The following is a 140,811-nucleotide window of genomic DNA, read 5'->3' on the forward strand; positions in this document are numbered from 1 at the left end:
TAAAAGGCTGCGCAGACGCTAACGTGCCGCCACCATCTGCCATCTCAACATCGTGACACCTATCAGATGGAATACCATAAACTTTACTGCGGGAAAAGGGAAAAAAGGGCCTTAATTAGCATGAGGAGGTGTTTAGGAACGATGGCGACGTAGCTGCCGCGTTCCGGAATACTCGGAACAAATCAGCTGCGCCTCGAGGAAGGAACACATTTTCATTAAAGGAGATAGCATCTAAATCATTTTATCATCCTAAATCCCTCATAATTGCGGCAGAAATCTATTCAGCACTTTTGAATCCGCGGTTTGTTTTTGACGGGGAACAACATGCGGATCGGGGCGATCCGAGATCCGACGCGTGGCGCTCCGGATCAATAATCAGCCTTGATTGCATCACTGGCTAAAGACGCTTTGTTCTCTCCTCGGGTCGCGCTGCACTTCAACACAATTTGCCTCCATCAGGCCATCAATCACTATTAGATCTGTGAGCGCACGAGCACGAGCACGAGCACAAGCACGTGGCCTCCAGCAGGAATTACAAACGCCAAATTAGGAGCTGGGTTCCTGACACGTTCCAGAAAAAAGTGTCTCACCTGGAGCGGGAGGGTGCCTGTTCTCAAAACGTGTGTGTGTGTGTGTGTGTGTGTGTGTGTGTGTGTGTGTGTGTGTGTGTGTGTGCGACCTAATGCCCAGCTCTATTTTGCTCAATTCAAACGGCACAAAAGCTGGAATGAGCGGAGTTGACACCGGAGGGGAATAATCAGGGAATCCCGGCGCTCCTCGGAGGCTCCTTATTGAATGCTTGACAATGCGGCTTGATTGGAATTGATAATGGCTCTGGGCTCTCGTTGCTTCTTCCCACTTGCTAATTTGTTCCAAAGCAAACTTTGATGTGCACGGAATTGTCTCTGACAAGGTAATAAGCCGCCGACTGAAAGGCCTCCGAGTGTGTGTTTACACTGGGGGGGGGGGGGGGGGGGAGGGAAGGGAAGGGGGGGGGGGGGGGCTCTTCCTTACTGATTGAATACCGGAGCGTGGCGATATTTCCAGATCGTGCCGCCACGTCTCTGTCAATTTACATAAGCGGGCGATAAATCCCGAGCACTGGTGTCAGTGTTGCGGCGGGATCGGGGTGTGTGACAGTCACGTGTGTGTGTGTGTGTGTGGGGGGGGGGGGGGGGGGGGTAGAGGGGGGGGGGGCTGCTGACCTCGTCCATTTCTCTTGCAGCCACATCGAGGCCAGCGTGCCGCAGTGTCGCATTCAGCTGTGAAGGGCAGGTGGGGGCCGCGCACCTTCTCAGGCCACCTGCGTTTAGGGGGGTCAACCAGCAGGGTCAGAGCGGCGCCGGGGACATGCATCACCCCCCCCCCCCCCGCGTGTTGTGGGTCCGCGGGCAGCACAGGAGAACACGGTAAACTGAGAGGTGACCTTGATGGGAAGCGACTCTTTCCATTACATATTTAAAACAAGCCACACGCGGGGGTCTCGCGGGGTCCCGGATCGGTCCGATGAATCACGCAACGACGGCGTTTGACTGGATCCGCCGAGTCCAAATTGGATCCCAGCTGACGCCTCCTCTGTGGCTGCCGGGACAAGTGCTGATGGAAGATAAGCGCCGGCGTTCATCAGGGAGATGGGGCATTCTGATCCCACTCTCCGTCAGATTAGATCACACACATTTGCCAATTAGGAAAAAATGGGACGTTAGTTATCAGCAGGTCATTCGGGTTGACCTCTCGCCCGGTTCCACCACAGCAAATCACGAGGAGGCCGCGGAGAACCCAAAAAAACCCCCCCACAAATTTGATGTGTTCCAGGAAAAAAAAGGCTGCAGGAAACCATGACAACAGCCGGGCTTCCTTCATCTCTACGGTCAGACACCACTCAGGGGAGGAAACGAGAGCCTGAGGAACGCCGTCTGGACCTGTTGGGAGCTGCCGAACCATACGCTGACCCCGCCCACATCCGGGATAGGCTCCACCCCCAGGGTCTTTGAATGCTAATTCTGCTTTAATTTAAAGTCTGTCACCAGTCAGTGAGTTTGACACTCCACTGCAAGAGTCAACACCGAGGTGTCGTCCGATACCGGCGAGCGTTTCAGAGTCACCGGCGCCACCTCCGGCGCCATCGCGGCTCTACCGGTGCTGCAGCGAGACACCATTCCAAACATGGAAAATGTCCTAAAACTCGTGGTCGGGGACACTTGGAGAGTATTTGGCAACTGTTGGTGGTCACATTGTGCTTGGTGGTCGGAACAAGCCATAGTTGTCCCGCCCCCGCCCCCCCAAACGGCGGCCAGGTGGGTGGGAAGCAAAAGTCAGGCTCTGTTTATTATACAGAGAACAACTGAACAACTGTTCTCATTTCCTTAAAGCGGAATATCTGTGTGTGGCGGATCTAATGTATTCCACACAGCCACCTCCTGACAGTTAATTAGGTGTCGGCGGCGCCAGCGAGGTAATTTAACCTTCATCAGACTGTATCACATGAGGAGATAATGTAAGGGAATTATTCATGGCATATTTTAGTCAAACATGAAAAAGATTTTACTTAGGGTCTCTGCTAAAGCGACGGCGAATGAATGGGATGCAGCCTCCCAAACATCTCGGTGACAGTCATTGGAACAGTCGTCCTATTTGTCAGCAACAGAAACGACAGCGCGTGTGAAGGGAAGGGGGGTGGGGGGGCGGGGGGGGTGAAGGAGGGGAAACAACACCGCCGCTCATAATCCAGGAGGCCAGGCGTGGAGTAAACACCAATTACCTCGGGCCCCCGTGATCAGCGGCTCCCAATGATCGATGCAGCCGCGACGCCACAGATTGAATCCTAAAACCCCGACATTTCCTGCTGCCGTCCGGGGAAAAAAATGGAGATAAAACCAAAAAAAAAAATAGCAGTTCAGTGACAGCGGCTCCTCTTCATCACAAGCCCGACTATCTGATGAGCCGGGCTTTGTGTTTCTATCTCGCTCTCGTTTGAATACAATGTGCACGAGTAAATAAAATCAGATGAATGGAGGCTTTAAACTGACCCCGGAACGCTCGGAGAGGGTCACTGTCCTCACCTGAGGTGCGGTTTTCCGCCCTTTTCGTGGCGTTCCGCAGGAACAAAGCGGTCTAAACTCACACCTGAAAGGCTGTTGATGTCCATCTGGATGCCCTTGCTACTGCTAGGTTGACAGCAGCCCCCAATCATGCTTCCATCCTCCATTAACCCACACTGATTCCAGGTCAGGTCTGCAGAAAAGGGCCAGAGCTCCATCCAAGCAGTCACCACACACACACACACACACACACACACACGCACACGCGCACACGCACACACACACACACACACACACTGCAGGGCCAATTTAGAGTGCCTTTGGTTTGTGGGAGGAAAACATCTTCAACCCCAAACACAAGACAGGAAAAGGACGTTGGGAATGGAACCAGAAACCCTGGCGTACCTGCAAAGATGCTCACGCAGCTCATTTGACTGAGCGCTGTGATAAATTATGGGCTGTTATACACGAGACCGTCCGGAAGGATTTAGTTGACAGCTGTAATATTGTTATAATGCTCTCGCACACAATAGATGGTAATTTACGGCCTAAATTAATAAATAAATTGACGAACCCAGACGTTTCCCCTCTGTGGAAGCTCATTCCGCATTCAGAGCACTTCAATCTGCGCTCCTTATTTTGACAATAGCCTAAGTGGTGTTTGAGGAGGAATATTTCTGATTTACAAATGACAACAAGGCAGCGTCGTTCTTCCACCGTCCGTGGAGCAGAGCCCCCCTCCCGGAGCCGAGCCCCTCTACCGCAGGGCCCCACTCCCGGAGCAAGGCCCCTCTCCCGGAGCTGAGCCCCTCTCCCGGAGCCGAGCCCCTCTCCCGGAGCCGAGCCCCTCTCCCGGAGCCAGGCCCCTCTCCCGTCCCCGCTCTCCCCGGAGGTGTAGTTCTCTCCGCGGCCAGCAGGGGGAGACAGAGCGGGGTGGGCTGGTTTTTGTGTCTGGCTGCGGGAGTCATTGGCTGGGCTGGATGGGAGGGAGCAGCAGCTTCAGTACCAGGCGCTGCTCTCCGTCACTGCTGACTGGATACACCGACCGCCAGGCTGCTCTCCGCCGACGCCGCTCCCGTCTTTGTCGCACAGGGACTTTTTCTTGAGCCACACGGATATTCTGCGCTTCGTCTTCGAACGACAAGAGTCTGCTCTCCGGGATCCCGAAGCCGGGGATTAAAGCGGCGCGCCGATGTTCTCCCTCCACGCGGGCAGCGGGCTCTTCCTGCTGGCGGTCCTGGTCGGACTGCAGGTAAGCGGACTTCCACCGGACACTTCGGCGGCTGGTGCTCCTGCGGTCGCCGAGTTGGACGCCCGAACCGAGGGTTCCGAGCGGGCACTTTGACCGTGGCGTTGTGGGTCCAAAGCGGGCTGGGACTGTACCGGGTCCGCCGCCCGCCCGCCTCCCTAGCTAAGCTGGCTTCATTATGCTAGCTACGCACAATTAAATCAAGCGTTAATGGGTTCGCGTCGCGCACGCACGGAGCCGGGCCGGAGCGGCTCCGTGCGGGCTCCTCTTGTCGGGAAGTTGGGCCGGTTCTTGCCGACATGGAGCCAGTTTGCGCTCGCTCGTGCTGACTTTTAAGTTCCCCACTAACGCAGCTGCGTCCATCTTCTTTCTGGACCGGCGGCGGTCAGCGCATCCCGGACATGTTCGGGAGCGGAGCGACGGGACGGTTCTGGTTGTCTCTTAAACCCCACCACACCGACCGGGGGCCCCGGCGACCCATGCGCAGAGGTCGGGTGGTTGTTGGACAGCTCGGCGTCTCTCTTATCACTAATTGGGGGACATGTCCCCCCCCCTCGGTGTCCTTGCTGTAACAGACTAGAATTCCGGCCTCGCTCCTCCTCCCGGTCTGCCAGCGTTTTCCATTTAAATTCCAGTGATTGGGAAAGGCACGGATCCTTTTCCTTTATTTTCAGAGTGCCAGGCAGGCACCGGGGCCAGGCCCCTCACCCCCCCCCCCCCCAGCGGGAGGATGATGTAGTTAATTTGGACGGAGCTGGTAACCAGAGTGTTTGCTCCAGTCGTGCACGGCCTGTGCACAACTTTAGGCTTTCACCTTGTTTATCCCACAGAAACCACAGCCCCCCCCCCTCCCTCTCCAAAATGAGGTCAGTCGATCCCAGTCGGTGCTTTTTCTTCCCTGAGAAGGTTGATATTCCCGTTCCTTCCGAGCCGGTCATGTCAAGTGTAGTATGTCGATTAAAGGAACTGCCCGGGAAGGGTCGGCCGTAACTCTCCCCTGTGCCCGGGCCCCTCCGGTGGGGGGGGGGGGACAAATGGGGCTTGTTCTTGCCTGGCCATGCTTTCTGGCTAATGCTTAACCCTTTTGGCCTCATTATCCTAATTGCAGCCCCTGCTATAAAAACAACAGATGCTTTTGTACGACTGTGGGGATTTCAGAACATGACCAAGAGGTTTTGGGGGGCGGGGGGGGGGGCAACAGAGTGCTTTTTTTTGCAGGTTGATTTATGAGTCACCCCCCCCCCCCCCCCTACCATTACAGATTGCAGCAGAGGGCAGGGGCGCCCCACCATGCAAGCCGGGCTTCTCGGAAGACACGTACAAGGTTGTGCTGCCGGATACCGTCGAGGAAGGCCGGCCCCTCTTCCACGGTGAGTGGCGCAGCGTTCCTGCCTGTTGTGCGTGTGTGTGTGCGTGCGTGCGTGCGTCGGCGGCTGTGTCAGACGTGCACGCTCGCCTCTGTGTTTTACATCTGAAGGAGGATCAGAACAACCCCGGCACATTTAAAGCATTAGTTTTCCCGGGGTGGCGTGCCGCGCCGCTCAACTTTCCAGAGCTTTCATCCGTGCCGCTGACATGCTAACGCTGCGTGATGTATGGCGGCCAGACGTTGGGGGGGCGGGGGGTGTTCTGATGAACACTTTGATGAGACGCACGCGCGGCTGTCTGGGGTTATCGTCAGGGAGACGAGGGCCTTGTTGATTCACTGGGGGCATTTTGAATGGCGGCGAATGAAAATCAATGGCACGCAGAGTTAAATACTTATGCAACTTTAATCAGCCCGGCTATTAAACATCCGATGCCTGGCGGTGCGGCATCGATTCCTTACAGTACCAGTCAGGTCTCATCCTCTTTTCCTGCTTTGATAGCACTTCCTGACAGGTTTGAGCCATACGCCGCCTGCATTTCCTCCTGTTTCTGACCGAGTTCGCCGCCCAAGGGCTCCAATTAGGGCGGCGTGCTAATAGTGCCGCGCTGCTCGCCACACTCGATAGTGAGGAGGGTTGAGGATCCCTCAGAGTGCCTGTTTCAAGCAATTGTGACTAATCTTGCAACTAAGAAGGTGACAAATACGTTTGTGAGCAGTTGGTGTTGCTTCTCCTGAATTTTAACGAGGGCGAAACGAGGAGGAAGCGGCGGCCGTGCGGCGGTGCGCGGGCCCGCGGAGAGCCGTAAAGGCTGGAATATATCACCAGCGTGCCATCAGAGACAGCGGAGCCTGAGGTCATCTGGACCAGAATGCCTCCGCGCTTATGCTGGGTTTCACAGCGTGCGCTCAAAACTTGCACGCCGTTGTCGGTGTGAGTCACGGCGGCGGGGGCGGGGGCCCCTCAACGTCTAGGAAACGAGGGAGGGAGGAAGGAGAGCGCTTCCATGGGTGGGTGCAGCTTTCACTGGGCCGCACCTCCTGCACGAGTTTCTGTTTGATCCCACAGGTGATGGATTTCCCTCTTGTGGCTCGTGGATGAGCCGTGACCGGGGGTAATCGGGTTCCCTTTTGTTTGCCCCCCCCCCTCCCCCCTCTCTCTCTGCCTCCCCCTCCCCCAGTGAGCTGTTGCTCTGTGAAGATTTCCTTGACAGAGGGGGCATTCCTGTGTCATTGTGACGATGGTAATGGAACTGCATCCTCTAATGAACAGCTCTCCCGGCGCATTTTGGAAGACAAAGCCCCCACGTTGGGAAGTTTTTCAATCTTTCCGTCCCCATGCTGCTCTCGGAGATGGTTTCCTGACCAGGAGGTGACACATTGGGAGCTGCATGTGGTTCACTAATGCTGGAAAACTCCCTGCATTTCATTAACTCTGATAATTGGGAATCTCTGGCTGCCGGGAGGTTTCTGCGGCTCATGCTAACATGCTAACAACAACCAGGAGTGATCCTAATCTACGTGCTCGGGTCCAGAATACACACCCCCGGATTCTAAACGTGCGACTTCAGCTGTCGCCTGAACTGCTCCTCCAGCTGTAAAAACTGAGGAGGATTTCCAAGAATTCCAGCCCTTTTTTTAGGCCGTCACCTTCAAGTCGATACTGTCATTGACCCCCCGCAGAAGCTGGAAATGGAGGAACTTCCTGTGTAAACGACGGTCTCCGTATGCACATAATTAAAGACATCCTGTGGGCTCAGCGACGGCTGTTCACAGCTAGTTATCAGAGATGAAAGATTTAATCTCACACTTTGAGATTAAGGCCAAATTTGCACTATTAGCCGGCCAAACGTTCCCGTTTTAATATCAGCCTGTGGAGGTACCAGGAAGCACAACTATTGCTTTGGAAAATATGTGATGTGAGAAGCCGTTAAAGGCCGAGCAGACACAAACCTGAACCCGGCGAGGCTCCGGCTCATCAAGTGTCTGCTCTCACGACCTTGCTAGCTAACACGGGTCCATCTGACCCGGTCTGATATGCAGGGACTGATTGGTTATTACCATCCCGACAGACAGGAAGCGGCTGAAGTCCGGAAATGTTTGCAGTCGTTCCTCGGCTCCCGTTTACTCTGGTAATAAAGAGCCTCGTTTTGCTAAATTGCGTTTAATTTCAGGTGGGCTGGAGCTGCGGGTGGCGTGCTCCCGGGCATCTAATAGAATTCCGGTGGCTTTGGAGCGCTGACACGCATTGTGCCGTGTTTTTTTTTTGCTGTTCCCAGCATTTAGTGAGTCATTCCCAGCGTTATTCAGCAGAGGTTTCCCGCTCCGAAAAAACTGGGTTAATGAAAAGCCCAAAAGCCTAATTGGGCTTAATACACAGTCTTCTGCTGCTGTTACCCCCCCATCATGCCCCGACCACCTATTCTGCTTCCATCCTCCTCATCTCCACCCCCACAGACTCTTATTTTGGACCATTATTGGCGCTCCAACAGTGGAGGGAAAGCATGGCCGCGGTCCTCTTTAGCCTCGGTCCAAGTCCTTTAAATCCGAGCGCGTCTGGAGCTCAGCGAGCTGTGCTGGGGGGGGAATTTCCAGCTGACCAGTTTAGTACTGTGATTGAAGCAATTAATGTCACCGTCAGTGGCTGGAACATAAACTGGAAGGCTCCCGTGGCCTATATGCGTCTCCCAGTTTCCACTGAATCCATCGTTAGGTGTAATTACGGCTCCTTGCAGGGTTTGTTTCGAGGAACCCGCTTTGCTTCGCCCCTCTGACAAACACAACATTGTTTTGGCCCAGCCCCCCCCCCCAATGTGAAGCCATTTTCGGGTGGTTGTGCTGCTCTGTTCGGTCGTCGGTGGTTTGGGGGGCAGCTGGGGCCACTCAGACGTGTTTAAGGGGCCCCGGTGTTTGCTGAGACGTGACCTCGCTCACCCTGTCCTGTAAACGGGGCCGAGCGCTTAGCAACGCGCTTGTTTTCCCTCCTGCCCACGGATTTGGGAATACCGGTGGGGGTTTACTGGTAAGGAGGAGCTGAATGAAACCAGTCAAAGGGGTCCCGACCCCGTCACCAGGGGTGCCACAAATGCTCCGCCCCCCCCCCGGTGTTGTTCTGACCTCTGAGGACGTCTAATGAGTGCGACCCCGGAAGGGTCCCTCTCCAGAACATCTCACCACGACTTTTCCATAAAATGCTCCATAAATTGGGAACTTTTGGAATGACGCTGAATCCGGAGCGACGGTCGGGCTTCTGCCGTCAGATCTTTTTGGGCGTTTGAGGTGTGCGAGGTCTCAGTCAGCGTCTCCGGCGCCGCTGAATAATTCAGCAGCCAACAACGGCGTTCCTCACATTCAAATGTGAAAGTCCTTGAGCTCGGAGAGGGGAAAAATGAAGAGCAACAGGAGGCTGTGAAGCTGCTGCCAATCATTGTTTCAGAGCCGATGCTGGTTTCATGCCCCCCCCACACACACACAGCAGAGCGGCTTCAGCCTGGTGTGAGTTGTGTTTGCTAAGGCAGCAGTTCCAGTCAGAGCAGTTCATTGCCCCATTCCCTCTTTTTTCCTTTTTTTCCCTGGAAGCAGATCGATGAATCCAGGGTCTGTGTTTGCAGCGATCAATACCTTGTAATGAAGGCTGCGCTCCAGTTCGCAGCTAAAGTCTCACTGTCTGTTTGAATTTGCTTTATTCTTTATTGCTATCAGCCCACATCCCCCCGCCCCCATGACCCAGATTATTGTGCTGGTCGGTCAAGTGTTATTGTTAAGTAGGAATCTGGCTGGGAACACCCAAAAGGTCTTTCTAAATAGTGGGATTTGATTAAAGCATGGGAGTGCTCTCCTTTTTTTTGGCTTCCAGATCTTGACGACAGCCGAGGTTAGTCTGGAAACGGTCCCGAGCGGTCGGGACGGGCGCTCCAACGGCGTGTCTGAGGCAGCGACATCATCCTAACAGCCTCTCGTCAGCCCTGCTGATAGGGCTCTTATCAGCTGGGGGCCCTGCCCTCTGCTGTTGGCACCCGGCTGTGTGATTGTGACGCTGGACATTAGCTGAGGTGTCTCTCCTTCATGTCCGTGGGAGTTTGTGACGTTTGTCCTTGGAATATAATTAGCTTGTTCCCCCTCTTGTAGAAGGGTACAGATGGTTCCTGGTAGGATTGATTGTTCCGGCCAGCAGGAGGCGGCGGGTTCGGACCGCCACGCCAAATGGAACCCTGTCAACTTGGTGATTCGTCTGTTGTCCCATCTCCATTTTACGGGGACGGGACGCAGGTCGGAGCGGCGGCGGGGTTTTATAGGTGATTTGGTGCGCCATCACACCTGCGCCCCTCCGTCGGAAGCGGCTGTTAAACCGATTTGAGCTCTTCCGTTCACGGCTGTCGCCGAGAAAACGGTCGTTCCTCTCCAAAATCCCGTCCCTGACGGGGAGCGCCGGGGAGCTGGGGTCGTTCTGGGGAAATGGGTTGTAGGAACACCGGCTCTAACGCGTTTTATTTGACACGGAGAACACCCAGGACGTGCTGCCCCTGCTGCTTAATGAGGCTGAGTATAAATAGCCGTATTGACCCGACTTCCTGCGTTTATGCCGTCTCATATCTGGGTTACTGCCGTTCTTCACCGGAGCTCCGCTGGAAGCAGGACACGCCAGCTCGCACCTGGAAGACCGTGCACCCGCACCTGAGCACCCCGGAGTCCTGCGGAGTCCTGCGGAGTCCTGCGTTCGCTCCACAGCGACTGACTTGTGGAGAGGGAAAGCCCTTTTTTGTCCTAATCTCCGTCCATCTCCCTGCTCGCGTCCCTGCTGCGCTAGCTTTTCTCATTCTATTTAGCTCGGTGGAAGTAAAGCAAAAAATCTTGCTGGATTTGGCATGAGCGTGCACGTGAAGGGGTGCCCCTCCCCGCGCCACTTCTCTCGCTTCTTGCTTTGTTCGGCCTCGGCGTTGTGAGAGAGCTTCCTCCGCCTGGACGTCTTCGCGCGCAGGGTCAAGCTAGCGCTCGCCTGAAGATAGAGGTGTTGCTGGTGTTGGAGGAGTTGTAGAGAATAGAAACAGATTTCTCACATCGCGCTGGGCCGAAGAGGCCGCCTCAATTAGCCAGATATTATTCCCTCTGACAGCAGAGGAGAAATCTGATGGGGGGGGGGCACATTCGCTGGCCACGGTGCTGCGACGCCGCTCGCGGGTTGTGTTCCAGAGGGGGCTTCAATTTCAACACAGCAGCACCTCGCTGGACGCCGGCGTGTGAAGAGTTGCTGAATGCATCGTCTGACACCCCCCCGCCCCCACCCCCGCCGCTTTGATCCGTCCCTTTATCTGCAGCCCCACCCCCACCGCCATCGTGCTTTACGAGGGAAGAGCTTCTCTGGCTCCTCGCAATAATTGATCTGACCTAAATGAGCAATGCGGGGACTGTTGCAGCCTGTTCCTCCGGCAGCCGCCGCATTAACTGCAGCTCATTTTATTATTACAGCCATTAGTAAAATATGTAATTGTTATTTGTGCAACAATGGGGGGGAATGTGAGAAACGCCGCGTCCGCGTGATTACGTAATCTGGTTTATCGCTCCACTCCAAGACTGAGTCAACAGTCTCTTAAGAACTGAACATCCCATAAATGCTGGCTCATCAGAGGAGCATATGTGAGCCGCCATCTGCGTCTCCAGCGACCCCGGTCACGAGGCGTTGCCTTGGGATTGACCTGCAGCCCCCGTCGCCTCGCCTGCGTCGTCGATATTTGCTGAGGCATTAAAGAGCGTGCGGCGTGTTGCCACTTTATATCCTGTAGCGGTGCCTGCTCAGCAGGACGGGGGGGGGGGCGGATCAGCCGAGGGGGGGGGGGACTGCTGTGACGAGACAAATGTCCGTTAATGTATTAACTGCTCTTAAATAACGTTTATCAAACGGGCCGCGCGGAGCACGGAGAGGCTAATGAAGGCAGAAGTAGCCGCTCGTCCTGGAACCACGAGCACGATGGGATGGAAATGAGATCGCCGCCACTCCGCCGCACTAAATCACGGAGACGCCGTCGGGATGCGCGCGTGCGTTCCGAAGGTAAACACGGCAACGCTGAAAGTGGTTTACTTTTAATCTAGTAGCTCTGATTTCATGCTAAATTTAAAGCGAGTCCATCCAAGTGTGACACAAATGGGTTATTAACACAAAAACGTGCGTTGGCGCTAGAAACCGACAGTGAATCACACGTCCTCCGGAATTAGGATCCGTTTTATTATGTACAGAAGAATCCACCTCGGCGCTGCAGCATGCCAGAGGTTCCCATTTACCGGCATCCCTCGACCTCCCGTCCAAACCCACGGCGAGAAGCCAATCTGCCCGGGCTCACAGAGGTTCTGTCAGCCTTGACTCACAAGAAGTGTTCAAACACTGTGACCTTTGTAGAAGATAAGCTTCCTTCGGCCGACTTAAAGAATTTGGAATAACGACCTCAACCATTAATTTATGGCATCGCTAACCATACGAGGGCTCCGAGCCGAGGTTATTGACCTTTCACGCCTGTCAGTGGTGATGGAGGCAGTCGGATCCTCCTGGACCGGGCTTGTTAACATGCCGGGCTGTGAATCAAAGCCAGGGAGGAAGCTTGTCTTCTGCTTTGATCTCACGCTGTATATTACCACGATTACAGGCACGTTTCAGCCAGCCGGGGTCTTGTTGCGTCGACCTCTCAGGGCCCCGAAATGGGTCTGGACCCAGCGTGGGAAATGGCTGATGGATTAACACTCTTCCAAAATGGCGTGCTTGACTTGGCCAGGAAGGCTGGAAAGGTTGAGAAAGGAAAAACAACCCCCCCCTCCCGCCCCCGGTAATGAGTGAGGCTGGTACCGTTATCAGGTCTGTACCTGGGTGTGTATTCCAGAACCATCCCAGAGCGGACCGGCCTTTCTCTACCAGAGGGGCGGCTTGGCCCTGTTTGCAAATTGCGCAACAAATGGAGTCGTCAGTGCAGGAGTGTTTAAAAATGATCACGTTGACAATGAGTTTCAGCCTTGGCTAATTTCAGTTTACCGGAGCAGTTTGTGTCGTTCCGTCTCGGTCTTTTGACGAAACCTTTTGTTTGAAATGCAAAGAAATGTCCGACCACGGCCAGAGAAGATAAAGCTCATGGAAATCCAGCCCAGTGCCAGTGGAGCCTCGTGGGAGGCGAGGGAGCCGCGCCTTTATCAGCTCTACATGCTACCATGCTACCATGCTACCATGCTACCATGCTAACTTGTGTTTAGAATAATCCCTGATGTGGGTTCAGCTGAAACCATTTTAATGGCTGATGTGTTGTTGGTAGCTTTGTTGGTCTCAGTGGAAATAATGAAGACGCGCCCGTCCTCTGGTGGCTGATCAAGGTTCACATATTTGGGATTGGGTGTCTTAAAGGGGGGGTGACGCACTGTGGGTCGCAGCTCTCCCTTCCATGGTGGCTCCCGTATCTCCGGCGTGGACACAAAACAACCCCCGCTCACTTGAAATGGTGCCTCCGGCGGCCATTTTGTGTGGGCACAAACGACCAGCCCCACTTGTGTGGCGGCGTCCGTATGGGCGTCTGGCGTCGCGTCCCAGCTGCCGTCTTCCACCGCAGTCTTCATTTAGAGGGTCGCGTCTCCAGCGTTTGTTTACTGGCAGCAGTGAATCCGGAGGACGAGGTAAGAGGAGCGGTGCTTTTAAACGCCCCCCGCTTGAGAGCGCACGCTCGTGTGTTTGGGGGGGATTTATTCGCACGCTCAGGCAGAGCGCTTATAAAAATGTACCGCGGGTGATAAATGCATGCAGGGAAAAACCAGGCGCCGGTGGGCAACAGGGGGGCGATGAGTGGGTGGGCTATTTTAGGCCCGGAATCAGTCAAGCTCCTACCTCGAGCGGGGGTCCAGGGACGAGTGGTGCCAGCTGATGGGGGCGGAGCCAAACATGGTGGTCACGCTGAAGTTCACGCACGGTTCAGGAGCAGACAAGATGGCCAGCGGAGCCCAGAGTAGCCAGGTGGAGACGTCCAGGTGGAGACGTCCAGGTGGAGACGTCCTGGTGGAGACGTCCTGGTGGAGACGTCCTGGTGGAGAGGTCCTGGTGGAGACGTCCGGGTGGAGACGTCCGGGTGGAGACGTCCGGGTGGAGACGTCCTGGTGGAGACGTCCAGGTGAAGACGTCCAGGTGGAGACGTCCTGGTGGAGAGGTCCTGGTGGAGACGTCCGGGTGGAGACGTCCGGGTGGAGACGTCCAGGTGGAGACGTCCAGGTGGAGACGTCCTGGTGGAGACGTCCTGGTGGAGAGGTCCTGGTGGAGAGGTCCTGGTGGAGACGTCCGGGTGGAGACGTCCGGGTGGAGACGTCCGGGTGGAGACGTCCTGGTGGAGACGTCCTGGTGGAGAGGTCCTGGTGGAGACGTCCGGGTGGAGACGTCCGGGTGGAGACGTCCAGGTGGAGACGTCCTGGTGGAGACGTCCTGGTGGAGACGTCCTGGTGGAGAGGTCCTGGTGGAGACGTCCGGGTGGAGACGTCCGGGTGGAGACGTCCGGGTGGAGACGTCCTGGTGGAGACGTCCAGGTGGAGACGTCCTGGTGGAGAGGTCCTGGTGGAGACGTCCTGGTGGAGACGTCCGGTGGAGACGTCCTGGTGAGAGGTCCTGGTGGAGACGTCCGGGTGGAGACGTCCGGGTGGAGACGTCCAGGTGGAGACGTCCTGGTGGAGACGTCCAGGTGGAGACGTCCTGGTGGAGAGGTCCTGGTGGAGACGTCCGGGTGGAGACGTCCTGGTGGAGACGTCCAGGTGGAGACGTCCTGGTGGAGACGTCCAGGTGGAGACGTCCTGGGAAGCTCTGGGTGGGGCTGGAGTTGGCAGCAGAGCACCAGGAACTGGCAGGACTTCTGTTTACAGTACACGGGAATTCTGGGACCATTCCCATATTTTAAATGCTCCATCTGCCCATTTTCCCTTTTTTTTCCTTTATCACTGAATTATGTTTCGCTGTTATTTTTTTCCACAGAGACAGAACTCGTTGGTTATTCAGCCCGCCGTTACAGAATGAGGACAAATGCTGTCATTCAGATCCATGATGCAAACTTCAATAACTTTTCCCCAAGAAATCCTTTTTTTAAAATCCCCGTCGTGCTTCCATAGCCTGGCAACAGCAGCAGCCTTTGAGCAGCACATAAAACAAGTATAAATGATCTAGAAAAGTCTAATAAAGGCAGCTCATTAAGCCAGGCTGATAATTGTGACCTGTGGTCCAGATGAGAGGGCTGGATCCAGATGTGGTCCCCCTCCACGCCGAGCGCTCTCCTTTAATGACACCTAATTTGTCAGGAGGAAATGCCCCCCCCCCCACATTTGCATGCACGGCTCTGTTTTCCTGCTCGTCCGGGTCATTTAATCAGACGAGCGTCCTTGTCTCGGTGCACGAGCGCAGGCAGATCATCAAACAGTGCACGAGAATTCCCACAGATCAAACTGGTGGAATATGGAGCTAATGTTGCTGCAGCAACCGGAGGCGTTAGCAACGCCAGGAAAATCTGCTGCGAAAACCCCTGCAAAATAAAAGCAAACTGGCCCCAATAATGAGCTAATGCAGCGATCAAAGGGAACCGCTGCAGCTGGTTGTGAAGGACTTTAAATTAAATGACTGGTGGTTCGTCTGAGGAACTTTCACTTCCTCTTTTTATCAGCACACAACTCACCAGCGCTGAGAAAGCTGCTGCTCGCTGCTCAGTCAATATTGGCTCCATGGAGGCGGGCGGCAAAGGCATCGACCATCAGGCTGATGACACACACACACACACACACACACACTCTCGCACTCGCACACGCACACTTACTCACACTCACACTCATCTAAAGTTATTAAAAACAATAGTGAACCTGTTTGAACACACTCACACACACACACACACACACACTCTCTCTCTCACACACACACACTCACACTCGCACACTCACACTCACACACTCACACTCATCTAAAGTTATTAAAAACAATAGTGAACCTGTTTGAACACACTCACACACACACATACACACACACACACTCTCTCACACACACACACACACACACGGCCCTTTTACCAAGACTGTGTTGTCTGGGATGGGGAAGGTCAGCCGACACTAACAAGGCTTTGTGAACACACACACACACACACACACACACACACACACACACACACACACACACACACACACACACACACACACACACACACACACACACACCGTTCCTTCCTGCATGGCTTTAAAAGCTCATTATTCAGTGTTTGAAATGATATTTATTTATGAGCTTTAATGGTGTGTTCAGGGCTTACTTCTGGAAAACTTATGGTGATTATTCCTTTTTTATCGTGATGAATGCGGCACTTTTAGAACAGAAATGTTGCGGCGGTCGCTCACGCAGAGGTGCCGCGAGGGTTCTGTGATTTAAGGCGTGAATATTCCCACCAGGAGGAGGAATGCGGCTGTTTGACAGGGCGCCCGATCTGATAAGGAGTCGGTTTTTAGATCTTTCTGGACATTAAAGGGACTCAAAGTCCTGACCGCTGTTATTAAGTGGACATTTTTGGAATGAAAGTTGAATAAATCCCTTTTAATGGCGACACCTGGAACACAGTCCACTTAAAGGAAAATCTGGTCCTTGTTGCTTTTCCTGGTCTCTAACCTCCATTCTTCCTTCTCTCTCCTCGTCCTCCCATTCCTCCTGCCACAGGGGTGAAATGATGCCCCCCCCACCTGCTTTTCATGCTTTCTATCAGACCACCAAGAGGTCTGTGCACGTGAGCACGTGTGCACGAGCGGCTGCGCACCACCGTTGAACACTTTTCCGTGCAAGATAAGAGGGAACTGGCGCATCCTCCTCCTGTCGCAGTGGGTCTCAAAACACAACAGCTGGGCCAATGAGAACGGAGGGAACTGATCACAGACGGCACGAGGGGGAACGTCGGGAACGTCGGGGTTCCGCGGGCTGTCGGGCGCCTCTGGGCACGTTCCAGAGGTTCCGAACATCGTAGAGACGCGCGGCCGGTTTCCCTACCCTCTTAATTTTATTCCTTATGCTGTAAACACTGAATAGTAATGGGAGGAAGGGCAGAAGAAGAGTAATTTATGTGTGGAGGAGAAGCCGGCGATGAGCTCTCCCTCTGGGATTAATGGGAGTCTCTGTCTCTGTTCACAGGAAATATGAAAGGCCCTTTGTTTGCAAAGGGCTCGCTGCTGCCAGCAAATAACAACCCCCTGTCATATTGAAAATCCCCCAACCTCTATATTCATTGCCTCCTCGGCTACTCGACCCTTAGCCCTATTTTTTTTTATCTATAAGCTGATGTATTTTCTGTCAAAGTCGCTCATTTGTGATTCCACACCAGGCCCGGGGTCCAGCGGCCCGGAGGCCCAGGCTGGCGTTAGTATTCCCCCTCAGATCCACAGATCTGACCACCGACGAGAGCAGAGGCCCGCCGCCCCACAGGTGGCGCCTCTCCTCTCTGACGCGTCCAATTCCGAGCTTCAGTCTCACGTCTGTGTGGGAAAAACTGGTTCCCTCAAGCCGAGGTGGAAGCAGCCGGTGTATTTTTAGCCGAGGTGCCGGCGCTGCTGTCAGGGCTGCTGGTTAGCATCCGACCTCGGGCTATGCTAAATAAAGAGCCACCATGAGGGGAAACGACCGGCCCTAAACTGGCGGTGTGTCTTTCATCAGGTCACACTTGGGTCTTTATCACACCTGTATGACAGGGGGGGGGGGGGGGTGAGAGCCTGCTGACAGGTGCTAATTGCTAAAACAGACCGGAGGTTTTATTTTTGCCAGCACCGCTCACGTTCTCATGTGGCCGTTGGATTAGATTCCAAACAAAGCAAACGGTTTCGTTTGGAAAGGGCCCCCTCGCTCCTGGATGAATCTTGGCTGAACGCACCAAAAGATTGCATTTGATGTAGAAAGTGATTTTCCTCTTTTCCTTCTTATCAAATAATGGGAAAAAAAAAAAAGTTCCAGTTGTTTGGAGCTGCGCCTACTTTTGCTGCTTCGGGAGACGCACGCGAGCAGAGAATCTATTTGGTCCCTATCGACTTTCCCCGGCTGCCTCCAACGGATTCGACACGGATAATGTGGTTGTGTCTGTAACAAAGGGGGGGGGGGCTCTTTAAAAAGGCTGGAGTCTCCCGTGAAAAGGAGGGAGGAAGAGCAAAATGAAGAAAACGGGCAAGTTTAAATGGAGAGAGGGGGAGGCCTCCTTCACAACAGCCCACCGTTGTCAGGGGCAACTAAAATGGCCGTGAGTAATGCGCCTGTGTCTCCCGCCCCTCTTAAAGAAAACCTCCCGTAGCCGGAGTGAACACGATCCCGGCGTTCAGCGGGTGGAACCCGATACGAGCGCTGCCTTTATAAATGATTTATAATTGAGTTTTCCCTGCTAACTGGGGGCAGAAATGTAGCGGGGGATTAATCCCCTCACCAGGCCGACGCTGCTCCATGATTTGATGCTTTGATTGGAATGCTGGCGACGCCGTTCATTTGCTTCATTTACTGAGGACTGACGGCTGGGGGGGGGGGGGGGGGTTAATGGCCGTTTTCTGAAAAGGATAAGGCTGATTATGTCTGATGGGCCTCCTGTCTCATATGTCCTAATGTGGCCGTGATAGACAGGATTCTGAGTTTGGATACTCGGGGAGTATCATTCCCACATTCTGATTTCCCATAATGTTCAGAGATGGAGGAGGCATATGTTCCTCCTGTGGCCCAGGGTCTAGAGAGCCTTCCAAGGCAGCTTAAGGAAGAGGAATTGGATTTTAGCAGTCGTTAGGTGATTTTCTTCCCGTTATTTACCTCTTTCCCATTTTATTCCTGTTTAAGTGCCCTGCTGCAGACCTGTAAAATGTTTAATGTTCTTCCCAGCGAAACAGTCCCACATCCATAAAAGGTAGAATGGAATTCCATATGAATTTCCCGCTGTCCTGGCTCATGGCACCAGTTCGAACCCCCCGGGTGCCCCTCCCTCTCCCTTTGGCCCGCTCCATATGCTACATTCAATCTTTGAAAGCTCGCTCCCTCCGGTCTGTTTGGACAGACGACTTTAGCGTGATGGAGGGGGACACATGCCACGGAAACATCAAACATTCCTGTGTTTGGTGCACGATCCCGTGACCCTTTTGTTACTGGGATTGATTTATGGTGCCGACGGGATCTCTCAACTCACCCCTGGTCCAAGTTCTCGTCCCTCTCCCGTCTTGCTATGCTAACGTGTACTTGGTTCCAAGACCCGGGGCCGTCCTGACGTGGATTTTGAATGTATCCCCGGCACGCCGTCAGGGATCGAGTTCCAACATACCTGTCGTCACCATTTGCTCCGTTATGCGTGTTCGGGTCATTAATTCCCGTGCGCAGTTGTCACCGGGTCACAGGTTTGGAGGTTCCTGTAATGCCAAGGACCTCCTAATGTGAATTCCAGTGAGGCAGAAAGGCAAATGTTTGTGCTTCCAGGCCTTTCTGGTATTCCGGGTTGCTCCAGCTGTCATGTTATCCTCTTCTAGCCCACCCCTTCCAACCCACAATGCAACAGCATATCTGCTAGCATCCCATGTGCAGCCACTTCAGATTTATCTGCTGTGAGGCCAGCATACCTCATTATCATCCCTCTGGCACGATGGAGACCACTTGGCGACCCTGTTCCAGCCAGAAAACAACTGCCGAGTTCATGGAAAATGATATCCGGCATCGCAATAATTACATTTTTCCCAGTTATTGTGGGAAGAAATGTGAAAATGAACATCAGTATTATGTTTTGGCCTAGCTGTGCTTGGGAGGCATGTTGAAAAATTCCCTCCCCGACCACATCTTTGTTTCGATGACACACCGGCAACAGACCAGAAGCAGAAACCAGAAGTGCGCTGCTTCTGTGTAAAGGACTTTTGAAGCTGAGTTTCTCTGCCCTTCCCGAGCTCGTCTTTCTCATGGCTGCAAACCGATACGCCGGCTGCCTCCAGTTACAGTGCTGGTGGAGGGTTCTTTTCAGGCCGGGTGAACAAAGGGCCGGCGCTATTAGGATGCTGGAGCCGTTCTGACGCCGCCGGGCGAGAAGGCATCCAGTTCCTGCCTGCTGCAAGAACCTCCACCAAAGGGAGTTTTGATTGGGGCTGATCTTTGACCCGGGGACGCCCACATTATGCAAATGAGTGTACAAACAAGGAGCGCTGTGGATCACTTTCTCTGCGCGCCTCCTTTTAGGTGCGCGTGCTCTCGAGTTCTAACGCCAGGATGTTAAATTTGTGGGTGCGCGTTTACTCTCCTGACCTGCGTGCGCACGCAAAGCGTTGGCATGCCACTTCCTTTATACCCCCATAAGCTAGGATTTGAAAAGGTAACTAAATCCCACCTACCGCCTCCACCCACACACTAAAATGCCGTTATTGTCGCTGCATACAAAGGGTTCGGGGGGGGGGGAGTTCAGGGACAACGCCCTTTCCCAGACAGTGTATCAGTTGACCATGAAGTTGCACCTTTTACCCCCAAAGCAACAACGCGTGGTGCTAGTTCCTATGGAGCGGAGCCACCCACCTCATCACGAAGCTGCTGCTGCCATTTCAAGCCTCCAATAAGGGAAGCCTCCCATCCGGGCTCGTTACCACACGTTATGTTGACGCTAGATTTTCATATCTGTTGCAACGGCCGTAAACTCTGGATGCAGCCCACTGCACAAGTGTGTGTGTGTGTGTGTGAGGGTGTTTATCACGGTGTAGAAGGGAGGACCGGGCCGACCTCAACCGTCCCCATGAGCGACTGGGGGAAGGATTTGGTTGCAACTCTGTTCAGTGTCTTTATTTTATTCTGGTTTTGAGAGTTGGAGAAGTTCTCACCCCCAGCCAGTAAGCTGAAAAAAGAGCTAGCATTTATTTACTGTTGTGCGGGCTTTAAGCAGAGCCGCGTTCCCCTGCAGGCGTGATGAATACACCAACACCCAGGTCGACACTTCCATAATGGAAGCTCTGCAGCTGGACTTAATGGCTCCTGTGCTTTAGGACTGCGTTTTAGGCCCATTTTGTTGGCTTTTATGTTGATTTGACTGACTATTAGAGACGTCATTTACAGCAGAGTGATGCATTTAAAGGAAAGGACCAGAGAATTTGTGCACCAATAACAGCCGGGGGCTCTGACATGTATCGCTAAAACTTGATGGTTGAACACAACGTTACGCGATACGACCGCTTGTTTAGCACAATAATTGGCAGTTGGAGTCCCACAGAAGACCAGTTTTAACTCATTAAAGTGTCGGGATGTGTTTTATTATGTTTCAGTGAATCTGGCTTTTTTTTATTTTTTAAATTTATGGACCTTTGCGTGCTTTAAAACCTCGCCGTGGCTCCGATTGAAACCATATGTGCGGGTGGCTTGGAAGGGGGGTCCGCAGTGTCAGCAGACACAGCTGGGCAGCGGCGTCTGACCTCACGGTCTCCCGTCTCCGCCACATTCTGCCAGAACGCCCACCAAGTTTGTGTCCTCGGAGCACCTGATCGCGCACAAATGACCTTCGAAAGCAGACGGCAACACGCTGGAACCAGCCGGGGGGGCGGTGGTTTGGAGAATGTGCAGGGTCCATGCTGACACGAGCTTGTAAAAGCAGGAATGGAGCTTATTTATGGAGGCTGCGGAGATGCGGCCCCCATCTGCAAGCGCGGCGTTAGCGTGGCGTGGACGGTGAGTTACAGCCCGACTGCTCGCCGCGCTCATCTCTAACACACTCGGATATTAGGAACGGTTTTACGACTCCCATCAACAGCTTTGCAGGCTTCTAGATATGCGTTATTGAATCCATGTAATGAGTTATTAGGTCGTTCATCTGGAGGCTGCATGTATATTACTGCCGCCGCCCCGCCTGCTCCTGGGGGGCCCGAACATAACGGATGGTTTAATAAGCAGCCACACAACACCTGACCCCAGAAGACCAGCACCAAAGCATGTTGCCTGTGTGGGTCTCAACATTCATCCGAACCAACTCTTGGTTAAATAATCTCTAATAACCCCGCTGCCACGATGCATCAGCCAGTAACGGTAACCTGGTTAATCAGTTAAAATGGGTTTAGTAGATATTCACAGGCCTGATGGTCGGGGGGGGGGGGGGGGGACCCGAGCTCTGCTGTCGCTGGTGCTGTGTTTTCAGGAAAAGATCAATTCCTGTTGAGAGGATCGGCCGTTGTGCTGCTGCTGGGCTGGCGGAGCTTTAATGAAAATGGCCCCCCAGCCTGAAACGGTTTGACCCTGCAGCTTGACCAGCAAAGCAGCAGTGATGCATCCTGCCTGCACCAGAGCCCTGCTGGAGGGGTCGGGCCAGCATATCAGCCCCCCCCCCCATTATAATTACAGCCTGGCATTAAATGAACCGCGGCCATTGTTGTTGCCACATAAACTCTAACAAAGGGACTCTTTCCTCTCCCAAAGTCACTCTGGCACTTCTCAAATCTATCTTGTTGTGGGATTAATCCTGCGACGGCCTCCTCTCGTCTCCGTGAGCAGGACGGAGGACGCGCACCAAGACGTGGTGGATTAGGCCGCAACAACGCGGTTTGATGTTTAATCACTCTGGCTGAGCTGTTCTGGGAATCTTCCCATTAAAGGATGGCTCCACTTTGAAAGGTTGACGTGACTCCCAGCCGACCGCTATAGTGGAATATCCACGTTCTTTTAACTTTAAACCCACCTGGCGGAGAGAGAGTGCGAATGTGCACACCTAAAGAGCGGGAAGCATGACCGCTGCCGACCCGCTGACCAAACATTCCCCACGACTCCCCCCTCCGACCCGTCTCGCTCTGTCAGCGCTGCACAATAGGCATTTGGATAAATGTTTGGACTCCACCTTCAGGGCCGCGGCGGCTCCAGGATTCATTCAGCCGCCGTCGCTGCTCCAAATGGAAGGGTTTGTCGGCCGGTGCGCGCCACCTGCTCGTTTGTGCCCCCGCGGGCGATGGCGGCGTCGCCCGGCCGACGCCGCTGCCACGGCAGGGCGACGGATGATTCCCACCGGGACCGCGGAAGAGCCGAGGCCTGGAAACGCTTCAGGCGGCCGGCCCACATTTGAGACTGATTTGTACTCAGCCATGCTTGTGGTTGTGTGTTGTAACGGCAGACAAAGTGAGGACAGATGTGTTTGGAGTCATTTTCACCCCCCTGCCCCCCCCCCCCCCCCCCCCCCCAGCCCCTTCATGGTCCTCTCTCCCCTCCCTCCAGTTTCCAGTTCCTCTAATCTGGGACTCATTGTGTTTGTAATAAAGCACAGCTGCACAGATCCTTCTGTGAACCCACTCACTTCAGCTGATTACAAGGGAGTGACTCTGACCAGTCCAGCCCCCCCCACCCCCACCCCCCCACAGTAATGCTTTACTGCCCCTCTACCACTGATAACACATATGAAAGGAGCCACTTCCTGGTGCTGGAGCAGTGCCGAGGCTAATTGCTCACACCTGATGCTGCATGTGTTGCTATCGCTAACACTGAGACTCTCCCGTCAGCCTGCATCAACAGTGGGGCGAAGAGTCGCTCCGTACGCATCCACGCCGCCGCCATCACGCCACTGGCCGCCCCCGCACCCCGTTGGCTCGCCTTACGCTCACACGCTGACCCTGCTTTCATCATCAAAGCGCGGCGTTGGAAAGTGACAGACGTCAGCCTCGGGTGCCTCGTGCATCCCTGGTTTTGACTCTAATTGTATGTTGTGTGAGACGCGTGGTCTCGGTGAAAGAATCTCGATGTGCTTTGAGGTGCACGAGGAGACGTCTCCATCAGAGCCGTGTTTTTATACACTGAGATGAACGCCTCCCGCCCACAAAGCCCACAGTTGAATGTATATTCTTCATCTCCTGGAAGTGTGCAGCTTTTATCTGTCCTCAAGAAAGCACGCGATGTTCTCCACAGATGGAGCGGAGCTACCACCAGCCCCACCAGTCACCCGCTTGATCACCTAACTACGGGGGGGGGGGGGGGGGTTCAAGCAGGTCGCGACAGCAAGCGGCGTTCGACATCTCGGTGCTAGCTTGATATCTCCAGGAACAAACGCAGTACAAAGAGATAAGCTTGGTTGACACATTAAGACGGCGTTTGTAAATCCTCTCTGTTGCCTCCTGACTGGAGCCGCACAGAACAAGCTGTCACATATCTGAGGAGAACGTGAGCGCTCTCGGGGAGGAACGCACAGCTCCTCTTTAATCTCCTTCCTGTGTGTTTTTTGTGTTGTTTTTTTTTTTAAAGCGGGGGCTAATTGTGTTTCAAGCAGAATTTGACACGTATTGATTCGAGCCAAACGCACACGCCCTAATCCCGCTCTGCGAGGAAGCAGCCTTTTTCTAGCCGCCATTGTTGTAAAGTTCGCCCCCCCCCCCCCTCCATTTCCCTGCGAACTGTTGGGTGCTGACAGGTTTCAGAACCTTTTGAAACCCTCCATTGTTTTTATAAGGTTATTGACAGCTGTAGTCGGCCGTGGAGGCTGGCAGCCGGCATAACGGGAATTAAATGGCTTTTTAAAGCTCAAATCAAAGCCCCTCAAACGCAGACACGCCCTAATTTTTTTAGTTTTAAATGATTTCTTATTGAAAAGTTGGCGTGCGTTCTCAGGCGCAGGCGCAGTGGCGACGGGATCTTCAGGATAATCGTCTCCCTCTCAGGCTGTCAGCCCGTCTTTCTTTGTTTCCCGGCAGATCTACGCGACGCCTCTCTCCGTTCCTCCTCCTCACCCTGACGTCTCCACGCCACGGAGGAAGCAGCATTTCCATTAACCTTGTTTTCACAGTCTCAGCGTGAACCCGTGACTGTGGAACATGACAGAAAGGCTCCGGCTTCACAGCCCGACCACCTTATAACAGCTTTTATTGGGATTGTGTGCTGGAGATGCACATTAGATTTTTCCATTTTTACAAAATTGTTTCGAAAAACAGCACTGATGACTTTACAAAGAGTCCTTTTGTGGCTCTATACCACCTGCCCGTGCGTGTGTGCGTGTGTGTGTGTGCACAAACATTCATGTTTTAAAAGAAGGAAGGGAAGTGGGATGGACGGTGCGTGTCCTGTGTGTGCTCAGGACTGTAATTGGATGCAGTGGAGCGCATCGGCCCCTACCTGAGCTCGTCATTAGCTTGGACTTGACTGACAACGGCGCTCCACAAATGTTATTCCTAATCACCACAGAGGAGATGTACAAACGCTTGGAACTGCTGAGTAATAATCCCCAAGAAAATGGCTGAAACGTTTCCTCGTTGGGCAACTTCGTGCCGCGTCCACCGTCTGCCTTTGCTAGCAAAAGCAGCGGCTAACGGTTGTCCCGGTTGAACAGCGGTGGGCTGCAGACACAAACATTTGTTCTCTCATCACCGGCCTACTGCTGAGATTTAAATCCCCAGTGAACCGGGCCAACCGCTCCTCTAATCCGTGGTCACTGACTTGTTCTTTGTCTCTACAGAATGATCAAGGGGAAGGCTCCCAGATCAAAAGTGTTTAGTCACGTCACATTACAGGTTGCAGCGAGGCGGCATTAATGCCGGAGCCTCGTGATTAGCTGTTCTGCAACCGTCTGCCAGCTTCTAACCAGGAAAACGAGGCCTTTTCATCCTTTTTGCCCCTTTAACCGCCTGTGAACATTAAAAACAAAGGAATTTCATAGCAATGGCGAACATCTAGCCCCTCTGAATGCTTCGCCATCAACGTGAGTAGGTAAACCTCACCCAAGACCTGGTACTGAACCCCCCCTTCCCCCCCAGCCTTGCTGGGTCCGTCCACCTCAGCCTGTTTCTACAGATGTCAGCTCGGTACCATTTCACCGCCCAACCAGACAACAAGAAGACCAGGCTGCATCAAAGGGCCTGTGTAGAGCCTCATTCACATGCTCGTGCACTCCTGCTCCCCCCCGTTAATTAAAATCTGCATTGATTAAGGATGAAATAGTTTGCCCGCAGTTATATTCATGTAATTTATTAATAGCCTGTTAACCTTTGTTAGAAGGCTCAAGGAGTCAGAAAAGCAGTGCTAATGAAGTCCAATGGAGACAATCTGATAATTATAGGTGATGAAATCGACTCGTTAACTGAAAGATTTTCCAAATTGCCCCGAATGGTACCTTCCCGCCGCCTCAGCGCTCTGCTCCTGCCGTTCCCAGAACGCGAATCCCCGCCGTATCAATCTAAATTTGAGATCTACCTGTAAAGGTCGGACAGCTTTTCTAACAGATGTCACGAAAAGTTGAGGCTCTTTACATGCCGCCGGCGCCGCCACTTTAATACCCTCTCCGAGCCTCTCCATCAGGCCGCCTGTCTCAATAACGGGCGGACTCAAATCCCAGTAGCTGCGCGCCGATAACTGCAGAAGGATGTAGCTTAGTCTTATCAGCTCTGGGCTCCGGCGACACCGTAATCCACACAACGCTCCGCTGTCACCGTGCTGCAGAACACAGGATCCTTCCGTTTCCCAAACAATGGTCCGGGAACGTCTGGGACGCTCCGCCCGTCACCACCGACCCCTTCGAACTGGTCACATCACCCAGATTCCCTCCTTTTCCGCTCGGGGAGATTTTGAACGTTAGTTTGGGAAGCTCACAGCGGCCAGTCGGCGTCAGCTAGCTCAGAGCCCAGCAGGTGTCCACCCATCAGGCCATTAGTGGAGAGTAATGGTGGGTTTCAGTAAACAGTTGGAAAATGAACCTGAGTTCTACCAACAGCAGCCGCTTTATGCTTCGGTGCTCCAAGGAAACGGAGGTGATGGCTAAAGTGGCTGCTGTCCGTCTGAAAAACGGAGGGCGCGCACATCGGCGTGCGGACGACCGTTGGCTGCAGGAAGCTTGAAAGGAGGCGGCGTTTTGAAGGCAGCAATATGCCAGAGGAAGAATGACCGTGGGCGTGGAGCTGAAAGAAGGAGCGGCTGCTTGTGAGATGTGTGTGTGCCCTGATGCAATTCCTCTTTAGTTTCCTAATTGCCAGAGACACTTAAAAGAGTGCAAACACTCCTTTTTCCCTGTAAATCCCCCACTTTTCGGGGGCCGACTGTATGCCCGGAATGCTGAGCTCATTTCAAGAGTGGCGCGTTACAATGCCTTCAAGGGCTCAGTCTGGCAGTATCGGCGGTCCCAGATCCAAACGGCTTTAGCCACAAAGAACGGACTTTTTATTTTATTTTTTTTAAAAGATGGGCGCGTTTTTAACATTTCATTTTGTTCTGCTGGTTCTGTGGCTGGAATGACAATGAAAGTGAGCTGGATCATAACTCCAGCACCAGTGCGCCGGCTGCCCCGGGCTCCCGGACCCCACAGGTGTGTCGTAGCCCCCGTCGGGTCAACGCATCGTCTCCGCCAGCACAGGCCGATCACTGGTGAATGACGCTCGCTGTCGGGCCTGTTGCAACAGTTGCCCCGGGCAGGAGGGAGCGCCTCCCAGGTATTTGACTGGTGTTTGCTCACAGCTTCGGATGGAACGTTAACTAAGCTGAACATTTCACAACGGTCGGTGATCTCACATCCTGGAGATGAGTAATTCTGAGTTGAAATCACACAGGATGGGGGCGGGGGGGTAGTTTAGCCTCTAACAAGGTGGCATTTTGAGATTGCTCAAAAACTGCCTTCCTTTCCCGTATTTGGCCTGGCACAGTTACTGCATTCCCCCCCCCCCCTCTCTAACCATTCACGTCTGTCTGAGTCACCACGTGATGGAGCACAATGGAGAGGCACTCCATAGAGGTTAGCTGGGGTTTTGTGTTGCTTGTCAGTGGGAGGGAGGGGGGGGGCATCGAATCTGTGAATAGGATCATTGAGTTGGAGGTAATTTTGGGCCCTGGTGCAGGGTATTAGTTGGATGGGCCTTTCTGCTGACAGCTCGGTTCTGTCCCTCTCCCTCACCCACCCTCTTTTTGTTGCCCCCCGGTCCCCTCTGCTGCATCGGCATTTCTATCCAAACCGGAGGCTTTTATCTCTGCGCCCATGACGACACGTCTGCGAGGGCGTGGTAGCCAAGATCCCTCCTGCTCTCGTAGCGTCGGGGGCCAAAGCATCGATACTCTGATTAGTTTGAGCAAGCGGGGGCTGAGCTGGGCCGCGCCACACGTTTCTGTGGTGATAAATGAGTCGGTCCAAGCGGGACGTTCTCATCCGTTACCGCAGGCGTCGGCGCCGTGGCGGGCGAGCAGTGAAGGGCCCCTCACGGGCGTCCTCGGGGCCAGATTTGGAACGAGCGAGGAGCGCTCCAGAGAGCGAAGCCTCGTCAGCGTCAACACTGCAGTCAAGTGCACTTTTCAGCACGTTCATTAAAATAATCTAAATCATGTCAAGTGCCATATGGATGGATTAAAAATAAAAGCACGCTGGCGCCCGTTTTAATCCATTTCCGGACGGCTTTAGGTAGCGGCGCGTCCCGCACGCGTCCGAAGCGAAAGCAGTCGTCAGATTGACATCTGTTGCCTATAAATCACACTTTAAGGCCAAACTACTCTCCGTTGGATTAAAAGTGCTCCGACATTCCAGGCAGACGTAGATCATAACGGAAGAGCAACATTTATCCCAAGTTTTCAATCAGAAACATCGACTCGGTGAGTCATTATGTTGTCTCTCCCTCCCCTCATCGCTTCATCTTTGGGCTGTTTTCCCTCCCCACCACTGACCCTGGAGATTGACTTTAGCAACACATGATTTATTAAAGAAGAGACGAAGCATCAGCCGGACGAGCGAGACATTACGCATCCCATTGTGAAGTTGGGAAATTTATGGAGCGTCTCCTGCAGCTGTGAGTTATCCTCTTGCTCTGCCCCCCCCCCCCCCCCCCCCGGGTATCTGCTGACTGGTGATTGCTTCAGGGCTCGGAGTTTGCAGGCTGCTGCTTTAAGGCGAAACCTTCAGAGGGAGAAAGTCATCTTTCTCATGTCGGGGGGGGGGGGGGCAGAGAAGAGCTAATTGGTCAAGGGTAATTGACCAAAGCCAGCCAGGAAGGTGACGGTCGATATCGTGTGTATTCCAGCTGAAAAGAACGCTCTTGTCATGTTCTGTCTTTATTATGGGAGCTGTTGTCTCTCTGACTGGGCAAGTTCACTTTAGTCCTGTTGAATATATTTATTTAGCTCAACATTCATCCGCTCTGTGTGTCTATTATCTGTTAGCACGTCTTGTTATTTTGGCAGCAGCTGGGGGGAGCGGCATTTGATCCTGTCAGGAGATGGCCTCCCTCCCTCCCTCCCTCCCTCCCTCCCTCCCTCTGTCCGTCCGAGTGAAGCTGTGCTTTGATTGTCAGAATAAATGTGGCAGTTTTCCCATTTCCCACAGATATCTTTGCTGTAGGTGCTTCTCTCTGCTGCCTTTACATCACGGCTAAAATCAGGGAGCTTTTCCTGAACATGTCTGCATATCAGAGCAGCAGCAGCAGGGTGCAATGCATTCTGGGAGGACTGATTGCATATATTTGGGGACAGCTATTAAATTAAGCCTTTGGGTTAAAGCCGTGACTTCCTTTAGACCCCGAACCTTCTGCATCCTCCCCCAAAGCCCAGAGGATCACAGCGTTGGAGCATAGACGGGGCTCTGGAGGCACCAGCGAGTCCCTAAGGTGGCGGCACAAAGGAAGATCACACACCCTCCTCCTAGGCTTTTCTTAAGTAATTCCACATCTGCTTTAATAATTCAGGGACGCACCAGCGAGAGCTTCCACGCAGGCATTTTACACGAGGTAACTGTGATCTCTGTGGTCAGAAGGTGTGTTTTAGCTTTCTCTTTATGCTGTTGAGTGCTGTAAACATGGCCGTCATATAAAAATAGCCTGTGGAGACTGAGCCGTTCCAGGGAGCGCGGGCTCCCAGGGGTCACCTGACTGCCCCGCATATGCACGTGTGTGTGTGTGTGTGTGTGTGTGCAACATTGGGATAAATCAACATCGTATGCGTGTCCCTGGAGGAGCTGAGGTTCTGGACGTGCGGTGGGAACGGTCCAGTGTTTGAGTTACGCAGCGAGCTTTCAGGCCTAATTAACACATCGGCATGTTAAGAGTCAGGTTTTGGGGTTTTAAATAGCACTTAAGGGAAACACTTTGTTTTCTTCCCCCCCCTCCCTCCATCTCTTCTCCGCTGCATCTGTTTTTGAGAAATACCTTTTGGGGCACAGCTTGAAGTGAATAATGTATGAGCCAGAACCCTTTGTGGGCCGCCCGTGTGTGTCTGCCTGTTGTCTACATCCGATTTCCCCAGGACTGCTTTTATCCTCCCCCTCAACAAATCTCTATGTTTTTGTCTCCTCCAGTGGATTTTCTCGACTGCGGAAGAGGCGCTCCAGTGCGCATGGAATGCAACAACCCGTCGGACTTCCGGATAGAGGCTGATGGAGTGGTTTACGCGGCGAGGAGCCTTCAGCGCTCCCCACAACACGCGCTCGTGTTGCTGGTCAAGGCCATCGACGGCACCACCCAGCAGCAGTGGACGACTCGGGTCAGGATGGAGCCTCCTGCCCTCTCCAGCCAGCAGGTGAGCACACGGAGAGACCATCGGAACAGATCCTCCACAGCGGAACCGTTTCAGGAATCGTACCAGGTGTTCCGAGAGATCGGATGGATGCTGGCCAATTAAAACTTAATGCGTCGATTTAGCAGCGGCTCAAACACACACTGGCACGGTCGGTGGCAGCAGGAGCAGATGCGGAATAGCTCCCCGTAAAGTGGCTCCCACCAAAGCTCTGGGATTCCCAGGTTATTGCCTTGTTATCCCAAAAGTGGACACGCCTCTCCCAGCACTTTAGGAGGCGTGAAGCATCTGTGTGAGCCACAGAGCTCCATTCTGGAGCTCCTGCTGGATGCTCCGCAGTCATCTGCACTTGGTTAGAACGACCGTGCGCTGGCGTGTCAACATCGTGCTTGGCCGACCATCAGAGGGAGCGGAGCGACAACATCCATCTGTCTGCTGATCAGGAAATGAAAAGAAGCTTTAAATGATCTTTTGTTGTGTCGGCTTTTGACACCGGAGCCGAGCGCGCGTGTGATCCAGTTTAATGAGAAGTTATCTCTTCATTTGAATCTATTATAGGAGAATGATGGTGCACACAGGTACCACCGCTCATTATTCTGTGCCGACGGCCATTTTCTTAATCATTGCCACCAGATCACTGATCATTAATCTCCTGTAGATTTTAACGAACCTCCCTGAATGTTGCACAGAGACCCGAACGCTTTCATTAACACCTTTAAGAGGAATGGCTGCAAAGGAGGGACGTTTCAGGATTTAAGGAGCTCAGATTCAAACGGAAGTAGCGTCGGCCCCCGTGGTCGGTTTGCCCTGGATGAGCGGGTGTCGGTGGTGGGGCGGTCGGGTTTTCCAACGCGCCGTCATCAGAGACCCAGGCTCGTTTACTCAAGACGCTGCTGCGCACGCTCATCTGTATGAGGGTCTGCGGCTCGTCGCGTTTTGTCCGTAATGAAAGCGGGGAGTGACTTTCCCACGTCGTGCACGTTTCCGAGGTCACGAGCACTTGTCCTCCCCGCAGCATAATTATTGTCATGAATCATCACGCATCTCTTAATCACATCAGCGATTACATTTTTTTATTAGCCCATGAATGCTGCAGCCTTGGGGAAAGGTTTTAATCAGCAACAACCCAACAATGTCCTCATTAGCATAAGAGGCTCTTGGCCCGCCGTCCCCACCTCCATTAGGACTTCTTCACTGTGGGCGAGGAGGAAGCCTTTCCGTGTCCAAGTTCCCTAAAAGGCCACGCGTGCCTAATCCTGGCCACACACTCGCACCATGGCTCAGCACGGCCGACTCGGAGGCTGCAGCCACGAGACGAAGAGGCTCCAGAGTGGAGGGAGCTGCACATCTTCATCACATCAAAGATGGATGCACTCGGGGCTGGAGAAACCTTTCATGCCATCCATCATTCCAGGCGTGCTTTGCAAATAATTCTGCCTGTTACTGGCATCCATTTTAATTGGGTAATATTTCTTAAACACGCTCCTTTGCTGTCCGTCCACTTGTCTCTCTGCATTTTCAGCCTGTGTAAGCTGCATAATCAAATTTCAAATGTGATTAGTGGGAGCCGTCTGACAGCTCCCCAGATGTTCGCCAAGCATTAGCCTGGCATGTGGGTCACGGTATAAAGTGCTAATTCATTTCTGTTTGTTTGCGTTGGCAATTTGCAATGACTCCGGAATCAGCCCCACTTCAGAAGGTCGCACCAGTTTGAGAAATACTGGAAGGTGCTTCCCTTTAGATTCCAGATGTTGCTCTTTGAGAATTCCTCAATAGGCCTTTTGTTTGAGCTCATTTTCCCGTTCTGGCTCGACGTAACTTGGCTTCAGAGGCTGCGTTAGCCATCAGGGTTCAGGCTCCGGCTTGCAGGTACCCCCCCATCCCTTCCTTTGTTTCAAATCTCATTCATTACAGAGGAGAGAGGATGGCACATCCATTATGGAAGCAGGGCCTGCCTGTGTGGGAGCATTTTATCAGAACATAAGAAGAGGGCCGCCATTCAAAGCAGACCAGCACAGCCGAGCAGTTGCACAGGAACATTTGAAGACACAGCCCACACAGTTCTGTAGATACTTCAGAACAGCAGCACACCAGAGAGAGGACGGCCGATTGACCGGAGATTCTGCTGCATTCCGTTAGAAATACTCGCTAACACACCCTCGGAATGGGAGACGTGTCTCTGCTCTAAGGTTGAGAGCATCTGGGGACCTCAAAATGGCGGCCCGCCATGTACAACTGTCTCCTGGTGGTCGTTGCTCACCCCTGGAACTCATGAAATTATTTCCATTTAACAGGTGCCGGAAGCCAGCGTCCCTCCAGCGGGCAACACGGATTTAATGGAAATATCGTTTCCATCACGAAGAAACAGCCAGCTGAAACGGATGAAGAGGGACTGGGTCATCCCCCCAATCAATGTCCCCGAGAATTCCCGAGGACCGTTCCCACAAGAGCTTGTCCGGGTAATGTAGTTCATCAAGGCCCACGGGTGCCCACACACACACACACGCACGCACACACACACCAGTCTCACACAGCTAGAAACAAAACCCCTCTTGGTTGATATGACAACCTTGTAGAACTTGTTGCCTTGAGCTTCAGTTCAGAGAGGCAGACATGTGGCGTTGCTCCCCACCAAATGTTTCATATTTTCTAAAGGTCAGGGCTCCTTCCAGCTGTATTATTTATCTTTTGTTTCAGGCGGCGCTCGGCACCGCTGTAACCGAGCATTATTTAGAAGTGGAGCGTAATGCCAAGTGCTCCCGACTCTGGAGATGTCGCACTCCTTTTTACTTTGGCTCTCAAGGATGCCTACAGCCAGACTCATTTGTACCAATTCTCCGGCCAGGGCTGAGTGGGGGGTGGGGGGGGATGACAGGGGACAAGCACTTCTTGGCGCGGCTAAGACGCAGATCCTTTTTCACCACGTTAAGCTGACTTCCTTACTGAGTGCTAAGGCCCAAACACACAATTATTACATGTAATCCGTGGATATTAAAGGGGGGGGGGGCTGTAGTGGATGATGTCAGCTGATGGGGGAAATAGTTTGTCTGCAGAGCTGAAATGAGTGAACAACAATCGGAATTTTGACCCCCACAGATCCGGTCAGACCACGACAAAAGCCGCGCCCTCAGATACAGCGTGACCGGCCCGGGCGCCGATCAGCCCCCCACCGGCATCTTCATAATCGACCCGATATCAGGGGAGTTATCCGTCAACAAGCCGCTGGACCGAGAGCACATCTCAAACTTCCACGTAAGTGAGACACACCCTTCACCCTCAACCACATCCCGTCCAGCGGGGCCTCCTGTCCGGATACGCCGCACATTCCCATTCCCGCTCGCCGCTCCACGTTTAACCTGAACATTCTCGGTCAAGCCCCGGGGTCTACCGGGAAATCTGGTTTATCCGTCTGAGAATTTAAAGGATCTCAGAGGAATTTAGTATTTTGTTGGACATATCGGGATGGTTTGGAGCCGCTGCCTCCACTCCTTGGTCTTTAATCTACCGTATGTGGTTAATCTTTATGCGGTTTGTGTGATTTCTAAAGGTCAGGGGAGTCATTATTCATTATTTTGCTGAGGTAGCTGTGCGCTGATGCCCCGCCGGGTCCATTATTGCTGTTTGATCATTGTCTTTGTTGCCTACAGTTGAGAGCTCATGCAGTGGACCTGAACGGTAACCAGGTGGAGAACCCCATCGACATCGTGATCAACGTGATCGACATGAACGACAACAGGCCCGAGTTCACGCACCAGATCTGGAACGGCACCGTTCCGGAAGGTTCCAAGCCAGGTAATAAGCTCGAACAAGCCGAGCAGCCTTTCGCACCGTCGGGGCTGCTGATCAGCCGCCGCCGGAGCCTCCGCCGCTGTTATAATGTCCGGAGATCAAACGGCATCCACGGTGTTCTGCAGCGGCTACTTTGTTGGGCTGAAGGGCTTGGCAGCATTATAAGATCACAAGAAAGAACATTGGATCCTTTTTTCCACAAGGCTGAGTTTCAAGAAGTATTATATCCAGTTAGCTGCTGGTCCGGGTTTGTTTTTGATCTGTTTTCTTTGCTAACAACAGGGAATAAAACAAGTGTTCCTTCCCACAGGAACCTTTGTGATGACGGTTACGTCTGTGGATAAAGACGACCCAAAAACAGCCAACGGGATGCTGCGTTACAAGATCCTGTCCCAGACCCCCGAGAGCCCGACGTCCAACATGTTCACCATCAACAATAAGACCGGGGGCATCATCACTGTGGCGGCAGGCCTGGACAGAGAGGTACTTCCTGTTTCCTCCGGACGCGTCTGTGACGTTCCTGCTTAGCGTTGAAATGTTCGCTCGCTATAGAACGAACGTCGACATTTTAGTCGTGTCATTAGTGAGGCCGTTCGGTGGGTAATTAATTTTCGGTGTCCGTCGGGCCTCAGTCGTGATTATATATTTATTATATGTTATTATATTATATAACAGCCTGGTTCTTTCCTGTCTTTATGGAAATGGGCCGTGCACTTTCTCCCAGTCTACTGACACAACACGGCTTGATTATACAGTATTTAATATCCAGAATGTCTGAAAACTAATGAGCCCAGCAGAAGTTTGCTGTTTAACCAACTAAGCGGGAGAGTAAAAACAAATTTGGCCGATTCGGAGTTATTAACTCCTACAAACGGGCAGCTTGCATCACTAAATACCTCCTAAATGTTTACCTTCCTCATTATTGCTTCCCTGCCCTTCTCCCTATCTCCTTTTCTATTTGCTGCTGCCACGCTGCTTTTTAATTGGATCTCGTTGCTGTTTGAGAAAATAAATAAAATAGTGCCTGAAAAGCTGAAACCATTTGGTGCAATTCCAGCGAGGGTAATCTAGCGAGGCATGCTGGTCAATCATTTCCGCCCTTGGGCCTCAGTTTTATGTCTGCCAGTCACCACCGTGGACCTAATTTACTTGGCTCTCATTAAGGAGCAACTGGTCTGTCACCACGGTTACACACATCAGGCTTTGTGGAGGCGAGCGTCGGATATCCAGGATTAACGGCACGACCCAGCAGCCGGCCCAGAACTGTGTTTTAATCCCGTCCCTTCTTCTCTCCGCCCGTATCCAGAAGGTGCCTCAGTACACGCTGATCATCCAGGCCACGGACATGGAGGGCAACCCCATGTACGGCCTCTCCAACACCGCCACCGCCGTCATCAGGATCACAGACGTGAACGACAACCCGCCAGAGTTCACCGCCGAAATGGTGAGAAGCGGCCTCGGCCTCGGCCTCGGCCCGACACGTCAGCGCCACGGTTTTTATTCCGAAGAGGGCGCCGGCCTGCTGTCGATGTGCACTCAGGCGTCATTTCTGTTCACTCGGCTGCTTTTGCTGGCCCGGCGTTGGCAACGCCGCGCTGATACGAGCAGCCAGCCGTGCGTTGAGTGTTATAGCCCCTCCGAATGTTGACACATGCAACCGCGGCTTCGTCTCCCCGGCTGAAGGAGCCACTTACCGTGGCCGCCGCCGAGCCTTTGGGGGAGGACGGGGAATGAGATGACCGTGACGACATGATAAGTTACCTTAGATGTCTATTTACTCCGGACGGGCGCCGCCGCGCCACGCTGCGCCGCGCCGTGCGGCGTGTGTTTCCTGCTGCCGCAGCAGTGTCGCTGACAGCTCCGTGCTCTGTGTTCATGGTTTATTCATGCAGTTTTCCGGAGAGGTACGCGAAAACCGCGTGAATGTCATCGTGGCCAACCTGACGGTGACTGACAAGGACCAGCCCAACACGCCGGCCTGGAACGCCGTCTACAAAATCACCGGGGGCGACTCCACCGGCAGGTTCTCTGTACCCACTGATCCCACCACTAACGAGGGCCTGGTGACGGTCGTCAAGGTAGAGCCTCTTCCTCAGACTCCTGCCACTTATGGAAACACTGGGAATGTGCTTATTTTTGATGTCACTGTCAATGACATATCGGCCGCACGCATCGTTTCCGCCCATGAATGTGACGGGCGACTCGCCGTCTACATAAACCACATTCCTGTTTTTCAGCCCATCGACTATGAGACCAGCAGGACATTTGTGCTGACAGTAGAGGCTAAGAACGAGGTTCCCCTGGCCAGAGGCATCCATTACCCTCATCTGTCCACCGCCACCGTCTCCATCAGAGTGATGGATGAAAACGAGAGTCCCTACTTCGAGCCCAACCCCAAACTCATTAAACTGGAAGAGGGACTGATGCCTGAGTCAGCACTGACCACCTTCACCGCGCAGGATCCCGATCGCTTCATGCGGCAGAAAATCACGTACGTCTCAATTTCTTATTTGCAACATTAGTCGAGGTGTTGAACGTCTTAAGGGGAATCTTTTCCTGGGTTGAGGAAATGCTTGGCGAGACCAGTTTATAACAGACGTCCACTGGAGAAGGGAACACTTGCGCAAAACCGGTGATAACTTTTGGATTTCGCGTGTGGAGCAAAGAAATGTTGACAAAAAAGAGGTTAAAAAGACTTTCTCAAGGATAGCGGCCCAAATAACACAAGCTAACGGTGTTTATCTCTGTCTGTCTTTGCAACTGTGTGGCCATGAAAGTGTGTATCAGTCTGGAAAAACAAGGCGTGTGAAGGGAGATGGCCTCATAATTCCACACTTTGTCCTACAAACTACTGATAACAACAAGCCAGTTGTGTCTCCCCGGCGAGGCGCCTCTCAAAAGTTGGAATAATTATGTAAAACGCCTCAAATACAGACTGTGCACAAACACATCAGAAGAATTTTAGATTCTGAAGATTCCTCGGTGGAAAAGGCAATAAAAGTCCGCACTATTTAATCTGACACCAAGCAGAGGAGCGAGGGCTGTTTGAAAGTTTGCCAGCAAAGAATGATGGACTCAGCTATGCAGTCAGTGAATAGGAGAGTGAATAATTGTCTAACCCCCTTTCTCTTCCTCCCACAGCTACTCCAAGCTCTCAGATCCAGCGAACTGGCTGCGGATCGACCCGAACACCGGCCGCATCACCACCATTGCCACCCTGGACCGAGAGTCGCCGTACGTGAAGAACAATCTGTACAACGCCACCTTCATGGGTTTAGACGACGGTACGTTCCCGCCGCGCTGATGCCAAAAATACCTCGCTGAGATGCAGCCGCTCCACGGCTCCGTGCTTTAGTCACGTCGTTACACAAGCACTCCGCTCCTCCATTTCTGCTCCAGCTCTCCGAAGATAAAGCAGCATCTACAGAAGGAAGGCGAGCGGAGGCTTAATGCAGCCTGCCGAGCAAAGGTCGCTCGTCGCCCAAACTTTTTGACTTTGCCTTTTTATACGCTGCAACTTTTGAGGGGGTGGTGGTGGTGGGGGGGGATCCTTGTAGTGCAGGCCACAAAAACACCTGTCAGGCTTGAAGGTCAGCGCTGGAGCCGGCGCTGGGCACGTCTGGATCGCTGGCCACCTCCGCGGAAGGTTAATGTGCCAGCATTCCCAGAAAAGTTCAGCGTGTGGACGTATTCACCTCGCTGTTCTGGAGGGATTTACCTCTGTTCAGGTTTAGCCTGTTCGGCAGAGCACAGCGCCGGCCAATAGGCTTAAAACTCCACCAATAAAGAGGTTTCTGGGCATTAATGGGTCAGGATTGGATGACTAACTCCTTTGAGCGTGGTCTGAATGGTAAAAAAAAAAAAAAAAAGCCTCTTAGCTGAGGGGATACATAGAGGAGCCTGAGAGGAGCGACAGTGGCCTGTTTGTCTGCTTTAGTATTCCCATCCTATGTCCTTCATCAGGAAGATTTTCTTCAGGCATACACACACACACACACACACACCAAATGTTCTGATGGCTCTCTTTCCATCCCTCCATCTCCTCACTTGAGATTAGATTTTCAGATCAGTATGCAGTTTGGATGGATCTTCTCCCACTTCAGTAAATAGCTGTTTAGAGTGTCTTATTATACCCAAAGCAGAACCCCCCCCCCCCTTTTCTTAGCTTGCTGCATAATGACTGCAGATAAGATGTGGAATTTCAATCGTGCGTTCTCTCTCCCTGACTTTATAAAAGAATAATCCACTGCCCCCATAAATATATATATGTGCTGAGCGTGTTTGTTTTTCCCCGCAGGCAAACCTCCAGCGAGCGGGACGGGCACGCTGCAGATCTACCTCCTGGATATCAACGATAACGCTCCCAAGGTGTTCCCCCAGGAGGCCGAGATATGCGAAAAGCCCGAGCCGAACGCCATCAACATCACGGCTGTGGACGGAGACCTCAACCCCAACGCCGGGCCGTTCGCCTTCGAGCTGGCCCACCGGCCCTTTGACGTGCGGAGGAACTGGACCATCACCAGGATCAGTGGTGGGTTCTTCAGGAACGTTCAGCCACTGGGTTTTGATTATGTCGCTCCCGAGTGGACGCGAGCAGCTCCTCCTCTGCGGCGCTGGGGGCAGGCGAGCGTGAGACGGGTGGGTTATTAAAGCCCGGGTGCAGGCAGGCAGCAGGAACGGGAAACATTAAATCAATTTCCCTAAGAAGTTATTGGTTTGTAATTTCAGCTCAAAAGGCGAGTCGGAGAGCTAATTTGGCATTTGTTAGCAACCGGATGTTGCGAGTTCGAAAGCGGCGAATGTGTCTTAATAGGATAATGTCATTTGGATTATTGCTGCTGGGAATTTAGATTAAGCAGCATTTTCAAAAAGGTATTCAGTAGATTTACGAGCTCTGGATCTAAATCCCGAGCATGTTTTGGCTTAGACGCGCTGATCAACTTCCAGGTACCAATTTAGTCACCAGATTTGGGGTAACGGCGATGGAGAGAAATGCAGCCTGACACACATTACAGGAGACATTCAGCCTTCTTCCTCAATGAATCCTGTTGGCTCCAGTCTCATTTCCCTCCCCCCTCTTTGTGCCCTCTCCACCCCCCCAGGCGATCACGCTCAGGTCGGCTTGAAGATCGGCTTCCTGGAAAGTGGCATCTACGAGATCCCCATCATAATCACAGACTCGGGCAACCTGCCCATGTCCAACACCTCCTACCTGCGGGTTAAAGTGTGCCAGTGCGACATCAACGGGGACTGCACCGACCAGCAGCACATCATGGCGGCCGGCCTGGGCACCGGCGCCATCATCGCCATCCTCCTCTGCATCATCATCCTCCTCAGTAAGTGTCTCGGTGGCTCTCTTTAATGGCACACGCACAGGGATTACAGCCGATCATCATCCCATGCCGCGCTAGATTACCGCGGGATTACCAAAACGATAGCCTGGACGCGGCGCGTGTCCAAAGCGGAGGATATTAGATGGGATTCCAATTATGTCGCTCCCTGTCCGCAGTCCTGGTGCTGCTGTTCGTGGTGTGGATGAAGCGGCGCGACAAGGAGCGGCAGGCCAAGCAGCTCCTGATCGACCCCGAGGACGACGTGCGAGACAACATCCTGAAGTATGACGAGGAAGGCGGAGGAGAGGAAGACCAGGTGAGAGCCGCCTGATAAACGCCCACGGGGGCTTAATGGCCACCGCCGTTCCTCGCCGTCAGCCACATTTCTCCCTGGAAATTCTAATCCGGAATGCGTAAAGCAACCAGCTTTTGATCCTATTAGGTGTGCTAATTTTAGACGTTTCCTCAGGTGGCGCTAACCTGACTTTACATCCCGAACATACACAAACAGACCCAATACAAATCTGGGCCCGCAGGCACCGCTGGAGCCACATCTCCTTATCTGCTGCACTAATTATACATGCAGAGGAACAAAATTCAATTGTCCTATTGACCCCTTGTTAATAGAATGGAGCCGTTTAGTTCAGATTAAAAAAAGAAATGCAGTTCCGCGCCAAATGGACTGTTGGTTGTTACTAGCTGAAGTTCTCCAAGTGGCGGGGGCAGGAATGAGCCAGAGCCCCCGGTCTGACCCAGCACGGTGCCAAATTATCCCGGGAGAGGAGTAATTGGGGCGCTGATGTCATTGGGAGATGGACATCTGCTGCGGCACAATAACGAAGCTCTGTCTGAGGTAACGACCTGGCGGGAGAGGCAGGAGAGAGCCCGCCCACTCGTGTTCCCGTCCTCGCCGCAGCACAGAGGAACGGCTGAAGCTCGCGGACCGAGACGCGCTGAGAGGGAGGCGCGCTGGAAGAGCGCTCAAAGGCAAACGGGCGGCCGCAGCAATTTATTGAGGGAAAAACTAGCTTCCGCTTTAGGAGAGGCTGGAATGAGACATGGAGCCGAGAGAGAGAGACACAGAGGGGGGGAGAGAGACACAGAGGGAGAGAGAGACAGAGAGGGGGGGAGAGAGAGAGAGAGAGGGAGAGACACAGAGGGAGAGAGAGACAGAGAGGGGGGAGGAGAGAGAGAGAGAGAGACACACACACAGAGGGAGAGAGAGACACAGAGGGAGAGAGAGACAGAGAGGGGGGAGGAGAGAGAGAGAGAGACACAGAGGGAGAGAGAGAGAGACACAGAGGGAGAGAGAGACAGAGAGGGGGGAGGAGAGAGAGACACAGGGAGAGAGAGAGAGAGACACACAGAGGGAGAGAGAGAGGGAGAGAGAGAGACACAGAGGGGGGGAGGAGAGAGAGAGAGACACAGAGGGAGAGAGAGAGAGACACAGAGGGAGGAGAGAGAGAGAGACACAGAGGGAGAGAGCAAGAGAGAGACACGGGGGGGAGAGAGAGAGACACAGAGGGAGAGAGAGAGACACAGAGAGAGAGAGACACAGAGAGAGAGGAGAGAGAGAGAGAGACACACAGAGGGGGGGGAGAGAGAGAGAGACACAGAGGGGGGGAGAGAGAGAGACACAGAGGGGGGAGAGAGAGACACAGAGGGAGAGAGAGAGACACAGAGGGAGAGAGGGAGAGAGGAGAGACACAGAGGGGGGGGAGAGAGAGAGAGAGACACAGAGGGAGAGAGAGAGACACAGAGGGAGAGAGAGAGACACAGAGGGAGAGAGAGAGACACAGAGAGAGAGGAATCTGGAGCCGGGTTAAAAATGGCTGCTGTGCCTCCTCCTTCCTAATTCCCAGCTCTGTTCTCCGTATCTCCTGCTGTGGAGGAAATTGAAGTGTCAGAGAGTTGGGTGCTCCCAGACTGTACGATTCTGCCGGCTGCTGTCATTGCTCACGTTGCTATCGCTTCGCGCGGCGCTCCGCGTTATCAGGGGCGCCGCACCGCGCAGACGCCGCTTCCCTGAGCCACAAAATGGCAGAAAAAGACGGCGGCAGGATCAAATAAAAGGCAGACATGACACTGACAGGAAGCGTTGATATGCACGTGTTTATCTGGAGCACAAGGAAGGAACCAGACCTGTTTCATGTGTCACAACAGCAACAGAAACGCTTTTAATTTGTCAGAGGAGGAACGTTTCTCCTCAACTGGAGGCAATTCCAGGTTTTAACGGCTCGGGGCTCCGCGGCGCACTCTTGGCCGCCGTCTCTGTTTTTATAGCGTTTGGGAAGGAAATAAAAGGAGAGGAGATAATAGAGGTATTATTCAAGAGGACAGCTTGGAGAAATACATCAGCCTGTTTGCATTAATGCCAACAGCTGCACTCGCTTTATTATATTTCTGTCCAAGAAAAGCAAAGAGGCTTCGTCCCGGTAAGAAACGGAGTTTATGGGGCACGAGTGAAGCAGGTTAGATAAACATTAGCATTCCCGCCTTTAAAGGTCATTTTGGAACATTGATGGACTATTGAATGTGAATAGACGACTCTGGTGGTGGGGGGGGGGGGTGCTGGTACCACTGGTGGCACGGTCCTATTTGGAACGGCTCCTCTTGCTCTCTGAGCTCCGTCTCTTCCCTGAATGTGGGTCATGCGCGCCGGCGGCGGCTGTTTCATCATCAGGAGCGAGGAGCCGGTTCCCCGGGGGGGGGCCGCGGTGTCATTAGACCTTCCTGCTGAGTTCAGCCATTATACGGCTCCCTCTCAGCCCCCGTCACCAGCTCCTGACCCCTCCGGTGTGACCTTAAAGGAGGTCGAACAGGAGTCAAACCCAAGCGCAGCAAAGATGATGGATGGCGTTGTGGCGCCCCCCCCCCCCCCGGCTGGCCTCCGATCCACTGTCACCCCCCATGAAATCAAATTACACACGACAATCAGTGTTTGTTTTAGATGCTAGATGATGTTATTAGTGTGGAGAGGAGCAGACGTGTGGAGAGCCGGCCGTGCTTTTATATATGTGGGCTGGGACGCGTGTTTATATTTATGCTCATGTTTATTTTATACCGGAGCAACTGCAGCTTTATCTGTGTGTGTGCGTGTGTGTGTGTGGTGTGTGTGTGTGTGCGTGTGTGTGTGTGGGTACATGTGCAACTGAGCAAAAACAATTTTGAAGGAGGATATTAGAGATGGATGGATTACTGAAAATCTTCTAAAGAGGGACAATCCATCATGCACGCCTATTAGGCCCCCTCTGATTCTGGGATGGCGTTTTCTCCGTCATCTCTGCTGTCAGTCGGCTCCTCTCCCTCACTGCTCCCACTCCTGCCTCCTCCTCCTCTTCCTCCTCCTCTGCCCCTGACTTTGCTCAAACTGCCAGCCTTTCAGGTTGCCTTGGTAATGCTAATAGGATTAGCGGTGGCTTATGCACATCCACCATCCCGTGTCTGAGCATTGATTAGACCAAAACAGTCGCCCGCAGATCCTCCTGCAGCACCAGCACAACACTCGCCGTTTCCTCTCCTGCCCGTGTGGCGTGCGGAGCCGTCCGGGGGCTCGCGCGTCACACGCCATCCATGTTGAAAACCCCAACGGCTAGCTTGCTGCTAAGCTAACCCCCCTCCCGTCTGTGCAGGATTACGACCTGAGTCAGCTCCAGCAGCCGGACACTTTGGAGCCGGACGCCATCAAGCCAGTGGGGATCCGCCGTCTAGACGAGAGACCCCTCCACCCCGAGCCGCAGTACCCCATGAGGTCAGCAGCCCCCCACCCCGGAGACATCGGAGACTTCATCAACGAGGTAACGCGGCCGCTTCCTGTTCAGGCTGAACCATTTCCTGTAACCAAGTCGCGCCCAAACGCGATCCGGCCTCGCCGTCCCGACTGGATCCGTTTATTTTTAGGATTGTTTTCCAGCAGAAGGCAGCAACTTTCCTGATTCCACGCGCGTCCTCGCGCCGCTAAATCGGTCACGCCTAATTGCGTTCCGCTCTCGGTCACACACGCGTCTGCAGAGCGGCGGCGGATGAACGCCGCGGCAGCGCGGCGCTCGCCGTGCCCCCGTCCGCCCCAGGCCATCATCGACTCCAGCATGACGGCAGAATGGAAAATGAAAAGAGCAGTCATGTATTTTTCACGAGCTCCGACAGACAAGAGTCTCGCTGCATCCCAGATGGAGTTCTCTCCCACTTTTCTGGACGGCGCCCATGTTTTTAGATGAGAACCTGCTCCGCCGCTCGCCATCCATCTCGGAGCCTTTAACCCTGGCAGCGCTCCTTCTCCCAATCTCATGAATACGCTTGTCATAACAGCTGATATCGAGTGGAATTTAATGCACCGCGCTGCTCCATGGAAATCCGCTTCCCGTTTTAAAATCATAAAGCCTCTCCGACGCTCCGAGTCCTCCAGACGGGAGCGCCGACAGGTTTATGGTCCCAGATCTGATCAGGCCTTATTGTGGCTCCTGCTGTTTACACGGGGAGTGTGAGCGCGGCCCGGCTGATAACGGGGAGCTGCTGGAGGAGCGCCGTGTGGATTAGGGGGGGCTGATCTCCAGCCTGTGATGCACACGCACGCCGGGCGCTCCGGGCTCTTAATTCAATTAGAAACGGCAAAAAAACAGGAAAATTCAGGTTTAGCTTAAGAACTTAAACCTCACACTTGGTCAAACAAAATGCCTCGTAGTCTTTCCCACGAGGGAGGGGGGGCAACAGCATATGCTAGCGTACCCATCTCAGCCCTCTTTTAATCGGGTGTGAGGAGGGGGCGGGGTTACTGGGGTTTGGGATATTCTGGGATTGGCTCACTGGCTCTATCCAGCCGCGCCGTCTGGCGGAATCGCCCGCGTCACGTTTCCCACCGCAGCCGCGAGCAAACCCGACTAAAGCGGACGCCTCGGAAATAACGGCGAAGGGCTGCTGGCGTTTCACCACGTCTGGTCACATGCTCTCAGTTCCGTGGAAATTCTGCTCAATGCTCCTCAAGCACGAGCCACGCCCACCATAGCTGTAACCACGCCCACCAGAGCCAGAGTCACACCCACCAGAGTCAGAGCCACGCCCACCAGAGCCAGAGTCACACCCACCAGAGTCAGGGCCATACCCACCAGAGTCAGAGCCACACCCACCAGAGTCAGAGTCACGCCCACCAGAGCCAGGGCCACACCACCAGGGCCACACCCACCAGAGCCAGAGCCACACCCACCAGAGTCAGGGCCACGCCCACCAGAGTCACACCCACCAGAGTCAGAGTCACGCCACCAGAGCCAGGGCCACACCCACCAGAGTCAGAGCCACACCCACCAGAGCCAGGAGAGCGGCGATGATGCAGCGAGGCGCGCTCGGGCGCCACACACGTACGGCCCGTTAGCACCAGCGTTGCTGTGATCTCCAACGCCAGATTCCGCGCCCCGGTCTCGTCCCTTCGCTGGCCCGTTCCCATGACAACAGGTTCCGCTGTAAAAGTGGCGGAAACGAGCCAATTGAAGCGGAAGGTGACGAGTTTTTTTTTGCACACGTCTTGATAGAGGATGTGGAGGTTCATCTCTGCTGAACTCGCACTAGAACCTGGGGGGGGGCACTAGAACCTGGGGGGGGGGGGGGTCACCACTGGAGCTGCCCATCAAAGGGGGGCGGGGGCCTGCAGAGGGTCGTGGGATTGATTGAAGATGTTTCCTCTGCAGCTGCTGGTCGTGCTGTCTTGGCTTTTGATCAAGCGGGAGTTAATCCTGCCCCCCCCCCAGAACATCAGGAGACTCCCGAGCGACAGAAACTCAGAAGAACCCTCCAGCCTGATTAATCTGATTTCCTGAACAAGCCGAGGTCGACCGTCCGACCCGTCTGAGAATAGATTAGCCTGTTTGCATGGGGGGGGGGGTGTGCAGATGTGGCTTCATCTGCTCCTCTTGTGTGTACGCAGGGACTGAAGGCAGCGGACAACGACCCCACCGCCCCCCCCTACGACTCCCTGCTAGTGTTCGACTACGAGGGCAGCGGCTCCACGGCCGGCTCCCTCAGCTCCCTCAACTCCTCCAGCAGCGGGGGCGACCAGGACTACGATTACCTCAACGACTGGGGCCCCCGCTTCAGAAAACTGGCGGACATGTACGGCGGGTGCGACGACTAGGACGGCCCGGCCCGAACGGGGGGGAACGCTTTCCTGGGTGGACACGGACGGCTTCTGGGGCTCCGAGAGAGGGAACTGTGACGGGGAAGAACCCAAATCTCCACATTGAATCTGAAAAAAAAAGATGCAACCAATCTAGGCTTATCCTTGTAGTCCACGCATACATCTGCTCGCTGAACGCCCGGGTCCGGAGGAGCTCCGGCGGACTGCCCCCCCCTCAGATTGTCGGTATTGAATGCGCTCAGTTACACTTGAATTCTACAGTACAGAAGCACTGGGATATAATGTGCCTTTTTGTACATTTCTTTGGGATCGAGATGATTAGTTTTACGTTCAAGGCTTTAATGGTACTGACTTTTGGAGTGATTTCAAACCAATATGTTAAACTCTGGTATGCTTCACGCTTTTTTTTTGTTTGTTTTTTTCCCTCCTCCTTTGGATACACGACGCTCCCGTTTGTTGAGGATTATTTAAATAAACGCTGAGGACGGAGACGGGAAGGATCCTGCGTGGGTTCAGCACTGTACAGTTCGCTAGGCTTTAGTCTTTTTCACTAAAAACATTCAAGTTATGCAGCTGGTTACAAATAAAGGGAGTCACCAACCATCTTTTTGTAGCAACATTTTATCCCCCCCCCCGAAGTGTTGTAGTATTTTACAAAAGCAACAAAAACAGCTGTTTCGCTCTAATCTACGTCCACTTCCTTTGCCTTAGTCATCATCTGATATTTGAGGTTTACTTCACTGTAAAAAGATGCGTGTACATAACGTCCCCCCCCTTTTTTTTTTCTTCTTCTTTTGATGTAGTATATGAGAAAGTGCAACCGGTTCCAAACCTGTAAATGTCTGATTTGGACTATACGAATTCAAGTTTTTTGCATGTTTTTATCTTTTCATGACAACGAAACTGAGAGAAAAAAAACAAAAAAAAAGAAGAAAAAAATGTTGTTTCCCGACTTTATTTACGACGTGGAGAAACTGAAATAAAAACCTGGGTGACATTACGTGTGTAGAAGCCAAGAGAGTTTTTGTATAAAACCTGGAAAAAGCCCGTGGTTAAAAAGGAAAAGCGGTGATTTTTGTCGTCGGGTTTGTACCAAAAAGGGGCGTTTTGGGACCAGAGGAGGCGCTAAAGAGCTTTAAGACTGCGGAAGGTTTTGGGTTTGAGGATTAGCGTGTGTACTGAGAAGCAAATGATACATCTCTGACCCCAACGATTCAAATAAAATGCTAATTTTGGAGCTACGAACTGCCTCCGCTCGTTTGTTCCTGCTCAGCACTTTTCGAGGCTTAATTAGACCACGGGCGACGCGATCCGTCTCCTTCACGCGGAGCTGGAGAAACGGGAATCACACCGGCTTTTAAAGGGGCAGAAGCTCGCGGAGATCCCAGATACCCCCCTTCCCAACCCCACCCCCCAAGCATCACCAGCACCCTGACCTTTAACCCTGGAACCTCCTTCGGCGAACCATTCCTGTTTTCCCGCCCACCTCGGAGCGTCTCGCCTGCTCCGGTTTCGTGTACTTCCTCTCTCCCTGGTCCCGTCTGCGCTCTTCGCTTTGATCTTGGGCGGCTACTGATCCATGGATAAACATCTCGGGGGTGATGACCCCAACGTGCCCGATCGGCAGCGGCTGAAGCCGAACAAACGGAACTTCCAAAAGAAATCGTAAAGCAGGGACAGTCGCGCTGTGATGACATCATCGGCTCTGACGCTAACCAGGCTTTGATCCGGAAGGCTAAAGCTAACGTTAAAGCCTCCGGTGGAATCTGATGATACTTCGTCCGCTACTTTCTGGCTGATCGGCTCCCTGAAGTCACCTGAACACGGAGCCTCTGGAACGGTCCAGGGTCCGAATAGGGTCTGAACCTGCCATCGTGGGTTTGGACTTTGGACGTCCCACCGTCCCACCGAACGAGATGCGTCTCGTGTTTGCCTCCGTCCTCCCGCCGCGGTCAGCTGAGCTCCGCTCGCTTTAGCCCCGTCTTAATGGACCCATTTGAGTTATTGATTTCATGTTGACCTTCATCTGGACAATAAACCAACCCAAAGCTGCCGCTAACGCTAACGTCGCTAACGTCGGACCTCTCGCTTCCAGGGACGAGTAGCTTAAAGTGCCGAGGCCTTGCTGCCCCCCCCCTTCACGCACTTCAATTTCCCGACCTGGACAATCCCAAAGGAGGACTCGGAGGCCGTTTCCTTAACGAGCGGCGCCTCAAATATGAAATTCTCTTCATAAATAGACATAAAGCTGTTTACAACGGGCTCGGCGGCCGCGGGGGCTTTTAAATGGAACCCTTGACCCCCCCGGCGCCACGCGTGGGTTGGATGATGATGGTTGCGTCTCAGCGGCCCAGATTGGATCCGCTCACGTCCTTCGCCACCGACGTAGCCTCACCCCGGAGGGAAGGATCCTTCAGAGGCTTCCTTTCCTCGCTGTGGATGAAGGTCGTTCTGCTCGCCGCCCGCAAACCTTCGCCGTCCACGCCGGTTTTAGAGCGTCGCCTGTAGCCATGGCAAAGCCGTGTGTGTGTGCGTGTATGTGTTTGTGTGTGTGTGTGGTGTCTTGCATCTGCTACATGCTGATGTTAGTAGTAAAGCGAGGACATTTTAGTTGGTCAAACTTCAAAGGACTGTTTGAGGGTTAAGACCTGGGTTTTAGGCTGAGGTTAGAATTGTGTTTAGATCAGAGGTCAGGGGTCAGGGGTCAGGGGTCAGGTCCAGAGGGTTTGTTTGGATGCTCAGTCTTGGGATAATGTGCTGAGTAATGTTTGTCTATGAGCGGGTCCTCACACAGATAGAAGATCTCACAGTGCTATCAGCTCTTTATGATGCCGTAATCAGATTATTATAATCAGATGTGATGCGTTTACAGGCCCCTCAGGAGTGGGATAATCCAAACACCCTGGTTCACAGGTTTCAGTCCAGTTACTGGATTTCTGGACGTCATGTTCGGTGTCTTCACCTCTACGTTTTTACAGATGTGAAAGAAACAAAAAGGAGATCGGAGTATTGTGGCGAGGTGCGTTAATCCGATTACTGTCATTATCGGACAAAAAAGGGACAAACAGAATCGGAGCATCGTGACGGCGCCCGTGCGAGAGGAGCGTCTGAAAATAGTCCCTCATTTGCATCCTTTAGAGCAGACAAAAGGATAAAAATAGTGACGCCGGGAAATTAAAAACGAGAGCTAACGAAGCTGGACCGGGGCGACACCGGCTCCGCCCGACAAGCGTCCCATCGGGAACGCCGCAGGGCGGATAACCCCCGGACGTCCCGCTGGGAGACGGGGACGCCGGGACGGGTCGCTACCTTCAGCGTTGGATGAAGGTCCGGTTGCTGCCCCCCCCCGGGGCCCTCCGCTCTTGACCGTCCACCAACACCCACATGCCAGCTCGGGCGCCGTTTGGTCCGGTCGCCGCTGCCTCGGGATGGATAAACAAGCGGGTGGGATGAGCGAGCACGTCGGGCGTGCACGCTCGGTCGGTCGAGACGTTAGAATCAGTCGATTTGGTTTCCACGCCGTTGCCCTCTGAGCGACTATTACATCCATTTGTTTGGGTTCCTTCCGCCACGGCGGCGGCGGCGGCGGTGGGGGCGGGGCTGTTGTGGCGCCTGCTGGTGCCGTTATCGCCCCGGGTTGATCTACGGCCTTCAGCGTCCTCCCCGATATCTCTCCGCCGACCTTCCCTCCATCTGGGCAGATATTGTTTTGCTGGTCGGGACGCCGATTTATCTGCTCTCATTCGTCAGGCACCCAACGGCGCCATTATTCTCCGCCATGACACCGCGGTCACGGGGGGGGTCGGGGGGCAGGGTGGCCACGGGGGGGGGGGGGGGGGCGGGGTGGTCACGGGGGGGGGGGGCGGGGCGGTCACAAGAACGGCGCCGATGCGGATCAGCCGTTTGCTCGCCGCCCACAGGGAGGAATTTCTCACCTGGCCGCCACTGAGGGCAAATATGCTGCAGTTCCTGCCCCCGACTCCAGGGGGGGGGGACTTGGTGGCTAATAGAGGTGCCGCGGGGAAGGGGGGGGGGGGGACGCCTCCGAGATCGATGCTGATTGTGCATCTGGGTCGCGCCATTGTCGCCCGTATGGGGGGGAAGGAGGCCAGTGGGCGGACCGACGTTCCCGTCTGCTGACTCTGTTGTAGTCGACGTTCCGGGCCGCCACGGAATCTGGAGCACGCTCTCCTGCGGCGCTCCGGGCGCTCCGAGATCAGGCATCAATTCTAGAAGGCTTTAATCAGCCCATTATTCATCTGACATCTCTAAACGCACACAACGTCTGATTTCCAGCTCATTACCGCGGCGCAGAGAAGGAATTAGCCAGCAGAAATCATGAGCCGACTCCGACACGTCAGCCCATCTGCTCCACTAAACACAGATAAACCCCGCGATCACAATCACCCTTTCATTTAATCCTTTTTTGCATTTTAAATTCAATTCTCAGCGTTCCCTCGGCGGCTGGAATAAACAGATTCCACTTGGCTCCGGCTCCCAAAAGGTGTAAAGAGAGATTGAAGCGGTGTCAAACGGGTTCCTCCCGCCCCGGCTCTCCTCGGGACCCTTCTTAGACTCCACTGGGTTCGTTATTATTTTTTTAACCGGTGGCTCCTCTCGTTTCGCACCGTGCCCCGAGTCCGGAGTGCGGCGGGGCGGCTCCTCTCCCTCAGAGGTTCAAATTCCCAGCATTGATTTCACTCCGGGGACGTTTCTCCGTCCCATTCGGCCTTATTGCTCCGGAGTCTCCGGCTGGGCTCCCGCGGATGAAGGCCATATAAAGAAGAACTCATCCAGTTATTGCCGCAGCCGAGGGAACGTTCCGAGGGGCTGATTTATCCCGGCATTCCCGCTGCACATTATGAAGCTAAATGACTTTCCAGGTTGCTTCCATGAAGCGCCGTTCCTCAAAGATACAGCTGGAACAACACCTTAATACCTCCTCACTAAAGGTGAGAGGGGAATGAATCAGGCAGCTCCGCTCTTTTATTCCTTTTCCCTCCCTTTTTCCTCTCACTTGTTCGGTTTAGCACCTGCACAAGGATCGAGCGGAAGGTCGGGCGGTGTATTTACGGCAGGGAAAGTTTGGAATAACAAACATGCGGAAAAGAGCCAGATGTGACCCGCCGCCGCAGGTGAGCTCAGACGACGGCAGCAGCTGGAAAATTCAGGTTAGCGCCATCAAATTTAGCGACTCACCCAGTGCGTTGTCGGAATTAACCTTCACGCTCCGGTCGCTTTATTCACTGCTCTTCCGCTCGGTTCCAGCTCGGAATGCCGGTTTGAACGTTGCTTTTCCCCTTGTAATAAACCGAGATGCACAGAAATGACAGACGTCTCACCGGAGCGCCAAAAACCGGAGCGCCATAAACTCTCGGGCTTATCGGCGAGCAAAGATGCTTCCCAACCAAGATGGACGGAGCCTTTTGCAGCTTTAGGAGACAAATCCGAAACTTTCTTATCAGCCTGGAGTCGGCTTTGGTCAGGTAGAAAACAAGAACAATAACTCCAGCAGTTTAATGGCAGAATAAACGTCGTTCCTGGGAACAAGGTCGCAACCGGAAGTGGACGAATGGTTTTCCCGACTGGGCAGACCCCACTGCGGCCGCTCCGTCTGCTCCTCTTCCTTCATTTCCCAACGCCCTGTCGTCGTCATTCCGAAGCGCATGCACGTTTTCGGCTCCAGATGCGTCCTGAGCTCCGCACCAGCAACAGGGTATCCGAGGAGCGAGACATCAATCGCGCAGGAGCCTGCGATCAATAACGAATTTAATATAACACACCACGCTCGGAGATCCGCTACTGCCCATTAGTGTCTTAAATGGGAACCACTGAGATGTCATTAAGACACATTAGTCATGAAATGACTATGCAAAACGGATGGTTCCAGAGCCCAACTGGAGCAGGAAAAGCCCCGGCCGAGGTGGCTCCGCCCTCTTGTCCTGCCGTTTCACCAGGGGAACCGACGCCGTCGATGGCCGTGTGATCACTGTGAACCTGCTCCCAGCCCGGCCCTCCTGCACCAGAACCGCCTGAGCCACTGAACAACGTCGTTAGCGGTTAGCATTAGCCAGCGACAGGTAGGCGGAAGCTTCCCTCGCTCGCCCGTTTGCATCCGTTTTAAATATTGCGCTGCGCTGCAGATTTCTGTCCCAGGATGCAGGACAAGTGGAGCGGAATGCTAATGAAAGCAGCCGCTCAGCACCTTCTGAGGGGCGGCGAGTAAAGCGCGGGGGGCTCGCTGGTCATCCGTCATCGCTGGGCCGGCAGGCGGAACCTGATCAAGGACGGCGTCGGTGTTTACACACTGGGAATGACCTCAGGTGAATAGCTGATGAGGGTGCTGCTGCGCGCTCTCACTAATGAGGAGCAGAACATACGTTGAGCTGAGGATGCCGATCGACGAGCTGCTCCATCAGACGCGGCCGTGACGACCGTATGGATACGCCCACGCGTGTCACTCCCTACACCCTGTGCTAACGACGCTAAATAAGCTGCAGGAAAACATTCCAGTACCTTAACGGACAACTCACAAGTTGTTCACAGCAGAGAGGTGATGTTTTTAGAAGATTCTGGTCTGGTGACTGAAACTGGACCATCTTTGATTTGCTCCTCTGCTCGTTGGACTCTTTTCCTGCTGTTTTATAAACCGGCTCAAAATCGCACATTCGCACGTCTGCTACTGCAAATCAAAGGCAACAAACCCACCAGGGAACCAAAACCAGCCTCTCAGTTAGCAAACCTACTGATCATAGTTACACTCCAGTAAAACCAGTGGATCACCAGAAATTGGGAGTGTTTCTTGCTGCTGTGTGAGAGCTATACTAGCTACAGTAGCTATACAGTAGCTATGCTAGCTACAGTAGCTATACAGTAGCTATACAGTAGCTATACTAGCTACAGTAGCTACAGCATATCTGAGGCTCAGCACTCATGGTAACACTGATTGGACATCAAGCTCCGCTCTATTATCTAAATGGTGTAATTGATGTGAGAATACGACTGGGCTGCATTCCACCAGTAATCCTGCAGCGTCTGGCAGGAAATGAATCCATTGTCTTCAGAACACTTGACTCCAAGCTTCCTGTGAGGTTTGATCATTCACCGTGTGAAGGCAGGAGGACCGCTGGGGGCCCTTCAGAGGAACCCTCCTTTTTTTTTTGGCAGCACGACGACGCATCTCTCCGGAACCTGGGACGGCATTAAGGTGGACGCGTTTCCCTTCTGTGCTGCTGATCCAGCCGTGGCTGCCAGGACTGGTGAAGAGCAGGGAAACCTGAACGTGTGTGTGTGTGTGTGTGTGGTGTGTATGTGCAGGATGATACAAAATAGAAGGGGGGGGGGGTGTCTTCTTGAGAGGACACCCACGGCCTCCTGACTATGAAGCCATATGTGGAGCGGGAATCTGCCGGGGACAGATCGTGCACGCCGGGTGTGAAAGAAAATAACCCAGTTTAGATGATGCGTTCACAGCCCATGGGGAATTAGACATTCGCAGGAACCTGCAGGCAAATAAGCGGGACGCTGGCACCTGCGCGGGAACGCTGCTGGGGGAAATACATGTGGACACGTCTCTGGAGCGCACGCCAGGTTTCACACAGCCTTCTTCACGGTTGGTGAGGGACGTTTAATTAGCTCCCCGAACTTTAACGTTGTTATTAAATTCCGATAGATCAACGTTCTCCAATCAATAATCCAGATCCCGGTAAAGCAGGTGTTTCCCATCAGGTGAGGGCCGAGGTGACGGGGCGCCGACCCGCTTCAATGATGAGCTCCAGCCTGGGAAGGGAGGTCCGGCGTCCACGTGGATCCCGGCGTCACCGGGAAGCTAGCTAATTCCCGTCTTTAGAAACGTATCAGTGATTAGTTCGGGCTCGTTTCTCCCCGAGCTGGGAAGCGAATGAATAATGCTTTGTACACCTCGTTCCCCCTGTGGCCCCCTCCCCCAACCACACTCCTGCGCCCAACATTCCGTCCCACCCAGGACGCGGTAGGAGCGATTAGAGCGCCATTAGCCGAGTGCGGAGGCGGCGCGGCTCTGGATTGCGTCAGATTTACGACGGATGGGGCCCACGCACCGGTGACCCTCTTCACGATGCCCCTTTGTGAGGCTCTTCCACAGATAGCGTTAATGGATGCACGCCGGGAGCCTCCGTGGCCCCGCGGTGATGGATCTGGGCCATTGTGACAGGCTGGATACTTTAGATTCCCGTCTCCTGAACGCAGGAGTGGGAGGATCAGAGAGGAGTGGGTGCAGAGATGTTGCCGGGAATATTTGGAGGAAGGAAAGTGGGACACGGCGCATCGTCCCAGAGCTGCGTTTCGGCTGTGCGCTCGCTCAGAACCTCGCCGGAGAGGTGACCCAGAAGCAGCCGAGTCGAGGCTGATATCTGTAAGCGCACACAGAAGACATAATCCTCGGCCCGGTCTGAAGTCGGACCTCAGATAGACGAAGGACGTTATTAATCTAATCTCTTCCCGAGCGCTGCTGGATGTAGCCGCTCTCCGGTGGGTTTCGACTTCCCAAAACTTTTCTGAAGCTGTGGGAAGCAGGAAGAGATGACATCACCCCCGAAAGTGGAACGCATCATTCAAACCTGCTAACGTGGCGACGGCCTCGTCTGTTTACACTTGCCCTAATCACCATGTGCCACCGGCAGACCCGACACGGGAGTCGCCCCCCTCCAATCATCCGTCTAATGGTGCCGTTCGGTACTTGTGCCGCGTCAGGGCCGCTGCTCATCACAGGAGAGAATTATGCTAATAATCCTGAAGGAGGCAACGGGGAAAATAGGAATCCAAATGAAAGCTGTGAGCCGCCGGCGTGATTTACGGCGTACCGGTCGCTGCCCGAAGTCGCACCTCAGGTAATGAAGGAAGAAAGGTTAATGTTTAATTACCGTGTCCCACGTTGCTGTAAATACAACATGCAATAAAACCATTAGTTGACACAAGTGTAATAGTTGTGATTAATGGTATGTATCCGACCCGTGACGCAGGGACGGAGTCACGTTGCCCCATCCCCAGCCCCATCCCCAGCTCCAGCTCCATCCCCATCCCATCCCCAGCTCCAGCCCCAGCCCCATCCCCATCCCCATCCCCATCCCCAGCCCCAGCCCCAGCCCCAGCCCCATCCCCATCCCCATCCCCATCCCCAGCTCCAGCCCCAGCCCCATCCCCATCCTCATCCCCAGCCCCAGCCCCAGCCCCATCCCCATCCCCATCCCCATCCCCATCCCCAGCTCCAGCTCCATCCCCATCCCCATCCCATCCCCAGCTCCAGCTCCAGCTCCATCCCCATCCCCATCCCCATCCCCATCCCCAGCTCCAGCTCCAGCTCCATCCCCATCCCCATCCCCATCCCCATCCCCAGCTCCAGCTCCAGCTCCATCCCCATCCCCATCCCCATCCCCATCCCCAGCTCCAGCTCCAGCTCCATCCCCATCCCCATCCCCATCCCCATCCCCAGCTCCAGCTCCATCCCCATCCCCATCCCCATCCCCATCCCCATCCCCAGCTCCATCCCCATCCCCCCCATCCCCATCCCCATCCCCAGCTCCAGCTCCAGCTCCAGCTCCAGCTCCATCCCCAGCTCCAGCTCCAGCCCCAGCCCCAGCCCCAGCTCCATCCCCATCCCCATCCCCAGCTCCAGCCCCAGCTCCATCCCCATCCCCATCCCCAGCTCCAGCTCCAGCTCCATCCCCATCCCCATCCCCATCCCCATCCCCACTCCAGCTCCAGCTCAGCTCCAGCTCCAGCTCCAGCTCCGCTCCATCCCCATCCCCATCCCCATCCCCATCCCCAGCTCCATCCCCATCCCCATCCCCATCACCCATCCCCCATCCCCATCCCCAGCTCCAGCTCCAGCTCCATCCCCATCCCCATCCCCATCCCCATCCCATCCCCAGCTCCAGCTCCAGCTCCAGCTCCAGCTCCATCCCCATCCCCATCCCCATCCCCATCCCCATCCCCAGCTCAGCTCCAGCTCCATCCCCATCCCCATCCCCATCCCCAGCCCCAGCTCCAGCTCCATCCCCATCCCCATCCCCATCCCCATCCCCATCCCCATCCCCAGCTCCATCCCCATCCCCATCCCCATCCCCATCCCCATCCCCATCCCCAGCCCCAGCTCCAGCTCCAGCTCCATCCCCATCCCCATCCCCATCCCCAGCCCCAGCTCCAGCTCCATCCCCATCCCCATCCCCATCCCCAGCCCCAGCTCCAGCTCCAGCTCCATCCCCATCCCCATCCCCATCCCCATCCCCAGCTCCAGCTCCAGCTCCATCCCCATCCCCATCCCATCCCCGCCCCAGCTCCAGCTCCAGCTCCATCCCCATCCCATCCCCATCCCCAGCCCCAGCTCCAGCTCCAGCTCCAGCTCCAGCTCCAGCTCCATCCCCATCCCCATCCCCATCCCCAGCTCCAGCCCCAGCTCCAGCTCCATCCCCATCCCCATCCCCAGCCCCAGCCCCAGCTCCAGCTCCAGCTCCAGCTCCAGCTCCAGCTCCAGCTCCAGCTCCATCCCCATCCCCATCCCCATCCCCATCCCCAGCTCCATCCCCATCCCCATCCCCAGCTCCAGCTCCATCCCCATCCCCATCCGATCCCCATCCCATCCCCATCCCCATCCCCATCCCCAGCCCCAGCCCCAGCTCCATCCCCATCCCCATCCCCATCCCCAGCTCCAGCTCCAGCTCCAGCTCCAGCTCCATCCCCATCCCCATCCCCATCCCCATCCCCAGCTCCAGCTCCAGCTCCAGCTCCATCCCCATCCCCATCCCCATCCCCATCCCCAGCTCCATCCCCATCCCCATCCCCAGCTCCAGCTCCATCCCCATCCCCATCCCGATCCCCATCCCCATCCCCATCCCCATCCCCATCCCCAGCCCCAGCCCCAGCTCCATCCCCATCCCCATCCCCAGCTCCAGCTCCAGCTCCATCCCCAGCCCCAGCCCCAGCTCCATCCCCATCCCCATCCCCATCCCCAGCTCCAGCTCCAGCCCCAGCTCCAGCTCCAGCTCCATCCCCATCCCCATCCCCATCCCCATCCCCAGCCCCAGCCCCATCCCATCCCCAGCCCCAGCCCCAGCTCCATCCCCATCCCCATCCCATCCCCAGCTCCAGCTCCAGCCCCAGCTCCAGCTCCAGCTCCATCCCCCCCATCCCCATCCCCATCCCCATCCCCAGCCCCCCCATCCCCATCCCATCCCCAGCCCCAGCCCCAGCCCCATCCCCATCCCCATCCCCAGCCCCAGCCCCAGCTCCAGCTCCATCCCCATCCCCATCCCCAGCCCCCATCCCCATCCCCATCCCCATCCCCAGCCCCAGCTCCAGCTCCAGCTCCATCCCCATCCCCATCCCCAGCCCCAGCTCCAGCTCCAGCTCCAGCTCCAGCTCCATCCCCATCCCCATCCCCATCCCCAGCCCCATCCCCATCCCCATCCCCAGCTCCAGCTCCAGCTCCATCCCCATCCCCATCCCCATCCCCAGCCCCATCCCATCCCCATCCCCAGCTCCAGCTCCATCCCCATCCCCAGCCCCAGCTCCAGCTCCATCTCCAGCTCCATCCCCATCCCCATCCCCATCCCATCCCCAGCCCCAGCTCCAGCTCCATCCCCATCCCCATCCCCATCCCATCCCCATCCCCATCCCCAGCCCCAGCTCCAGCTCCATCCCCATCCCCATCCCCATCCCCATCCCCAGCCCCAAGCCCCATCCCCATCCCCATCCCCATCCCCAGCTCCAGCTCCATCCCCATCCCCATCCCCATCCCCATCCCAGCTCCATCCCCATCCCCATCCCCATCCCCAGCTCCATCCCCATCCCCATCCCCAGCTCCAGCTCAGCTCCATCCCCATCCCCATCCCCATCCCCATCCCCATCCCCATCCCCAGCTCCATCCCCATCCCATCCCTCCCCAATCCCCCCCCCCCCCCCCCATCCCCAGCCCCATCCCCATCCCCCACCCATCCCCATCCATACCCAGCCCCATCCCCATCCCCATCCCCATCCCCATTTCCCCATCCCCAGCTCCAGCTCATCCCCATCCCATCCCCATCCCCATCCCCATCCCCAGCTCCATCCCCATCCCCATCCCCATCCCCATCCCAGCTCCATCCCCATCCCCATCCCCAGCTCCAGCTCCAGCTCCATCCCCATCCCCATCCCCATCCCCATCCCCATCCCCAGCCCCAGCTCCAGCTCCATCCCCATCCCCATCCCCATCCCCATCCCCAGCTCCAGCTCCATCCCCTCCCCATCCCCATCCCCATCCCCAGCTCCAGCTCCAGCTCCATCCCCATCCCCATCCCCATCCCCAGCTCCGGTGGGATCACAGAGCGGAACACCGTATGTACACAACTCTCACCCTCTTGTTCTCACTTTGAAGCAAACAAATTTCTTATTCCATTTGCATTCTGAAAATTCCTCTTATGAAATGATGGAAAAGCCGGGAGCGCCAACACTAGCCCGATCTTCCGACGGTTAGTCACGGAACACTCTGCCCCTCCTCGGCTGCCAGGGTCCATCCTTCAGGCGCTCACACCAAACACCAAAGTCTCAACAGACGTGACGATGCCCAGACGAGGCGACAGCAGCAAAGGTCGCGCCGACTCCGCGGCTAATCCGCGTCCTCTTCGGTCATGGATACGCACCAGATAAACGAGCTCCTCCTAAACACATTACCGCCATAAATATCCCCCGGCTGCTTCATTTCACAGGCGTTTCTTCGGATCTGGGTGAGTTATCTCCGTTAGTCTCCCGGTTTCCAGGCCGACGTCTATCACGGGTGGCGGTGACGAAGAGGTCCCTCATTACACTTTATACACGACTGATCTGAACATTTCAAAAGAATTCCTTTCATGGATTTTTTTTCTTCTTCTTTTGGTGCTTTCAGTCGCTTTATCACCCAGACACAATGACATCATGTGACCTCGAATTATAATCTCTAAAGAAGCTGCCTCATGAATTATTCTTTTACATATGTGGAGCCCAACAAGGAATCATTTTTCCATTTATCAAGTTATACATTCGACTCTAATCTGGCCGCCCACAGGAGTAATATCCGAACCATTAAATGTAATTCTTTATACCAGACCTGTGAAATGACTTCATGCGCTCTTTATGTTGATGTAAATGTAAAAACTACCTGCGTAGTCGTACCACATAATCAAGGCTGAGGTTTCACACAAGTAAAAGGGTTAAATTGGCACATGTTCATGTTTAAAAACAGTGTGTGTGTGTGTGTGTCCTTGTATTTGCTTCATCTTGAGTACCAAAATACTCAGGCTACTAGCAAAGTGAGCACGTTTTTGCTATGTGGGTCCGTTTTGGCCGCTCCCCAAAACTTTAAATGTCGTTGAGGGTTGAGACTTGGCTTTAAGGTGGAGGTTGGAGCTGCGCTTAGGTCATGAGGTCAGTCATGATGGTCAGGGGAGGCAGCTGTGTAACGTATTACATCTATTAAGAGTCACAACGATAGAAATATGAGACTGTGTGTGTGTGTGTTTGTGTGTGTGAAACCAATAAAGGACCTGGCAGGGTCCTGTGGCAGTTCTGCCAGTCCTACTTTCACAGTTTTTTAGGCACAGGAGTAGTCAGAGTGATTTCTAAGATGCCATGTGTTCACATTGTTCTCAATTTGCAGCCGCTGAAACATGGCAAGGGAAGAAAAACAGGATGGAAGCAAGTGAGGGGAGCATGGAGGAGATTTGTTTAGCTAAGCAGCTTAAAGTGCACGCAAGAAGAGAGGGTCCAGACGATCCATCCATCTCTGCCTCCATTTTGTGCTGACCTGCTGCTTCTTCCTGTCGCGTAGAGACCCGGCAGACGGGTACAGTAACTCACCTCTTTCCTGGAACTGCACTTAAATTAACCAGCTAATGTGAGAAAAAGAGTTTCTGCCCCACAGGAATACCGTGAAGCTCCTGTCAGGGCGATTCCTTTTTCCTCCTTTCTAAAATTGATCTTTGTTCCAGGGAGACGTATCTCCTGGCCTTTCCCCCGTATGACATGTAGCCGCTTTAACAACAGAGATAGCGGAGCTCAGTATCACAGACTGGAGCGCTGTGGGTTTCTGTTTCAAGGAAATGTATTTCTGTTACCACCCCGAAGTGTCAGAGAGACGCATTAAAAAGGTGAAAATAATCACTTCCTCTGCATCACACTTCACAGATTCGGCGCCTCCAATACGCTGATGACACTCGCATTTATGTGAGGGATTCTAAACAGCAGCTGAACAACGTTGGCTAAATAGAAGGTAAGATTGAAAAAGAACAGTGTTTGTCAAGAAATGACAACTCAGTCATGGGAATTCACACACACACACACGCTGTTAGTTATCCTCCTCTTTTTGGATTCTTCCCAATAACAATCTAACTTCAGTTGTTCACGGTGACCGCTGCTTCCATGAAGGACTCCATGCTGGTTTCTCTTTTGTACAAGATCCATTTTAGCACAACTGAGGGGACTATCGCAGTTTTGTGGTGCCAAAATGTACAAGAAGTTCGACCTTCGTCTGCAGTTCAGTCAGTTCGTAGAATTGAGTCCTTGTCAGTGCTCACGGCCTTTCAGATGGAGCCTGGCTATTGGTTAGCCTTTTTTCCATGTGAAAGTTAGCAGCAAGGACACATTTATGGCACAGACATGCGACTGTCAGTGCCCTTCAGCGTGAGAGCTGAGTGGCCACATGTTTAAAAGCAGAATTCGCCCTCTAGTGCGCACAACCGAATTCATTTGATATTTGATGGCAGAAAGCAAATATCAAGCACGGCCTCGGTCGGCTCGGCTTCTGAGCCGGCGCACCTTTCGAGTAATAAAGCCAGAGTTCAGACTAAGACCGGGAGATCACCGCGCTGGGCCCTCTCACAGCCTACAGTCTCACTCCACCATGGACGTGTGCGCGGAATGAAATGGGGAGAAAATATACAGCAGAAGGGAAATGTGCGTGTGGAGCTCTGACAGAGCCGAGGTCCTTCTGCGTGGATGGATGTGCATAATAATTGTCCCTCAGTCTCCGTCTCTGGCTGCCGCGTGGAGATCAGCTCAGACTGTCACAGGGGAAATAAACAGCAGCAGCTCAGCAGGACGAGCCTAATTAAACAGCGCCGCGGCTTCCAGCAGACGCCAGCTTGGACCAGTCTGGACCGGCTCGGCCCTGCCAGAGACTTCACCGTTGCCATGATGACCGGGTGCCACCGCGAGTAAATGCCTGGGAGGACGGGGAGGAGGAGGAGGCGGCTACCTACGGTAGCTCTGTTCTATGGAGTCTCGACAGAGGAGAATGCTGGGAAACGCTGGTGACAACGAGGTGGGAGGGAAAACACTGTTTTTCCTCATAGGAATGTAAAGATGCCAACTGGTGCCTGCGAGGGCGAACCTGTTGGGGAGCTTTGACTACTGTGTCCCAAGGGTGGTCCAGGCACAAGAACACACCAGTGTGACTTCATAATTTACATAATGTTCCCATCTGAGGGTCAAGAGGGTTTATTTATGCCATGTCAACGGCGCTACTCGCTGACCACAAGCCTCAGAGCAACAGGAGTAATCACATTATTGTAAACATCAAATCTGACACAAGGCTACAAAAGCTGGTCCTCAGGATTCAGTCCAGTTACTGGATCACTGCCATGATTGTTGCCTTCAGCTCACGGTCGTTTCCATTGACAGCAGCTACTCTCCTCGCGCTTGGTCACATTCCCCCTACGAGGCAGGACCGATCCAGCTGCCTCTGGGCGTATTCATCCGCCAGTACGGCGAGGAAGGTTTCAAAACAACAAAAGTAGCACCAGGTGGCAAAAACTAGGCTCTTTATAGTGGAGTAGCGTAGCGTAAACATTTCCTTTGATTTTTACACATGTGCATATGTACGAGAACAAAGTTAATCAGATTAAACATACAGGAAGACAGTACTAAGGAGTAATTAATCCAATTTCCCATAATCAAGCTCCACATGATGCATCCTCACTAATCTGATCACTCAACCTCTGATAATGACCAGATAGTTGTGCTGCTATTTAATGAGCCATGACCATCTTTTAGGTCTCATCCTCTCGACGACACCAGCGTTCTTCCATCCGAGGTGCTGCTGCAGTATTTTACTGGTTTATCCGTCTCCATAATCTCAGGTTTCATGGAGACTCTGGTATATTTCCAGTAGATCCAAGTGTGAGCTGGTTTTGTGGAGGTTCTCGCTGTTCTGTGAGCTGGGAAATGATAAAAAGGGAGCATCGCTTGTGTAATTCACACAGTCGGGCTGCAGCCAGAGCTACACTCGACTCAGCGTTATTTTAGGATCTCACAGGAAATTACACGAAGATTTTCGGAGCACTTGTGGGAAAAGTGCGACACTCAGAATTCATTTCAACTTCCTCCTGATTTATTGTTAATGCAGCAGAACTGTCAGCGGTCACGTTTCCCTCTCCCTCTATTTTCCAGATAAAAGCAGCCGTGGAAGCGGGTTTATGGCTGCGTTCTACCTCTGGTTATTCTCTACCTACCAAATTGTGACATAAAACTTGGAATTTTTCAGAAATTCCCCTCCGATTTGTCGAGCCACCTATGCATTCGAAAGAACTTTTCTACTCGTTCATCCCTCCTTTCTAATCAGAGCCAGCAGGCTGGGTTCTGTCCCAGCAGGCTCCAGGTCGCTGCTCTATCAGAGGACAAACACTCCAGTCACACACTCGTACCAAGGGCCTCCAATCAACCCTGCCGTGCTCAGAACAGCAGGCAGGCAAAGTATTCACACCCACAAAATGTTCTACTGTTTATGGTGAAGCCTCATGTCAAAATCCAAAAATTCCTGTTTTCCACACCAATCTGCACCTCAGGAGGAGGGTAGAAACCCAGAACTCATATAGGTCACTGAGGTTCTGTTCAGCTTTGAGATGGTTCTACATCTTCATCAGTGGTCGGCTGTGTCATGTTAAATGGACCGGGCCTGATTTGTAAGGCACACCTTCTAGATAAGACAGCTCGTAGAGCATATCGGAGCAAAAATGGGATCCATGAGGTCCAAAGAACCGAGACACAGAGCTGGACCGGACAATTCCCACAGCCGGATGTCTGAATGAACTGGACAGTTGGGGAGAGGAGCCTTGGTCGGAGGTGACCAAGCCCCCAAAGATGCCAACCAAGGCCCCAAAGATGCCAACCGAGCCCCCAAAGATGCTAACCATGCCCAACCAAGCCCTCAAAGATGCTAACCCAGACACCAAAGATGCCAACCAAGCCCCCAAAGATGCCAACCTTGCCCAACCAAGCCCCCAAGATGCCAACCAAGCCCCCAAAGATGCCAACCATGCCCAACCAAGCCCCCAAAGATGCCAACCAAGCCCCCAAAGATGCCAAAGATGCCAACCATGCCCAACCCAGACCCCAAAGATGCCAACCATGCCCAACCAAGCCCCCAAAGATGCCAACTATGCCCAACCCAGACCCCAAAGATGCCAACCATGCCCAATCAAGCCCCCAAAGATGCCAACCATGCCCAACCCAGACCCCAAAGATGCTGTGTGTGGACAGAGATTCAGACCAACCACTGATGCAGCTCTGAGGAACTCTATAAAACAGCTTTTTTGTGTCTCTTACTGAGTCTGTTTCAGCCGTCACTGGGTGAGATGTGAGGGTCACAGCCTGGACATGTCCACAGCTCCTGGCTGGGCCAACATGCAGGGACAAACAGTCCTTCACACTTTGGTCAATTTGGAGTCGCCTGGACCGGCCCATGAGTGGAAAAGGGACAGAAGCCCACACCAGGCTCTGCACACTTCAGTCATCTGTTCCAGTCTATCAAAGCTATCCAGGGGGCCAAGTGTTAGCGGAACACTTGCAGCTAGCGCCCCCCCACCCCTTCCCCCTCGCCTTGGCTGCGGGGCATCGCGCCCTGGATGCTGCGTTCCCACATCCTCGCTCAGGCGCGAACCAGCAGTGCCAAGCGGACTCCTGCGGCAGGATTAGCGGGTATTTGGACTGATTCATGTCCTTGTTTCCTGCATCTGCCCACTCTGATTGTATTTCCTTTGAATGCATTCATGCACATCTGAGCTTTTATTGTTTTGGCGAGCGCCTTGTGCATCCCCGGCCAAAGCGCAGAACAAAAAAAAAAAAAAGGATTTTGTTCTCCACCTTAACCATCCAGTAAAGTCTGTCCTTCCAAGAGAACGTCCTTGAGGTAACCGTGATTAAGGAACCAGTGAATAACAAAGCGAAATAACAAAGAGATGGTGCAGCTGTCTGACTAATATCCCCACGTGTGGAGCGATGTGAGCGTTCGAGGAGGATGATAACTATTCCAGGAAATGCGCTCTCATTCCAGCTCTTTTGATCCTCCCAGTGCTCGCCCGTTTAATGGTGGGCAGCGACGAGCTGCACGGCTCCCTCGGGACGGTTCTTAATCAAATAAAAAAAAATGTATAAAATCTATTTTCACACTTTCGATATGATATTTTCATCTGCTGCTTTGTGATTCCACGAGGGAGGGAGAAGCTGGTGATTCTTTTCACGCTTTATAACGACAGATACTCGCCTTATTACGATAAAACCCTCCGAAACGATCAAAAAAAAGAGTGGGAAGAACTCAGGAGGAACCTGTTTTAGTCAGCGGTGGCAGTGGAGTGACAGAATGTCCCAGGTTCCGACGCTTGTTCATGTTTGGCCTTCGCGCCTTATTTCAGAGGGGAGGGGAGATTAGCATACGCAGCACTTAGCATATGCAGCACGTAGCACCCACCTGCCAAGTGTGTGTCAAGATTTGTGCAGCACTTCAGCACTTGTTTAATCAAATCCCCCAGAGCGAAATACAATAATGTACATAATGTATTAAAAACCACGTAAACGCTGCGCGAATACCAAAACAAGGCCGTGGTAAGATAATTCAGCGCAGAGGCAAAGCTAACGTGGCGGTGCCCTGATTCAGAGCAGGCACAGAAGGGGGGTCATACAAACCACATGTGAACGGGGGAGTCAGCGCCCAATTACTCGAATCATCCAGAGCTAATAAGCTGAAACATTAGCCCAGATGACAACATTGGCTGAATGTTCTCTCCGTTTTCAGCCCAAAAATCATTTTCCAAAAGCCACAGACACGCAGACAGACAGACCTCCCCTGCTCTTCATCTTCCTCCTCCTCCTCCTCCTCCTCCTCCTCCTCCTCCTCCTCTCACATGTTTATGGGCCTGTGTGAATGTAATCTGTAGCCTAAACATTAACCCCCCATATAACAGCTAAAATCAGCGCATGTTGAAGTGACCCATTAAAAGGCTGCAGGGATTAAAATCCTCATTTGTTTGGACTTCACTGACACGTTATCAGTCAGATTTATGGTTCTTTAAACACAACGTTACATTCTTTGTGATGGACAGTCTCGACCACTTGCGTAAACCTGCCTAAGTGGCTCTGAGGAGGTCCACATTAGTGCTCTCCAGTTAGCATAATTCAATATGCTAACTCAATATTCAGGTGATAAAAGCTGGATGCAAGGAGGAAAAATGTATGTAGTCTGTTTAGCTGCTAGCGTGAGGAGTTTGAGCTAAAGGCGTGGCCTGTGGTCATCTCGGGGTATAATAAAGCCGCATCCTGGTCAGCGGCACAAATAAACACTGTGATGAAAGGATCAAGCAACAGGAAGGAACCGTGAGCAGGGCCAGGCTCATATGGAGGGGGGGGCTCCTGCAGATGGTGCAAGACGGACTGAAATGAGTCTGATTTGGCCCGTTACACTGATGAAGTCTTCCTGTACGTCGCTACCAAAGTGGCTCATCACTGAATATAAAGCCAATAAAAGCCTCCGAAACAACAAAGATGAAACAAACAAAATGTAAACCCCCCCCCCCCGCATTTGGTCCAGAGCAGCAGTTAAAAGGTGCCATTTCCCACCACCAGGGCTCATTTACAAACAAGGCCCGCAAATATGAACCCAAAGAAGTAACGATAGGCGTTAGCGCCGCAGAGCTTTGAAGCTGCGAGGCCCCGCTCAGGTGCCATTACTCCTCCAGGGTTAACACTCTGTAATAATTTCCCTTATTTGCTTTCCAGGCTGAACCAGCCTGAAACGACGGACTGATCGTTTTCCTGCATTATCAAGCCGGCAGAGCGTTCGGCCAGGGCGAGGACTTCCACACGCTTCCGGCAGGCATGAAAGCAGCGAAGAACCTGGTGGACCTGGTGTCATGTGGTTAATGGACGCTTTCAGGAATCGACTGACAGTTTACAGGTCACCAACAGGTAATAAAGTTTTAGTTTCAACCTCAGCTGGTGAAAAAAGCTGCATTTTCAGCCTTTTTATATGCAGGATTCAAAAGTCTGGATTTGTAGCTTCCTGCCCTCCTAGAAATGCATCTTGACCACAGATTTCTCTGCACTTTCATGCTCTTCATGGTGGATTTCCTTCACTCTGTTGAGACACTGAGTGGAATAAAGTGGTTAAGAACACTAGCTAAATGTTTCCTGCGTGGGTAAAAATAGTGGGACTCTTGTTGCGCTGACTGGAACTGACGTTTCCGTAGCGATTGTGGACCAGAGAAGATGTAGTGCTGCCTGGAGGGGTTTGGTCTCCGCCTTTCATTTCCATTGTTGCGTAATCGTGCTGCCGGCGTTGCCTTTTCTATTTCCATCCTGCGTTTTATTGATTTATTTATATTTCAGGACACGCTGACAGAAATGATGTGATCAAAAAGGCGGTAGGAAGTCTTTGCTCCTCCAGCATTAATCACAGCTGGGGGGGGGGGGGGGGGGGGGTTGGGCTGCCAATGGACTCTGGTACCAAATCAAAGGGTCTGTCCTCGCCTTGCAGCCTGAGACGCGGAGTTTAATGAGGATGTTTGGCTCCCTCAGTCACTCCAACGTCGCCGACTGTCCCCCAGCCGCCAACGCCGCGAGTTTCAGGCGTCCGTACCTGCGCGTCCCCCACACACACGGCTCAGGTGTCCTGCAGCAGTTGCGGCCACGACAAACCGCAGTTTAACGACACTCGTACGCAAAAACACGAGGCTAAATAACAGAATCCAAGCAGAGCTGGACCTCCTGGGAAATTAAAACATCTCCAACGATGGCAAATTGTTCTTTTCCCTCAAATCGGTGCAGCCTTTTACATCTAAAGAAGTCTGGGAGCCTGTTAGCGAAGGCAAATGGCGTCGCACAACCCAGAGAGGCGTCCATGAAGGCCCCCACAGCGCTACGAGCCTCCAGGTGCTGCCTGCTTGTTAGCTACACCGGCTGTAACGCTCCCTCCAATTGCTGCTCTCGTTTTTCCTTCCACCAGATTTCCCGCTATGATACATCTCGCCTCACTTCAGGGTGGTGTTGTCGCGGAATTAATTGTGTTATTGCTCCCTGATGTAATTTATGGGGTGCTCTTGTCACGGAGACAGCTTCCTTCTCTGTTGTGCAGTTTGTTGTTTCCTGGTCCAACCAGCCAACAGATGGATCCACGCGGGGAGGCCGAAGGGCCGGGGTTCCCCGTGGTCCAGCACACGTCGCCACGCTGCTCCCCGCCACCGCCGAGTTATTGTCTCCAAAAATAGGAGGCTTTTGCTGCCTTTCTGCCGCCACTCACTCCCTATTCGTGGTTCCAGTATGTCTCGTAAAGCCTGCTTTGGACTCCCCGTGAAGGCCAGAACTCCGTTTTTTTCCTGGCTTTGCTTGGAACCGTACCGAGTCCATTGGACCGCCTGGTGTGAGGGGAGGGTGATGCACCGTGCACGCAGCGAAGAGATGAGTAAGTTGTAGCTGGTGATAAAAACACTCTGTAGATGTTTTTATGCCGCCCCCCCCCCCTCGATTTCACCTGCTCCCTCCGCACCGGTAAGAACAGATTGCCTGTCATTCCTATAACATATATATATGTTCTCCTCAGGGAAGCTCCCTGGCAACCACTCATCCATCAATATTATATTCCAACTTATCCCGTTTAGGGTCCCAGTAGGGCTCTATCCCGTCCCAGCATATGGACACCCTGTATAGAGTGGAACGTTGAGGTGTGCATAAATATTTTAAATCAATGGACGTAAACTGTCACGGTGTCATAACTCAAAGAGGAGAGACCCTGATTCCTGTAGCTCTTTATTTCTCTGTTTTACTGCCAGGGATGGGAATATTTGGCTAATCAAAACTTTTGTAAAGAAGGATGCCTTCCTCGCTGTAAATCTGGGGGCTATAAAGCCGCGGATTTACATAAAAATGATTAAAAAAAACTGGCTAAATGGTGGAGAGGGTGCAGCGCGTGATTGCTTCCCCCTAAAGTGCAGAACGTGTGGTGGGAACGCTGCGTTTTTACTGTCACGCCTGCTCGTTTAGCACCTGATGGGGAAAGGCACAACGCGCTGATGGTACGAGCACGCCGGGGGGGTAAAGCAGCGCCTGGCTGCATCGGTGTAGCCTTTTAGCATGTTGCTAACATCCACGGGTCCCTCTCCTGCTGCTGACAGTGACACCGTCCTCTCATCCTGCCAGCAGAAGGACGTGGCGGCGCTGCGCCTGCCTCTTAAGCCGCGAGTGCTCTGGCCTGGGGCTGCACAGCCCCCGGAGGTGCGTCTTTGAGAGGGGCCAAGCCAAAATCGACCGAGGTCCTGACAGAAATCACAGCGAGGAGAGTGGACGACAGAAGGCAGGCGGGGAGCGAGGGGGTGCGCGGTTCTGCTCAGCTTTAACCTCTCCGGCTCCACTTCTAGAAGAGTTCATTCATGGAATTTCATCCTGTGGCGTCTCTACAGGATTTTACTTTCCTGCTCCTTTCGTATCGGCAAATCTCTCAGCAGACGCTCATTGAAAGCGGGCCCTCTTCAGTGAGCTGACCTTTGAGGGTTTGATCAAATCAAACACTAAAACTGCTCTTTGGAGATGCCGAGAGTGCAGCAGAGACCTTTCCTCTTAAGACTTCCTCTGATTTGAAGCTCCATCTGCAGACTCAGGCAGGATTGCGCTCCCTCTTTAAAAGTTCTAAACCGATGTGGCAGAACGCTGCTAAGCTAGTGTTGGGTTCCCATTGGGCCTGGATATGATGGATCCCAGAGCAGCTCTTCATGCTGGGGGGGGGGGGGGGGTGACAGGTGTAACTGCTAGTAATGAAGTTATGATTGTCAGTAACGACCTTCTACCTCTGTGAATCGCTCAGTTCTACTTTTTGTCCTGTCACACGAGTGTAAAGCTCAGATGTGTTGGGGTCCAGGCGCACCTGTCGGCAATTTCCATCAGGCCGCCTATTTAAGGAGGGTATCTTGCTTTTGGTGTCTTCCCTGCACGTTTGAGGTCTCCACGCCGACCTTCTGGACTAGTGAACGTGCAGAACCCGACTCCCGTGTTGGCGCCGCGGTGCGCCCCGGAAGACCAGACGAGTGCTTCCTGCAGTCCAGGAGGACCGCTGTTTTGAGCTGCTTTAATAAAACCTATTTTGGACTTTTTACCACTGCGTTCTCGCCTGCTTTCCCTAACAGAACACTCCGACCAGTACGGACCCGACGGACCAAAACGCAGTACGTTGGAGGCTCAGGGGAGGCTGCTGGGTCAGCACGACCAGCTCCTCACGGACCCTCTACACCAGCCAACGCCAATGGACCTGCTCACTTCTGGACGGACGGAGCAGGTCACTGCCACCTGCGGAGGCACCGAGAGTCGTTCCGCAGCCGGCTGCCGCTGCACCACGGGAGCCCCACGTACCCATACCGGAGCAGTATTCTGGTGAGGCTGGCTTGTGTGCAAGTTTTTTCTTCAGTGCTCCCTAGTTTTCGACCTCCAGCCCCTCACCTACCCCAGCAACAGGGCGAAGATCGCCTTCGTCGTGAATCTTCTCTCCGGGAGAGCGGCACAATGGGCCACGGCAGTCCTGGAGAACCAGACACCCGCTTCTTCCAGTTTTCCGGCCTTCACGGCTGAATTCAAGCGGGCGTTTGACCACCCGGTCTAGAGTGGTGAGGCGGCCTCCCAGATCCTGTCTCCAGGGTTCCAGCTCCGTCGCGGACTACTCCATCCGGTTCTGCGTCCTCGCAGTCCAACTGCCTTCCTATCAGCCGGGCCAGAAGGTCTGGCTGTCCACGAAGGACCTCCCGTTCCTGGTGAAGCCGGTCACTGAGTCGGATCTGGTCCCTCCGTCCGAGCCCCCGCCTCCCCCCCGTGTTGTGAATGGGGGGCCTGCCATCAGAGTCGGGAGCATCCTGGACGTCCGTCAATGGGGACGAGAGTTCCAGTTCCTGGTCGACTGGTAGTGGTACGGTCCGGCGGCGCGATCGTGGGTCCCCCGCCATTTCATCCTGGACAACGACCTCCGTGACCTTTACCGCTCCCACCCGGATAAGCCTGGTAGGTGGCCAGGAGGCCTCCGTTGAGGGGGAGGTAATGTTGGGGTCCAGGGTTCTGGGTTGTTTTTTTCCTGCTTACCGGCAATTTCCATCAGGCCACCTATTTAAGGAGGGAGCGCCTGTCTATCATTGTCGGAGTGTTTTTGGCGTCTTCCCTGCATGTTTGAGGTCTCCACGCCGTCCTGCTGGACTAGTGAACGTGCAGAACCTGACTCCTGTGTTGGCCCCGCACTGGAGCTCTCGGTGCGCCCCGGAAGGCCAGACGAGTGCTTCCCTGCAGTCCAGGAGGACCGCTGTTTTGAGTTGGTTTAATAAAACCTATTTTGGACTGTTTACCACTGTGTTTTTGGGTCCTGTAAAAACCCAATCCCTAACAAGATGGATATAGTCATAATACAGGTGCCCCCCCCCACAGTGACCCTGCTACTCTACTGCCATTAAAGAGTTAATGTGGCCACACGATGGATTATTGATGGCTGATGAATAAAATGTGGCAGGGAAAAAGTGGAATAGAATTCCGTGTTTATTGTTCCAAGACAGGTAAAAAACAAACATCTTCTCACAAAGCTCCAGATTAATGCTGAACGTTGGCTCCAAAAACTCGTAATCACCTGTGAAATCTGGGGAATTAACGGTGCACACGTGCAGGAATGTAAATTAGGGCTGATTAAATATTACACAGCTCTGAAAGCTCCCTGAACTAATAACATCTCTGATTTGGCTGAAAATCAAGGAATAAAATCAGTATGATGTCTTCACATTTAATGATGTGTTCTTTGAATGCATTTTGCGCTACTCTTTACAGTTGCCGCATGTTTTATGGCTTGATAAGATGATGAAAGGCTGTAATTTGGGTTGACGTGGCCCCCACACCACAGTCCTCCCGCGGCTTTATATTTATTTAAACTTCTCTTTTCCAGGACTTTCCCTCGTCCGAGTAACCTGAAGGTCCCCCGTTGACTTGGAACTATTTTCAGAGCAAGATTGTGGTTGGGGGAACTTTTTACCACTGCTCCTCTAGTGGAAACACACTTGTGACCTGCCCAGCTGGAGGTCAGACCCAGAGTGTAGGAAACCACACGTTAGTGAGTTTATTATTTTAAAAAAACTCTACAGTAAGTTAAGTTCTCGCACAGATGCTAACAGGCACAATCATCTGGCGATGGTGATGGACCACACCTGCTTGAGTCTCCTGCCCAGGTGACGACGATGAGAGTGACGGGGGAGGGACGTTCACCGTCTGGCCACCTGGATTTAACGAGGCAAACGGGTCAGACACACCTGTTGGAGCACCACTGATGGGTCGTTAGCGTTCAGCTGGCAACACCTTATTTAAGCCCAGCTGATGCGGCCGCGGCTCAGCTCTTCAACAATCATGTTAAGGGCTCATTCTGTGGTGGTGGTGGAGGAGAAGAAGATGTTGGTGTGTTTGAGAAGAGTCACAGCATTGTCCTGCCTCCACCAGAGGAAACATCTAAGAAACTCCTAAAATAGGCTTAAGAACTGTCCAACCATTCAGAACGGGGAGGATAGTGGGGAACCATCATCTTAGAGGGAGAAATGTGGTCAGAAAACCATCCTGAATGATGGTGACCAGTGGTCACTCAAAGGTTTGGTGGGCTCAGAGGGTAGAAGAGCACCAGTAGAACTCAGGACTGTGAGAGTTGGAACATTCCCACGTGCACAACGTGAAGGGACTGAAGAGCTGTGGAGCCTTCAGAAAAGCAGTAATGAGGGAGGCTGATCAAGAGGCTTCAGTCTGCTGGGGAGCATAAAGACTCTGGAGCAATGGAAGAAGGTCACGGGGTCTGATGGGTCCAGAGTGACCCTGTTCCAGAGTGATGGGGCATCAGGGTAGGAAGAGAGGCAGATGAACCCATGCTCCCATCATGGTGTCTACTGGACCAGCCTGGGGGGGCAGAGCTCTGATCTGGGGCTGCTGCAGGTCCTCAGGTCCAGGTTCAGCAACATTCTCTTCCCTGATGATGTGGGCATATTCCAAGATGAGAATTCCAGGATTCCTGGGGCTCAGATAGTGAGAGAGGTTCAGGGATGAGACATCATTTCACACATGGACGGGCCCCCAGAGTCCAGACCTCAACCCCCCTGAGAACCTTTGCTCAGAGGTCCGACTCTCCCATCATCACTACAAGATCTGGGAGGGAAATAAAAGTGTGACATTCCAGAAGCTCATGGAAGCAACGTTGGAGGGAGTGTGTCCTGATCACAGCTGAAGAGGCTCCGCCCACATATTAGGAGTGTGTGACATTTGTTGACCAGCCTAGAATATCCTGCAGTATCAGAAAATCCCTAAATCCAGGAGGGGGACACTTAAAAACTGGAGGCTGGAGCTGCTGCTGAAGATGCTGAGTAAAGGCTCTGAATACGGAGGCGTAGAAGTAGTTATTAGACAATATTAGATTTTTTTATTTTCCATTTCAGTGTGAAAAAAGACTGAAAACGCTGCACTGAACTTGCAATTATGGACCCAACCAGGGCAGAAAGGTCTCCACGGCAACGCTGTGGTCTGGACAGACTTCAGCCTTCATCAACTGTTGGTCTGCTGAACTTGTTCCGGTGTCTTGTCTGTTGTTGGGAAGCTTTAAGGGTGTTCATTAGTGCCGGACAGCGCCCCCCCCCCCCCCCCCCCGGGACGTCGTATTTGCACTCTTAAATTTCATGTTTAATTCATCATCCGACCGGAGGCTCGTTGGCAGCACACCTCCGTCAACAGGACTCTGCTTCCCTTTAAACGGTCGGAAATGAAGCGGCATTCATTTGGGTTACGTTCCCGGGAGCGGGGGGGTTGGAGGGGGCTGTGAATACTGGTGATTTATGACGTCGTCGCTGGGACCAGCCTGCAACAGCTGGCAGTCGTTCATCACATGATGCATATCCAGAGCTGATCTGCTGCCACGGATCACGTCTCGGATCCTCGAAACGGAGCAGGGATCCGCTTAGATACAGATGATGCAACGTTTCCTTATAGGAACCTCAGATGGGAGCGTCGTCTCCAGCAGTCCATCTCAGCAAGTCTAATCCCGTCTGGATTAACCAGATGTTCATCAGCGCTCCAGTTCGAGCTCTTTTTTCCTCACCGTCATCTGCCTTTACTGGAAATAAAGGGAATTCCTGAGAGGAGTTGGAAGTCATTGAGGGATGTTTATGGAATTCCAAAGCCTTGAACACAGACGCTAATATCCACGAGGCTCCTGAAGGATTAAAGAAAGACAAAGACTCTGATTCCAGGATTAGATTAGACCGAGGTGACTCTGGAGCTCATCGCGTCCGTCTCGACCTTATCCTCCGGAGGGACGCTCCCGTCGGGAAGCATATTGAAGTCGACCGTCGTAATGAAAATATCATTTATGTAGGAAATTATTGATGTTCTGCTTCCTGCGCCACATCGCAGGGTCATTAATCCAAACTAAACAGCACATTTGGATCCCAGCGTTGTGCCGCCAACACACAATTACGGCCGTCTTTGCCGCGACCTTACTTCAATTATACGTCTGCCATTAGGCGACGAGGAGAGACAACAACCGGAATAATGAACAGGTGCTTTTTGCTTTCGGAAAACTGTAGCCGACAAATTGCTTTAGGTGTCTTTAGCGTTCGTCGAGCCATCAGGCTTTTCCTTTGGGAGGAATTCTTCTTCTGACTTGACCTTTTCCTCAAAGAATTCCCCGTTTTTCATGTTCAGGCTCTTGTGCATTCCCGCTGCGTATTCTGTGCCGTTCCGTTTAACACTTCTGGGTTTCAGAACCTTTTCACGCTTCAGTCTTTTGAGGAGATGAATAGCTTTTTTCCTAGCTAACAGGAGCTCCCTGCTAGCTAGGTTAGGGGTCTAATCTGCACCTACTGAACCAAAGTTCCTGCTAACAGAAGCTTTAGAGCTCCATTGTGCAACCTCAGCCGGGTCAGGAGTTAGAACTTGCTTTCTGGCAACATTTTCGCCAAATGATGGATTTGAGGCGAAGGACGCGAGCGCGCCGACGGTCCCGGGGGCAGTAAACACGCGCTCATTGTGTTAAAGTCTGTTTTGTATTGATCACAAAGCGCTGGTGGGCGTCCGTCTCCCCGTGAGGTAACCTGACAGTGATTGAACCAAACGAGCCGATAAGTGAAAGCGTAGCTGCAGACGGTTCTGAAACGCCGCCGCGCCCCTGTTGAAGTTCAGAAAATATCAATAACGGGTGGAAAACATGGTAATCAGGTTTTGGCGGCGCAGACCAATCTTCAGAGGAGGCTGGGAGCGAGCGCTCGGCGGCGGCGGCAGCCGTGTTTTAATCACTGGGCCGCAGACGCCACGAGCAGGCGAGACCCGATGAGTGATGGTTCTGGCTCTGCACCACTACTCTGCTGGATTGCTCTGATGCTGCAATGGAAAAGGCTGATAAGTGGCATCTGGGGGATGATTAATTGATGCAAACATGTTTCAATTTAGCCGCTCTTTGATCAAATATTAATGACCCCCTCTTTTTATTATTCCGTACAACTTTAATTAGGAGCTCTCTGTTCCGCCGCATCACTGCCCTCTTCCAGAAGCTTCTGAAAGAGCTCCACCAGCGGGAGCATCTGACCGAGCGCCGGTGGATGAGGAACTTGCTCTCCTGCCACGGCGAAAATGGTGGAAGGAGCCTTCTAAATTAACACCTCGGAGTCCAACGTACAGCGCACGAGCAGGCCTCTAGTGCCGTTCAATTTCAGACCTGATATCCTCCGACGAAGCTTCCTCCTCAATGAGACGTAACAAAGAGCTTTATTCCTCATTTCGCGACACTTATTTCTTACATTATTGTGGAAGCTGTAAAGTGGAGAACAGATTTCTCTGAGGGCCTTTATATGAGAGAGTGTTCATGAATGTGCTGCTGGTAAATTGGAAAATGTTCCCCTCCGGGCGCCGCCGCCTTGGCTCTTGTAATCTTGCTTGTCTTGTGGACTGGCGGCGGGGGAAAAGCAAACCTAAAAAATAGCCAGGATTGTCCCAGGGCTGGACTGATTGTCAGGTCGGTGTGTGCCTGGTGAATTCCTCATATGCTAGCGCGGGACGGAGCGTCTATCCCCTCATTTCCCCCTCGACTGTGTTGATACTTGCTTAAATCTTTCCTGATCCAGCCATTAGCTCAAACGCTCACGTTGTGCCGTCCACATGCTGGGGGAAATAGCTGGAACGCTTCCCAGTAACGGGAGATTATTATACTCACTTTATACTCAATTTTCCAGGTTTGAGTTCTTTTAAGCCTTTATACGTGGTTTCGGGATCTCTGGTTCCCCCCACAGTTGATTAGACACTAGTGTGTGTGTGTGTGTGTGGTGTGTGTGTGTGTGTGTGTGTGTGTGTGTGTGTGTGTGTGTTTTCCTGCCTCAACTGGTGACACGGACATAGGCACATTTGCATTGTTCCACGTTGTTCCAACTCACTGTTGCTAAGCTGTTAACAGAGGGAAGAAAGTCCACTATCAGATGAAATTAAAACATTTAACACTGAACGTTTAAACAGGAATTATATAAGCACCTTTGGGGAAAGTGTAATGGCGATACCAGCGGCAGCTGATTAGCATGTTTGCTGTTTTGGAGATCAGAAGATTTAACGTGACATAATGAAGCGTGCTAGCGTAGCCACCTGGCCTGTTACAGTTCAACTGAATTATGATGGCGTTTACATCAAAGAATCCCCAATAATCATTTCTAAAATTTAATCTGACTCTGTCTGACTCTTCGGAATCATCCGCCAAAAGAGCTTAGCCCTTTTTTGATGTTAAAAATGGTGCTCGGCCCACTTCAAGAGCCATTTTGGTTAAAGGGCAAGTGATCCCTTCAGTATCATTTTATTGCACTCATCTCTCTTTTTATTGGTATGTTTACTATGAGGGGAAATGCTCTCCTCCTCTTTCACTCTCCCCATAATAAATTATTCATTAAAGGTCTGAGGATAACAAGGGCACGAAGAAAAATGTATATATCAAGTGATCTGGGAGGGGAGCCAGTGGATGTGTCAGACACAATTATAGTTCCTCCCGTGTAGCCCGCTGGCCCCGCCGTGTCCCCTTGGCTCCGTCCTCGGCTCATCTGGCCAGTGTGGACGGGTGCATTAAGACACACATTTGGACTGATAGGGGTTGAAAGTGACCCTCTGCTCTCCAGAGCTGCGGAGCATCAGACTAAGCCACTTTGACTCTCCTGGCACTCTTAATTGCTCAGTGAACCTGGATGCAACATCCATCCCTGACTTACTGTCCCCCCGGGACTGTATTATGAGCACTCGGTCCAACTAATCGCCTCCTTTGTCCGCCTTCGTCCCCACGCAGTTTGTCCACAGGTAGTGACAGACCGGCTCTCTCGCCGCTCCCCAAGTCCCAAATCAGCCTCTTATTTCCTTTATGGGAAATAAGAGCAGGCAGAAGTGAAGCCGGCTGCTGAAAGGGGAAATGGAATTTTCTCTCTTCAAAAGCGATAACATTTAGCACTCGTCTTCCTGTGTTTTCACACACACACACACACACACACACACACACACACACGAGCGCCCTGCTCCGACATGCACTCTTTTTACATTTATTTGCATTTGTTCCTCTGCAACAACCACCGCCGGCTCTCAAGGACGCCGACTCGACGGATTTATGGAGACTACAGTTGGTCAGAGCAGGCTCGTAAAATAAAGACGCTCCTGATCGTGAATGCACTCTTTCACAGCTGCCAGGCGGTGCAGTCAGATCGTATCAGTTCACGGTGGGAAGGTGGTCCTGACTCAGTCGGGGTCCAACACGGTGGTTCGTGACACAAGCTGCCTCCAGAATGGCGGGTAGCTGGGTAGAGGGCCCAGAGAGGGCGTCACTGACGTCATGAGGCGTTGGATAAAAGCTCCACCCACTTTAAGCATTCCTCAGATTGAGTCAGTTGCACTTTAAAACCTCAAAGAAAACTTTAATATAACGCATGAGAACCACTGAAAGTGTGGCGACCCTGAGCTGAAGCGTCACGTGTCTAAAAACGTGACGTCACAAATGAACCTCGGGTGAGTTTGTGCTTCTCCAGACGAGCGCGACCACGTTCCGGCGTGAGTTGAGGAGCCATCCCATGAATAACAAAACGCTCGAGGCAGTTTTCCTCATTAACCTCAGCCCCTCCCATTCAGCGTGAACAGGAAGTGCCGGCGCTATTCATGACCTATTCCTCCGCTTCACAACACAAGTTTATTATGCTGGAATCAAACCTCCAACCTTTTATGGAACCACGTGCCACAGCTTCCCACCGGGAACGCTGACGCTAACCGATGGCTGGAAACACCGAAACATGCACAACGTGACAAATGAGGACGTTTGTGTGGAAAAATTCCCAAACGTCTCATCAGTCCTAAATATTTCAGCGTCATCCTTTGATCCTTATCAAAGATGCAAAGTACACAGGCTGGAAGCGGATCGCCGCGGCAACATGACAACACTCACCGTGGCGGTGAAATTTGGAGCCGAATTATATAAATAATTCTGTGACTCACTCGGGGGCCAAAAAAGCTCTGCAGAACTCATCTGAGCGGGACCAGGGGCGACATTTTTGAAGTTATGGATAAAACAATATTTTACGGCTGCCTTTTTGAACTCTGAGTTTAAGCGTCGGCACAGTTGGAGGAGGAACTGTCCACAAAACCACCGCCACGCTGTGCACGTCGTGCACGTCGCCTTCCAAGGACGGCGAGTTCTAACACTTCTGAATACGAGTTTCCAGGAGGGGCCCATCAGCCTTCTGGGAAGCTGTCAGAGTTGAGAGAAGTGCCGGATGCTGCTGGAGAAACTTGGCTGCAACTCCAGTAGCTGGAAAATAAACCTTCTCCAGACCGTCCTCGTGCACCCGCTGCAGAGAACCTCCCACACAGGCTGAGCCTTCAGCACCAGCTTTCACACCGGGGACGCTGTGTTTGCCGTCTCATTCCCTACTCCAGAACTTCCAGTCTTCCTGTTCCTTTTAAGGGGTGTCCAGCAGATCTTTGGGCGAGGGTTCTTCGTCTTTCCTCCCCCATGAAGGTCCGAAGTCCTCTGATGTTTTAAATGGTCTCGTGGTTTTTGAACGGTCGCTCAGCTTGTTAGCATCAAAGACTGAGCTGATCTCCAGCTTCTGTGAGCTGCACCAGAGAAAAGTCCTTAAAAATAGAGAGAAGATGCAGCTGGAATCCCTCCGCACTTATTCAAAACAAAATTTACCAAATGGATTCATGATGGAGATAAACAAGCATGTAGCAGCGCGGCTAAGACAATCCCGGCTAATTAGCTGCAGCCTAAAGAATAAAGCTGCCAAACAAGAGGGCGCCGGCACGAGAAGTATCACTTTAATCCAGAGAAAGATCCCCCACAGCAAACTCGGCAGATTGGGATAAACACCAGCCTCGGAGCGTAATCAACAGGCTTCTTCGGCGCGCGCTTCTCCAAAGCCACATAATGTCGCCTGATTTTGTCGATACACGCGATTCCGAGATGCACCTGCAGACAAAGCGGCACGATCCCAGCTCGGCCCAGCTCCGCGTGTCACTGAACTCCGAGCAGGTGGATCGGATCAGAATACAGATTCCAGAAAAGTCGGACAGTACAGAGGGATTTTACAAAAGGCAGAAAAGAGCAGATCTGAGAGGGGAATTCTCAGCTTCAGGGAATGTTCACCTTGTCCGTGTTCTCCCAGCAAAATGATCACAGGTCTTTAAGGTGCACCATGAGCTCCTCCAGGGTTTCAGAGCGATGGTCTGCTAGCTGCTCCTGAAGACGCTGTTACCTCTGGAGACACATGGGGGCGCAAACGTGCACCAAAACATCACAAACCATGTTCCAGCCAACCACTGAGATGGTTGGGGGAGGGGCTTAGTGCATGTACAGATATATATGCATCCTTAGGTCCCTTAGGTCAGCGTCCGCCCATCATTAGACCCTTTCTGGTCACATCAAGTTTTTAACTATAGACTTTGTTATAATACGTGGTGGTACAGAACCCGAACGCAGGCCAGGACACCATGGTGGAGTGGTCAGTTTTATTTACAGGGAAGGGGAGCACACACTGACGACAGAATACAGTCCTCCTGGACCGCAGGGGGATCGGGAGGCAGCGTTCGCCCGTCACAGGTCCATCGGCGAGTCTTCAACCAGATGCAGTCCCCCTGGACTGCGGGGAACTCGGGAGTCCGGCGCGACACACTCACCGGTCCAGCAACGACTCGAAGACCGTGAACGTACCCCGAGACACTGAAGACAGGGGCAGTCCTCCTAGACTGCGAGGGGAGCAGGAGCAGTTCTCCAGGAGACACGGAACAGGAACGGCCCTCCAGAAAAACCGGAAGCTCGGGCTCAGAAGCAGCCCTCCAGAAAAACCGGAAGCTTGGATCAAGAGTGGCACTCCAGGGCAACAGGAACACAGGAACAGGAGCGACCCTCCAGAAAAACCGGAAGTTCGGGATCAGGAGCAACCCTCCAGAAAAACTGGAAGCTCGGGATCAGGAGCGGCACTCCAGAAAAATTGGAAGCTCGGGATCAGGAGCGACCCTCCAGAAAAACTGGAAGCTCGGGAACAGGAGCGGCCCTCCAGGAAAACTGGAAGCTCGGGATCAGGAGCGGCCCTCCAGGAAACGCAGAGCACCAACACACGACAGGGGAAGCGACCAAACAGCTTCACCACGAACACCCTTACAAACACCACGGAACCCAAACAGACCCACACTAGACAAACGGACGCTCTCCCCACACCAACAGACACCCCGGCACTGTCAGGCACGACCTGCTTAAAGAGGCAACGAGATGCAAATTGCCCACAGGTGCCCCTACCACCCCCTGCAGGACAAAGACCGACACAATCCAGAAACCCCAACAGACTTCCAGCAACCAGCATCTTGCACGTGTTGACACTTATTCCAGCTGTTGAGAGCCAGATGTGTTAAAACAGGAAGTGGTAAAGTTTATGCGCTCGTGTTCTCCCTCCGTCGTTGCCGATTTAATTCTGATTCCTTTTGCTGAAATTGGTTTTAACTTTACTCTTTTACTTCAGTGACATTAACGATTTTATGACTAATGGGAAGATAAAAGCGTCGAACTTGAATGTTTCTCAGATGGGATCAATGGGTGGTCACGGAAACTCGGCTGGTTCTTTGTGTCGGGAGTGTTCGGAGTTTGTTTATTACATATTGAAGAGGCTCTTTGAAGGTTGCTGCATGAGGCTGAAGTATAGATCCTGTTTCAGAACCATTTCAACTTGATGGTAAAACCATTCACACAGCAACAAAAACACCTGTTGACACCTTCACACGCCTTGTAATTCGTCGCCTTGAGAGAAAAAGACGGAACGCTGACCGGATGCAGGCAGGCTGAGGAGATTACAGCTACTGTGGAAAGATGAATATTGCTGTGTGAATACAGCTGCCCTTTCTGGGTCGCAGTTTGGGACGTGACCTTTAAAACAATGAGGAATTTACCCAAAGGAAGGTGTTGGCAATTATGAACGGAGGAAACGGCGGCGACCCGCGTGAGCTGGCGGCCTTATCGGGGGATAATGGCTGCCTTCTAAATGCCCCGGCCTCGTAATGACACAGCAAAGCCACCGTCAAATGTCTCGTGCGCGCATCCCTCGTGCCTCAGTCCTCCACCGCACGTTCCCTCTGAGGTGCACGTTTTGGTTCAGGTGGGCGGCCCCTCCCAGACAGGCGCCCGTGCCCATTTCCTGCACGCCGGCGTTCTGCTTTGTGCTTAAACCGTCGCCATTAGAGGAGCGACCGCGAATGCAGCAAATGGATGCTGGTCCCTGCTGGTCTTCAGAGGCGGGCTGATGGTGCACGTGCACGTGCACGGCCAGCTTTATCAAAGGCATTTATGCTTCTAGTCACATGGTTATGAGGGATGAGCCAGTCTCGTTCCTGCTCTCTCTCTCTCTCTCTCTCCCTCCTGCTTCTTTTCCTCTCGCTCTCCCTTTACCTTCATCTCCCCCCCCCGCCCCCCCACTCCGCCCCCCCCTCCCTGGCATCAAAGCGGAGCATAACCTGAAATAAACGCATGTGTTAATCACCATCTCCACAGAATTAAATGATCTCCAACCACTCAGGCAATTCATGTGCAAACGAGAGCTCTCAGTATTCATAAGCGCCGCGCGGAGCGTTTACACGGATAACGGTGTCAAAACATTAAGTGGGAGGTTCAGAGAAAACGACTCGCAGGAGATCAAAACCTTCCCGCCGCCGGTGCCTGGATTCCTTTCTCCTTTTGTCTCCATCTCCGCGTGGAGATGAACGCCGCGGTTGAGGAACGTTGCTTTCTGTCCTCTTCCTGTTTTCCCGTTCGTCACAACGAGCAATTAAACGAGCCCGTCTTTAGGCGGGAGGACACGCGTAGGCCGGCGTGCGGCGTTCCCGCTTCTCCGCACGACGAGAACAAAGGAACCGTCGAGGCGGGAAGTCGTGCAGGAGCGACGAGAGTGGTGTCGTGTTTGTGTCCAGCAGACCTGGGATTTATTCAATGATGCAGCGTTCCAGCCTGTGTTTGTGCTGACAGAGGTCAGAGGTCAGGCTGTGTCTGGAGGACTCCGCCTGACCTCTGACCTCTGACGCCCGTCTGTTGTCTTTTATTGTCCTGCGACAGACGCCAGGGCAACAGTACAGTCATGAGGAAAAATCCCACCAAAACCAAACGTCTTTTTAAACGTAAAAATTAACTCGCCCTTAACGGAGGTCCTGCACGCTGCGTTTCCAATCAAGCTCACGCCGCCGCGGACGCGCACAACTCGGACCGAGGGCGCCTGTGATCCGTCAGACCGGCTGCCATCTTGCTCCGCGTGTGCACAGATGAAGAGATAAGTAGCTGAAATTCCTGTTCCATTTAACGGCTCCTGGGGAGAATTCCCCCACCGGAGGCTCCGAGTCGTCATTAAAGAGTTATCGCACAAATGTGGGCAAATTTCTGCTTAAACGTACCTAAACAGCGTGGAGGAAGCGATCCAGCGGCGCCTTTGAAACGCCAGATAAATATTAACGAGCTCTTTCAATTCGTGATATAACAGCCAGACTCCGTTTCTACACGAGTCGATCTGGGCCCGGCGGGGGGTCGTTATGGTGCGTCGGCGGCACAGTCGCACCACCAAGCAAGATGGTGCTGGGTTCAAATCCAGGTCTTATTCGGGAAAGGTTGGCGTTTTTCCCGTGTCTCTTCAGGACACGCAGCCAGTGGATTATGGGATGGACCCCCAAAAGCCGAGCTGTCAACAGGAACAGCAACCCGTGAACAGGAAGAAACCTTGAGCAGGACCAGGCTCATATGGGGGAAGAGGAACAAAACTAGAGAAGGAAAATCAATTTAACTCAGGCCAACAAGAGAACTTTGAATAAATCCACTTATCAGACATCAAACATGAGCCAATTATTTGACAGAGATGTTATTAATTGTGTTTGAGGTTTGAGGATGATTAAAGCGCCACAACAGTGGAAATGAAGTGGGTTTTGAACACCCCCGAGCTCCGCTCAATAAGCAGCCAACAGTTATTATTTTAATTTCCAGCTCGTGTTTGGAGTTAATGAAGCTGTTCCGGGTTTGTTTTAACACCTCTTCATTCCGGGGCACAGTTTCTATCACAAATCCGGATTTTAGGAGCACCTCGGACGGACCCCTGCGGGCCGAAGCTCGGCCCCGTTCCGAAGCACCTAGCAGGAGGTGCGTTTGTTTAAACGTTTTGTCGTTCTAAGATGGCTATCTTTCCATTATTTAACCCTAAAGATGATTTGAATTCCACTTTATTCACCCTGCCATCGGTGCCAGACTGTCGGGATCAGCCGGAAAAGTTTCGCAACCTTCGGATGACTAATCTGCTGCCAGAGCTTCTCCTCAGGCGCCGCGTCTCTTTATTTCCCAGAGTGCAGTTTGTAAAGGAAATTGGTTTATACTTATGAGCCATTGATCCGCAGAGAACAGTACAGTTTGTCATTCAGCCGGCCTCTCCATCAGAGGATGGAGGAGCAGGAGCGGCTCCAAGGAGACCTTCCCACATCTGCATCACTCACTCCTCCAGATTAAGAGGCTGATGGATTCCAGGGGTCAAAAGGTCACTTAATACGGGTCAAAATGGATCCTTTCAGGTGTTTGTATTTTCCCAGCTACGATGTTCTGAGCCCGCCCGACTGAGGAGAGCGACGCTAAAGAGCAGCACTTCCGTGCAAAGCCTCGGGCGCCGAGGGTTAACGGCCATATCGCCGCTCCTGCAGCGTCCCTAACTCAGAAACGTGTTGCAGCATTTTAGGTTAATGGAGATTAATTAGTCAGAGCCTCAAGTCCGAGTGTCAAAGACCCGAAACGAAGGGGGGAGAGGCTCCTCATCCAGCTCTCCACTGGTCTCCATGTCAGCGCTCCTAATGAGTGGGAGGAGGAGGAGCGCCTGACATTTCCATAATCTTACAGGAACACTGGATCTGACCTTGTGTTGCGCAATACCCGGCGCCGCTCCGCACTTGAAAAGAACCCTTATCGTCATTTCGATGAAGTTCAGATAGAGGGAAGTGGATTTTTTTTTTTGTGTGTGTGAAAATCCCGAAGGTTAAAATCTGCTGGCGTGCTACAGCCGAGGATGCTGGGACTGTATCTGTGGTGCCAAACCAGCCAACCAGAACGTGCTCCACGGGAGGTTCTTATATATCTGCTGGCTTACAGACTCAAAGATTTCCATTTTAAATCCTTCGCTTTCATTTAGGGCTTCAAACTGCCGCTTAAGCTTCCGCGGCGCGTTGCTGGACAGAGGAAGACGCCTTTCAGCTTCAACAATTCTGGGACCAGTTTGTCCTTTTTGTCTTTAGACGTTATTGACTGTTGGAATAACCTGCGCATGTGGCACAAAAACAGCCTCCAAACCTGCTTTTCCAGGGGCAGTTCTTCATCTCAGGCCCCTGCACAGAGCAGGACACACACACACACACACACACACACACAACACACACACACACACAACACACACACACACACACACACACACACACACACACACACACACACACACACACACCTGTTGGCTGCTCCCGCTGTCTTTAAGGACGGGGCGCCTGAAGGCAGCATGAGGTTAGAGTTACATCAGACATCACAGGGTCCAGGCTGAAGCTCCAGCAGAGGCAGAAAAATAAAATACAAAAAACGGGTCAGAACTGGATAAAAACCCGACGATCCAGCCGGTCCGAGCTTCGTTATTCCAAGGAAGAATGCGTCGAGCATAATTGGTGCTCAGGATAATTGGTCCGTCAACGTTAGCGGTTTGACCTCTGACCCTGACATTTCCGAAGAGAACCATCCCTGTGCACCATCCAGGCCCAGTGGCCCGGGTCCTGCCCCCCCCCCCCCCCCTCCATTATTCATCTAAAGTGACGGCGTCTGAGATGAAATATTCATCGGGCCCTAATGAGGGATGCATGGATTTAAACAGCAGCGTTATTGGAAGGGAGGAGGAATGAAACGGCATTCCGGATTATGCTTCCGTGTTTTATCAGTTCTGCACATTTACACGCGCCTAATTAGGTTCTGTTGTATGGGAGCGGAAGCGGCGGCGCCCACGCGCCGCTGATTAGAAATGAGCAGCTAACGATAATGAAAACACTGTTTCGCTTTATTGCATCATTCGCGAGCGTTCGGCCTCGCGTGCTAAAATTATCCAGTGACCAGTCCTGCGTCTCCTGCCCCGCTGGGACATGAGGGGGGGTTGGGGCAAAAACACCCCTGTTATAGCCCTGTGCCTTTGACCTCTGTCCCTCCGTCCCTCCATCCCGCCGTCCCAGCGCCGTGTCCCTCCGTCCCTCCTTCCTCCGTCCCTCCATCCCAGCACCGTATCCCTCCTTCCTTCAACCCCTCCTTCGTCCCTACTTCCTCCGTCCCTCCATCCCAGCACCGTATCCCTCCTTCCTTCGTCCCCTCTGTCCCTCCTTCCTCCTTCCCCTCCTTCGTCCCTCCGTCCCAGCGCCGCGTCCCTCCTTCCTTCGTCCCTCCTTCCTTCGTCCCTCCTTCCTGTCCCTCCGTCCCAGTTTAACAGAGGAGAGAGAGCGATGATTAGTCAATGAAACGGATATTTGGAGGGACTCGACTGATGTGCCGGAAGGATTCTCTCTGGGGAAAAGAAGTCTCTGCTGGGAATGAGACGGGCCGGAATGACAATCGGCTCCCTGCATCAGCGCCACGGCTGCACGAGCAGCGCGAGCGTGTATCCAGCGGCTTCATCGTGCTCATTGTCTGTTGACAACACACGGTTAGAGGCCTTTTCCCACCTCCATCCTGGCAGCCGCTCGGATCTTTGTTCCGTAAACAAGACCTGTTGGAGCCGCCGCGTCGATGGAACGCCACATCAGACCGACTGTCTGGAACTGTCCAGCTGAGGCACGAAGGGTCGGAGGGGGCCGCAGAGGACCTGTTGTTGTTTACAGCACGTGCGGGCCTTTGCCACAATCGTCTGCAGGAATTATGGAAAAGGTGTCACGGAAAGAGGTGCGGAGTCGTTTTTAAGGCCATTTCATGCGTCCGGGCACGAGCATGGACGTCACACACACACCTGAAGTGCCCAGAGGTTTATGGGAGGATAAACCTCGGGAAGCTCCTCCCACACGAGGCTCCTCCCACACGAGGCTCCTCCCACTGTTGGCTCCTCCCACAGCAACAGATGCACGTTTGGCTGTAGCAGCCTGTCAGGACCTCTGTTGATTAGCAGAGGTGCGAGCGAGCGCCTGTTTTGACTGGCGTGTGCATCTCAGCCACGTGCTTTCCAGCTCGGAGCCGCGAGCGCGTTGCCTTCGTGTTATTGACGTTCGCAGGAAGTCTGGCTGCTAATTCGGCTGACATTTGCGATGGCGGGGCAACTGTGGAGGTGTTTGGATGGACCAGAGAGCAGATCAGCTGACTGCTGGAGGAGACGGACGTAACGAGGAAGCTTAACCACGTTTTAACGTGTGCACTTCTGGTCTCTCCGGCTGTTTTTGCTAGTTTTGTCTCATTGTCCTTCTGACCTCATGGCTCAACATCCTGTTTGGGATCCAGCGCTACACGTTGGGTGCTGTCTGCATGGAGCTCGGCCACCTCTGTCAGCTGTGGCGTCAGATCCACGGCGTCAGAGTGTCCTCGGGCTACTGCCTGAACCTCAAATTGCTCCTGAAGGCATCGCCCCTGGCGTGCCAAGTGGACGTGCACATAGCTGCTGTGGTTGACGCGCGGGTGGCTAACCTAGCGTCACGATCGTGGCCGTTCTTCCTACACAGTTTTCTGTCCAACATCTGCAGCTGAGCAGCACTGCCCACGTGCACGTATGTCAACGTGGCGTGGCGCTACATCTTTGATTTTACCAACAAATCTCCTTCTTAGCTAGCAGCACACACACCCGCTAATGCGTTCGTGTTGGCGCGGTCGTGGCTGCAAATGTGTTTTCCTGATGCAACGGGAAGCGGCGCCGGCCCTGACAGGCAGTAACAGGGTCTTACCTTGTCAAACCCAATCCCGCGTATTCTATTCCGACAGCGCGCCATCTTCATCGGGCTGGAATCGTGCTAATTTCTGCAGCGGCAGGAGGTGTTACAGACCGTGGCGCCGATTCAGCAACAGTCCAGCCGCAGAGCGCGCACGTTTCCACCGCTCAGATGATTTATAGCACTTAATACGATTATAGCGCCGTCTCCGGCACGAGGAGAGGACGGCAAAGGGGCGAACGAGGATCTCAACTTCTCCAATGTTTGTGGAAAACAGGGTGTTGGTAACGAGATCTAATGAAAATGAGAAACACTATTCCCCCCGCAGAGTTCTGGCCAGACGGATGTCGGAACAAGAGCGCGCGTCCGCGCCGCCGCTCCCGCTTCCTCCCTTCATAATGAATTTAACGGGCCTCCATAACGAGGCTATTATGGACTGCAGCCTCCCAGCCGAACAGAGAATTAGACAAGAGGGCACCTGGACACTTCAGCAGCTATCAAAATAGATGCCAATCAAATTATCTGAGGTCTGCGGTTCTGCCGTATTTTCCTCCCGGGAATGGAGCCCACTCGATCATCTGCAAGGTTTTTTATTCCTCCCTCTGATTTACTGTTTCATTTTCTTCGGTACGCTCTCATTAAAGGCGACCCGGCAAAGCGTCCACACCCAGACGGACTATTTAGAATAGAAGGGGGGATACAGCATAGCATTGACTACATAAAAGCAAACGCGGTTCAAAAGTTAATGAAAGAAAATATCCCCGGGAATCATTTTTACATCAGCTGTTCACCTTTTTAATAAATGAAAACGTAATGGAACATGGCTTTCAGGAAGAGGGAAATGTCAGTGCTGCGACCATAACGTCCCTGCAATTATGATATGATGATATTCCTGCAATAGCATCTGCGGCGTGTTAGCAGAAGTGAATGGAAACATAATAAAGGTGAGGAGATTGAGTAAAGGGGGGGGGGTGCAGCTCAGCTGTAAGTGAGGAACCTGTCTGCAGCCCTTCTCGTGTCTGTGTCACTTCCACTCTGCGTCTGTGTCACACTTAGACTGTCAGTGAGCCGTGTGATGAGCTGCACACACACATTCGCAGCTAGCTTAACAAGCTAGCCTGCTATGCTATGTTGTGAGAGGTTCAGTATTATTCACATGTGGAATCAGATGGGATCATTTGGGATGGGGGGGGGGGGGGGGGGGGGCAAGGACAAAACCACACGTCCCGAGCGGGATTCGAACCTCTCCCGCTAGATATCAAAACGTAGGTGTTTGGGCTTTGACCTGTCAATATTGGGTAGCAATAAAGATGCTGCATTGTGTCATGAATTAATGAATCCATCAAAGCCAGGAGGCTTAGTTCCGTCCATCCATCCGTCCATCATCCACCCATCATCTGTCCGTCATCCATCCATCATCCATCCGCCCGTCCGTCCGGCCGTCTGTCTGTCATCCATCCATCCATCCATTATCCATCCATCCATCCGTCCATCCATCTGTCCATCATCATCCATCTGTCCATCCATCCATCCATCATCCATCCATTATCCATCCATCCATCCGTCCATCATCCATCCATCCATCCATCATCCATCCATCATCCATCCACCCATCCATCATCCATCCATCCATCCATCCATCATCCATCTGTCCATTATCCATCCATCCATCCATCATCCATCCATCATCCATCCATCATCCATCCATCATCCATCCATCCATCCGTCATCTGTCCATCATCCATCCGTCCATCCATCCATCATCCACCCATCATCCACCCATCATCCATCCATCCGTCCATCATCCATCCATCCATCATCCATCCATCCATCATCCATCCATCCGTGCAGTCCAGCCCAGCAGGTTTCCCATCTTTGCTCTCAGGACTTATTGGGAAGTCATAAATGCTGAAATTCCATCAACACGGTGCCGCTTCCCGGGATTTGACACTGTCCATCCTGGAAGTCTGGTGGGATCCACGCTGTAATTAAAGAACTCGAGTGCCTCGTGCACTTTTAAATGTCACTCCTCAGCCCCTCCAATAGTATCTCATGAAGGATCGCCTCTTAAAGATTTAAGCCAGGGAACGGCATTAAACGGGCTTTATCTAAATGTCAACGCTTCCGCGGAGCTGCTATTGATCCCGAATCGCGCCTCCTCTTCAGGGCTCCTCGCCGCTTGTCCCCGGAGACGCCGCCATGGCGCCCACAGATTAGACGGAGCATCGGCGGCTCTCCTCTCGTCCTGTCCTCGCTGCTTTACAACCCTTCCGCCGTCTCCAGGCAACTCAAAGGCTGTTGAGCTCGTTAAGCTTCCATCCCTGAAGAGGCCCGGCTCCTTCAGGATTTTACGCACTTCCAGGACCTCCGTCTGCGTTCCTGTGGAAGATCAGATGGCAGCGAGCGCCACGAGGATGATCAGAGCGGACGGCTGGAGCCCCCATTAAACTGCTGTTAGCGGCGTTCCGAGGATGAAGCAAAAGACGCGGAAACACTGGCCTTCTGAAGAGCTCCGGAATTCCACCTTAACATTCTGTCCCGTGGGCCAGTGTCATCCTAAATGGGAGGGACCTTTTCGGATCCATTAAAAACAGATGAAAAAGCAGGAGAAGCGTCATTAACCACCCCCCCCCCTCATATTTTAATGCAGCCTCTCTTATAACTCCTCCATTACACTTTGGGGCGAGGGAATCTGTGGGGGGGGGGCGAAGAGGTTATCACATCAAGCTCTCAGAACCAATCAGATGTGGACTTTCTGAGACGTCTCATGAGTTAAATTAAGGTTACGACTGTCGGGACACAGTCAGCTGACCAGGGTGGGGGGGTGGGGTGGGGGGGTGGATTAATATGATGAATATGGAGGGATGAGCTGCGACCAGGATTACGCTGCTTAAGCACAAAATGAGAGCGGTGCTGGTGATCCTGGTTCTTATTTGACTGGCAATGATCAGAACCCCCCCCCCCCCAGATCCACCTTAGCTGAAACAACCCCACCCCCACCCCCACCCCCCCGAGGAACCAGCCGTAATAGAATTCACTGGACGTCAATACTGCTGCACGACGAGAGAGTGAAGCGAAGCCGGCGAGGAAGGAGTGAGTTTGAAATCAGAATTCCCTGCATGCGGGATCAGCCTCTTCTCCAGGATCCGTCCCGCTCCTGCCCTGGAACGCCCCCCCCTTTCCCCCCCCCGGCGTGACGCTGTCGCCGGGATGGTTCACGGTGCTTTTGTGGAGATCAATGACGTCCAAACGGCGTCTGCGGTGTGACGGAAAGAGGCTTCGTGGTCGATGTGCCATGAAGGGTTGTAGCCGCTGTGGCTTTTAGCCCCTTCAGCTAATCAAAGCTTCCTCGGCGATCTCCCTCTTACCTTTGATGTGCCTTTAATCTGAGACGGACGGGCTGCGGGATTAGCCCATCAGCTAACGTTAGTGTTTACTCGCCATCCCTGCGGTCCGATCGACGGCGCCGCCGGCCGAAGAGCGGCAGTAAAGGAGCCATCGATCAGCGTCTGGTTGCATCACGTGTGAGGCCGCTAACGGCCGCAGCGTCTGCATCCTCACGCCATCGCAGCGACCCGCTCGCTCACCCCCCCCCCCCCCAGCCTTACATCATCTCAACGCTGGTCCCAGACCAGCTGCTGAGCGGCGGCGGCCCGGTTGCACGTCCTTCCACAAGGTTCTGGTGGCAGAGCGGGGGGCCCGGTGGCCCCGTCCCGGACCAAAAAGGGCCTGAGCAGAATCAAGAGTCAGCAAACCTGACGGGGAATTACGTCCCTGCATCCGTTTCGGAGCGGGAATGTTGTCGGAAGCAGAGGCTGCGTTGTTCCCTCCCCCCAAAAGATTAAAATAAATAAAGATGGAATCGGGGAATGAGAATTTAACTTTCTGGGAGATAACGGGAACGTCGAGCTCTTCCCGCTCCGTAATCAATAACCGGGGACGCGGAGGAGGAAACGCTGAGATTGAGGACGTGTGCGTGAGGACGCCGATGTGCCCGCCAGCAGAACCCGCCGAGCGTTGCCTGGAGATAAGGTACGATCCCGGGGCTCCGTCATTCCTGCTGCCGATGTGTCCCCTCCCTCCCCGACACCCCCGAGCTCCGCCCCCCTCCTCCCCCGCTCCTCTGTCCTCGCCGCCGTGGCGACGCTCGACAGCCGTTTGCTGACGCGACGCCACAGCTTGTTTCCTGTGTTTGTTTTGACGTCAGCGGCTGAGTCGGTGCGTCTCCCGTCCTCCTGCCATCAGCTCCCTGTCGCTACGCCGTGCGCTGCCATGTTGACGTGCACGGGGGCTCCACAGGTCGCCGGGGCCTTCCTGCAGCACGGCGAGCTGCCGGGCCCGTCGCCGCCATTCCACAGACTTCTGCCTGTTTTCCTTCTGTTATTCTATTAGAACCTTTTAACGATGTTAGGAAGCGATTTGACTGACAATTTTACTGCTGTAATTCACCAATTTAATGTTTCCTGTTTACGTTTGTGAAAAAAACACAAGCGATAAAGACGTCAGCTGTCAAGTCAGTGCGACGTTAATAGACGTTAACAGAGGAAACCAGATTCAGCCGGATCCATGACGCACGATGTGAAACCGGATTTTTCTCCACTAGTATTCACCTGTATCAGAGGTGCTGCTGGGCTGGAAGAGTCCTTCTTTGAGTCCCCCACTGGTCCCCCAGTGGTCCTGCAGTGGTACTGCAGTAGTCCCCCAGTGGTCCCCCAGTGGTCCCGCAGTGGTCCTCCACTGGTCCCCCACTGGTCCCCCAGTGGTCCTGCAGTGGTACTGCACTGGTCCCCCAGTGGTCCCCCAGTGGTCATCCAGTGGTCCCGCAGTGGTCCCCCAGTGGTCCTCCAGTGGTCCTCCAGTGGTCCTGCAGTGGTCCCCCAGTGGTCCTCCAGTGGTACTGCAGTGGTCCTGCAGTGGTCCCCCAGTGGTCCTCCAGTGGTACTGCAGTGGTCCTGCAGTGGTCCCCCAGTGGTCCCCCAGTGGTACTGCAGTGGTCCCCCAGTGGTCCCGCAGTGGTCCCCCAGTGGTCCTCCAGTGGTACTGCAGTGGTCCCCAGTGGTCCTCCAGTGGTACTGCAGTAGTCCGCCAGTAGTCCCGCAGTGGTCCCCCAGTGGTCCCCCAGTAGTCCTCCAGTGGCCCCCCAGTGGTCCTCCAGTGGTACTGCAGTGGCCCCCCAGTGGTCCTCCAGTGGTACTGCAGTGGTCCCCCAGTGGTCCCCAGTGGTCCTGCAGTGGTCCCCCAGTGGTACTGCAGTGGTACTGCAGTGGTCCCCCAGTGGTCCTCCACTGGTCCTCCAGTGGTCCCCCAGTGGTCCCCCAGTGGTAATGCAGTGGTCCCCCAGTGGTACTGCAGTGGTCCCCCAGTGGTCCCAGGCCAAGAGCTCAACGCAGAGTTAGAGGGACGGGTTCATCTCTCCCCGTTGGCCCCCACCTGGCTGTAAGACGGTTGTTCCTCACTGCATTTATCCTCCTGGTTCATACAGTTCTGTTCCTATAAAGCCGAGGTAGCATGAGAATATTATGTTAGCTTGCATTAATCGTCGGTCATGATCTGACTAATCTCCATTAGTGTCGATCCAGTCCAGCCGGGTCTTTCAAACGGGCCCAGGATCGGCGTGTTGGGCCAAAGTGTCTGTGCAGGGATCCCAACTGGAGCACGGGTGCCCTTCTGTAGCCAGCCGTATTAAACGCTCATGTAGCCGCCAACACGCTCATGTTCAGAAGGCATTTTCTCTTTTCTGCCACCTCACATCCTCTTCGGTTGCTCGTCTCTTTGCATTCCCACTGTAAGCGAAGTGCACCAGGGGTCACTTGCAAATAAGACCAAAGGCTTCTTAAGGCGTTTTAAGAGTTTACTTGTTCGGTCCAAAGTGCTTCCTCATCTGTCTCAACTGTGGAAGCGAAGCTTCATTAGCATTAGATGATGGTGCTTCAAAATATGATATTCTCAGTTATTTGACAAGCACTTAGAAAATAAAGATTCCAAGTTTCAGAAAACGCACCATGCTGCGTTGCCATGGCGCTGGTCCTGACGTGATCCCATCCTGTCACAGAATAAAATCACATTACTCCTGGATGCTAAACTAATGCTCCTGTCCTCAAATTCCCCACAGTTGGTGTAATCTTGGCTCGTATCCAGGCGGGGATCTGTGCCGGGATTATAAAGACAAAGCATCCGGCAGAATACAGGAAAAGTGGGCAGAAAGGGCTCCGGAATACTGGCAAACATCAAATACTCCAGAGTCCCACAAGGCTGGATCCTGCCGTGGTGATAGTCTTATTAAATTTAAAATTAATAAAAAAGCTTGAAATGTATTACTGACATCATACCTGCGCTAACGCTAATGCTAGCAGTTTCGGCTCTATTAGTAAATGAATTGTGGGTGGTACCGAATGGTTCATCCCAGCTCGTTGAAGGCTGCTCTAATGAGAGCGGTAACAGGTGTGATGGGAGGAGGGAAGTTCTTAATCGCCCAGATCCGCCGCTGCTTTATTACACCCTTCAGTCATCAATCTCCCTTATCAGTGTGTCCTGGCTATTTTTCACCGACAAACTGATTTCCTCAACAGGAGCCAATAAATTATTCTCAATCCTGAAAGGGAAGTAAAAGGGGAGAAAAACATATCTCGTGGACGTCGCCTTGCATCTCCTGACAAAGGACTGGGAAAATGGGAGTGAACGCGCCCTGTCGTCCCCAATAACAGCAGCGTCCGTCTTCGGCGTCAAGGTCCTCGTGCTTCACCACCCGAGTCGGAGCACGTCAGATCCGCCCGCCGCGCTCCCTTTCAGCGCTGCAGAACGCCGCCGTGGACTCGACTCTGCACATAAACACTGTGTATTTGTGCTGGACTGAGGCCAGACCGGGCGCCTTCGAGCCACGTCAGTCCTTTTAGCTCGCCGGCTAATTCCAAGTGCGTCCATCAGATTCAATTAACGGGCCTGAAAAGATGCCACGGCTTAATGCAATGCAAACGAGGGCGGTATTTCCATCAGTGTGACAGCGGCGGACTGGAAACACTCCCGGCGAAGCCAAACATGACGGCTGATATCCTGCAACACGACGCCAGAGAAACAAAGAGTTCCTATTCCCACCAGTTTACCTGCTAATGGCTAAAATCACTAGCTACACGGCGAGTGGCTGTTTCTGTGTGAGTAATCCCGTGCTGAGCTCCAGCCCCGCTGGGATTAACTGCACGTGCGTTCGTCTATCGATTCCTATCAATAGGTCGTCAGCAGAGAGTCCACCGCCACCGGCCTGATGGCGCTCAAATGGCGGCTGAGACCTGCTGACGCAGCACCTCCTCGCACCCTCCCGCCTCATTTGAGTCACATTAACCCAGAATAAACTGCTATTTCTATTTAAAAGACGACTTCCTCTTTCACTCAGGAAATATCAACCAGACATTATTCATGCGACATTCCGCCGTTTGTGGCCTTTAAGAGCAGCAATATTTTGCATTATGACGCCGTAAGTGTGTCGCAGGAGAAACGGAGACGGAATAAATCAAATCTATGATGTGTAACCTCCAAACTGGACAGTACGGAGGCAGAGGAGCTTATCGAGTCTCTGATTTGGCTGCAAATGGCTCGTTCAGGAACTAATTAAATGAAATTCCCCCCAATACTTGCTGCTATCAGACCCCCCCTCCAACTTTTACACGTAACCGAGCGCCCATTTAGACTCATGTAATTCTGTTTTATTAAAGTACTGAGAGCAGGTCGGGAGGCGCGCGGCGCTTTTAAGTGCATTTACATTTTACGGTCACTCAGAATGCTGAAGAGGTGCAGCCACGGGGGGGGGGGGGGGTGTTGGTGTCCTGCCTCCTTCCTCCCGGCTCTCTGCGGACACCCGGGACACCTCCAGCAGGTGGAGGCCTCATCACACAGCCCATAAAACCACGGCTTTGATTTCCCAGGGATCCGCCGACACAGAAAGAAACACACTCGTGTAGAACAGGTCATATTTTTGGTTGCACAGCCATCGTCTCCCCGGCCCCGAGCACGGCGACTCTCGGCGGCCGTCCTGCAAGATTCATGGCGACGATGCTCGACCCGGGCGAAATGTGCCGTGGCGTGTTTCTAACGTGACACGAGCACGAGAGGAGGGTGCTGAAAGTTTCATGGAAGCGCGCAGCAACGCGAGGCAAAACTCGGGCTCCTAAAACACCGACCGGTCTGGAGGCGGGTGTCGCGTGGGTGACCCCCAACAGGCAACAGTGGCAAGGAAAAACTCCCTTTACCAGGAAGAAACCTGGAGCAGGACCAGGCTGGTGTGGGGGGAGGGGAGAGGAGGCAGCCATGACCCAGCAGGGTTCCACCAGCCTAGCTGGTCAGGCTAGCTGCTCTATAAACTACCAAACAGTCAAGGTAGACCACCTCAGAGATGAGAATTACCACGGTAAAGTTCCCATAAATAACCACCTGTAATCAGAGTCACCTGGTATTAGGTTGTTGAAGAGGGGGCGGGGCCACGCAGGCCCACACCAGCTCATCAGCGTGGCGCTCCTCTTCTTCTCCCCTCGTGGGGGAGTTACTTCATGGGGTAACTTCTGGATGGAAGTTACCCCATGAAGAGAGGGACGACATGCACACAGACCCTTCCTCGCTATGAGGAATCAACGCTAACCACTTAGCGGCTCCACCTGGACCTGGAGGTCCTGGTGGCCGAACTCGAGCTTGTGCTCAGTAAGGGGCGATGAGCACGTGGGGGCCAACAGTTTAACTCCCCGGGGGGGAGCAGCTGTTGCTGCCTGCTAACAGGTCCGCCTCGGTGACGGTCCGACGGTCTGCAGACGGATGAGGATGCACATTAAAACAGCCTGCAAGCACAAATCTGTGCTGTGGCTCAAGGCCGAGCGGTCGGGGGGGGGGGGGGGGGGGGCAGAGGCCGGTGCAGCTGTCTGAGTTGTATTTCTGGTTGAACTATGGTCCTTCTCCTGGGCCCCTCGGCCAAATATTTAAAGCCCAGGAAGAGTTGAGGCCCCGCCCAGTTCCTCACCGTTACTGCGGAGGTGCCTCCCCGCAGGAATTATGGGTAAAATATGTGTTGGTTGAAGAACGTTGAGGCGTCTCTGGTCTTTTATGTGTATCACCAATAGCAACAGCAGAAGCCCGCAGACGAAAGGCATGAATTATTAAAAGAAATGAATCACTGACAGCTTTTTTTTTTCGTACCGCTGGTTCTAATTAGGCCAACAAGCTGCGAGCCATAAAACCATTTCCATCAACTTGTCAAGACGGCTGAACTTTTGTAGCGTTTATCGATTCACTTATAAAGAAAAGAGTCTGTTTGCGATTAAAATCCCATAAAACCCTGGTTTGCATCACGCCACCGTCGCAGCGGCGTCCGTCCCCCCCCCCCCCCCCACCTCCTTTTATGTCAAGTGCACAATATGTACAGCCACCGGGCATCGTTGTTGCGGGGAAACAAGCGGCGCCTCGTGAGGTATTGATTTTAGCAACACACTCGGGGGGAGTATTGAGACAAAAGGTCAAACAATGAGCTTGAACTTTCCCAGCGCACCACCAACACGCCTCATTATGCGGGGACGCGAGAACGGCGCCCATCGACGGGCCTAATTGCAGTTATGATACGGATTACTCCCTGTGTGTGTGTGTGTGTGTGTGTGTGTGTGTTGTGTGTGTGTGTGTGTGTGTGTGTGTGTTGGGCTTGGAAGCAGGATAATGTATTTTGTCTACGTACGTCCCCGCAAAGACACAAATACGAGAATGTGTGTGTATGTGAGGATGTCAATTACCTCTTCCATATTAAAACAAAGCATTAATTATGCTTTCCCATCCCATTGGGGGAGGGGGGGACGTTTCCCTCACGCCCAGTTTTGCTAGCTTTTTCGGCAGCAGTCACTTCCCGCCGCCGGTGGAACAAGAGCAACCTGTTGCCGGAGCTGGAAGAGCTCCTCGCCCCTGATAAATGGTGCTATTGTGCGCCTCCTCGCAGGACTCTGCAGCCCTCTGATGTTGTTTTCCTGGAGCGGCGGGGATGCTACACTCCCTAACTTGCGCGCTCCATGGCAACGTGCGGCTCTGCTCTCCCTCCCCTCGGCTGCATCCGTCCGTATCTGCAGGACGACCGCAGCGGCGGAGGAGCCGGCAGTAAAAACGTTCCCATCCTATCCCACACCTCCCGTGCCAGGAGTGATCATTTCAGCTGATCAGACAGCTGGCTGAAATGCATCCAGATGTGAGCGGCGCCGAACGGCCGCCTTGCTTTGATGTGGCTCGGAGCTGGACAGCTGCTTGATGCTCCCACGTTCCCATTTTTGAATAAAATTCCAGTGAAGGAAACATCGCAGCGTTCTCCAGTCGTTAGGAGTCCTCTCTAGTGTCTCAGTCTTTTCCCTGTTTGTCTCTTCCCAGGATGGGCGTCGCTGCTTCCTGGTCCGCCCCCATCCTTCCCTCTGCACACCTGCGACCCATCACACAATCACCTCCACCTCCCTCCTGTTCTAAAGACGGTCCACAGGCCCGTCGTGTCCTCGCCGTGGACGTCTTCTGTGTTGTCAATTGCTGCTTTTCTACTGCCAACCTTCAGTAAATACACCTGATCCAGCTGTGTGTGTGTGTGTGTGTGTGTGTGTGTGTGTGTGTGTGTGTGTGTTTCCGCCACAGTCAAACCACGTTCCTGACAGAGGACACGGGAGCACAAAGGGGTTTTTGGACAATCAGACCTGACGGACGCAGCTGCGCCAGCGCTAACGTATATTTTTCCACGCACCTACGCAGGCTCGTTAGGATCGACTGCCCGGAAAGTCGGCGTTCTGACAGCTCCTGTTTGAAATTCTCCGCGTGTGTTAAACCCTGCCGCCTGTTTGCACATTCCTGATTGAGCTGGAGTTTGCTGTCAGCATGCCCGGAGAAAACTCCGGCGTTTACCATCCTGCGCGGGCGACGTCCAGGCCGAGCGGCGCCTTCGCCCCCAGGATGAGCGCGCGGATGCAAAGCGTGTCGTGAGGGTTTTTGCCCATTAGCTTCCCTCCATTTCCACTGGTTGAAAGGCCGTATGAGGGATGTCTGCAGGAAAGGTTGTCGCAACAGCCATTACTGTCTCACTTATGCGCCCGGACGTGCACGCCAGCCACGTCTCATCGCCGCCACACGCGTCCCGGCTGATTAAAAGTAACCGTCTCCCATCGCTTGTGTCTGGCCTATATACAGAGGGAGGGGAGGGTGTTGCCGTCATGTGTTAGCATGTCGGAAGCGTCATGACGCCAGAGGCGAGCATCACAGCCAGTGGGAGCCGGAGGAAGAGCCGCGTGCCCTTCACATGCTCCCCCCGCACATGCCAGCCCCCGCCCCCCCGCCCCCCCGCCCCGTCCTGCTGCAGATCCAGGCTGGGGGAGTTTTAGCTCCAAGTGCATCGCTGTGCGTTGTACCTATTTATCAGGATGAGGTGGGATCTCTGTGCCGGTCCGGCCGCCCTTGGAGGCAGATTTCAGCCCTGATCTGAGGCCTGAGCCCGTGGTGCACGGGGACGAGGGTCTCCTCCTGTGGGGACCATCCGTTAGCAGGCTCGCTAATGGGATACGCTCCACCTGTTCCCACGAATTTCTCCCCTTGGATCAGCGAGAGCGCCACGTGACGGCCTGCGGTGGGGAGGGGGGGGGGGGGGACAGCAGAGATCATCCTTGATTTCACGGGTGTTTTTCCAACGGCGGTTTGGTTGGAAGAATCAAACGTTGCCACAGCAGCCAGGGGCAGCGAGCAATAAGATGAAAAGGCGCCAAAGGCTCCGGGGACAAAAGAGCCCCGACAGCCCGACTTGTCGTGGTTTTCCAGAGGATGCGGAAGTGTCAAATATGATTATTTTCCTGACCGAAGCAGAGTGACAGTGTGGAAAATTCCTCCGGCTATCTCATTCTAGAAGGATCTCCACACATTAAGGAACCTATATCGCACAAACAGTGTTTGACAGCATTTCCTTTAAATCCGGAGAGGAGGAGGCGAGCGCACGTGCGTGTGCGTGCGTGCGTGCGTGCGAGCGAGGGCCGTGCAGCTTCTCAGGGCCCTGCTGGTCCTTGCTGACCGCGGTCACCGTGCACGCGCAGACAGAAGCAGCTAATGTGGTTGAAAACTAAAAAATGAGCTCCCTCATCACTCAGCTGTCGACTGTAAATCAAAGTGCCCTTTTAAAGTGATGCCCCCCCCCCCCCCCAGACACACACACACACACACACACACACACACACACACACCCAGCAGTGACAGGCAGGAAATAATCTCAGGAATGGGCTCATTAAAACGTGCACTTATATTGGGAAACAACCATCAATCCCGGCTTTTCTTACCCGCCGCCATATTTATGACCCCCCCCCACCCCCACCTAATCACCCCGCGCGGTCATTCGCCCGCACATCGATCTGGGGCGCGCGGGTGTGCGTGTTTGCCACCGCGGGGCGTTTGTTGCTTAATAGAGTTCTTCCGTCCCAGATGCGCGTGACAGGTGGCCCCGCTGGCCCCCAGTGTGTGCTCAGAACAAGCGCTCTCCTGGGTGAGGAGCTGTCACATCCACTTACACCGGGGAGCGACTCCTGAGCTCCACAGCTCCCACTTTCCTGAACAAAAAATAAAACACGCATTTCTGAGGTTCCATTTCTGTGAATTCGCAGCCTTTCTGTCAGCATGCGCGTGCACGTGCAAGAAGAAGAAAAAAAAAAACCCTCCAATTTTATGAGTATGAAATATCAATACCGGTTTCCTGGAGGGTTGAAATATACTGGAGGAATAACACAGGAATATACGTCTCTGCCTGGATGCCCGGAGGATGGTTGGGCTTTTCACAATAAATGCGCGCACATTCCGTGCGCGCGAACACGCGCGCGCGCAGAGCAAGAAATAGCCGGCAACACACGAGAAGTGCGAAGACCTTTTTCTGCTGGGGGGGTTCCGAGGCTCCGCGGGGAAGAGTTATTTTCTGCTCTTTATCCTTAAACCATGTTTGGAAGGAGAGGAATTCATTTGTTTTAGCTCCAATAGGCGCCAGATCCCGGGACCTATACGATCCTACAGGACGTATGTGATCCTACAGGACGTATGTGATCCTACAGGACCTATACGATCCTACAGGACGTATGTGATCCCACAGGACCTATACGATCCTACAGGACGTATGTGATCCTACAGGACCTATACGATCCTACAGGACCTATACGATCCTACAGGACGTATGTGATCCTACAGATTCTGTGATCTAATCCGTCGTACTGGAGAAGGAAGATATTGATTATAATAACAAGAAAAACCTGGATTATTCATCTCCGTAACTGGGGGCTGCAGGGAAGGATCCGGTTCCCGTCCTGTAACATCTCAGCATATTGTTGCAGGTGGGTTTTGTTACCCTTGGGCAGATCAGGTCGTGCCCCCCCCCCCCCCACCCCCACCCCCAACAACGAGCTACTGGCTCTAGTCTTGTATTTACCTTCTGCTATCGATCTTGTAATCTCCCCTCTTGGCAAACACCAGATGTTCCTCTGACCTCAGAAACGCTGCATGTCTGCACCGAGTCACAGGTTTAAAATAAACTAAAAACTCAACTAACATGGTGGAACTACATAAACACGTGAATCTTAAGTGCCTTCTGATCCATATTTTATGATGGGATTCATTAAAATGCATGTGCGCCGCTTCTGTAACATTATGTTTTTGTTCTCTTTTTTTGTCGTGATGTGGAAATCCTGACATTAACGCAGATATAAGGATGGGAGAGAGTGCTCGGTGCATCCACCATCACATTAATATTGCAGAGCTGCCACTCACGGTGAAATCTGCGGGTTTGTGCGGGGATCTGCGGGCGCTTCAGCTCTGCGTTTCAAAGCGCACTAGCACCACCCGGTGGCGGCACGCAGCATTACACCTCCGGGATCTTTTAAACCTATATATATAAACTAATTATAATATCTCACGCAAAGGTCGGCGCGAGTCTGTTCCACGCACATTTTATTTTCAGTGTGTGATTACGTAACACGCCTCTGATTCACAAATCATTTAGAAAATAGTTCCAGGATATCATAAATAAGAGTTTATTTTCTTTCCTTTCAGAAGCATCCTTTCTTCTTAGTGTATGGAAACATCACCCTCCCCGGTAGAAATGTTGCTATATTCATATTTTAAATGTGACTACTACAACCTGTTTGGGTCAGATTGACCATCCAGGGTCTGAACCTTCCGTCCTGCAGGTCCGCAGCAGCTCCAGTCAGATTTGCCCCGCTGGGGTAAATAATCGAACCTTTCCGGGGGCTGAAGCCTCCTGATGAGGAAAGTGTGACCAGAGAAGGTTCCTCCAGGTTCCCCCAGAGCTCCCAGTGGGTGTGATGGACTCTTCTCGAAGAATACTGCCCCAGACCCGGAGCCCTGGAGGCAGTAGTCAGGTGTAGTTGGGGGTGTTGGGGGTGTTGGGGGCCATATTCCCAAACATGCGGCCTTCTTTCACGTTTCCAGCGATTGACCTTGTTCTGTCAACACGCGCTCCCTCGGAACGGCATCACGGCCGCAGCGCCGCCCGTCTCTGAAGAAGAGGCTGATGTTTTCTGAAGGGACCAGTCCGACTAAAGGAACCCCCCCCCACCACCCCCCCACAGAGGATTCAGGGGTTCTTTCCTTCTATCTTTGGGCTTTGGGGCCTTTTGGAATAAAGTTTGGATTTAAGGAGGTCGAGCTCTCGGTTCTTCTGGTGTAAACGTGGACGTGACCTGCCCCCCGGGAAGGGGGGGGGGGTAACAACAAGAAAAGCCCTTCTTCTCCATCCTGGTGGATTAACCTGATTTCACAGGGGAGAACAGGCGAGGATGAGGCGCGTCCTGCTAACGGGACCTTGACAGTGGGATCCATACGTACCCCAGAAACGCCCTATTAGTCATAATAAGAAGGTATTGATCGCATCGGTCCACGCCGGCGCCGGCGTGGGTCAACCAGCGGCGAAGCACTGCCGTCCTGGTGAACCTGCAAGCGGAGGCAGCCTGAGAGCCCCCCCCCCCTCCCCCAAATGATTCCTCTCTAATGCTCGCAAACGTCCTCTGTTGTTGGCGGAGAGGCTGGCGTGCGATCGTTGGCAGCATCTGCGGGCGCCGCTTCCTGGGGGCTTTAACCTGACAGCTCGTCTCCGCGACGGCTCGGTAATGAGACGCTCTGTCCCCGTCCTGTCCACGCGCGTCCCCGCCGCTGCTACCTCACCACACCTCTGCTGTTCACCTGGGGGAGGCAACAAAGGTGCTGCTCGGTTCCACGACCTTTAACCTTGGCTGAAGGTCAACGGTTGAATTCAGGCTCTGAACGCTGATGGCGAGCTGCTGGTTGCTGCTCCGTGACGGCGCTGCTGTGCTCCGTCCCCTCCAGCGTCTCTCCGATGTCCTCGGAGTTGCTGGGCAGTGCCGCGTTGCTGCGGAGGCCAGATATTTATGAGCCGTTCCCATCTGGAGGGAACGGGAGCGGACGTTTGTTCCTGTTTACGAGCGGGCCGTTTCAGACGACCCCGACCCCCGTCGGTCCGACACGGGGCCGCCATGCCCCCGTCTGGAGGCTCCGTGTGTTGCCGTAACGTTCGTGTGCATCACTTTCCTGCGGTAATTCTCAGTGTCAGCGGTGGAACGCTGAAGCTCTTTGAAGTCCACAGGGATGAGACAGGAGCAGGGAAGAGAGCGACGTGCGCCGTAAATCCCAGGCAGGTGATGACTTACGCCACTGCCGGGATTTTCCTCAAAAAGGGGGGTCTGGAACACGAGGTGTTGTCATGTGACGCCTTAAGTCCTGCACGCTGAACATAACCAGGGAAGGAGCTGCTGGCTCCAGTTCCTGTGGTCACGTAGGACGGCTCACTGGAACAACGGGGCGTCCTTTAGGGACACGTTGGGACGGTCCAACAGGACTGGAGCTACAACCCGGAGCGTCTCTGTCCTGCACAGCCTCCCGATAAAGAACGTTCACACTCGGCTTCATCTCTAATTACTCACAATAGCCGCCCTGTTCCTCTTCCAGTGATGATTAGGAGGAGAGACAGACTCTCTGGCACCAGGATCCAGATGAAAACAGGCCCAATCCTCTTTTCCCTCCTTAAGACTCAACCCCAAAGCTCCGTTTTAGGTGCGCGCAGACACGAGGGGCCGTGAGGCCCGCGGACGCGGTCGCTAACGCAACCTGCCGCTTCTTGCTAGCTCGCCCACAAATGTTGAAATAAAACTATCTTCAAAATCTTTAACTGAAGTCCAGCAGCCAGTTGCTGAACTTTAAGACAAGAAAAATCGATACGGACTGCCCGCGGAGCGCTGCTAAAAATAGCCACGCGGCAGCAGTGGAAGAACTCGTCCGTGTCTTTGGCTGCAGACCAGCTCAAACGGAGGCACGAAGCCGGGCTTTGTAGCAACAGCCGGTTGCTAACGCGTGCTTGCACGTAAAAGCCGTTAGCGTCTGCCGGTGGCATATTGTATTGAAGCTAACGGCTGCTACCCATTTTGCCGGGGTTGACCACAGCGTGGACGCTCCGCGACTCCCGGGAGTAACGAGGGTGGCGCTGAAAGATGCTCGTAGCTAACGCGCGGCCGGACGCTGCGCTGTGCGTCGGCGTGGCTCAAATGAGATAATCAGTTGCTGTATTTGCTGTAGTCCCCCCCCCCCCATGTGTGCCGAAAGAAATCGATAAAAAGTAATTATAAAGTGCACTTTTATTGTTGGGTTCTACAGCGGCGTGTTTTCGGCAGAGAGGGGGAGAAATGAAAAATGTCACTATTCTCTGTAGATGATTGAATAGGAGCAATGAAGCTTACATGGAATGTGCCCCCCCCACACACACACACACACATTCACACACACACACACCAGAAAACATCGGGACCTCGTCAAGTTGTTTTTGTCCAACAGCAGTATAATCTCAAGGTCTTCTGGGTGCTTCGGAGTGTGTGTGTGTGTGTGTGTGGGGGTGTGTGTGTGTGTGTGTGTGTGTGTGTGTGTGTTGTGTGTGTGTGTGGGGGTGTGTGTGTGTGTGTGTGTGTGTGTGCGTGTGTGTGTGTGTGTGTGTTCCTGTTCATTTGAGCGTAGCGTTAGCACAGGCAGGCAGCTACTGGAACTAATGACATTTCGGTCAGAAGCTTTATTGATATGTGAAAACAGCCAGTGTGTTTAATATTTAATAGTTGAGCTGTGATTTCATCACATTTCAACACACTCCTGCCCTCAGCCGTGAAATCCACAGATTGGACTCCTGTAAAATTTTCTCCTCCGCTACATCCGGAACCGAGGCCTGAAAGACGATCTGGGGCAAAGGGGAGGAGGGGCGCGATGACCCCGGACCGGGTGTTCCGGATGCGTCTCTTTAACGAGACGATAATCACCAGTTTTTGGGTGATTTTATTGTTGACTGTCAACAGAAACTGATTCACATCAGGCTCAGCAGAGGAAAACAGGATGAAGCGGTCCTCTATCGCCTCCAGTGGCCGTAAACGGAATAACCGGGAATGTTTTCCGTCTACACTCAGTCCAAATCTGCGATGTGCAGCTGTTGCATTCGCTGACACAGATAGCGTAGGTTAAAAGCACTCCAGAACATCCAGATCTGCGGATCAGCGTCCTCTCATGCTGCATACCCTCCCCCCCCACACCCCCCCCCCCCCGAACGGCCCGTGTTGGGGGTGGAGTAGAGTCAGACGCTTGTTTTTCTGTGTCAGAGGTTAACCGTGCTGTCACAAGCAGGTCGTTCCCGTTTGCTTCATTTACTCCAATAAGCATCAAACCCTTTTCGCACGTCCCTTTTTTTCAGGAAGAGGCTAAATCAGGCCTAAATAACGGCGTCGGGATTCTCTTCACTGCGGAATGTCGAAAACTTGGCACTGCGCAGAGCGGGCTGGCTAACGAAGCGTAGCAACGTAGGAAATGTTCGCTAGAGCTGGAGCTGCTCTTTCTAAGCAACACAAACATCCTTTAGAGCTAATGCTAGCTCACGACTGAGCTAGCATGACACCGAACAGCCTCGTCTAACACAACAGGATTCCTGTCTTGTCCACAAATATTAATTGACTGTAAATTAAACACGGGCACCAATGAAAAATGAAGGCAACCTTTTAATTAGTGAAGGAGGAACTGCTGTGATGCGTTCACTGCCTGGAGGAAGCACAAGATTCTCCGTTTCATGTCTCTCATTATGATTCCGAGTTGATACAGTGTGCGGGATTTAAATGTTGCTGTAAAATAAACAAGCCTAGTGGTCATATTTACCACTGTAAACAAAGCCGCAGCGCGTGCATAATTATCAGGGTGTGTAAGTGATTATCTCACGCTGTGCATGCACGTGCACGTGCACCTGCGGAGCGATAATAATCACCTTTAACACGCGGCAGCACTAAAAATAAAGACTGTGGAGCTTCAGCGCGCCTTCCTCGAAAAATTAGACGTGCACTTGTTGCCGACATGCACGCTCATTAACCTCCGAGCGCGTCGACGGGAGGAAACGCGAGACGTTACGTACGTTCCAGCCCAGAGCGGAGAGCAGCCGGGCACTTAAGGTCAAAGGTTAAAGCAAAGGTTACGGTCTCAGTAACTTCTGGTGATAGCATATATTTAACTCTGTGTGTGTGTGTGTGTGTGTGTGTGTGTGTGTGTGTGTGTGTGTGTGTGTGTGTGTGTTCGCACATGTTGCAGAACAAGGACCAGGACTGATATTTCACTGGCAAAGCGAAGACATCCAGTTTGGTGTTTATGGGGCATTTACCGTATTTTCTGGACTATATGTCGCTCCGGAGTTTAAGTCGCACCAGCCAAAAAATGCATAATAAAGAAGAAAAATAGATATATAAGTCGCACTGGACTATAAGTCGCATTTTGGGGGAAAATTTATTTGATAAAATCCGAGACCAAGAACATACATTTCATCTTGAAAGGCAATTAGCATGGATTAGCAATAGGGTTTCGGTATGCTAATGTCACAAATTCAGCTAATTTAGATAACTATAGCATAAAGAACATCCGAGCAAGTTTACCAAACAATCAAGTCCAACTCCATAGACGAAGCATCGCTTCTTCTTCTGCGTCGCTAAAGGAACTCGTTCCTCAGGTACACACGCCTAGAGCGCCCTCTTGTGGTCGTCAGTGTTAAAATAACAAACATGTGAAATTCTATAATAATGTATTTATTTAACATATAAGTCACTCCGGAGTACAAGTCGCACCCCCTGACAAACTATGAAACAAAGTGCGACTTATAGTCCAGAAAATCCGGTAGTTGTGATTGTTAGCGTTGTGGTAAAGAGCTGGGGCATGAATTAGCAAGAGTAAGGTCCCCAAAAGCACTTTGGAGTTTATCAGGCCTCATTATCTCCAAATCTGAATGCCTCCACTCGTGTTGCTCCACATGTTGCCCCGTTGTGTTTGCCTAAAGGAGCGTGAAGGAGCCTTCAAAATAATGTGTAATGACTAAACGATAGCACATGAAAAGCCCTGGAATGGTTCTTTCACAACAAGGTCAGTCACATGTTGGCAGGAAGGACCGTACAGGTGGTGCCGTGCATGCTGATATTAAAGGGAAAACAGCGCACGTTGCGCACGTTTGGGCTCAGCAGGCTGAGGTGCAACTGTGGCGCCCACAGCCTGTCCCCAAAAACTGCCTGTTCCCCTCAGAACGGCGTGTTTATCTGCTGATTCATGAGCAGCTGTAGGGCGACGCTGCACTTTCTCTTCTTTTATGACTGAATCAGCACCGACTTAGGATCTTAGTTCCGAGTTAATTGAAGCTTTTCATTTGTTTTTATGGTGATTTAGTGCCGGACGGCTGGATCAACGTGCTGGTGGAACACTGCACGCATCAGTGGAGACAGGAAGTGGATTAAAATCCCGATCGTAGCACATTAGCTCGTCGCCATCAGCAACCATGCTAAACGTGTGTCCAATGAAAACATGGACCCCCAGTCGGCCTTCGTGGTTGTGCCTTTATTTTTAGCTTCCACCACTGTATTAGACACAGGACATTTCCTGGAGAACCTTGGATGATCACCAGGGCAGAAGATGAGAACACCAGAAGAAGAAGAAGAAGAAGAAGAGCGTCTTCATACCGCCCAGAATACAACCAGCACGTCTCCTGCCTCTTTATGGCTCTTTGCTGGCCCATTTCCCGTCCTCTCGTCATAAAATCCATCTATTATTTGCTGGCTTAGCACAGATGTTGCCACATGTGTCCATCCTGTCTCTGGGATGGGGGACGTGGGGGACGTGGGGGACGTGGGGGACGTGGGGACAGTAAAATAAAGACTCAGCCCATCTTTTCTTGCTCTCCGTTAGCTCTGCTCCGGCTGCAACACTGAGGTTGCCTGAGTTGCTGCGTTGCCGAGTGCAACTGCGCCTCTAATTGCCCCGCAGGCAAATCTCATGGCTCCGCCCCCTCCCCCCCCCTGCAGGCAGCCTAACTCCCGAGAGGTGATGCCCAGTTAGTGACTTAATAAAGCTGCTGTACTCGATCCAGCTCCACTATGTGTGGCTGGCGTCCCTCTGACAGACCTGCCCCCTGCTCCGCTCGTGCGCTCCCGTGGCCCGACGCGCTCCCGTTGCCCGACACGCTCCCGTAAGTACCCCGGCAACCGTTCCAGCCTTTAGCTGTCATGAGGGGAGAGCTGTCTCCGCCGGGTGCGTAGCCGGACTCATGAGTGAGAGCACATCGGGCTGGTCAGGGACACAGGGAGGGGGAGCGTGCTCACGTTTCTGGTGAGTCTCCGAGAGAAATGACGGAATTAGCCGAGCGGCCGCAGCCACGGACGCGGATACTTGAAGGAATTCCGAGCCTGATCGTTAGCTTCCGAAGAAAGGGTTGAAGGTTGAAGCCCTGACGTTGGTCCGTGTTGTGTTCTATCTCTGCCAGGAGGTTCCTGCGTCGTTGTGACATCATGGCGGCTTTCAAAGGCATCTGGACCAAGGAGTTCTGGAGGGCCGTGTCCGGGGAATTCCTGGCCACCTTCATCTTCGTCCTCCTCAGCCTGGGCTCCACCATCAGCTGGAAAGCGGGGGAGGCTTCTCCTCCCCCGGCCGACCTGGTGCTCATCTCCCTGTGCTTCGGCCTGAGCATCGCCACCATGGTGCAGTGCTTCGGCCACATCAGCGGCGGACACATCAACCCGGCCGTCACCGCGGCGATGGTGGTGACCCGGAAGCTGAGCCTGGCCAAGGCGCTGTTCTACGTGCTGGCTCAGTGCCTGGGAGCTGTGACCGGCGCTGGGGTCCTGCACCTCGTCACGCCTGCGGCCGCGAGAGGCTCCCTGGGTGTCACGGAGGTACGGGTCCGCCGCTCTTCCCGTTCGCTGACGCACTTCCGTGCAGCTCGTCTCACTGGGAGTCTCTTCCCCAGGTCAACTCTCAGATCTCGGTCGGACACGGCCTCCTGGTGGAGCTCCTCATCACCTTCCAGCTGGTCTTCACCATCTTCGCCACCTGTGATCCCAAACGCACCGACCTCGGGGGCTCCGCCAGCCTCGCCATCGGCTTCTCCGTTGCCATCGGACACTTCTTTGCCGTAAGTTCGTCCCAGAGGAAATTCCTCCTCTTCTAAACCACCCTCAGAAAAACCTTCTGATTCATAAATTTATCGCCCCAAATGTTCTCCCACCTCACATCAGCTGACACCTCTCGTGCCCCCGACCCAACAGCGGTGATTTAAATATCCCTCCGCCCTCTTCTACAACACCCCGGAACCAGAACCTCGCCCTGGCCTCTGGAGGCTGTAAAAGCAAGTGTTGTTCTGTGTGTCGCACCGTGCACTTTCTCACTGATTCACACCTACGTGCACATTCATTTGGAGGCTGCCATCGCATAGCAACCGATCTCTGGGGCTTCCCTGAACCTGCCGAGCGCACCGCCGCTCGGGGAAATGGATGTTGTCTTCCCCCTGCATCTGTCTTACCAATGCATGTAAATATATACATCAGGAGTCCCGTTGATCCCACTTTACAGGCACTCGGCATCCTATGGAAAACAGTTGATGACGATATTGTGTGAAACTGTTTGTTATCTCTTAGATCAACTATACCGGAGCTAGCATGAACCCGGCTCGCTCCTTTGGACCGGCCCTGATCACACTCAACTTCAGCAGCCACTGGGTAAGAGACGCGTCCAGCTGGGGATGTATACATGCATATGTGGCCCGGTTGAACCTGTGGATGCATCGTCAGTGATGAGCTGTGGCCGAGGCTGGGAGAGGGTGGACTGGAGCGCAGCACCACCGTGAAATAAGAGAAGGTCACATTTCCAGCGCCGCTGCCAGGAATGCTGAGGCAGCCGTGGATGGAAGCTGAGATCCCTGGAAAAGTCCATGCATTTCCATAGGTTGGGGATGGATCAGTTCACATCCTGTTTCCAGGAAATAAAGGAAATGCAGCATGTTAACGTGGAACGCTGATGGAATGTGGCCGGACGGGGTGTTAAACCGCGGCGTCGTGTTGTCGGTGCTGCGCTAATAACGTTTGTGTAACGTTTGTCTCTGTGGTGTCAGATGAAGCTCCGGGGAGCCTACAGGAAGGGGCAGGGCCAGAGTGGTCACATGTCCAGCCAACTAATGGGGGGTTTCTTGCTGCTCCTGGCAGGTCTACTGGGTGGGACCCATCCTGGGGGCCATCCTGGCTGCCGGGTTCTACGAGTACCTGTACTGCCCCGACCCGGAGCTCAAGAAGAGGCTGGAGACGGTCTTTCACAAGGACTCGGCGGGAAGGTACCGGGAGGTGGAGGCGGAAGACGTCGCCATCAAACCAGGCTCCGTCCACACCGTCTCCCATCTGGAGAAAGCCGAGAAAAAGGAGTGTTTCCAGGACACGGCGGGAGAGGTGCTGTCCTCCGTATGACTATCACGTGCGCTGGAAGTAGAGACCAATCTGTAGAAGGGGCCGTCAAAGTTTGGCGACTCCATCTTGGTCCCGTCCGACTCCAGGACCTCGGAGAAAAGTGAAATTCCTGCCCGCCGGGCTCCACGGCGAACCCCAGTTCCCCTCATTGTCACCGAGCTAATGTGAATCTCATCACTTGGCCTCAGAATCGTCTGGGAACGGCCGCCGCTCCCCCGGGGGCCCCCCCACCACCATTTAGACAGAGGTTCCTTTCAACGCTGCTAAACGGCCACCAGAAATATGTGGACGGGCAACCAATTACGCCGGGGTCGCCGCAGTGGCCTCCGCGTTTGTTTGCTCCGTGTATTGGCTGCGTAATAATGGGCGACATTTTCCCCTGATAATTAATACGGGACAGTTGGGAGAAAGTCCTCCCAGCTGCGTCCTGTCGCTCTCTGTTTCCAGTGCATCCGTCATGCCGGCGTCTCTTCTTCCCATCATGTTTGATGCAACAGGCTTTGAGAATTTAAATGATTGACCTTTTGGGGGCTGATCCCAGCTGAACAACTGCTGAGATAATGAAGCGTTTTGGTTCAGGCTTTCAGTCCTCTGTGATGATTGTCGTAGTTGTTTTGAAATAAAATGCCTTTCACTGCGTGCACTCGTTTCTGCGCCTCTGGGGGGGGGGGGGGGGGGGGGGGGTTGAAACTGTGGATCAATGATGGATGGTCTCATCTACCTTTAATCTCCCCACAACATTGAGGTAGACCTCAGAGAGTGGCTTCACATAATCTCATCCCATCAGCAAAGGAAATGGCCCCCGCTCCGGAACGCCAGAGACCTGAGCTTTTTGTATTTTTGTCTCCGGCACTAAGAAACAGAGGAAAAAGTCGATCTCGGTTTGCAGCGTGGAGGAAATGATCCCAACCTCCTGGTCTGCGGCTACGTTTGCAGGGCCGACAGTATTTATTTTAACCTCCCACGTCCGCCTCTCGCTGTGCTGCGTCCCAACAGCACCATCTAGCGGCCATAATGAGAACCGCTTTACGGGCGATCGCGGTCCCATCTGTATTTCTCCAGGGGAGGGCAGCCAAGAGCCTTGCACGTGAAGGTTGCACTAATGTCAGGGGGCAGCAGGGGTTTGTCTTCAAAGTCTGAGCACCACTGGATTTGAAATTGGTCAGAGCCTTATATTCGGTGCAACTCTGCCCTTTTCTGCCCCCCATTAACATGCATCAAAATAATGTCTGCTGTCCTTCCACTCTAAAACCTACTGATGCTCTCCTTCCAGGACTCCTTATGTTGGATTCCTGCAGCGTTATCTTTTACCTGCAGGCTCGCTGCCTGGGCTCCTGAAGGGCTCAGTGGCTGGAGGCCAGCGCCCCCTCAGCTCCCCTTCATCATCTTTACAGCCAAAATAAACGAGCACATAAATCTGATGTTTCGGGATGATGGGAAATGGACTCCCTGGGCTCAGATTTATCAACAACGGGCCATCGCAAGATTAAACGGTGGAGGGAAAGTGAGGAGAACGGTCCCAGTTGGGGGGGGATCTTGGGCCGGTTTGGGTTTCAGATGGGGATGGAGTGATAAATCTGCAGGCTGAAGGATGCTGGAATCGACCCCTCCGTTGGAAACCACTCGAAGTTTCAGTTGTGACACTCGCGTAGCAACAAGGTTGCAGCAAAACACTTTTCATCCGCGCCTTTGTCCGTTTAGGAGGCTGAAACGCAAGCGGCGCCTCCATAATTGATGACTGTACGTACAGATGCGGAGCAGACGCCGACAACGCCGGCGATGGAAATCGCGTCTCATTTGCACATCATAACGACGCCAACGAGCGACGCCGCTGCTCCTCGCCCTCATGGCGCCGACAACAGGCGGGCTTCTTGCAGCTAGCAAACTCAAATCTCAATTCCCAGCACTCGACAGAAGGGGCGAAAGATAAAACACACACCTTTAAGATCATTAGCAAATAATATTTGGGGATTCGTGAGGGGAAAAACAGCGTTAAACACTTGTTTAATAATTCATACTATAAACAAGAAAGTCTCCCACTTCCTTAATAATTTAGACGTAAGCTAATGTTGATTTATTCAGGAAGGTCTCTGCCACCAGCGGCGCCTGGAGTGTCCAAATTTGAATTAAAGTAGGACAGTAGCAGGCGAGTCTGTAATAACATTTGTATAATTTTATTATTGCTCTGGGCTCAGTTCATTTCCTCCTCCAGTAGCTGCGTGAAATTGTTTGATTCTGGAAAGAGCCTTGAGTGAGCCGCTCTGGGCTCGGAGGGTGGTGCAGGAACAGGAAGGCGTGCGACGCTCTCCCGCCATCTGATGCTGTCAGACACACGTGCACACGCGTGTGCGGGGACAGACGGAGACGGAGAGGGAGGAATAACTTTGTTATTCCGGCTTCCGTAATGCTGTTACACCGGCGCACTTAATAACTCGGCTGTCTTGAGAATGTGATGGATCTCCTCACTCACCTTGTCACTTATGATGAATATTGGAGGGCGTTTGCGTACGGCGGCAGGAAGTGGAGGCGCCGCTTCCTCGCCCGAACGCGGCCGCCTTCCCGCCGCTTCCGCCGGACGTCTGCGCTGACCCGGAGCAGAGCTGCTCTGGGAGGAGGCTCATCTGGTGGAATCAGAAGCTCTGTTCTTGTGTCGCCTGGACTGGCCGGCGAGGTAAATGAACCGTCAGGGGCGGTTGGGTGCGAGCGCCCCGTGACTCCGGGACCGTCATTACAGAACCCTGATTACTCCAACACAAACAATCCGGTTTGGGAGGTATTAGCTCATGGAGCGCACACCTGAGACCCCGGTGGCTTGGACAGGCAGAGGGCGGGTGGGGAGGTTCTGATTGGATTCCTCGGGGCTCTGCTTCCAACTTTCCACCCGCACACATTCCGTTAGTCCTCCTCCTCCTCCTCCTCCTCCTCCTCCTCCTCCTCCTCCTCCTCCCTGCCTCAATTCCTTTATGCAGAGCAGCCCAAACTGCAGTTTGATGAAACACATTTGTTTGACTTAACTCTTGCTGCGCCATCGCGGCTTAAATCTCGGAGGCCCGTCGGTGTAATGTGGCCCAACAGCGATCGGGTTAATGAGAGGATATATGTACAAGTGCGGGATGTGACCCGAGGAGCTGTTTTCCATTTGGGTTTGGTGTGCTGCTGTTATTAGGGAAACCTTTATTATTGTTGCCCTCTAGTGGGAACCATATAATAGGATTACATTTTATTAGAGCCTCCCAGCGTTACCCAAGCAGCCCCCCCCTCCCCCACCACACACACCTTGTCTCCCCCCACTTACAGTAGTGTCACTGACTCCTGTGTCCAGTGTGGGTGGGAAGGGGGCATCTGGGGCCGATCCTGACCTTTGCCACACACTTGTTGTCGCACTGAGAGACACTTCAGGAGTGAATTAGCCAGATTCGGCACGCTGAGGGGGCCGCGCGTGCCCCCACGAGGAAAAACGGGCCCAAATTTCATATTAAGAGCGAGCAGAGAGGCTGCCCTAACCTCCCCGAGCCGAACCCGCTCGTGTGGCAGGGCTGCGTGGCAGCGACGGGGCGACGCTCCGCCGCCATCTTCTCCGGTGCCAAAGATAATATTTGATGAACAGTCTGGCCTAAAACGGTGCGACCCCGCAGGGCAGAAGTGAGTCAGGCTCTGGAGCAGCCTCAGTGTTTTCCTTTTATCTAACCCACTCCTTCGCATGCCCACGGGCCATGAGAGGGGCGCGGCGAGCGCGGCGAGCGCGGCGGCAGCAGCAACCGCTCGTATCTCGGTGGGAGGCTAGCTTAGCATGTGCTACATGGATCCGCTGCAGTGGCTGGGGAGCAGGGAACCGTCCAGGAATGACTGATTGTGTGGAAATCATCATCGAGTCTTTGTCTCAGGCTGTCACAGATTGTTAAAATGATCCAAATGGAGCAGAACATTCCGGTTCTGGAGTGACAACAGCTCAAGTGGAGCTAGAACGCCGCTAAAAGGCTGCAGTTTCAGACAGAGACGGCTCCTTTTCGGGAAGCCCATGATGTCATCGGGGTCGTGCTAGCTCACATCTGCAACCAATCTGGATCGTTTGTCCGCCAGAACACGGTGCAGCCAGGCAGCGACGTGCCCGCCGCCGGCGCCGGAGCCGTTGCGTTGAGGGGAAACCGCCGCAGGTCCCAGAAGAACCGCTCGGTCTCTGTCAAAGTGCACGTGTGTCGGTAGCGCTTCAAAAGCGTCCGACTCGTATCGTGAATACCGAAGGGAAGAGAGTTCCAGTGGGAATAGGCTCCATTTGTGTGGAAAATGGATAACGTATGGGACTCTGAGGCCCGGGGAGGGGGTTGCTCGCCATTTTGTTGTCAGAATAATGGTATAAAAACGCACGCATGTGTGTGCAAATCGTGTGTAGTCAAGGTTCAGCGTGCACGAGCCTGGTAACCTCTGAGGGGAAAAATCACTTCATGGTAACACTTTAATCCGGTGTTTGTTTTTCCTGTTGCTCCAAAAAAACAAAAAGTGGAAAGTTTAATGGTTCCTGGATCAGCCGGGATGAAGCGGTCCTGTTTGTCATCCACGGAGGATGCTCCTTTGATGCAGACAATTAGGAAAAATCTTTTGTTTCCATCAGCGATGACACACGTTCCGATCGGGTGGGTGGGCGGGGGGGGTGTGGGGGGCTTCTCCTCGGATGAGGATTTTGGTACACAGACTGTGTGTAAATATTTAGTCAAAGGCTGGTTTTGTGTGCGCCCTGTTTGTGTTGTGAGATCTCCTTTTTGATGTTGTGCAGAGTTACAACAAAGAGGACAAAACTTCTTCCTCTGGAACGAGTGAAGTTCGTGGTGCGGGCGGTAGGGGGCGCCAAAGGGGGCGGTGCCATCTTTATTCAAGAATAACTACTTAAAATGATTTTAATTGGCGAGATTTTTAGATTTAAAAGCACCCTCTAATAATAACCGGCGTCCACGTGAAGAATTTTCCAAACATGGAATTCCTTTGCCCAGTGCTGAAATCTTAAAGCTTCCATCTTTCCAAATCCATGCATGGTTGAACATCTGAAATGAGCTCGCACATCAGCCGCAGGCGCTGATTCAGACTTGATTTGGGCATAGAGGCAAGCTTCAAGTGCTTATTTATACAATACGTCATTGGGAAGGGGGGTGGGGGGGGGCAAAGGGAGGAAAAGAATTACAACGTCCAGAGAGAGACCTTCATTAATCACATCTCGGCAATTATTACGTCGACCGCGGACTAATCAACAAGTTGTCTCACGCACGAGGAGTGTTTTTAAAAATGTAGTAGACGGAGCCGTGTCTTGGACTGGGAGACCGAGAGGGAGAAGAAGGGGAGAATCAAAGGACTCCACCAACAATCTATATAATTATCATCATCTGCTGCTTTTCCTCCCTGGCAAAGAAACACTCCATCCATTTGTAGCAATGGCCCCGGGGAGCGTTACATCAAAACTAATCATAACGATTAAAATCAGCTCCTCTGCGAGGGAGAGAGAGCGAAGAGGCAAGTTGGAGGCACAAGGAGTGAGGGTGTTGTGGAAAAAAAAAAATTCAAAAGGCAGATTTCTTTATTTGATTTTATAAAAACATAAACTGAACAAAAGGCTGAAGCGGTCCTGTGATCTGTTCCACTGCTCGGAGTTTTATTTTGCAGACTGGTTTAGACTGGGGCAGAGACATGAGCTAATTGTATCCTGATCTTTGCCTTGAGGGGTTTCGGAGCCCCGGAGCAAGTATTCTCTGTATTTTGTTCTGTCTACCTTAGCCAAGCTATTGCATTTCTCGCTGGTGTAGGAAGCGAGGCAGACAGGGGGCCAAAACGGAGAGAAAAGGTGCACAACAGATACTTTATGCTGCTCTATGTTTCAGGTAAGCGGGGATTTTTATTTGGTTTGTTGTTTCCGTGGCTGGGTGGACCGGGACGACGAGGCGCAGCCGCTTTTACGCATGTGCCAAACGATTCGAGCGGCGCAGTTCTTTAAAGAAATATTTAACCATTTCCTGCTATTGTTCTATAGTCGCGGCACGGGTGGGTGCGCGTGCATCACACGCACCTTGGCCACCTCTGATCTGAGCAAAAAATCGCACTGGAATTCGATCCGGTCGCTGTGATCGGGTTTTTTCCGCCGCGTGAATTCGCTGCTGGCGCATTTCGGTGGCGGACGCGTTACCGTCTCCGCGCCGCTGTTGCTTTGTAACTTGCGCCCAACTTAGTCGGACCTGCGTTCCGTCGTCTCCCCAAAGGTGGTTCCGAGCGTTATTTTGTCGTGCGAGCGCTCCATTTCCTGACTGCCCCAGATCCTTTAATGAAAGACGCCATTGTGGAGTCATTTGGCCGCGGGCGTTATTTGTGTTTCTGTTCGGGGCGGCGAATCCTCGCAAACGTGAATGTAGGAGAGATGAAGCGCCACCAAACCCAACATTTAGCTTCCCCCAGATAAGAATTCCAATGTAAATGAAGGAAGATATCGAGGAAATGTTTCCCCCTCGGTGCCTAACCAACTCCAAAGTCCGAGTGGGAATCGACTAAAATACCTTAACAACTCAAACTTCGATTTATTTATTTTTGGTGACACTGTGAACAAATAATTCACGTTTTCTTCAAGTTTGCTGAATTTAACCGAGTTCCACAAAAGTGAGGGGATAAACCGAAAGGGGTGGAGTTGTCAGGGACGATCACTAGATGGCGCTCTACTAACAAAACCGCTGCGCGCCGGCGTTTACACACAAACTGCACCGAACAAAAGACACACAAGTCGAACTTTTCAGAGCGGGTCCGTTACATTTACTGGCCCCATCGTGACATTTACTGGCCCCATCGTGGTCTCCAGTGACCCGGCACCACCGTCTCTAAAGGAAGTCGCTGGTGGAAAACCTGTATCACTTTTGTGGCCTTTTGTGTCACTGCAGGTTGTCAGTTTTGAGGATTTTGACACACAACAGAGGAGGGAAGGTTGATTCCTTTGGGTCTTTTAGCTCTTTTAGGCGGTGTCAACCAACTTATACGCAGCTCTTCTAAAACAGAGTTTTGTGACATCGATTAAAGCCAAAAGTCCGAAACCTTAAAGCTGCACACGTCAGCGGACGTGATGTTCTGCTCCTGGAGTCTCGCTACCTGTTTTCTGCCCTGCGGGCTTTGACTAAAGTTCACCCAGAATCTGTAGATTTGTCTCCATGCGGACGTTTGAAGCAAACGCCCGAGGGCAGCGGCGTAGCGCCGGCCCTTCCAGATTATGTAAATACGGGTCCCCGAACTGAATGCTAATGCTGCGGTCTGAAATGCTAATTGCATCTTCTCCGATACGTCGAAGCTCTAAAGAGCTGCATTGTGGGACGCGAACCCGAAACCCTGGATGGGGCCCTCGACTGCGGCCGCGGCCGGCAGGTGCCTCCTTCCCGGATTGTTTCCTTTGCTTTTTTGAAGTTGCAAAGACGCCGAAGTGATGATTTTGCACGTCAGGCTTTAAAGGCTTCAGATGGAAAACGGTGGAGTAACGCGCAGCAGCCAAATGGCTGCGGGCTCCGGTGCGGCGTGCCTGTTTCTGATTTGTTTTTGCATACTGTGGCACAACACAGGCGGGCCAAACGGGCCCGCTCTCAGAGTCTGAGGCTTTTTTCTGTTCTAGTTGTGCTGGAAACTTCAGGATCTTCTGTCGACGGGCAACAGGTGACGAGCACCTGGGGCTTGATAGATCAGCTCCCAGTGTGAAGCAGCGAGCTGCAGGTGTGCTTGTGTACCTCCAGATAGCGGCGGGTGATAGCGGCGGCGTGCCTGTAACCCCCTTCCACTTCCCACCTACCCGCTCTTTCACCCTCTCCTCTGTCTCTCCTGCAATTTTCCATAATGCCTCACAGATTTTACACCCAATCCACCTTTGCGATGACAAGGCTTTGAGGAAATCCAATTCCACCAAGCTGTTTTCAGAACTTGCTCTCTACAGGCTCCCATACACACACACACACACACACCACACACACACACACACACACCACCACCACCACCACCACCACCACCATCTCCACAAATTAGTCAGGGAACAAATTACCTGCATTCTGAGTGTGATCCCACGCACTTTGCCGGCTGCCTTACACAGGTCCCCTTTTGAAGAGCAGCCATGTGATTTCTCTCCCTCGTGCCCCGCGGGTCCTTTTGCCTTCTGCGAGGGATTTCTGGAGTTGAATTTTAAAACTATGTATGGCTGCTGCCTGCGCTTATCAGCGCATGCACAAGCGGCATGCAAATCAGAGCAGGATCACACACCGCATTGGAGGCCTGCACTCAAAGGCAAGCTTAATTGCTAATTGGGTAGCTAGGTGTGAAACCCGCGCTGCCAATGAGAAGCAGAAGTGTGGATGTTTTAAGGCCAGCGGTTGAACTAATTAATTTTAATCTGAATGTTATTAAAATTTGTGGATTCCCTGCTTTTTCTCTGTATGAAAAAAAAGGTGCAGCTGAGGAGAGCACCCGACTTTAAGTTCAAACACTGGAGTCGTCTCTGCGGTGCTGAGAGTGGAGGCACATCTGTGCATGTGGCCTGTGCACGGCTTTAAATCACTCAGTCGAGATTCTAATTAAAAGGAAAAAAAGCAAAAGGCTTTTTTAAAAAGTTGATGGGAGGAGTGACGTGTGTTTGTGGGTGGGGTGGGGGGCGTTTAAAGGGACACCTTTGTCCAGGTGTGTGAGTGGGCTGGTCACCATCCCAGAAGCTAAGGACCCTTTGGGTCTGGACGTTTAATGCAACCTCTATCTGGGGAAGGGGGGGCAGAAAAGCTGCCCCGAAAGGGCAAAGGCCAGCTGCGGCGTGTCCAGATGCGCGCCGCTGCCGTGCAGTGGGGGCATCAAGCCGTGCGAGGCGCGATTTATTTCATTATATAAAAATGCGACACTCATACCTGCCGCGGCAGCAGCGACAGCCCAGAAGAGCCGCGGGCGCCGCGATGCTAATGTTGTCGGGGCTTTGACTTCTCCCAGCCATTCCGAAGGAAGCCGCTCCGCCTGACAGCCACGGCGCTCCTGCCCAGCTCCACATTTGGCACCAGCGTGTTGCGGAGGCATCGGAAGGAAGGAAGCGGAGGCGAGCGCGTCGATCCGAGCACCTTTAGAGTGAGCGCGGCCATGGACGAGACGGACATCATGGACTTAACGCATCAGAAGGCGAGAAAACGACCGCGTCCAATCAGTTCCGCGGACGAGTCCGTGCACGCGTCCCTCAAACGGCTCCCGATGCGAGCGGCGGAGTGCAGGGAGTCCTCGCTCATGTACGCGGTCCGGGGAGAGCCGGTCCCCGCAGCGTCTCTCAAGCAGAATGACCACCCGGTGAATTCGTCTCCCAACTCAGTGATGCCGGCGCAGGTAAACGCCAACATTTCATCCGCTCGTTTCGGGAAACAAAGCGGGTTCGGGGCTTCGGGTCGGGCTCCGGCTGCGCGCGTTTACGTGACACACGCGCGGAGCTTCTCTGGAAGCTTGTGTTCATCGAATGCGCACCGGCGGCGCGTTATTCTTCCGCGTCCTGCTTCACCATTATAAATGTTTCAAATCTTTTCACGTGTTTTTTTTTTTTTTTTCGGTCTTGTTTTACTCGCGTGGAACCTGAGCGGGGTCTCCCGCCGACAGACGCGACGCACGGGCGTCCTCGAGTGGTTCCAATTTCCACAAAGTGTCTGAAACTTTTGAGTAATATTTCCAAGGAGATCTGCCCGTTAATGGTGTTTGTAGGTTAACCGGAGACGGTTTCTCCAAATCCTATTACAGAATTCCAATCAAGACTCATTACTGCTCGTTTCCAAGACTCTCAGATTGATGCCGGAAAATTAATTTGGTTTTGGGAGATTATGGCCCACAGGAATGGGTGCTTGTGGATGTGGCAACATTCAGGTCAAGGTCAGGCGGCTCCAGCACGCAGAGAAGAAACCCCCCCTCACTCCTGCTGTTTGTTAACCAGACTGTTGTTTAATCTTTGGAATGAAAATCATCTAAATCCTAATTACAGACCCCCCCCAGGCTGGCTTTCCAAAGCGTTATCGGCACATCTGGATCAGGAAGGAGCCTCCTCGTCCTGTCTGACTTACCTAGGCTTCGCTGTGTTTTACAGGATAATCGCTCCAGCATGTCCAGACCCATGATCACACGGTCACCGGTGTCTCCGTTGAGTAACCAGGGCATCCCGACTCCTGCACAGCTCACCAAGTCCAACGCCCCCGTGCACATCGACGTGGGCGGACACATGTACACCAGCAGCCTGGCCACCTTAACCAAATTCCCAGAATCCCGGTGAGCACAGATCTGTGTGTGTGTGTGTGTGTGTGTGTGTGTGTGAAGTGGCTTCCCAAAACCGGGGGAGACATTTCTTAAAGCTTTCATGCCAGATTTATCAGTATCAAAATGTCAGCGTGTTTAATGTTTAATGTCATCCTGTGACATTAAACAGCCAAATGTCACATCCCATCACATCACTAAAGCATCCCATACGTGCGTCTGGTGGACAGGACAGTAGCCGGTGTACGGAGTGCTCCGAAACGCTCCGAAACGCTCCGGATTCAGCCGCCTTCCCGTCCCCATCCTTCCCCACAGTCGTTTCGGGGCGTAAACAAGTGCAGCGTGCAGACAAAAGCAACTTGGTTATTATGACAGATGTCACAGCAGCAGCGGAGGACCAAAGGGCCTGGGCCATCTGGAGACCGAGAGGCCGCAGCCACGCTCCCAGGCCGCGGCCTGAGGCCGGCTGGCTGGTCGCCCCGGGCAACCGGCAACCAGCTGGCCTCACCCTTTCATACCACCTCTGTTTTCCAGCTTTCTTTAGCGCTGAGGTCTTGTGTCGTCTCTAAATGTTGAGCAGGAATTCTGCTGTGTGAACTGTAGATGTTCCTGACGTATTGTCCCCATTTGCCCCCCCCATCTCTCCCCCTCCCCTCTCTGTGGGCAGAATCGGTCGTCTCTTTGATGGTACGGAGCCCATAGTCCTGGACAGCCTGAAGCAGCACTACTTCATTGACAGGGATGGACACATGTTCCGCTACATCCTCAACTTCCTCAGGACGTCCAAGCTCCTCATCCCGGACGACTTCAAAGTGAGTGGACGTCCACTGGAGAAGCTCCAGTCAGCAGCGGCGGCGAAGGCGGCGTGCACGCTGAGTGCCGCGCCTTTGGTCACCAGACCTCTGCCTGGGCTCCCACGCTGGAGACCTGGAGCAAAACCAGAGCCTCCCTCCCGATCCTGAGATTACAATAAAGGAAAAACCATCGCGCTCGCCCATAAATAAACAGCGGGCGACATTGGCTGAGCCTCCTCTATGTTCTCGTGCCAAGCGTCCACGCAGGCTGAGGCTCCGTGCATGTGACACGTTAGCATCCCCCCCCTATTCTTCAAAAAATTCTTATGTGTCATTTAGTCTGTAATTACTTAACTCGCCTCAGGAGAAAACAAATAAGCGTATTATCTGATGGACTGTCCACAGTGACTCAATCAGTGGAAAGTATGTCAGCTAAAATAAGCAAAGACGCAAGACAGATCCCGGTTCAGGCCCGGGCCACGTTCACATGGCGAGAGGAGCCTGAGAAAACTGCGTTGTGATGCCTTTCAGGCCCTGCAGTCCTGCAGGGAACAGATCCGCCGCTCTACCCCACACAGCCCTGTGCTGCCCGTCCCTCCGCATCTCCTCCTCCTCCTCCTCCGCTCGGCTCGTTGCTCACTCGGGTAGAAACGTCGCTTTTCCAAACTTCTTCCTGTTTTGCACTCTTGGGTCGGCTCCAAATTAGAAAGAAAAAAACAACCCCCCAATAGGAGCGCGAGGCCATTAGCCCTTTGCGTTTATAGCTATTTTGATCTGCAGTATCCCGACGCACTGTTGGCCACGTTTAAGTCACCAGCTGCTTTCATATCGGCTCAGAAAAGGGAGAAGTTTTTCCCTGGTTCTGCCGGAGGGGATACATGAGCTTTATGGCTGAAACAGAAGCGGGCGTATGTGCTGTTGCTGCTTTAGTAAATAGATAAAAATCAGCCAGACAGCTGCGATTACGCCATTCTCCACATGAGCTCACTCACAAAGCTCACGCTAGTTTGGGGAGGAACTTTTTGGGAGTCGGAATATCAGCGAATCTGATCTCTTGTCAGGAATGTCACTGGATTATCATGAAGCGCCGACAGGAAATGAGGAACCGCGTGGTCGGCGTCTTTGGGCGCCTCCAGGCTGCGTTTCCGCCGCCACAGTCAGACCTAGACGCTGTGCTGCCCCCCCCCCCCCCAGATTTAAACTGTTCCTTGCCTCCTCCAGGACTACAGCCTGCTGTACGAGGAGGCGCGCTACTTCCAGCTGCAGCCCATGCTGGCCGAGCTGGAGCGCTGGCGCCAGGACCAGGAGCTGGGCCGGGTGCTGCGCCCCTGCGAGTGCCTGGTGGTGCGCGTGGCCCCCGAACTGGGCGAGAGGATCACGCTCAGCGGCGACAAGGCCCTGATCGAGGACGTGTTCCCGGAGATCGGCGACGTCATGTGCAACTCGGTCAACGCCGGCTGGAACCACGACTCCACGCACGTCATCCGCTTCCCGCTCAACGGCTACTGCCATCTGAACTCCGTCCAGGTAACGGGAACGCCGAGCCGGTGTCCTCTCAGCTAATGCACTTCTAGTCTGACTTCATCTCGCTCTGAGATCTAGCGGAATCAAAAGAACCGCCTGGCAGAAAATGGCTCCTTTGATGAGTTCAAAAGAGCAAAGAGCCAGTTTAATAAGGCCTGATTACTCAAGCTTATCGCCTCCTTTACTGCATCTCAACGGAATACTGATTCCAACCAGGACTCCAGAGGTGGAAAAGTCCTCTAAAGGAAAAGGAGAATCCCATAGAAACAGATTAGAAGGAGTCAATACACTAACTAATAGTCTCACCTCCTTCACAGGAGTGAAATCCAGCGTATAAAATCATCCCAGTTGAGGTTTTTCCTGATTTGCTTCGGTCACGTGATGTTTAAACGACAGTTCCGCTCTCCAAACGTCACCGATGACGGAATAACAAATGAAGAGATGAAAACTCAGACTCAGTTGGTCTGGATTGCCCTCTGGTGGCAGGATGAGGAAGCACTCATCAACTCCTCCTCTTCCTCCCTTTTAATCATCTGTTTCCAGAAATCTCGTTAAACATTTAAAGATTTTACGTGACGATGATATAAAAGTTGTTATTTGTCCCCACCAGACAGCTCGGATCTGTCACTCCTGCGGAGGGATTTATTTCACATTCCAGTTTTAGTCTTTGAACAAACCTCTGAAATTGTCAGTGAAGATAAAAACCATCATTTCCATCCTCCAGGAGCCGAGGGAAAATGGGAGATTGGGTTCAGGTTTTTTGCTGACTTAACTGAACATGCTGAGTTTGTTTAGGGTTAATTTATTCATTTATTTGTGGCTTATAAACTAGATCCGAGTGACACATCACACACAGCTGCCTGGTTCACCACCAGTATGAGATGAGCGCCCACAAAAACACCAGTATGAGACTGGTCTTCCTCTCCTTCGGTGTTTGGGGTTCGTGCACGTGCTGACTGACGCCCTCCTCACATCTTATCGTGTAGGAGCGATTTTCTCGTTAGCCTGCGTGTTCGTTAGCCTAGCGACGCTAGCTCTCGTGGGGAGATACATGCTAACTCCATGTAAAGAGACAACATGTGCACGGAGTGTGTCTGTAGGACTTAAATGTGTGTTTTGGATGCAGCCTGTGACGTTCCCCTGAGTTAGTGCTGCCAGAGCCTTGAGAGACGCATCAATAACTCATGAGGCGGTGGGGGGGGGGGACACGTTTGAAAAGATTTCACAATTATTTGTGTCTCCATCCGAGAAAGTCAACCCTGCACCTCCTTTTCCACAAAACACACAAACAAGCTCGTCTCTGAAGTGTGTGAGCTGTGCAAAGAGCGAGCGAGCGAGAGAGAGAGAGAGTGAGCATGCTCCCTGGCAGGTTGTCCCCGGGCAGGGCCCATAATCCTGTTTGGTTATTAAAGCACGCCGGCGGTGGATGCTGTATCTGCGTCTAATGGAGGCAGGACGGGGGGGTTTGTGAGAAGGAAGGAGGGGGCAGAGAGAGCTGCCAGCAAGTAGGGGGACCTTTGTAGTTTTGGTGGAGGCTCGGGGCTGGAAGCGAGGGGGGGGGGGGGGGGGGGGGGGGGTGGTGGTGGGGCGAGGGGCGTTTTCGCTGAGCAGACGCCGCCGAGCCAAGTGGCGGTGAGAAAGCCGCCACGCTCCCCGGGGGCCTCTTCGATGGAATGTGATCCCACAGAGCTCCTGGACACGTCAGGAGATGTCTGCAGGGCCTCCAGATCAGGCACCACCACACATAAACAGCAGAAAACAATGGAAACTCCCATCACAGCAGCCCCCAAATCTGTTTCCAATGCTCCACTTCACGCAGGCGAGCCAGCAGATTGCTGGGAGGAGGCTCTTTGGATTCAGATTTCCCCAGTTTTTAAAGAGACGTTCGGGTTTAGCGGGTCGAGCGAGGGCGCTGATGGAGCTGCTGGTCACCGGGTGACTCTGACCCGCTCTCTCTTGCAGGTCCTGGAGCGCCTGCAGCAGCGCGGCTTCGAGATCGCCGGCTCCTGTGGCGGAGGCGTGGACTCCTCCCAGTTCAGCGAGTACGTCCTGAGGAGGGAGCTGAGGAGGCCGAGCCAACGAGGCTCCAACGCCAACAGGATAAAGCAGGAGCAGCTGGACTAGAGGCCTCCCGGGCAGTAGGGGGCGCTAGACTTTCCTGTGGCAGCCAAAGGTCGAATGCTGCAGAGCTCTTTTGGACTCTGAGTCTGTTTGTTGATGTTTTTAGTTTTCTTAAACTCAAAAAACCATCAACCAGATTTTTGTTTTTTTTTTAAATTTTGCCACAAGAAGATACAAGACGATTCAGTTTGAGATTACACGGACGTGTCTGATTGTCTAACCCCCACAAACCAATTTGAAAACAGATTTATATGTGCTGGACCCCCCCCCCCCAAAAGTTTGTTTTAAAACTTAGAGCCTACATTAGGTTAAATATGAGTTCTTTTCCATCCATATGAATTTTTTAAAAAGGCTTTTGACGCTGATACCTATATTTTGACGTCTCACTGCTAATCTGATTAAGTTATTCCAGTCCCACCCTGTAAAAAGATCACGCTTAACCTTCTGAATGTCTGAGTTGTCATAAACACATTCAACAAAGCAGCTTCTGATCCACCGGATCTTGAACATTGTGATCCAGACAACGTGTTTTTATGGTTTGATCCATCGTGTCATGTTGTACGACTGACATCAGTGGGGTCAAAATCAAACTTTTTTTTGCCCATTTTCACAGTTTAGTAAATTATTATGTCACACATTTCTGGCTGAGTGGGGAACCAACCCCCCCCCCCCCCCTTCCCGTTCCACCCTGGGAATCATGAAATTAGATCAGAATATTCCTCCGAGTCATGACCTGTAATTTCCTTTCATTGTATAAGTGTTTGTGTTTTTCATTTTTCACATTTAATCTTTTTAAAGCAAATGTGTCGCCGCCGACGTGACTGAACAGATTAAAGCTTATGGTACCACCCGATCCAGGATCACTTTTAGTTGTAGCACGCGCTGATATGAAGTTGGATAGAGAGTGTTTCGGAGAGGACGGACCCACCTACGCTCCCCAGATTTGAGTCAAAGAGGAATGTAGCAGAAAAATGTGAAATAAATTTCAACTCAAGTTGCCGTGGTGTTGGTTCACTGTGTTAGCTGCCGGAGGGGCCGCGGTTGACAGCACATTTACAGCTCCGATGGGCTTTTTGAAGCCGTAATCGCTGAATATTATCCTTTTCCGACATTGTCCGCGTGTTTACTGTCAAACGAGGAGGTGACGGGTTCGTGTTCCGCCCCCCTGCCACCACAGAGGTAGCGCCAACTCCAGGGCGGCGCTGGCCCTCGCGGGGTTTATGCTGGTGCATCAGCAGCTGCATGGGGGCATTTTTTTACTTAGTTATATTGAATAGAGCCGACTTCTCCACGCAAGTCCTGTCAGTTGTGCTTCCACATACCCCTGGAGGGCCAAAATCCAAAGTGAAAGCCCACACAGAGCCTTGTCGTCTTGTCTTCATCCCTTTTGGCAGAATCTCCACTTTTCGTCGGCTATCTGCGGTTTATGCTATATTTCTCCCTTTCAGGCCTCCTTGCCCTCGATTTCTGTTTGACTGACGCCGTGCGGAGGTGCACCACGCACGAGCTGCTCCCGGTCACATGTTCAAATTGTTATTGTGAAGATGAAAATAAGCCCTTCAAAAAAGTACAGGTGAGAAAGAACAGGGACGTCATATTTCAACCACAGCTAGTTTTACCCCTGCACTAAGCTAAATTGCGCTAAGCTAAACTGTGCTGCGCTAAGATTCGCTAAGGTAAGCTAAGTTGCGCTAAGCTAAGCTGTGCTAAGCTATAGTCCAGCGCCTCTGACACTGGACAAAGATCAATAAAACGTTTATTTCTGCTAAAGTGGAGACATCAGGACGTGGAAGATACCATCTTGTTAGCATCCTGGGCTGTTAGCATCCTGGGCTGTTGAGACCAGGATGCGACGGTATCAGATCACAATAATCATCCTCTGATGATGTCAGACCTGAGCGCCCCCTCACCCCTGTGGGCCGCTCCACAGCTACATGAGGAAGGTAAACCCGGGCGTGGCAGATGGTCCTGCTCCTCTCGGTTCCTCTCCCCAGCTCCACTTTGACCTCCTCTTCTCAGCTCTTCACCCTCGCCGAACATTCGCGGCATTAATGTTTAGAACAGAAACGGCCTCACATCTTCACGGAGTTATTCTCCTGAACTCCAATGAGCGAGGTTGCTAGGCGAGAGCGGCGGCGGCGGCGGCGGCGTGTTGAGCTTCAAATCAGCAGCCGTTTTTGTGCAAACGAGGTGATTTTGGAGATAACCTGTGGGGGCTGCGTGAGTTTAATGAGACCCCATCACGCCCTCTCCTCCCACTCCCCTGCGTTGGCAGCGACTTGAAAAGGAATGGCAGATATCCTCCTCTCCGGACACAGCCTGTTGGTGCGGAGATGAATGGCATCGAGCGAGCGACTTAGAGGACAAAAGGGGGTTTGGAGGAGAATGAAAGCGGCTGGAGATCCTGCTCTGTGGCGCGTCTGTGATCGCGTCGCTCATCGCGGCGCTCTCTGCTGATTATCTCCGCTCATCAAAAGGCAGAAGGAAGCCCCGGAGGACACGAGCGTGGCCATCTTCCCCTCTCCCTCCTCGGGCCCCGCTGGCTCACCACCGCTGAAGGTCGGCCGACGGACTCGTTCGCCTCCTCTTCAAATCATCGGCGCCATGCAAGCGGTGGCTAATGGGTGTCCTAACGAATCCACTTATTAGTGGACATACTTTGCACCCGTTCTCCGGTTCTCTTGTGTTGATCTGTAGGTAACGCTCTGCTCTGTATGTGCCTCCTACCTTTATTGAAAAAGCCTCCTGGCCATTCTATGCCAGCAAGATAATTATAAATGTAACCCGTGGCGAAAAAGCAAAACACAACTCCCACATCCCTCCCTTGCCATTTCTCTTGTTCTCTCTCGCTCTCTCCCTCGCTCTCAGCCTCTGGAGCTGATTTCAAATTTTCAAAGATATCTCGCAGTGAGACTATGAGATTGAAGGCTCATAAATACCTTTATTCTAATATAATGGCCCCCATATTTCCAGCAATTATTTCGAGTGGAAAAATTAGTTCATCCGCGTGATGAATGCCGCCGCGCTCTTCGGGCTCTCCGAGCATTGTTGGACGGACAATCCGGAGACGGCTAATAACTCAATATATGGATATTCACCGGTGGAGTAATGTGTCACCCCGACGCCGTTGCTGAGGAGGTCGAAAGGGAAGCTCGGCACCCAAAGGGAGGAGGACTGGGCGAAGTGGAGAAGTTGTTGTTATTTTGGTATCATAGTAACGTGTGCGCCTTCGTTTTTCCACAGGTTTGCCACCTCTGTAAAGGCCCGAGGCGCGCTTTAACCCAGTAAGCTGCGATAGGCTGACGACTTTGTCAGTTCAGCCAGAAAGGAAGTTTTGGGAGAATTAAAAAGGCAGCACTTTTTCTCCTTGAAGATTTATGTATATCACATTTTAGTGAGTGAGAAAAGCCCCGCAAACATCAGTTTGGGCGCCGCAGAGCGCGAGTAAATGGGGAATTTTAGCACGTTAGCATGCTAAATGAAAACAACGCCGAGATACAGAACAAATCATCGGTCAGATAGGCTGATCAAAGCCCATTTTACAGAATAAAAAACGTCAGATATCTCAACGGTTGAGGCATTTTCTTTGTTTGCTCCAGATTTGGACCGGTTCTGTGGTGATATAATCATGATGCAGTACGTGACATCGCTCCAAGTGGAGGATTCCAGGTACTGCCCCCACAACTCGCCAGGCTTTCCATTGCTTATTTATCAGTGGGGCCTTGAGTTATGGAGCTCTTGCAGTGAGGAATTTTAGACCGGACCGTGGTGGCTGCAGGCCCCTTGGCAGACACTGTACACGGAGAGGGAATCATTTATATTCCACTCCAGAGGTAACAGAAGAACACGAGATTGGGAAACAGCTCAAACACCACTCTGCTCGTGAGGCTTTAGGCACAGAAAAGTCAAGCTGTTTCAGGGGAGAGGGTCTGTAGAACATTTCTGAGCAACTTCTGCTTACCCTCCCCCGCCCCCGGAAATAGTTTCTTCAACAATCTCCTAACAAATAGGCTGAGCTCAATTAAACTTTCAGCCACTCTGGGCCGAGTTAGTGCAGCGGAATGCTAGCATTTATCGGCAATGCTAACTGTCAGAAGGTGTTAAGCCTCAGTTAAAAGCCAACCCAATGCAAAGGCGTTCCCTAAGAAGAGCTCCCTCGCCCCGTTCCCTCACCGTGAGCAGATAATTAATAACAGTTACCTTTCCTTGATTAAAAGCTCCTCAGCGCGCCGCATTGCTCACTGGCAGCGGCGCTCCTCGTAGCGGTCTTTTACATCAGTGGACCTGAATGTTGGGAGTACTCTAATGATTCTGGAGCTTGCCATTCGAGGGCCACCCATCCATCATCGCGGTAAGGCCGGCGGCTTTATTATAATACAGAGGACAGACATGCTCTGGGGCTATGTGGGACACAATAGAGGTCTTTCAACAGACCTATAAATACACGATCTGTCAGAGTTGCTGTCCTAGGGGCGCTCTCAGCGAGGCTCTAGCCCTCCGGTCGGCCATCACTTATGCTAAGATATGCACCGGCCCCGGGGCTAAGGCTAAGGCTCAGTTCATTTCAGCCCCTCATCAACCACTGCGCTCCACCTCCAGCCATGAGAATAAATAAGAACGAGATGAAAAAAAAAAAGTGATTCATTATGATGGAGAGCAAAACTTTAACAAAACAAACAAATGGAGGGAGTGGAAACAAACAGGGATAGCTTAGCATTGACTGGCTGGCTGCAGCACCTGACAGGGCGTCAGTGAAGTCACCCCGGGGGAAGGGAGGGGGGCATTCTGGGGGCATTTGCTGCATTGTCCGATATTGTAATAGGAGTAAATTAGATGTGTGTTTAAGGTGGGTGTCTGTCGACGTCTGGACTCTTTAGGCTCCTTATGCAGCTCCTGTCTCCGCTCCTCCACTCCACGTATCTCAGAAGAGAATCTCCTTTCACCCTCGCCTGCAAGCCAAGATCAGCAATCTGGGAGTTGGGTGTGTTCTTTTGGAGATTAGTGCGGATAGAGGCTGTTGCGTGTTGGAATAATAAACAGGTGAACATCCTAACTATGCATAATTCCCTATCTCTGGGCCACCTTAATGTATTAAAAATATATTCCTCCTCCGGGCAGAAAACCAGCAGCAGATTATGTCCAGGGCGAGTGGAAACCCAACGACAAACCTGGCACGACGATGAACGCGACGTGAGTCGGAAGCTGAAATTTGGGATTTCAGGATTTACCCACATGTTACAGTTATTTTATTTGTTTTCTATTCATCCCCATCAATGTGTCTGGAAAGAACAGCTTCAATATAATACACAGCATGACAGAACTTTTACTTTAGTATACAGGGGAGGCTACAAGTTTAGTGAGGTCACTTCCTGTCTCAGTCACATGACCACCACACCAGGAAATTGGGATTTGCGTTAGCTTAGCCTGTACTGAAGCAGCATTTCCGCACATAGAGGGAACGAGACGACGCAGGCGGCTGCTTTGGTGCCTCAGAACAAGTCGGGCAACAGCCCCAACAGACAGAAGCTCCTCGCTCTTCACGGGGGGGTGGAGGGGGGGGGGGGGGTGCAGCCATCTTTGAAAGTCAACTCAGGGCTTCTGAGGAACCTCCAACTTTCTGATTAGGAAACTGACCCCGGGGGGGAGGTTCCAGTTGAAACTTCCGACAAACGGGCACAGATGGAACGCAGCAGTCACAGCCAGGTATGAAATTACCCCCTATTCCCTATATAGTGCACTAACGAGGGTGGGCGGGGTCTGACTCCTGCTCCCTACTTAGTGCTCTCGAGGTGTCCCATAATGAACTGTGAAGAGTAGTGCTCCCCACCCAAGCCCTGTGTCCCATCAGGAGGCAGCACGTGCACGTGGTGGTGCACGTGGTGGTGCACGTGGTGGTGCACCAGTACTGAACTAGGATGCAGGATGTGGGGAACACATGGAAGCCTGTTCTTACAGGGGGTCAGAGAAGGTCACGTTAAGGTCATTGCCGTGTGTCTCGTGTCACCATCTGAGATGATTAAACCTGGAGACACGTTCCTGTATCTAGGAAAGGCTTCACCCCCCTCCCACCCCCCCCTCAGCCCCCCCTCAGAGTCACCCTGCCCCCCTTGACTGCCAGGCCAGGTACAGTAGGGGGTAGCATTCTTAACTGCTGGTGTTCTCAGATTTTACTGCCTTCCTCCCTGCAGATGTGCACACACACACACACACCAGTCCCCTCCACCCCCCCCCCCCCCCTCGCTAATACACCCTCCTCTTCTTCCTCCCCCAGATCTCTCTTTGCCACAGCTGCTGCCTCGTGGCTTCGCCCAGAGCCTTCAGGAGGCTTCCCAGCTCCCTGGCCTCTTCCCTGGAGCCAAGAAGGAAAAGCAGGCAGAGGAGGAAAATAAAACTTCAGGCGCACCACGCAAGGCCATCTGGGTAATCTTGTTCGAACGGCTCGAGGTGATAGCTGCAATTTACACAGGCAAAAAAAGAAGAAGAAAAAAGAACAGGCCTCATTTCCATACCTACCAGCCTCAAGGAGATGAAATTGAATAAACTAAGAATTAGAAAAGAATTACAGTAAAACCAATACGGAATATTCAACATTAGTTCATTTTGTCCTTGTGACACCCCCACCTCACACACACAAAGAGAGGGAGAGGTGGAAGACATGAAGGTGCCATGGACAGCTAACACAAGGCTATACACACACCCACATGCGCACTCAACGCTGGCGGATGCAGACACACATGCACAGCCTTGGGGGGGAAGCGATATTTGTGATGAAAGAAAATCAAACTGAAATCCAACACGTTAAAGTCAAGTTGATTAGTGTGAAATATAAACGCAGCTTGGACGGGCATATCCCTCAGCCATAAGGATACGTTCATTTGCAACTTAATGGCTGAAAGCATCGTTTTGCTTATATAAACCTTGAGACATTCCCCCCCAAAAAGACCGCCTTCGTTTAATGAAGTAAACACCACGGCAAAACAATAAATGCCCCAATTAAAGAACAGGCATGAAGAAAAGTGTCTATTTCCTGTTGTGCCCCTGCAGACATATGTACCCAAGCGTGTCTGTGCATTTACCCGCTCGCGGGCATACGCATTGTGCGCGCCTCATAAACACGATGTCTTCACATTAGCATATGTGCCATGTTGTTTAACATGTAGGTTATCTGGTGTGAGATCGCGGCTACGCGTTAGCGGCTACATCCCTGAGCGTGTGTTTACGTAGCTGCAGCCGGGGCCGTCGCCCCACGCCGTGTGTTGGCGGTGACGCCGCCTTGAAAGGCGCCCACGTGCACATCCGCAGCGGCTGCTTTACTGTATGACAGTACATTATTTAGTCGGGGGTTAGCGCTCGTAATTGCGTGCCCGCTAATGGAGCATATTGCGCATTAAAGGCAGGATGTGGCGTCCTCCATTCTTCCTTCCTTCTTTGCCTGCCCCTGCGTCTGTATGTCATCTGGCCTGCTTTGCAACCCCGGGGGGCACATCCCATCAGGCTCGCTGTGCTCCAATGTGTCCCGACAGACCTGATGCGATCTGAGTGGCTGACGGGTTTGTCCCTGCTGCCCGCCGTCTTTTCTCCTCCCCGCTCCGCTCACACGTCGTGCCCAAGAAGCACACAACCTGATGCGGGCTGACTGCTGTTTTCACCTCCCGCAGAAAGACGCCAGTCCTCGCAAATGTAATTAGCCGCCGCGGAAGCGTCCGACATTTTGGAGTCACGCGCCGCCGCCGCCGCCGCCGCCGCGCTGCCGCGCGTCAGTAATCGCGAGTGCGATCTCAGGTCGGACTTTTCACTCGTGATAATTCATGTGTTTAATCTGGTTACGTGCTCGGATTCTACTTTTGGTGCAGGAGTGCATAAATGTGAACGTTCAATTATGAAACCCCAGTGGAGAGAAACAATGCCCTCTTGGTTCAGTAGCCATCTTACACACTCAGGAGCCCTGGGGGGAGCAGGAAGAGTGGGGGTTGGATACCATGAGACTAGGGCATCAAACTGGAGCTTAGAGACAGAGATACACCAACTGGAACCTTATACCTGCAGGGCATGTGTGTGTGTGTGTGTGTGTGTGTGTGTGTGTGTGTGTGTGTTTTTATACCTATGCACGTGCCTGTTTGCATCCTAATGTCAGCACACGCACACAAGCGCAGGCAGAGGACCTACAGTTTGTGGAGACTGTGCACGTGCATTTGGATATAATCTAATTGTTTACTAATGGAGGACAAAATTGTTTCGCCCGCGGGTGAAAGTCTCGCTGATGGGAACCGGTCTGATATCTCAATCCCCCAGTAAGACGTGCGGGGGGCCGCCCTTCAGCGTCTCCTCAGCCGACGTTGGCTGGCGTGCTAACACGTTAGCATCTCGGCAAACATTCGGCTCTTTGTTGGTCCTGTTTTCCCAAAATTGGAGCTGGAGAGCCGAAGCGCTTTAAAGTCGATTAAAGTACAAGAGCGAGGGGGCATCGAGCCTTTGGCTTTTAATTAAAAAAAAAAAAGATCAGGGGGTGTTTATTGATATTTCTCCGCGCTCTTCAGGCACAATGGCGCCGCAAGTCCAGAGTAATGTTTATTTTTTTGATCAATGATTAACTACCTGGTGGAGATCACCTTTAGGTGCTCCTCGTGCGCGCCCAGGCCAGAACGAAGCGGCGAGGAGGCGGCCGCAGAAACGGCTGAAGGAGTTCGGGGACGCGGTCAAATGACGGATGGCTTGTTGGTGTTTGGATTTTCAGCGCTATCCTAGCTCCTCGCCTCGGAAAATGCCTCCTCTAAAAGCCCAAGGACATGGCTGCCATTTTGGCGGGGGCAGGCGTGACCCTTGTGATCGTTCCGAGGAGGGAGGGGTGTCGGCGGGCCGGGCCGGGCCGGTCAAGAGCCACGCCGGCCGCGTGAGGACCCTCAGGGCGCCGCTGCGAGCGACAGGGAGACCGAGGAGAGGAGCTGCGAGCCCACAGGTGAAATGGAGGTCAGTGGCCACAGGAAGCGATGCAGAAAGCGCCCGGAGCTGCTGCCCTTAATGAGAGTGCGACCCCTGGGGTGTCTTTCCCAGCAGCCTGTAACTGCCACATGAAGAACCTCAATCTATAAAGAGCGCCGGAGGCACCGGAGAGCAGCCATTTTCATGGTCCATTCGGCGAGCCAGGAGCCATCTTGTGGGGTAAACAAACCTAAACACAAGCGTCTGCACCATCGTTTGGCCCAGGTTGGCCGGCGCTCCCCCAGTTTTGCTCCGCTAAGACCGGTTTGATGCTGTGTCAATAGGAGAAACTGACAATAAAATGACTCCTATAGGGTGAGAAGAAGAAATAGAGCTGAAAATAAACTTTGAGTAATTCGTTAGATTAAGAAATTATAAGAATAATATCCCCGAGCGCTGCCTGGGGAGGCAAATCTCATTAACAGGTTTTTCGATTCCGTCTTTCGGTGCATTTGTTAAGTACCAGCGAGCGTTCAATTATCACCCGCCCTCTCACCTCCGAGACATGGGGGGGGGCGACGAGGAACCCCCGAGAATCCTGCAGGGCTCAAGGACAGGAGGGAGGAGGGGGCACGCACGGTTTCACTCCAGCCCCTCCTGAGCAACGGAGGACTAATGAAGAGTGTCGACAAAGACGAGAGCTGGGGGGGGTTAAAGGAGCGCTGGACACGTGTGGGGGCTCAGCTCCCAACAGGTGCGCGAACGCTCGTCAAGAAAGAAGATTTTTCCTCAAAATTGTTCTGGCCTGCAACGTCGAGAACATTCTGATCCGCGGCTTCTGCAAACATGAGCCGCGGCAAAGTTTCCCAGTATCAACATTTTCCGCTCCAGGCTGCATCCCGGGGCAGGACGTTTGGAAAACCAAATTTGCTCTGGAACAACTTGTCACCCTCTCGACGCGGCAGAGCCGCCCGGGGCGAGTTGCAACTTGGAGCTACCTGAGCCTCCATCTGTGACGCTCCGGGTGCAATCGATTGACTCCACCCCTCAAGCCCCGCCCACGAACCCCCGTCCCAAGCCCCGCCCCCGACCGCCTGCATCCCAGCGACTCCTCAGAAAGTCCAATTTGCAGCCAGTTTGTGTGGCTCAAAGTGGGACCCCAGCTACTTCAGTCGTCTTTATTTATTAAAATCATGTTTTTAAGAGCAGAGAAGAGATGCTGGGTGGAAAAACAAACAAAAAAAAGCTGTGGAACTAAGTTCATACCGTACTATTGCTGCATTTATTCATAGAACTAACTGGCTAATGGCTTCATAGCAGCAATACCTGAAGCTAACAACTCTTGCCAGCTAATACTCCCTAAAATAACCTGGAGGATCCACGCAAAGACGGTGCAAAATTGATTCGTAGTCATAACGAGCCAGAGAAGAAGACTCCCAGTTAAAGAAGTGAGAGGTTAGATGAGCCATGTGTTAGGGCTGTCTGCAAGTGCCAAGGTTGGCATAAAATCTATTAAATGTAAACAGCAAAGTTTAACTTGACTTTGAAACTGCGACTGTAGTTCTGACTTATGTGTCGTTTCATGGAAACAGCTGCCCACTGGCCACCTCGTTGACTCTAAATAAGATGTGGCAAAATGATCGTTTTGTCTTTGAGTTTTGACGTGGAGACAGAAAGTAGCCTCAAACCTACGGGGGGGTAGCTAGATATCCGTACATTGAACTGTGAGGATGTGCAGCGTGTCTGTACACCTGGGCATTTCTGAGATATACAGCAGAAAGATAAAATAAATACACACAAACAAATTATTTTAGCCCGAGGGACCTGGAGAAGTCATTCTGGTCCCCAACCCCCCCGGCAGTAAACTTGGTGGCCTTCATTTTCCATTTCTTTCTGTCTATTTCAATGTTTAGCCAAGCAAAGTAAGAATAATAAGCAGATTCAGTCAGGAAATGTGCTGTGAGCAGGTCTTCAGACTCTGGTGGGGGGGAGGAGATGTAGGAAGAACCCAGGATCAAGCATCTCTGCCAATGGCCTCTTTTCCACTGCAAGAAATTTCAGCATTTGTTTAAAATCCACTTCCACCAAAAACTACTCAAGGAAAAAAAACTTTTCACGAACCCCAAACATTCCCCCAACATGCGCCGAAGAACAATAATTTACTGAAGTTCAAAACTTAACTTTGAAAATGGAGCAAAAGAAGTTACCAGAAGTGGACGGACAACAAAGTCCAGGCAAAAAACAGTCTACGAAAGAATAGCCGACATGCTAGCACAGCTAAATGTAGGACGAGCCTGACATACAGACCAATTTCATGTTATACAAGTCAAAATTAATCCTCCAGGACACAGTGAAACCCACCAACCACGTTGATCACAGAGGTGAAAGTGAAACTTGGATGATTAGCTTCGCTAACACTACAAGCTTCAAAGGCTGCGTGAGTAATGTGAGGAGCTGCCAGTGAGACGTGTAGCGAGGTTAGCATACAAATCCGGAGCGACTAAACAGGCCCAAACATGCAAAATACGGTAAAGCTGTGGAGTATTTTTATGACAGGAACACAGCTGAAGATGATTCATTCCTTTTTGATGTTCACAGATTGACTGACAAGAATGTGGTGCCCACCCACTGACCACCGTTGGATCAGAACTGATTAGAAATGACGGAGGAACCCGGAGACGCACCGCTGATCAATCCCAAGTCAGCAGCAAGGCATGTGTTACTCTGTAGAACAGTGTGATGCATTCATGTTAAAATATAGAGCAAAAAGCAGGGACACACACACACACACACACACACACATACACACACACACACACACACACACACACACACACACACACACAGGCACAGTCAAAGTTTTAGTGCCTAGTTTTGATTCAGCTCTTCGTTAGCCACAGGGCCCAACTCCGGTTAGCTCCAGTATTAGGCTCAATTAGAACAAGATCCAATTAGAGGGCTCTTTCCCCCTGGGGCAAGGAGAGGCAGGAAATGGAGACTGAGAAATGTATAAGTCGACAACATACGGACACAGCCAACATAAACAAACTTACTTTGTTGATCTGTGCGGTTGCTACGCAGGAGTCCTCTGGGAGTTAAAGCCCTGCTAGTCTAAGCTATGAGATAAAACAAAATAAAAAAAAATAAAAAAAAGAGAGAAGCCCTGCAGCAAAACATGAACTCTGTGAACACAAGGGCTCCGACACCATGAAGGGAACGTCTGGGCCCAGAAAATGAAAAGCCCACAGGCGTTTTCCATTTACAGCTAAAAATCCAGCACTAGCTCCTAGCCAGGGTTAGTATCACACTCTCAATATGAACACTTACACTACAGGGGGAACAAATGAGTAGCTTTCTATTGTCGCTCTATTAAATCTGTCGGTTAATAGACATATACCTTACCACTGACAGAAATCAATAATATACAGCCAGATAAAGGGCAGGGGGCAGAGGAGGGACGGGGGAGGGGAGGGAAAACGGGGGAAATAAAGACAGGGCGGCCGCTGATTGTGTGGAAGCTGCCTCTCTATCAGCGACCGTGGAGGTGGGGATGGCGGCGGTGCTGTGTGAGCCGCGCGGCTTTGCCCTTGCCTCTGGCGCCGAGTGTTCCTCCCCCCGGCGGCGTGTGAGGGAAATGGTGTGTGGTGCGAGGGTAAACCTTGACCTGCCTGCCAGGAGGCTGCACGCGGAATGAAATGAGCACAAACAAATGAGGAGGAGGAGGAGGAGGAGGAGGAAGAGGAGGAGGCTCCTCTCCTGCTCAGTGCGACCCCGTCTGGATGCCACGGAACACCTCCGTGATTGGGCCGCGCTCAGGTGTTGTGGGCGGCATCTCGGAACGCCGTAAAGACGGAACGGGAAGCGCGGCTTCGCCTTCATGCTCTGCCAAGCTCGGGCTGAGGGAAAGGTGGAAATCCCATTATGTCACGTGTCAAACTTGGCCCCACAAACTCTGCAACTCGTTTGCAAGATTGGGTTCAGGTAAAATCAGGTTTTTGGGTCCGGGGAGGCTGTGAGCGTGCTGCTATCGGGAAGTTCTGTTTGGAGCTGAAGGGAAGCGACTCGGCGGCGTGGACGCCGTGTTTGAGGTGACCTGTCGGCCATCAGCGTCCCTCCGTGTTGGTGCATCGGATCCTCCCGCTCACCTGTGAGAGGCCCAGTAAAATCCAGTTCACACTTTCAAGACGACTCAAGAACGGAATAATTAGCACAGCGTGCTTTCCGCCCTGCTGGAAGTCTCCCTCGATAATGAACAAAGGAAAGGAAATTAGCTTTTGTCTCATAAAGTCACAACTTCAAAGATCCCTGCCATTGCATTAATACAGCCATCGCCCGCAGCGGCGTGGGAGAGAATAAAATAAGCACTCTCGCTCAGGCCCCCGCTCGTATCGAGGTCTTTGTCAGGACAAACGCTGCTGCTCGGCTTTCCCAGAACTCCCGAGCCGGACTGAGACCAGGAGGAGATGACCGAGGAACCAAACCCGGAGTCCTGGTGAATACGGAACCCCGGAAGTCTGGTTTGCATCAGCATCGCCGTTCTCCTCTTTATCCTCGGGGGCCTCCAGCTGCAGCCGCGGCGACCTGCGACCGCCATTCCAGTCAGCCGCCCTAGGGGGCGCCGATCTGTGGGTGGGTCACCTGCCTCCGCCAGCTCCGCTGGGCTCCAGGGACCTCGGGAGCCTGGTGTTTTCTCACGGAGCCAGTTTAATGCAAAGCAGGTTCACTTTTTATGGCAGTTTGAGGTATTTTGACATCCGGTCTGGGGCAGAACCTCCCAGAACGCTCTGGTTTTAGCACCACTTGACTGAAGGGGTGAATCATTGTCATGCGTCATGAATGATTAGGTCAGATGGCGGTGGAATCGGGGAAGGTCGGCGCTGCCCAGACTGCCGCCTCCTTCCCTTCCTGCACCTTTATCTGCCTGGATCAGTTGTTGGCGCTGGCGGTTGTTCCTCCCCTGTCCTCTGGAGAGAGGTGGCTCTCAGCTGGAGAGAGGACCCAGAGGCGATGCAACGTCTCCATTGTGAGGAGAGACACACGGAGGACTTGAGAGACTCTGTGCAGGTGCAGGCAGGCAGCGTGAGAGGGAACACACCTGAGGGGCCTGGCGGTTTTTTTACCCCTCGCTAAGTAAGACTTGTGGGGGTTTTTTGAAAGGTCTGTCGGGTGCAGGTACATTTGTCGTCAGATGGACAGATTTAGTGGAGGAACACACCACTGGAGGGGGGGAACGGGCTCCAGACACGGGCGCAGAAGAAGGACGTGATTAAGCGTCCTGGTTAGACGGCGGCGAGGTGTGACCGACCAAGTTCGGGGTCGCGGCCGCGTCTTCAATCACAGCGAGAGTCCTCCAGTTCTCACGCTGGATGCCTTCCTGTGATTTTTTTCTTCTTCTTCTGCTGTTTGTTTAAAAGCTGACAGGCTACAAGAGTTTAGGTGACAGCTTCTATTCATCTCAGGGTGTCAGACAGCGCCAAGGTGAGACGGAGCAGAGAGACGGGGGACGGCGCCGAGGTGCGGCTCGCCGTTTCTCCAACAATACCCACGGCCTCGGAACGCTCTCCCATCATCACCGCGCCGGCAATTTCCGAAAAGCTCATCTGGTGGAGGGCTGGATGAGCGCTGATGTTTTCATCACTTTGGTTTTAATTATACGTCTCACTCAGCAGAGTCTCACTTCTACTGCGCTAATTTAGATTGAGATCCTTCCAGGCTTTCCCCCTATCTTTCATTTCCCTCCCCTCCTCTCTTCTCTGCATCCCATCAGCCCCTTTGTAGAAAAAAAGGGGAAGGGGGGGAAAAAAACCTTCATGTCTGTGACTTTCTTGCCCCCCAGCGTATGAAGCCCTCTTTTATTTTGATCATCGCAGCACAATGGATTCATGCCATTCTGGCAACTTTATTCAGTATCAGCCCAAATTTACATACTGCTTAACAAGTTTGTGCGTGACTGTTGATGCCTCTGATCAAAGTGCTTTTGGAAATCTTTCTCATCTGATCCCCCCCCCCACACACACACACACACACACCACCCACCCCTGGCCTTCATTTCAAATGCATTCTGCAGACAGCCATCTATAACTCAGGGGCAAAGAAAGGTAACCTTAGTGCTGCACAAGCCCAAATGTCATCCAACAAGGAGGGCTCATGTCCCGGGGATAAAGATAATGTAATCTAAGCAGTATACAGTGTGTGACTGTGTGTCTCAGAGTGTGTGTGTGTGTGTGTGTGTGTGCGTGCGTGCGTGTGTGCACCCGAGCTAGGCCTTGGTGTTTGTTGCAGGCTTGGGTTTGGGGGCGGAGGGAGACGGGGGATGACAAAAGTCAAAGCAGTCATGTGTCATTTTTGGTGCTGAAGGGCTGGGACCTGCCTGCGGGGCTGTCCTCTCTGTCAGACGCACTCACATATCTGCGCGCTGTCTATCCTTCTTTTGCTCTCTCCATATTTCTCTGTCTTCGCCCGGCGCACGCACAGAGCTGCAGCTGCACGCTCCTGCGCCATCGCTTCCTTTTTACATTATTGCATCTTAACCACATCTGGACCAAAAGATGCCCCGTGGAACCCTGGCATGAAGGGGATGAGGGGGGGGGGTCCATGCTCCAAGACACTGTAGCAGGGTCAGGAGATTCTGGATGAGGTTCGGCTTGTAATCCGAGGTATCGGAGGTCACGCTCCAAAACGACGGGCCGCAAAATTCCCACGCGCAGGAGAGGAGGAGGCGCCGCCGCGAGGACGCCTCCGTTCACAGGGATGCAGAGCGAAGGGGAGAAAGGGAAGCATGAAACAACCTCAGAAAGGAAAAATAGATTCAGAAATACAATGAAAAGAGGGTGTGGGTGGAAAGAGAGGAATCGTGGGAATGCAAGATCGCGCCTCCCTCGGGCAATCGAATTATCCTATGGGCTGATGGTTCCTCCTTATGCGTCGGCTGACATTTTCCTGTAACCCCATCCCGGGTAATGCTATGTGATGTGTGTGACTGGCTTCTGCCACGGCCCGAGAGGCCACGGAGCCCTGAAGGCCGTTCGGGTTTGCCCCGCGGCATCCTGGGAATTGTTTATTTCAGCTCTGTCTGCCTTCTTTTCTGTCCCTCATCCTTCCGCTTTAGGTCCAGTGGTGTCTCCTTTCAATTAGAGACAGATGAACTTGTATTCTTCCGCCAGACAAAACCTTTACTGACAGGTGAGGGGGGGTAACTCTAAACCATCCTTCTGGCCTCTTTACAGGAACTGTTAGTATTCCAGCACCTTTCAAAAATAAAGCAGAGCTGTCAGTGGCATGTGTTCCCTCACCCTATGTGGTGTGTTTTCATGCAAAATTAAGAGACATGTGTGTGTGATGAGTGTGTGTCTGAATGCAAGAGCTTGATTTAAGGACAGAAAAAATGCAATCGGTTCTAAAATGCACCCCCGAAGCTACAAGTTGAGAGGGAAGATTGAAAGAAACATGTAGCGTTCTGGTCGCTCCTGGATCTGGGAGGACGCTCACCAATGAGCCCAAACTTCTCTTCATACTGCTGCAGAGCCCCGAGGGGCATCACACACACACACACACACACACACACACGGGTGCGTAACTGTCGACATGTGACAAGCAGAAAAGGGACAGTGTTGAGAGCGTAGCCTTTTATGACCCAACACACTATGACAGCCTGGCCATCGCTGTGGGCCACGAGCGGCGCCGCTTTATTCATCTGATGATATTTTGGAGGGAAACAAATCACCGCAGATAGATTCCAATTGTTTCAGAGGCCTTTTGTGTGTGTTGAAAAGCAGGGGGGAACAAAGATGTCAGCCACACTGTCAATCTGCAGGACAGAGAGTGAGAAGAGAGACGATGGCAGGCTGCTGCTTTTATGCAACACTGCCCTCTGCCGGTACCGAGCCGGAACACCTGGAGGAGCCGCAGTCTTTAATGGAAGACTAATGTAACCTTCAGCCCCCAGGGGTGCATGTCTGTGTGCAGTTAACCTTGAAGGAGTTCTGAAGGAGGCGATTTGGACCCACGGCCATTCGGAATTCACACATCCCAGGACGGTCTAAAAACGAGCCACTGGGGGTGGGGGAGGTGGGGGGGTTCTGTTACAAGAATAGATCCAGAGACAGAAATCTGACTTGGAAATAAGTTTTACAAATCCCTAAAAAGCACATAAGCAATGTTTGTTCCCAGTTTCACTTTAGCTGCATGCATGACAGATTTTTATTGGAGGGGGGGGGGGGGGGGCGCTGTTTTTTGTATGGGTATCTGTATGTGCGCGCACACATCCAAGCGATGCACTCGTCGGCGGCCCCGCGGCGGCGCGCATTGTTGCTCGGAGAGGACGCGTCCCGAGGCCGT

General features: G+C 52.9%; 5 protein-coding genes and 3 long non-coding RNA genes across 10 annotated transcripts in view; 7 read left to right on the forward strand and 1 right to left on the reverse strand.

Moving 5' to 3' along the window:
- The first annotated feature begins 4,010 nt into the window (after positions 1–4,010).
- cdh2 (cadherin 2, type 1, N-cadherin (neuronal)) lies at positions 4,011–46,567 on the forward strand. Its single transcript, XM_057056442.1, has 16 exons — positions 4,011–4,293; positions 5,552–5,660; positions 29,863–30,083; positions 32,375–32,539; positions 33,177–33,332; positions 33,728–33,872; positions 34,180–34,352; positions 35,176–35,313; positions 35,762–35,947; positions 36,107–36,360; positions 37,011–37,153; positions 38,167–38,400; positions 38,972–39,205; positions 39,379–39,518; positions 42,835–42,999; positions 45,117–46,567. Exons 1-16 carry the CDS (start codon positions 4,234–4,236, stop codon positions 45,321–45,323), a joined length of 2,730 nt encoding a protein of 909 aa, XP_056912422.1. The 5' UTR covers positions 4,011–4,233; the 3' UTR covers positions 45,324–46,567.
- Positions 46,568–55,103: 8,536 nt separating this feature from the next.
- LOC130539019 (uncharacterized) lies at positions 55,104–57,712 on the forward strand (the record flags this gene model as incomplete). The annotated part of the gene is made up of 5 exons (XM_057057084.1): positions 55,104–55,165; positions 55,265–55,923; positions 55,955–56,241; positions 56,960–57,520; positions 57,647–57,712. Coding segments are annotated over 5 exons (1,635 nt in total), but the record flags the coding sequence as incomplete, so codon positions are not given.
- A 181-nt stretch (positions 57,713–57,893) lies between these two features.
- On the forward strand, positions 57,894–66,009 carry LOC130538839 (uncharacterized). The gene is made up of 3 exons (XR_008953988.1): positions 57,894–59,157; positions 59,499–59,583; positions 65,361–66,009. It is a non-coding gene; the product is annotated as an uncharacterized LOC130538839 (long non-coding RNA).
- Positions 66,010–106,492: 40,483 nt separating this feature from the next.
- On the forward strand, positions 106,493–109,501 carry aqp4 (aquaporin 4). Its single transcript, XM_057057425.1, has 5 exons — positions 106,493–106,599; positions 106,894–107,302; positions 107,377–107,541; positions 108,044–108,124; positions 108,608–109,501. Exons 1-5 carry the CDS (start codon positions 106,508–106,510, stop codon positions 108,860–108,862), a joined length of 1,002 nt encoding a protein of 333 aa, XP_056913405.1. The 5' UTR covers positions 106,493–106,507; the 3' UTR covers positions 108,863–109,501.
- A 1,514-nt stretch (positions 109,502–111,015) lies between these two features.
- On the reverse strand, positions 111,016–112,068 carry LOC130539107 (uncharacterized). The gene is made up of 2 exons (XR_008954026.1): positions 111,333–112,068; positions 111,016–111,183 (listed from the first exon to the last, which is right to left on the reverse strand). It is a non-coding gene; the product is annotated as an uncharacterized LOC130539107 (long non-coding RNA).
- A 2,385-nt stretch (positions 112,069–114,453) lies between these two features.
- LOC130538511 (BTB/POZ domain-containing protein KCTD1) lies at positions 114,454–124,554 on the forward strand. Of its 3 annotated transcripts, none has more exons than XM_057056157.1 (6): positions 114,454–114,726; positions 117,830–118,210; positions 118,953–119,131; positions 119,784–119,928; positions 121,132–121,437; positions 123,397–124,554. In XM_057056157.1, the coding sequence occupies exons 1-6, from the start codon at positions 114,718–114,720 to the stop codon at positions 123,556–123,558; spliced, it is 1,182 nt and encodes a 393-aa protein (XP_056912137.1). In that variant the 5' UTR covers positions 114,454–114,717; the 3' UTR covers positions 123,559–124,554. The 3 variants fall into 3 exon arrangements, with proteins under 3 accessions (XP_056912137.1, XP_056912138.1, XP_056912139.1); XM_057056158.1 differs by having other exon boundaries at positions 117,830–118,012; XM_057056159.1 differs by lacking the exon at positions 117,830–118,210 and having other exon boundaries at positions 114,474–114,726.
- A 4,404-nt stretch (positions 124,555–128,958) lies between these two features.
- LOC130538515 (uncharacterized) lies at positions 128,959–130,978 on the forward strand. The gene is made up of 2 exons (XR_008953900.1): positions 128,959–129,258; positions 129,827–130,978. It is a non-coding gene; the product is annotated as an uncharacterized LOC130538515 (long non-coding RNA).
- Positions 130,979–135,082: 4,104 nt separating this feature from the next.
- Positions 135,083–140,811, forward strand: part of ss18 (SS18 subunit of BAF chromatin remodeling complex) — a 16,815-nt gene continuing 11,086 nt past the window's right edge. Inside the window, exon 1 of the mRNA XM_057056169.1 lies at positions 135,083–135,186. The gene's annotated coding sequence lies outside the window, so the exon portion shown is untranslated. The remainder of the gene's footprint in view (positions 135,187–140,811) is intronic.

This window comes from Takifugu flavidus, chromosome 15 (genome assembly GCF_003711565.1).
Source record: "Takifugu flavidus isolate HTHZ2018 chromosome 15, ASM371156v2, whole genome shotgun sequence".
NCBI lineage: Eukaryota > Metazoa > Chordata > Actinopteri > Tetraodontiformes > Tetraodontidae > Takifugu > Takifugu flavidus.

Bases quoted from the DNA above. Each gene is read 5' to 3' on its own strand.
- cdh2 (XM_057056442.1), top strand. From the start codon at position 4,234: ATGTTCTCCCTCCACGCGGGCAGCGGGCTCTTCCTGCTGGCGGTCCTG. The intron at 35,314-35,761 runs GTGAGAAGCGGC...TTATTCATGCAG, and splicing joins CAGAGTTCACCGCCGAAATG to TTTTCCGGAGAGGTACGCGA. The intron at 38,401-38,971 runs GTGGGTTCTTCA...CCACCCCCCCAG, and splicing joins GACCATCACCAGGATCAGTG to GCGATCACGCTCAGGTCGGC.
- aqp4 (XM_057057425.1), top strand. From the start codon at position 106,508: ATGTGTGGCTGGCGTCCCTCTGACAGACCTGCCCCCTGCTCCGCTCGT. The intron at 106,600-106,893 runs GTAAGTACCCCG...TATCTCTGCCAG, and splicing joins CCGTTGCCCGACACGCTCCC to GAGGTTCCTGCGTCGTTGTG. The intron at 107,542-108,043 runs GTAAGTTCGTCC...GTTATCTCTTAG, and splicing joins CCATCGGACACTTCTTTGCC to ATCAACTATACCGGAGCTAG.
- LOC130538511 (XM_057056157.1), top strand. The intron at 119,132-119,783 runs GTGAGCACAGAT...CTCTGTGGGCAG, and splicing joins ACCAAATTCCCAGAATCCCG to AATCGGTCGTCTCTTTGATG. The intron at 121,438-123,396 runs GTAACGGGAACG...TCTCTCTTGCAG, and splicing joins GCCATCTGAACTCCGTCCAG to GTCCTGGAGCGCCTGCAGCA.